The 138,633-nt window shown below is 52.9% G+C and overlaps 6 protein-coding genes across 8 annotated transcripts; 2 read left to right on the plus strand and 4 right to left on the minus strand.

Moving 5' to 3' along the window:
• The first annotated feature begins 11,440 nt into the window (after nucleotides 1-11,440).
• Nucleotides 11,441-66,725, plus strand: AIFM3 (apoptosis inducing factor mitochondria associated 3). The gene is made up of 20 exons (XM_030959196.1): nucleotides 11,441-11,491; nucleotides 21,721-21,850; nucleotides 29,114-29,327; nucleotides 43,039-43,148; nucleotides 44,525-44,634; nucleotides 45,665-45,709; nucleotides 46,901-46,997; nucleotides 49,284-49,396; nucleotides 52,218-52,304; nucleotides 52,918-53,009; nucleotides 54,724-54,854; nucleotides 55,944-56,059; nucleotides 56,390-56,461; nucleotides 57,396-57,459; nucleotides 58,392-58,468; nucleotides 59,312-59,429; nucleotides 60,313-60,411; nucleotides 61,017-61,092; nucleotides 64,765-64,869; nucleotides 66,569-66,725. Exons 2-20 carry the CDS (start codon nucleotides 21,820-21,822, stop codon nucleotides 66,606-66,608), a joined length of 1,797 nt encoding a protein of 598 aa, XP_030815056.1. The 5' UTR covers nucleotides 11,441-11,491; nucleotides 21,721-21,819; the 3' UTR covers nucleotides 66,609-66,725.
• A 4,423-nt stretch (nucleotides 66,726-71,148) lies between these two features.
• LOC115909690 (transmembrane protein 17B-like) lies at nucleotides 71,149-72,861 on the plus strand. The gene is made up of 4 exons (XM_030959197.1): nucleotides 71,149-71,307; nucleotides 71,601-71,704; nucleotides 72,090-72,203; nucleotides 72,564-72,861. Exons 1-4 carry the CDS (start codon nucleotides 71,190-71,192, stop codon nucleotides 72,843-72,845), a joined length of 618 nt encoding a protein of 205 aa, XP_030815057.1. The 5' UTR covers nucleotides 71,149-71,189; the 3' UTR covers nucleotides 72,846-72,861.
• A 563-nt stretch (nucleotides 72,862-73,424) lies between these two features.
• P2RX6 (purinergic receptor P2X 6) lies at nucleotides 73,425-83,222 on the minus strand. Its single transcript, XM_030959199.1, is given in 12 exon segments — nucleotides 73,425-73,762; nucleotides 74,497-74,574; nucleotides 75,271-75,336; nucleotides 76,909-77,002; nucleotides 78,251-78,360; nucleotides 78,536-78,677; nucleotides 79,412-79,492; nucleotides 79,772-79,865; nucleotides 80,300-80,375; nucleotides 82,401-82,472; nucleotides 82,672-82,834; nucleotides 82,888-83,222. Coding segments are annotated over 12 exon segments (1,173 nt in total). The 5' UTR covers nucleotides 83,046-83,222; the 3' UTR covers nucleotides 73,425-73,723.
• Nucleotides 83,223-90,444: 7,222 nt separating this feature from the next.
• SLC7A4 (solute carrier family 7 member 4) lies at nucleotides 90,445-96,813 on the minus strand. Of its 3 annotated transcripts, none has more exons than XM_030959237.1 (5): nucleotides 96,749-96,813; nucleotides 94,562-95,614; nucleotides 93,769-94,445; nucleotides 92,879-92,987; nucleotides 92,163-92,356 (listed from the first exon to the last, which is right to left on the minus strand). In XM_030959237.1, exons 2-5 carry the CDS (start codon nucleotides 95,541-95,543, stop codon nucleotides 92,163-92,165), a joined length of 1,962 nt encoding a protein of 653 aa, XP_030815097.1. In that variant the 5' UTR covers nucleotides 95,544-95,614; nucleotides 96,749-96,813. The 3 variants fall into 3 exon arrangements, with proteins under 3 accessions (XP_030815096.1, XP_030815097.1, XP_030815098.1); XM_030959238.1 differs by having other exon boundaries at nucleotides 94,562-95,611; nucleotides 96,749-96,811; XM_030959236.1 differs by lacking the exon at nucleotides 96,749-96,813 and having other exon boundaries at nucleotides 90,445-92,356; nucleotides 94,562-95,558.
• Nucleotides 96,814-99,941: 3,128 nt separating this feature from the next.
• Nucleotides 99,942-108,845, minus strand: LOC115909460 (protein DGCR6). Its single transcript, XM_030958821.1, has 5 exons — nucleotides 108,682-108,845; nucleotides 108,453-108,613; nucleotides 107,733-107,833; nucleotides 102,762-102,902; nucleotides 99,942-100,706 (listed from the first exon to the last, which is right to left on the minus strand). Exons 1-5 carry the CDS (start codon nucleotides 108,810-108,812, stop codon nucleotides 100,626-100,628), a joined length of 615 nt encoding a protein of 204 aa, XP_030814681.1. The 5' UTR covers nucleotides 108,813-108,845; the 3' UTR covers nucleotides 99,942-100,625.
• A 10,773-nt stretch (nucleotides 108,846-119,618) lies between these two features.
• SCARF2 (scavenger receptor class F member 2) lies at nucleotides 119,619-138,139 on the minus strand. The gene is made up of 11 exons (XM_030959019.1): nucleotides 138,121-138,139; nucleotides 134,215-134,274; nucleotides 132,578-132,679; nucleotides 131,747-132,266; nucleotides 131,431-131,649; nucleotides 130,930-131,058; nucleotides 128,470-128,573; nucleotides 127,654-127,771; nucleotides 126,188-126,309; nucleotides 121,916-122,068; nucleotides 119,619-121,605 (listed from the first exon to the last, which is right to left on the minus strand). Exons 1-11 carry the CDS (start codon nucleotides 138,122-138,124, stop codon nucleotides 120,401-120,403), a joined length of 2,736 nt encoding a protein of 911 aa, XP_030814879.1. The 5' UTR covers nucleotides 138,125-138,139; the 3' UTR covers nucleotides 119,619-120,400.
• Nucleotides 138,140-138,633: the final 494 nt, after the last annotated feature.

The following is a 138,633-nucleotide window of genomic DNA, read 5'->3' on the forward strand; positions in this document are numbered from 1 at the left end:
AGATCCCCCTCACTCCCAGTGCTGAATAAACAAATACCTGCTCTGTACCCCTCTGACTATAGAGTTTTATTTTTTTGCCCAGTTTTGGACTTCAAGAGACACACAGATCCCAGAGACACACACATGGATGCAAACACAGGACACCCAGGACTCACAGGCACCGGACATACAGATCAAGGTGCACACACCTACAAGGTGCTGCTGTCATCAGCCCCTTGCACAGGACCCACATCACACCCCAGCCCCCAGTTCCCACACTCCTCCCCGTGCCTGGTGTCCTCCCAGTTCACACGTTCAGCAGTGGCAAAGCCCAGGCTGATCCTTCGGGAAGGGCCAGCCCCAATTGGTTTCTGGATAGGCCATGGATTAGTGTGTCCCCTTCGTACAGAAAATCATCATATGAAAAGCCAGTGTACACAAAGGAGACAGAGTGCTGGAAATTATACAAGGTTTAACATTTTTTTATGTAACTTCAGTCAGGTTAGTTCGCCTTTGTCTAGAGGAAAAAGGAATTTAAGTTTCTTTTCAAATGACTGTTTCACCGGGTGAAAACTGATGAATTTAACACCCACATAGATTTGGAATAGCCAGGAGACACAGATACTGGCAGATGGCAACCTTCAACCCCAGACACCGCCCCCCTGGCATGGTTGGAGACATCTGGTCTGGAAAAGACTGATAAGAGAACCAAGGAATGAGGACCAAATTAGCCTTGGAGGTGAAGAAATCCGTAAATAGGAAACCAAATACTAAGAACTGCCTAACTTGGGACCAATGCACATTGAACCAATGAATTTCTATGAGGCTTGACTGTATAAAATATGGGGAAAATCTCGTAAAATTTATGTGTCATAGAATGATTTTCTCTGCATATCTTGGCAATGTGTGGGTGAAATTTCTATTGCATATTCTGGCCAGAATAAAGCAATGCCTTGATTCTCTAACGCTAAAAATAGTTGTTGGAAAGTTTTTTGTTCCTACCACAGTTTTGGTGACACGTTCATTCTTTCTATTTGACCTGAATTCTGAGGGTGCCAAGGGGTATGGAGGTCCCACTGAATTCTCAAAGCAGCCATAATCCTTTGAAGGTTCCCTTAGAAAAATGAGTTGCCCTGTCCAAGTCCACTGCCTTCACAATCCCATATTCAGAAATCATTTGTTAACTGATCAAATAAATGATCAGTTAGATCAGTCAGATCCAATAGCTGAAGTGGCTAGAAACACCTCTGGCCACCCTGCCAGCTGGCATACCACTACCCATTGGCTGAGGTACTTGAGAGGTACAGACTTCCCAAAACACCTAAGACCCCCTTCTAATGTATATCCCCCCCGCTTTGTCTTTTCCTTGTGTCACTCAGTGGAGTTCCTTATGGAATTTATGGTTCTTCTCATTGTTTCTTTCTTCTCTCAGTATCCAGTTTTATTTATCAGCAGACCTACAGTTTATGGGTAAAGACAAACCTGTCTCATTCCATTCATCAATTGGTGGAATCCTTCCCATTGTCTCTCAGTGCTAGTTTTATCTACCAGCAAACTCACAGTTTGTTTATAAAGACAAATCCCTCATTCCTTTCAGGAGGATAGGAGTGTTATAGGGAGACATACATGTCTCCAAAAGACCCCGCTTTAACAGGGACTCAATAACAGGCTGTAACCTTGAAAGAGGGTATTCAACACCACTTATCCTGGTTGCTTCAGACTAATTTGGAGAGGCAGTTTTCCATATTGCCCTGGGACTGCCAACATTTCTGGGTTCACTTTAGCATAAGCTTTATCAGCACAACGACACTAGTTTCCCCATCACCCCTCACAATACTAACTCACACTTCCAACTCAGTCATTAAATCCCCTCCTAGCAAACCACAATCACAACTAGGAACAAACAGAAATTCACACTTTTCAAGCCCATCTCACATATTCACCAATAGTGGTTGAATAAAGTGCACTGGCTCTATTTCCCACTTACTCCCTGAATTATTAAAAGAACCCCCTTTGACATAAAATTCAAAGTAAACAGAGAGACACCCAAGTCTACTAGGAAACACACTTTTTGTTTCAGACCCACCTTGCATGTTATCAAGGGCTCCAATGTGGTGAGCCCCCAGTACAATAGAAATCCTGACACCCTTAACAATCAATTTCCAAAGTTCTATTTTTTTTTACAAATGGCATATTGATTAAAAACTGCAGCATTATTCTTGCCTGTACCTTTACCTTTTCCTCACCCCTTCTTACATATACCTGATGTACCTTCCTAACCAATTCTTGCAAGGGCCCACTCTGTCATCTCTCCAGCCAGTGCTCTCACTGTTTGTGGGCTCTCATGTTCCCAAAGCCACTGAACTCTCTGCAAAATCACTCACCTCCCCAGTGACCCAAACAAAATCCCTTCTTATATCAGGCCAGGATTTGGTGATAGATTGTATCTTACACCATATACCAAAACCAGTCCCTGTCCTGCTGCAGTGTCCAGATGCATCCCCCAGCACACTCATCCAGGTCTCCGGGCAGCTCTCTCAGCACCACAAGCTCTGTAAAGCACAAGGTCCTGGTGGATGGGCACAGCCTTTGGTGCCACAGGGACGGGCAGGTGAAACATCTCACAGCCTCATGGGGCCGGGGGGCACTGCAGCCCCTGCCCGTGGGCGTGGTGGCATCAGACACTGCCCAGCGCTGAGCCCCGCAACCTCGGCCTGTCCCATACCTCCTGCACAGGTGCCCAGCCCATGCCCCCGGTCCTGCAGTCTGACACCTGGTCTCAGCGCTCCTCGCCATAGAGAAACCCCCTTAAGTCCTGAGTTGTAAGTGGAAAAACACACATCCTCCACTCTGGCTCCATAATGACCGGGGGAGGGGTGGAGGCATAGGAACAATATCTCCTTGTTTTCCCTGTCCTGGAAATTGGGAATACAAAAGGCTTGGGCCCTGTATTAGACTGCATGTTTTGAAGATATGGTGGAGAACATCCCAATCCTCACTGTTTCTCTTTCCTTATCACATGATGTCCCTTTGCTGTTTGCCTTAACCACATTCCTCCACACTCCCCTTCAAACAATCCTTTCTCAAACCAACACCATCAGTCTCCTGTTGCAGAGAGTCCTTCTCGACTTCCCTTATTGCCCCTTCTGGGTGTGGCAATTGCCGAGACCCTCTCTCAATTTTCCCTTACTGCTCTCCCTGGGCATCCATTCCCTGTTGCTGAGATCCCTGTTCAACTCCCCTTATTGCCCCCTCTGGTCATCCATGTCCTTAACTACCTCTGGGAGAATGTGCAAACCATCTCAACATTCTCCCAAAGGACCCTTTGGAGGTATTTTGGGATCATCATCCCTTTTCTTGATTTTCCTTTACTGCCCTCTCTGGACATCCTGCCATGTTTCACACCCTGAGGGTCCCACTGTACTCACTGGTGAGATCTCCAGTGGTCTTTTCCTGTGGACTCTTCTTGATCCTCCTGGTCCACCTCTTGTCTATCACCTGAACAGTCTCAGGTACCCCATCAATTGCCCGCTGCTGGCCAGTGCTGGAGGAATTTGGTCGCCTAAAAACTGGGCGAGGCACGCCTCCAACTCCTTTTCCTGTGTGCCAGGCCCAGACAGTGAAAGGACCCCGGATGAGTCCCCTATCTTGTATGGAAAATCATGCTATGAGAAGCCAATGTTCATAAAGGAGACAGAGAAGTTCTGCAACTTTATTTGAATAAAGGGAGAGAGGCAACTGGGGTACATGCCCACGGGATTTTATCTCTCCACTTTTTGGAGGATGCAGCCTCCTTTTATCCTAAACTCTTGGCCGCATGTTGCCCTCTTTCCTTCCCCATTGGCTGAGGTACTAGGAAGGTACAGCCTTCCTGAACCGCCTACCACATATCCCCCCTTGAACCTGTTATTTTCCCCCAAAGTTCAGCAGCTCCGGCTTGTGCAGACCCATTTGTCTATTTCAGGAGTCAAAACTAACCCTAACCCAGTTCTGGGTTCTGTAACAAACCTACAACTTGAAGTCAAAGACATTAACACCAATACTTTCACCCATTGAATTGTTTGTAAAGACGTTAGTACACATCTTTCTTACCACCTTCACTGCCTCCCTTGTCACCTCGCAGTCAGCTCTGTGTCCTCTCAGTTCCCATCTTTCTCCTTTTAATAAGACATCCTGGTTGCACTGAGGATCTTCAACCCTTCCAGGAGCAGAGACACCCTCATAATCTGTTTCCACAGTGTTGCAGTTTAAGAAAAGTATTCCCCAATTTCGTGTTCGCAAGTGAAACGTTCCAAATTATGCACCACCCTGCGGGTGGCTGGAGAGGAGAATTGGAGGCACAAAAGGTAAAAAATACAGGCTGAGATAAGAATAATTTACTGGAAACAGCAATGAAATAAGAAGCAGAACAGTAACAGAAACAGAATTAATAACTGAGTGTACGAGATGGGAACAATTCACATGTGAGTGCTCACCATGTGGAATCTGATGTTACCCTGATCACAGGCTTCACACTAGCCAGCAGAAGAGACCCCTTCCCCCACCCTATGCATCATATGAGGTGGTACAGAATAACACCCATCCTGGCCTTGCCCCTTGCGGCTACTGCAAAAATTAACCCTGTCATGGCTGGAACCAGAACATGCAGCAATGTGCTCTCCATGTGTTTCAGAGAAGGAAAAAATAAAATATAATTAGTGAGGCAGAGGCCTCATTTCAACCCACAAATCCACGGAGAGGTGAGGAGCACGTCACCACTTCCCTGAAGTGCCTTTGAGTTTCCCAAACTTGCCATCTCCTCTTAGGAAAGTCAAAATTGTACCTGAGCTTGATCTGAAAAATCTCTTTGTAGATCCTTACTGCCAGAACAGACTGTGCTGCCCTGACTGGCACGTCCAACAGCATCAGTGATGGCATTCAAATGGTCCAAAAAGGAACTGACTTTATGGATGTGAAAAATGGGATTTAAAAATATCCTGCTGGTTTTCTTCTGAATGTGCAGCAGCTGCTATTGAGTCAGACTTTCCCTGAAGATGCAGGGACCTGTGTGTCTGCTATTTTTTGTGGGCCTGTTACCTGGGTCCTGTGGAGTCAGGTTGCCTGCTTGAACTTTCAGTGGATTTTGTTCATTTGGGGTAAATAGGCTGGAGAGAAACGAGAGAAAGTTTTGATGTTGGGTTCATGTCAGCATCTGCGCTTTGCTGTGGCTTGTGCATTGGGACAGGCCTTTTCAGGCAGCCTCTGGAGCAGCAGAGGCTCTGTCATGGGGACAGACAGGTCTGAGGCGTCAGCACCGGATTGTGAACCAAGGTCTCTTCTTCTAGTAACTTCTCACCAGGTGTGACACTGGTTGTCCTCTTCTGGCATATGAGTCAGCCATGCAGGGCAGGGCTGAGACTGGATGGTTCAGAGGACTTATTGCTGCTCTGCACTGTGGATTCTGCATTAAAAGGTCGGGATTTGGGTGCTGGTAAACCTGACTGCCCTTCAGCAGCAAAAGAAATCACAGAATCACATGTGAGTGATTTGTTTCATTTGTTTGAATGGTTTGTGTTGGAAAGAACTTTTAAAGGTCACCTAGTCCACACTTCTGCCATCAGCAGAGACATGTTCCAGTAGACCAGGTTGCTCCAAGTCCCAGCTGACCTGGCCTTGGGACACTCCCAGGGATGAGTCAGACACAACTTCTCTTGGCACACTGTGCCGTGGCTTCTGTCTAACTTATTTCCACTGAGTTTTCACCTGGGATCAGGTAGAGTTGAAGAGCTGGCATTGCACCACCACCATTCACTCATGGGGAGTGAATTTGAGGTTGAACATAACCTTCTCCAAAGCACTCTGGGCAGTGAGAAGGTGGATTCTGCAGGACCACAAAGCAAGCTGTCAGTCAGGACAGTCTCTCCAGGCTGATCTTCCCAGATTTAAAGTGGTCCATGGAATATGGGCTGGTGTTTATCTTCTGCAAGATAAGCAGTCAACAAGGTTCTTATAAGTTTCTATCAGGCTGCCCCTTGTCTTTGAGGCTTTAGGAGCAGAAAGGGAACATGCCTACACACAATTAAATGTTCTGCTTCAGGTGCCATGTGTGTCCTGGGCTTTGGGGCCCAGAGGGCATTGCAGGCCTTTGGCAGCCTTCCTGAGGGCTCAGAAACTGGCAGGTCTGAAGGTGGCAACATGGGACCACGAAAATTACCAGACTTCACCATGCAGTGTCCTGCTTGCAAAGCTCACACACCACATACTGAGATGCAGATGGGCACTGTGTGAGTTGCCCAGTGTTTGATCACATCCAGAGATGACATCCTCAGGGATGAGTGGCCCGGAGGCTTTGCTGATTACCGGTCTCATGGGTTATCTCTGGAGCACACTTTGCTATTAACCTGGCAGGCTAATATAATCAGATATAATAGGCTAGCTCTGACCACTTGCATCCCACCCCAGAGTGGTTCAGGTGGTGGGCGGGCACAGCTGGCCAGCTGCTGTCCTTGGTGGAACATAGGGGGGACAGCCATTGCCACCTGCAGCTGTCAGATGTGAAAAGGGCTGGAAACTCTCCCAGCGAGGCAGGTCTGACTTGCTGGGCTGTGAGTGTCCAGGGGTCACTGTAGTAGCTGGGAGAAGTGTTGGGGCAAGGAGAGGCTGGTGGTGTGGAGCTGGAGGTTAGGAAGTGAGAGAAGGATGAAGGATGCTAAAGAAAAGCAGAGGAACACAGGGAAGAGTAGGCGACTTTGGAGGAAAGGGAGAATTTGGACCTGTCTGGAGGGAGGTCTCCAAGGAACTGGAGAGGTCCTGGGAGGTTGACAGGCTGAAGGATGGTGGACTGGAATTCCCAGGTCCCCGTGGCTGCTGTACCTACAAGGTGGATGAAGTGGAGGAGATGCACCATCTGCACGACCCCAGGCTGCACTCCCAAATGGAAGAGGGATCTGGTCGGCACCTGGTCAGCCTTGCTCAGGTGCCTGTTTCAGGTGTATCTGTAGATGACGGTCCCTGCTGACCTCTGCCCAAAACTGAGGCCTGCGATGGAGCACTAGAGGTCACCTGCACCAGGGAGATGGCTCTGCAGGTGGGAGGGGTGACTAGCTTCTGGAAGGGGCTCCTGCTTGGACTGATAGCCCTTATCAGGTGAGGTACCTCAGGAAGTGTTAGGTTATCTCTGGAATATATGCTTCTGGAAGATCCTGCAACACACATGTAGCCAGTTTGGGTCTGAGTGGGGTGTTTTGCACTGGGTGCTGCTTACAGGGGTGTGCTGGGATTTACAGGGAAGCACTACACAGCTTGGCATCAAAGATCAGAGCCTTGTGAACATCACTGACATCAGTGAAAAAATCATTGACTGGCACTTCCTGTACCCTGAGACCTGCAACGAGCACTAGCCCTGCCTGAGGCTCACCATCTCTTTAATACAGATCTCTGTGTGCAGGCATATGATGCACTTGGGCCAGTGCTACTAGAGGGAAGGCATTGGTTCATCCCTGCATCCCCTAGGCAGGAGAGCTACTGGGATGGCCATGCAGAACAGTTCCTGGAGCTCCAAGTTGTGTTTCACCCACTGATTTTTGGGTTATATTTTGCTATTGGAAGTTCCAGATGGGGAAGTTTCTGTTTCCCAAGAGAACTGTTTCCCAAAATGTTGTTGGTTGCTCACTTTTTTTTTTTTTTAGTAAAGCCTGTGTTGATACCACTCTGCCTGGGTGTAGCAGCAGGGAGGAAAGTGGCCACAGGCAGTTGAAATGTTTAGCGAGAACAAATTAGGGATGTGAGCAAGTGGAATTTGCCTTTCCAGGAACTTAAAAAATGGTGCAATGTGTGCTGAGTTAGTGCAGTGAAAGTGATGAGACTCATCTGGAGAAAGAAGAATTGCTGTGAGTAACAGGTTCTTAAGGCACATCTGACCCTGCAGGTGACAGCCAGAATCAGTCGCAGGTTGCCTGCTCTGTGTGTGGGTGGGACAGTGCCTTGCCAGGACCAACAAAGGCCTGTTCTGCTGGGGGCAGGAGGAGAAGTCTGAGAACATGAGCAGCATCCCCAGCACAAAGTGTGGTTCTGGCCCTGCTCCATGCTCCTGCAGGATGGAACCAGGCTGGTATGGGCACTGAGCCTGCCTGGCCCACCATCAGGGTCTATCCCTCTCCTGGGATTGAGGGCAGCTCCTGCCAGCTGATGTGGTGCTGCTGTGGCAGCGTGTAGTGCTGGACCCCCATCCACAGTGACCCATGTGCTGCAGTCCTGCCTTCCCCCAGCCCTGCAGTGCTCTTTCCTCAGGCACCTTAGCTTCAGGTGAGACCTTCACTCTCTGCTCCTCAAGAAGCATCTGTCAGAGGTGTGTGAAGGCTGCTCACCATCTCCTCAGTCTGTGTCCTGAACAACAGGGAGACATTGTCCTTTATGCCTCATATTTGTGAGAAGAAGCCATCCTCCAGTAATCTTCACCCAGCCTTCCTGATCCCATTAGCTGCACAAGTCCCTTTGTATACAGGGACTTGTATATCATGTGTGCTGTGACTTCCACATCCTCCCCATGACCCTGCAGCTCCAGCAGCCCTGCTCACCAGGCTGTCAGTGAGGACCAGGGCATGACCTGACCTGATGATTCCTTATCTTCTCACACCTCCCTGGGCACACACAACCACAGCCACCTGGCTCCTTCCCTTCTACCCGTTCTCCTGGCCAGGGTGCCTCTCCAAGAACCACCCCGATCTGCACCCACTCCGCCTCGCCCCTTTGGACAAATCTTCGCTCACCTCTCCCAGCCCACCCTGCACTTACATGTTGGTATACTGCACAAAAAGCAGCTGGAGGTGATTTCACAGTGCTGCAGAGTCAGGTCATTGTCCATCTGCCTGCTGTTGTAGTGCAGCATTCCTGTTTAGGGAGCCTGGGAGGAGCCCAGTGCCTGGAGCTCCTGCATGGAGACACCAGCACTGTGGACGTTCCATTCTGCAAAGTCCTGGTGAAAACGCAGAACTGGCCGGGGCTGTCAGCCATGGTCTGCTAAAGTGCCATGGCATCTGTCCCAGCTACCCCAGAAGATCCAAGGCTCTGGCTCTGTCTCTTCCTAAGAAACTGAAAGTGCCAGGTGATGTCAGGGCTGATCATCACTCAAAGTGCCTTCATGTCGCAGCTGAGCACTCCTTCTGCCCACGGCCGTGCCTGCACCTGCTCCCTCCCCTGGACTGCTCCATTTGCACAGCCTCTCTCCCTTGTTCCCTTTCTGCTTCTGCCCTACCTGACTGCTCTTCCAGGACTTCCTTCCCAGGGGAATGCAGGGCAGGGATGTGCAGTCAAGGGCAGAAGTTTTCTTGTAAGGAAACATTGAAGCAGAGGCTTCAATCCAGCCTGGAAAGAAGATCTGGGGATGTTGGAGGCTTCACCACTGGGTTATGGGGTCACCTCAGCACCTGCCCATCACCCTGTTCCCTGCATCTCCCTGGCCTCCCAGGGCTCCGCCTGCCCCAGGCTGCACGGGACACCCCCTGCCCTTGTCCCTGCTGCAGTGGCATAATGGGCTGTTAATTCTGGGGTGGTGGGAGGTGAAGGGCTGCAGGTTGTCATCTCCTTGAGAACTGCAGAGAAGGCAGAGAGCTAGGGGTTTGCAGCACAGTGGGCAGCTGCCTGGCACTGCTGGCACAGCCCTGTCAGCCCTGTAGTGAGGCACCACTGTCCCACTTGGGGCAGACCCGCAAAGTGGGCCCCAGAGCACCCATTGCCACCACCAGCAGTGTGGCTGAGCACCACCCCAAGCACCACAGGGTGACTGGGTCAGCTCAGGAGCTGGGCAGGGACTAGTGGGGCAGGACCTACTTGTGACGTTTCAGTGACCAACACTGCAGTGCAGGCAGTGCTCAGTGAGGGAGTGGTGTCAGGGTGATGGAGCCAGTGCCAGGAGGCCAAGAAACAACAGTCATGGAGGCATGCATTACCCAGTAGCTCTGTGAGGTTTCTGGGGAAGGAAGGACCTCTAGACATCCATCCCTCTGGGCTCCTGCCCAGTCACCCTGCTGCAGGCAGAACTGCATCTCTTGCTGTTCCTGGGGCAGCGCAGCCCCACAGTACTGCTCATGTCTCACAGTCCCATCCCTGGCATGATGTCCTCGGATGTGTAAGGTGCAGCAAAACAACCCCAAATGTTGTCCACTTGTGGCGCCAGCCAAACATAGAATCACAGACTGGTTTGGATTGGAAGGGATTTTTAAAGGCCATCTAGTCCACATCCCTGCCATTGGCAGGGACACCTTCCACTATCCCATGTTACTCCAAGCCCAGTCCTAGCCGGCCTTGGACACTTCCAGAGATGGGGCAACCATGGCTTCTCTGGGCAACCTGTGCCAGTGCCCCACCACCCTCACAGGGAAGAATTTCTTTCCAACATCCAATTTAAATCAACTCTCCTTCATCTTAAAGCATGGCCACCCACAGCTTGTGATAGAGCTTGCTGTCAGGATAATTCCCTGCAAACCCATTTACTCCTTCCAAGGCTCAGTCCTTGCTGTTTGCTTGCATAGGAACAGTTTTTCACACCACAGGTCAAAAATCCTGCGTGCCAGGAAAGGTCTGTTAGGGGTCCCCGCTGCCAGCAATACCACATCCCATGGAGATCTGCACCATGCCCCAGGGAGGCACAGCACCACCTGCAGGGATGCTCCTCAGCTGCCTGCAGACACTGGACATGGGATCATTACTCCTGTCTTGGAATCGAGGCAGTTAAATGAGGATCCATTGTCGATCTCCCAAGGCTCTGGAAGCACATGGATCCCTGGAGCTTCTACACTGGAAGGCTTCATCCTTGGGTAGTTGTTTTTTTTTACCAACAGTGAGAACTGCAGATGAACAGCCCAGTTAAGCCGCTCATCCCACTCAGAGCAGGGAACTGAAGCTGGATATTGAAGTGCAGTGATCTGCTTGGAAAGCCTTGGGAGTTGTATATTTGTGGTGTAAGAGAGCAGCGACCCGAGACAAAACTGTCTGGAGGTGGGGGAGAAAACTTTCCTTTGTACCCGGGGTGATCTCAAAAGTCATCCACTGAAAATAAAGAATAGATTTGGGGTATGTGATAGAAAAAGGCACAGAGAGATGCTGACACTGCTAGATGACATGACGGGGAGGGAAAGAGTTTTCTGGGGAGAAGAAAGGTTCCAGTCAGGAGGAAGCAGAGGGTGGTGCAGACCGTTGTCTTCGGGGGGCGGGGGGGGGGGGGGGGGGGCGGGGGGGCAGAGACGTGAATCCAGAACGAAAGTGTAAAAGCAAGTGACCTGAGAAGGGCCGGGCCGGGGTATTTCAGGTGGGAAGGAATAGCCCCGGCAGTGGCAGCCCCGTGGGACCAAGCAGAACCAACTGCCTCGTGTGCCCGGGGCCAGCGGGGACCTCCCGCCACGCGTGTACCGAGAGCGGGCAGGGCCGGCGGGCACCTCCCGCTCCGCACCCGCGGCGGGGGCGGGTCCCGCGTCCTGCCCCGCCCCGGGACCGGCCGCGCTCCTCCCGCCGCGCTGGCACCGCCGCTGCTGGCCAGGTAAGCGCGGGGGGCGGCGGGGACGCGTCCTGGGAAGATGTGAGGTGAGGTGAGCTCCCAGTGCAGGGCCGCTGTCCAGGACCGCACCGCACCTTCGGCCGGGGAGAGCGGTCGGTGGGATCGCCGCTACCCCCAGGAGCAGGGGCACCGCGGGGATCGGGATTACCGGGGCGCGGCGCCGGCCCGGGGGCTCCCCTACAGCCGGAGCTGCCGGCAGGGCCGGGGTCGGAGCCGGGGGCAGGCGGTGCGAGAGCGCCGCATGTTTCCGCATCTCTTCTGAGATTCAGCCAATGCCTAGGAAATCAAAGCGGCATAAAAATGTGTCGCGGAGAAAAGCTGCGTTTGTCCTGAACGGGGTTTAGGTCCCTGTGTCATGTCCTCCCGCCAGCTTGTTCTCCAAGTTTGTTTCCTCCTGACTAGGGGGGACCATGATCTTGCCTGGTCAGGGGTGAATGTCTTGAAGCTGAAGAAAGGTAGGTAAGATTAAATATTAGGAAGAAATTCTCCACTGTGAGGGTGGTGAGGCAATGGCAGAGGTTGCCCAGAGAAGCTGTGGCTGCTCCATCCCTGGCAGTGTCCAAGGCCAGGCTGGACAGGGCTTGGAGCAACCTGGGATAGTGGAAGGTGTCCCTGCCTGTGCAAAGGGGTGTGGAAGGAGATGATCTTTAAGGTCCCTTTTAACCCAAGCCATTCCATGATCCTTGTGTGTTTCTTCCAACTCATGACATGCTGTGGTTCCATGAACTGCATGGTCTCCTTTGGGAGGGAACATCTGAGTGTGATGAATGGAGCTGGACTGTGGTGTTATACTGTAGCTGTTAGTAGTGGAAAACATTGCCGGGATAAACTCCTTCTGCCCTGCTCCAGCTCCTGTGGGGAACGCAGACTGCTTTTGTGCAATGGGGACCTGGCAGTGGCAGCACAGCAGGGGCTTGACTGCCTGTGGTGGAGCAAATGAGAATTAAAGGTCTCTTGTGTTGTGAAATGATTTGATTTTTGCATCAATCACTCTTCATCCGGGGAGAATTTCCAACATTTATGGTTTTTATTGGCAGATCTTTACGATCTGGACCAAATCCCATGATTAATGATTTCCAGTCTAGCTCACAGAGGTGTGCGGAAGGGTGGCAGTGATAGTGCTGCCAAATGAGCCTTTAACCTGGAGTCGGTAAATTGCTGAAGCAGCAGCCAGTAACACAATCCTGCCTTGATTGTGCTCTGACACGGCGTTCCCGCTGCACTTCTTCAGGAGCCACGGGGTACATGAAACGGCAGCTTTGTAGCTCTCTGTGCTGCCGCTGACACAAACTCCTGGTGACAAGGTGAAGAGCACCAGGGCACGTCATTCCCTGCCCACGTCCCTCCCTGCCTGCGCTGAGACGGGGCCGCGCTGCCCATCGCTGGGGCCCTGAGCTGATCTCGCCCTTTTGCAGCGTGACTTTTGCTTGTTTCTTGAGACCATTTGAAAGGAAATCACCTGGCAAAGCTGCTTTCTCCAGGTGGGTGTAGAGCAAATCTGGGACCCCACCAGGAAGTGGCTGGAGAGGTAAAGCTTTGGCAGGAGGGCTATACTGAGGGGGCTGGGCAAACAGGGTGCAGGACAGACCAGGAAGTGAAGGAGGGGTCCTCCTGCTGCTCTGGGGATGTCAGAGTTACTGTGAATCAGCAGCTGGGGGACCCTGAAGCAGAAGCCAAGCAGCAGGATTGAGACGGGTATGGAAATGGCAGGAAAGTGAAAATGGAATGGTTGGCCAGAGGGAAGGGGAAGCTAGCTGGAGAGCTATCAAGAGGGAAGAATGGAGTGAAAAGTTAGAGAGGTATCAAGGGGAGGTTGGGGTACTAGGGAGACTAGAAAATCGGGTTCCTATGTGCTAGCCCCCTTGATTTTGGCTCATCTGCTCCATGGGCAGAGGGTGAGCAGCAGTGCATTGCGTATCTGCACAGTGTTACCATGTCCTGGGTGCAGCATCTCCGAGGTGGAGGGACAAGATGCAGTGACATGAACACAGGAGTGGTGCCCCAGTTGGGCACCCCATTCTGGGAGGCTGATCTGCTGGTCTGGGAACCGCAGCTAGGGGTTGTGGGACTCTCTTTTCATCCTTTGTAGCGTGATTCCTGACAAAAATGGTAACTTCAGGATGGAGACCATCTGTATTCATCCTCATATTATTTTAAAAATACAAGCTCTCCCTGCCCTAAAAACATCATCCCCTGTCATGCTGTCTTCTGTGTGACTTGATTCTCTTCCTACTGTCTGCCTTTCTCTTGGCAGGCAAGCCCTGTGCCCCTCCCTGGGGTCAGAGCAGGGCTTCTGCGGGTGGTGTTGATAACACAGAGTGCACAGCATGATCCACAGGGTGGGGGTAGATTGGGCTCCCCAGTGCTCCAACCATGCCTGAGCTGTGTTCAGAGTCCTGTGTCCTGTGGAGAGAGCTGTGTTTTTGGCAGCAGAGTCTGGCTTGCCCTGGAGACAGGGCAGTTCAGTTTTGCTGAGCCAGACCTTGCTGGGAAACATGGGGGTTCCTCACTGAGATCATGGGCTGTGGCACCCAGGGTGTTGCAGCAGGTGGAGGATGGACCCCAGGGTGAGCAGAGAGGGAGCTGCAGGCAACTCAGGGTGTCAGTAGGACTTTGTGCCAGTGGCTGCTGTGGTTTTTGGGGAAGTTGATCTCTGCAGGGTGGTGAGGATGGCAGGAAGGTGCCTGTGGGCTCTGGAACACTGGTAGTGTGTCTGTGCTCAGACAAGAGCTGGAGCCCAAATACTGTTTCACCACCACTCTGCACCATGAGGAGTGTGTTGTGTGTTCACTGTGCCGTCTGTGCTGGCTCCTGCTCTGACAGGCTTTGTGGAGATGGACTGGAACGCTGCCATACCAGTGGAGACTGGCTGATTTTGGGAAGGGAAGGAGGTGAGCTGTGGGAGAGTGCTGGTGCACCTCTGGGCTGAAGCCTGGTCCCTAGCAGGATCACTAGGGCCAGGAGGATACTGGAGCAGAGGCAGGTGTACTGCTTGGTGAACTGCAGGAATCTTGGGATCCACGTTATATATTTTTATTAATGTCCTCTGTCCACAAAGCAGCTGAAACTGGCTGAGGAGTTGGAGGTGGAAAGCATCACTGGTGGCTGGAGTTGCACCACTGAACACAGATGGAGGAGGAGTGAGCGTGAGACTGTGCATGGTGGCACTAATGTGAAACAAGAGTGGGCCTTCAGGATATGATGGGGAAGGACAGTCTGGGTGTACTCATCAAGGACAGGGGGCTGTGGAGTCACCACTCTAAAGTCTTTCTAATACTGGCACAGGTATGGAGGAACCTGGTGGGGGTGGTGACTTGGTCTTGACTAAACACTGTGGGAGTCAAACTAGAGCAAATCCCCAGAAAAGTGAGGGAAATGGGCAGTCCTTGTAAGAGCACACCATGACTTGAGTCTGGTGTGTGGGGGCTGGTGATGTGCAGGGGTGTGTGGTGGGTCAGGGTGGGTGTGTGTGTGGCTGGGATGGAGCCACAGAGGGTGAAGGTGGGGCTGAGGGATGGGGTCCCTGTTATGTGCCATTGTGTGTGGTGAGGAGGTAGATGGGAAAGAATGCTCTGGGTCCTGCTGCTGTTCAGGACCAGATGGACCAGAGTCCTTGTGTCCAGGGACCAGAAGACATGGGACAGACTATGCTTTGTGGGATAGGCTGGAGAGGCTGTGGTGGGATCTGTGCTGCACTTTGCTTGTAGGGTGTGACCAAAACAGGTCTGCTGCTGGGACTGCTCCATGGCTTCTGCTGGCCTTGTGTTAAAGACAATATTTTGCATGTATGGAGAATTGGCAGCACTGTAGTGGATAGAGTATGATTTGGGATCAGGGCTTGTTTTTTCCCACAGCAGGGACCAGAGTCAGAGCCAGCTCTTCCCTGCAAGCATGGATGGTAACACCAGATGCTCTGAGACTCCAGCTGCCCCCTCCTCTTGTGTTCCTGCTTGGGGGATGTGGAACCAGCTTGCAGAGCTGGATGTGAATGACTGGAACGGGCACATGGTACCCTTCACTCTGCAGAGCAGACAAACAAGTTTTCCAGATGTTGAGCTCAGTCCTTAAACAGAGCAGAAAAGAAATTATTTGACCTGGACCCTTTAAAGACATCCATGAAGGATGTCTCAAGAAGAAAGTGCTGAGCTGTTCAATTAGCTGTAACATCATTCTGAGTCCAAAAATTGTCTGTGGGAACTGATAAAGCTCCTGAAGGACAAATTTCTCAGGGCAGAAATAAGCAAATGTTTGCAGACAACAGAACCCAGATTCAGTAAAAAGAAAATTTTATTATATGCAGGAGCAGTTAAAAACCAGCAGCTCCTGTTCAGTGCAGAGCTGTTGGACATTGCCTTAGAAGACCTATGCTAAAAGTGACTGAAAGCTAGGAAAACAAAGCTGCCATGGGGAAGAGAGGTGGAGAGATCACACACACAGCTGGAAATCCTGGCCCTGCCACAGCGGGGAATTCCTGGCCAGAAACAGCCCTGAGGAGCCTGGCAAAGGGCAATGTTTAGAGCTGTAGAGGAAGGCAAAAGCTTCCTGGCACTTGTGCCAATCTCCAAGGGAGACCCTTCCTGATCCCAAACTGGCAATGAGCTTTACCTGAGAATGTGAGCAACCCCTGTGCCTGACCTCTTCAGCTGTCATCGCTCCAGGGCACAGCACAGCTGCCTAACCCCTTTCCTTCTCTACTGGAGGCACCTCAGGGGGCTCAGCACCACAAAATACTCCAGAAGTGCAGTATCTTGGGAGTAAAAATTAATTTCCAGTCCCATCAGGAGACCATTAGTGCTCCAAAGTGTTGAGGGAGTGAAATCTTTCAACATCTCCTTTTGTTCCCATTTTTAATGAGTGCTGCATCTGGCAAATGTGTGGATGGGTAGGTCTGTGGTGGTCTCCAGATACCAGGAATGGATTTTCTTGTTCTTTGTATACCATTGAATCTTTCCCACTGATACCCATCTAAAAAGGTCTTATACCCTTGAGGACTTCCAGATGTTAGTGGGTCCTGTCATGACTAGTGTTGGGTCCATTCTCCAAAGCTTAAGGCAGAATTAGGGTTCGATCCAGGCTAGCATGTCACCCTGCTCACAGCTGGAATTGGGTCAGATGACCACTAGAGACCTCTTCCAGCCTAAATTCTTCCATGGTCATGGGCAGAAGGTGCAGAGCAAGAGGTGCTGTGCTGATGGGAGATGAATACCAGCATAGTCATGACCACAACTGCCATGTTAATGCTCCCTGCATTGAAAGCTGCTGAGAGGTGTAATGTCTCTTTGATTGGCCCTTTGATCCCACTGCCTTTGAGAAACAGCCACCCCAGGGCTCACAGTGCCTACCTCTCCTTTGTGGTTTTCATTAGTTCTCCAGTACTGAGGAGTCCTCCCTTGACCTTGGGGAAGCTCTCCTCCTCATCCTGACAGAATGTCTTTGGGAGATATCTCTTGCTGACCTCTGCTTTGAGATCCTGGTGTGTGTCTGATAAGAGACCTTCCTCATCCTCACTTGTGTGGACCTTGGCTTTCCATGGACCTATAGCCCTTCTCCTGCAGACTGGTGATGTCAGTGAAGAGACAGAAGTCATCTCCTTGGGAACAGAGCAGGTCCCAGATGTCCCACTTGTTCACTGAATTCCAGTGGTTCTTCAGAAACCTCCTCAAAGATCTTCTAGGTGCTCTGCCAGGTTGCCCCCGGCTTTCCTCCAGATCCTGCTGCAGAGCGCTGCAAAGGAAGCAGAGAGCTCACTTGTGTGAAGGCAAAAGTCATTGGAGTCTGGTTTGCTGGACTCATGGCAGAGATCATTCAGGCATTTCCAGCTGTGGGAGGAAGCCAGTCCAAGCAGTAGTGCTTGGACATCAAGAGAGGAGAAAGGCTGGCTGAGCACCTGATCCTGAGCTCCCTGGGAGAATGGAGGTTGGATGCTGGTGATGGCAGGATGGGAGCACCCATTGTTGTTTGGTTTCCTTGGAATGATAGGCATGTTCCTGAGCTTTGGAAACCTGAACTGTGTCCCAGCAGACCTAGGGCTAGCTTGGGTCCGTCCCAAGAGGAGGACAGGGCAGCGGAGGAGATGCAGCTGTAGGAGGACCAGGGCTGTGCAAAGCCTGGAGGATCTGGGATTGTAAGACCCAGGGACAGAGATGTTTCTTATTCTGGCAGCCATATCCAGGATCCTCAGGAGCTGGCAGCTGCTCTAGCATCTTTGTCTCCTCTGTGCTGCAGCCCCAGGGCAGGGTCCCTTCTCTGAGAGCATGTGGTGAGTTGTCACCAAGCCCCTGCCTTTTCTGGCAGCCCCTGCTAGCCCCTGGTGCCAGGAGACCACATCAGTCATCTTGGTGACACTGGGAGGTCCCACATTACTGAGGAGAGGAAACTTGGGTCCAGGGCTTGAGAGGAGGGGACAGAGGGATGGGGAGGGGACAGAGCTGCCTTGAGAGGTGGAGAACCCCCCTCTATGTGTCCAGGAGACCAGGTGAAGTGACTTGTGCTGGGCAAGTGGGAAGGGAATGAGAAGCAGCCCTCTCACCTCTTCTTCCTCTGGTGGCACCCAGGGCTGGTGTGGCCAAGGAAATGGGGGTCAGGGTGATGTCTACAAAAAGGTGAGTGTGCAGCCAGAAGCTCAGTGAGAGGGTCTGGAGGAGCCTGGAGAGGGCACAGGTGCAGCTGGTGTCCAGGTGCACCAGGCCCCCCTCACACAGCAGATGAATCACAGCTGAGGGATTCGGTCAACAGTGGCACAAGTGTGTCTCTGCTCAGTGCTCCACAGAGGTCTCCAGCTGGAGCAAGCTGGGATGGCAAACTGGCATCTCTGGGAAATGTCCATGTCACAGGGCATGGCCTGGTGCTCATATCTCTGCCAGATTTCTAGGCAGGCAATGCAGGATTACTTACAGCAGCAGGACAGATGCTGACAGATGCTGCAGCTGGATGGGAGGGACCTGGGTGCCAGGTAAGGAAATGATACTGGGGCAATAAACATAAACTGATGCTCAGGGGGAAAACATTTTTATACCTATGGTGTACTAATACACCTCTATAGTTATATAGTTGCCACATTAGCTCTTGGAAAGGATTTTGGAGTCACAGAAGAGCACTGGATTAAAACAGCAGCCTGGGGCACTGCAGAGAGCAGAAGCACAGTGCTAATAATAGCTCTGCCAGCACTGCACTGCTCAGAAGTGGTGCAGGCTCTGAATTCTACTCTGAGCCCAGCGGGAAGTGTGGGCTGGAGTGTCCCTGTCTTCCTGCCCTGCTCCTGCCTGCTTGTGGCAGATGGGTGCTGTTGGCCATGTTTGGGCACTGGACACTGGGCTGAACCAGGTGGGCTGTCTGGTCTGATACCCCTGACTTGCACTGAAGCTTGATGTTGCCATATTTTGCATATTTTGCTGCCTTGCAGGGGAAGTGCTCGTGGTCAGTAGCACTAGACTGTTTCCCATGTTTCTCCTGTTAGATAACTTTCCCAGTTTTTCCTGTTGGGGACCTGGCTGGTGTCCCTGGTTGTATGCTCAGGCAGTGCTCTCTGTGGATGATGGAGTTCTGCAAACAGCCTGGTGTAGGGGCTGGTTCCTCATTCACACTAGAGTTTTTAGGGATGGGACTAGTATGTTCCTCAGCACCACAACAGTTACCTTGTATTTTGGTAGCCCACTCCTTCTTGCCCTCTCTGAGCAGATGCTGAAGGTGTTCCTGTTCAGCTGTGTGCCACAGAGTGTTGTTTTGTTCAGAGAACAGATGATTAACTGGTTTACTGAGCATGGACACCTTGTTCAGGTCAGACTGTCACCCTTCAGGACCTAGCAAGGTTTTACAGGTGATCCTGTGTTCAGCTACCTTGTGTTGTATATGGGCTTATTTCCTTCTCCTAACAGAGCTTATGGCTTTGGCCACAAATCCTGCAGGATGCAGCTCTGGATTGATGCCTCTGGATGTCACTACCAGTGATGTGGCCCTATTGTGTCCCCTGAGCTGGTCTCACAGGGGAGGCTGGTGCCTTTCTGCAACCATCTGAGTCTCAGGTGATTCTGAAGCATCTCCATGTGCTTGCTGGGATTGAGGCTGGGAGCAGCCAGGTGGCTTCTCCTCTGATGTCATCAGCTGAAATCCTACCAAGGACCATTTTGGTTTTGCCTGGGGAACTCTAGGAGTGGAGAAGGGACACCTCTGATAGCAAACACTTCCCTCTGACCTGCTTTGGGAGGTGCAGATGTCTCAGTGCTTTGGAAAGACTGGAGGGACCATCAGTGGAGAAATTAGGAGATGTGAAGTGGGCTTGAGGGGATGGCTGCAGATTGCCATCTTTAAGGTCCAAACAAAGCAAAGGCATCTTGGATGAATGGGTGACATTCTGACATTCAGGAACTCTGACATCCCCCCAAGTCCTTGTTAAAACCAGTTGAACCAGCTAGAAACCAGTCCCACATCAGCATCTCTGAGAGGGTTGGAGAAGTGGGAGTGATTCTCTGGTGAAGCATATTTGGGAGCTACCCTTCAACCCACCACCTGTCCAAGGGTCCCTGCTGTGGTTCCCTTTATGTGCGGCACCCAAGGGAATGCTGCAATGGTGCCAGGGCACTGCTTGCCTGGGCCATGATCCTGTCTTGGATCATGCCAGTGTCCGCTTCTGCTGCGGGAAGTCCACTGCAAAGAGCTGATCTGGGTTACTGGGGACTTGGTTTGCTCCTGAGGTACCAGTGGTAGTATTTTATTATATGCACTAAATTGTTGCCCTGTATCACTGATACATCAGTGACCCAAGACTCAGTTTGCCTGGTACAAAACCATTTTCCCTTTCTTTCTGCTGGTTCTGGCAAAGGGCTTTACAGCAGCTACTGCATGTGACATCCCCACTCTGTTTTCCCCCATTGCTCCCAAATCTTCCTCTGCATTTATGCACCTTCTGACATGGTAACTTTTTTTTGCAATTGCTCTTGTATAAACATTGTCATGCTACTTTCCTGGGATGCTCTTGGAAGAAGAGCTCTTCCCTCTATATTTAATAATCCCTCTTTGCAGAGTATCAAATAGCACATGCCTGCTTTGCACCATGGGCAAGGCACCAGGCTTGTGTTCCTCTATAGCTTGGATGGTTTATTCATTATAATCCAGGCTCTGAAGCTGCTTCTGCAACACAGCTGGGGCTTAGCAGAGGTGATGCTATGCATGGAAAGAGAGTTGGAAGTTGTGTTTTGGAGGGATATAGCTGAAAACAGAGGGATACATACTGGTATTTTGAGTTGATGTTTAAGCTAAGGAGAGAAGGTGCTTGGTATCTCTCTCCTGGCACTTCTCTAATTTCTTCTTATTGTAAAGATCTCGAGGCATTTTATAAGATACAGAAAATACTACTTTGCCTGTCTCAAAATATAATTCACAAATTGTACTTATCTTCCTGCCCAGATCAGAGGGCTTTTTGAAAAATATACGGCAAACCCATAGTAAATCAGTTAAATTCAGGACTGAGTAAAACAAATGAAATATACTATTTTATTGACAGTGTGTTGGATGACTCTTTGCTGTTTTCAGTCATGGAATAGAATTGGAAAGGTTTATCTAAATTCTTAGGCTGTACCAAATCTGAGAGCACCTCAAGTCAAAGCTAATAAGAGAAACACAACTTGTCTTTAAAAATTAAAAAAAAAGTCAATAGTGTAAAAAAAAGGAGGTTGATGCAAATGGTCTGATAGCAAAACCCCTTTCTCTAAATAATTAATTGTTCCTAAGCCAATGGCATTTCTACAGGAATGAGCATAACTGGCATAGGGGAACTTGCAGGACTGTGCAATAGAATAGACTTCTTTTTTTCAATCTCCTAATAATAACACAAAAACCCCAACTGAAATGTATTTATGGCTCAGTCATTGTATTTGTGCTGCGACCTGTGCACTTAGAGCTTTAATTCCAAAAGGCAGGGCTTTGGGAACTTATTAAAGTCTGGCCATAAATGATAGGGAGGTTTTTGTAATTAACTTTGATGACTGAATTTATAAACTTCATAACTGAATTTAGCGGTGTCTCCCAGCACGGTGACCCCAGCAGGTCGCTGTCCCCGTGTCCCTCGGGTCACCGGGGTGCCCACAGCGTGTGTCCGCAGTGCTGCCGGCAGCTGTGGGCACAGGCGGCAGCGCTATCACGGGTTCGCTTCCCCTGCTCGCCGCCCCCGCCTTCCGGCCGTGCCAGCTCTCACGGAGCTTTTCTGCCCAACGCAGGTGGAGATCGCCGCGGGAGCCGGGACACCTGTACCATGCGAGGATGTGCCCGCGCCCTCGCTGACTTGCCCGCCCCCGCTGCCCGTCCCGCCCGGCACCATGGGAGGATGCTTCTCCAAGCCCAAACCAGGTGACTGCCCTCTGCGCCGGGCCCCCATCCCACTGTCCCCGTGGGAGAAGTAGGTCAGCGGTGGACGCTGGCCAGGGGAATGTTAATGCTCGGCTCCTGCAGGGAGGATTACTGGACTCTTAATCCCTCCAAATTCCTCAGTGCTCTCGCTCCCAGGCAGGGAGCTGTGGGGGGTTGCAGCAGTGCCAGGGGGGTGGTAGGTGGGTGGGAGGGGAGCTCACCCCGTACTGCAAGGGAGGCATCTCTGCCTGGTCACACTGCCTTGCTCTTGACCACCCACCTGCTTCTGCCTTTCTGCCAGATCTGGAGCAGAGTTGCCCCCCTCGTGCCCGAGTGTAGGTTTGGGTGACAGCTATCCCAGCATAGACACATGGGGCTCCAGCACCTTCCTTCTGCCACAGTTTTGTCACTCTGGCACACTGGACAGCCCTTATTTCTCTCCCTGCGGAAAGGGAATGACCGGGGAAGGAACAGACCAGGTCCTGGAGCTGCTCTGCTTTTGGGATTTTATTTTCGTGGTGAAGCTTGTTCATCTGTACTGCTTTCAGTGGGGAAAGCAGCTGTAGACACCTGGACATCAAGGATTCTCCCCTTGCCTGGCACATTACTTCCATGGCTGGGCTGACTGGGCTCCCTGCTCTCTACAGTTTGGGGAAGGTTGGGTATATGTGTGAGGGGCAGGGGTGGTGCCACCTGCCCAGGCAAACTGGCTGGTTGAGGGCGGCCTGGTGTGGAAGTGTCAATGCTCAGCCTTGTCCTGAGCAGGCTGGGCATGAGCAGGCACTGTGTGATCAACCATACTCACACCCCTGGCAGCACCTGCATGGCCCTGGCACAGGACCCCAGGGAGTGATGGTTGGTCCTGTCAGTGTTCCTGAAGCTGTCATGGAGGAGTGCTCCCAGCTCCCATCCTGCAGCTTGTTTTGGCCACCTCAGAGAGAGCTTAGGGTGACCTTGTCCTTGTTACTTGCTTGTGTCCCAGGGCAAGGGGAATCAGAGAATGGTGATGATATATCAGACCAGTCAGCATCCCTGTGTAGCCTTTGTGGGTGGAAAGATGTCTTTTGGAGATCTTTCCTTGGCAATGTCGTCACTGTCTGAGGCAGAAGGGATTTCAGGTTGAAGGACTAAATGGGTCAGAAGGGCAATAGAAGTTGTGCCTCACCAAACATTCATGGAGTGAGGTCCCTGCCTTTATGCAAGGCACAATGAGAAAATAAAGGTGCCTTTCTGCCCTTGACCTGTACTGTGATTATGGGTTACCACCAAGGTAATATGGCACTGGACACTCTGACCTGTAAGCCTTCTCTGTTAAAGCCCTGTTTATATGTTTCTTTAAAATGTTTGAGGGGTAAAAACACATCCAGGAATAAATGCTTTTGTTGACTAAATTTGTGCAAACTCTGCTATGAGCTCCACTTAATTTTGTATCATATCAGCAAAACTGTATAATCTTGGACCACTGTTGGAACACCAATGCTCAGTTTTCCTTAGCTGCAGATTTTTGCAGCTAAGAGAGAGAGCTGTATTTGCATAGCAGGGCCAGATGCCTGAAAATGGCACTCTGCAATGCACCTCCATCCCTCAGCTCTGGTTTGGATTAGCATCTTCAAAGGCTTTGCACAAGCCTTCCACAGCCCCTGGGTAGCTCACCACTGGCTTCAGGGCTTCATCCCAGGCTTATAAAACCTGCAAATGCAAGGAGCTAAACAGAGGCATTTGAGGATACTGATTGTTCTAGCCGAGGGTTTCACAGATGTTTCATATGGGAATTGTACAGTATTAGAGCTGAGTACTGGACTTCGTCTGAATAAGAAGCAGGAACAGAATAGAGCTATTTGCTCCATCAGTGCTGTTTCCACATGAAGGGAATATTTTGGATGCAGCCTGAAGTGAACAGAATTGATTCAGGCACTTTTTCAAGGTGTACACGAGATCTTTATCTGCCCCACCTCCTTCATTACAAGAGAGACCCTCAGTCATCATGAGAACCCTCGAGATAACCTTGGCACTGTGCACATATCACCTTTTGATGGACAGATGAGTGATACAAGAGTTCTGGGGAGTGGAGTCTCTAAATAGCTGTGCTGACTGTACTGCTGGCCAGCCATGAGGTCTGGCTGCTGCTGCAGCACCCACCCCTGTCCGGATATTTCAGTGTTTAATTAAGAGCTCATGTTCAAACAGTGAAGTAATCTGCTGTTATCTCCAGTGCTGCAGTCCCGTGATGCCAGATCCTCTTCTGAAGGCCCAGTTCTCAATCTCTGCATAACTCTCTCCTCGAGTTTGTCTCGGGTGTGTGATGCATTGGGGATGAGCTGCCCAGCTGGCAGCCTGCATGGTATCCCAGCACCCACACCCACAGCACAGCCAGATCAGGATAATGGGCGTCAGGAGCCATCATGTGCCAGCTCTGTGTAAGCTGCAGCAGCTCTGTCTCTGCCCTGGGTATTAGGAGAGTGGCTTAAAAATCTATAAATTTTGATTCTTCTTCTTCTGCTGGGCTCAGTGTTTGATAGCAGGGCAGTCACTTCCCAGCACATGAGGTATCTTGCGGTGGGCTTCACCCTTGCACGGAGGATGCATTTAGCAGGGAGTGTGCTCCCTGCACGCTGCTTCACACTGCTGGAGGGTGCTGGAGAGGGTGCTATTGGCTGTGTGAGCTGAGCTTGGCTCTGAGCTTGTCCCCAGCCTTGCTAAGTCCTACCTCCTGGTTTTGGACTGTAGCATTTGCTGGCAGAATATCTGGGAGAGCAGAGCCAAGCACATTTTACATGGTGGTTTTGTCATTGGCTCTGTCATTTTTAACAGAATGATAGAATCATGGAAGTGTTTGGGCTGGATAAGTCTGTAGAGACCAAGTTTCAACCCCTTGCTGTAGGCAGGGATGCCTTCCACAAGACCATGTTGTTCTGAGCTCTGTCCAGCCTGGCCTTGGAAAGAGGGGGGAAGTGGTCCATAGAAATGGTTTGGAATCTCTTTGAGACCACCTGAAGTCACAGTCATTGGGGCTTGCAGTTGAGGTGGGGTGGGCAAGCCCAGAGGATGCCTGGAGAGTGCAGCTCTGGCAGGACACAGTGAGCCCTAAGCATGTCCCATGGTGGTAGGTTTACTCTGTGCTGGCTTTGGAAAAATAAACCCTGCTGGGGTAAACTGAGATTTTTGGCTGTGCCTGCTGGTCCCTCCAGCATCATCCCTTGATGCATTTCTGGTTTCCACTGCTCCCAAAGCTGTTGGTACCATACAGCCAGCAGCAGATTGTTCCCTGCCCTCAGTGCTCCTCTGCCCTGTGCCTGCAGCCCTGAAGTGGCACACCCTGAGGCATTGCAGGGTTTTAGGGCTGGGGAAGGCAGACACACTGCTCTCCCCTTGCCAGCTCAGCTCCTCCATCCTTTATAGCTAGGCATCTTCATCTTATTCAGACTCCCCTTGGCTCAAGTCAGCTCTGGGCTCATGTCAATTCTTTCTTCCCATATTAGCTCAGTATTTTCCTGGCTTCTCGTATTTTAAGTATCAGATACCTAGAGGTACAACCTTTCAATGGCCCAATATCCATAATTTAAATTTAGCCTCCAGAAGGGCTCTGAGCCATACTGGGAACCCAGTCCTGTGATAAAGAAGTATTGGGGCATCCAATTGCCCTAATTTTTAAAAAATAATGCCTGTGACCCTGCCCTGCAGCCCAGCCACCTGCCAGCACCCTGCTTTGGGATCAATGTCAACAGTTCCAGTCTCACATCTAAAGTACCTCTCCAAGAGCAAGCAGAGATTTCAACTAGTCCCACCAGGTTGTGAATAGTGATGGAGAAGGAATAAATCTACAGGAGATGTAATGGGATATTAAGCTTTGACTGCTTGGGTGAATGACACCAAGGCAAAGCACAAGAACATGGTGGCCACAAGAGAAAAACAACACCTGAGCCAACAGGGATAAATGGTGTTGGGACATGGCTCCTTGTATGTGAAGAATGCCAGCAGTGCTCGACCTAAAGGCTGAAAACCTGGGAGAAAAAAAAATCTATCAACATTTATAGTCTTGTCAAGAACCTGTGTTTTAAATGATTCTGTGACTCTGAGAAGCTGACTCAGGATTTTCAAGTAGTGAGAGCTTGCAGTGCTGAGGTATATGTAGATATGTGATATGAGCACTTGCTAATGCTCAGCTAGTTTCTCTGCTTTTTTTTTAATATTCTTATAAACTATTTCCAGCCCTGGCCTTCTGGTTCTTCATCTATGTAAGTGTGTATCTATAGAGATATCTTAAGAACGTGCATGAACTTATACAAACACCTACACACACATATGTATGTGTATAAGTGATGTTGGTGGCACAGGGCAAGTAGGCACACTTCTGTCTCTTTCTGTCATCTATATCTATACCTATACATCTATACATCTCTATATTTTTATCTATATCATCTATATCTATGCCTTTATGTCCATACCTATGTATCAATATCTATATTTATATCCATATTTCTACCCATATTCCTGAGGAGTTGCCTACTGTCTAGATTTGTAGTAACATGCCTAAAACTTTCCAAACAATTTGCTGTCCAGACCCTCTTCTAGCAGCTATGGGATATGACTGTCAAAGAGCTGGAACACATTGGCCCCAGCCCCTTACCAATCGGATTTGGTATTAAATTAAACTTGGGTTTATAAATATTTCATTTAAATGTTATTTTTCTTGATGGCAACTGAACCAGTTTGCTGGATCAGCTCAGGTGCTGCTTAGCCCTGGATTCCTGGAGGGATCATCCCTCAGGAATGCAGGTTTCAGGCCAGAGGGACACTCCATGAAGGGCTGAGAGGCATGAGAAGGAGGAGGAGGTAAAGAGTGTTCCTGAGAGGCAAGTGGGATATGCCCCTCATAGAGGCAAGCAGTGAAGTGTGGGGCCCGAAATAGGAGAGGGAAGATTTTACAACTCTTTTTCTTTTCCTCTGGACATTTGTCCAGCAGTGTTGGTGGGTGCCAAGTGGGGATGGCTGAGTGCCAGAGACTTGCTGCTTCCTGCATATGTTTTTCTAGCTGAGGAAGAAGGGGAAAGCTCAGAGCTACATTTCCATCTTCATCCCTGCAGGTTCATTTGCCTGTGAATCAGTGGGCACTCCATGTGCTCAGCTGACCCAAATGTGCTCTGGAAAACGAAGTCCTGGGGCATCAGCCAAGTGAGAGATGGGAGTTGTTCCCTGCAGGTGAATTCACTGATATCCATGCCCCCCTCACCATTAGGGCTCAAAGCCACCAGGGTTGCCCAGCCTTTGTCTCATCCTGCGACATGGTCTGGCTCCGCAGTCTGGCTGCAAGGATGCACTGACACATTTTGTGCAGATTGACTGTGAAATTAAATGACATCAGCTTTCTGTTTCTTGGGCCAAAAGTATTTCACTGGGACTGGCATAAATTGGTATTCATTATATTTTCAAACTCCGTCGTGGAAAATCCATGTCTGCTTCTTCCAATGCCCTAGGAAAGAGATGCTTGTGGGGAGCAGCCTCTTCACTGGGTGCCTGCAGCAGCCTGGCTGCTTCTCTAGAGCTCCAGGAACAGATTTGCTCATAGCAATGTGGGGTTTTTAATTTATGGTGCAGGGCCTATTCATTTGCATTAACTCCTGCAGCTGCAAGAGCACAGCAGAAGGTGATGTTTTCTGTTGGTTCAGCATTCATACACAGAAAATCACTTTCCTGGATCTATCTGTCACTACCCTTCGTGAATCCTGTCCAGGTGAGCACAAGGATTTGGCACTTTGGCAAAAAGCCATGCACCCCTTGCCTTGCTGAGCAGGCACAAACAGCAGAAATGTGCAGGACTCCTGAGACAGCTGCCTGCCTCCAGGGCCTGAATGGCCATGGTCACCTGCTTTTCTCCCTTCCAGAATGAACAACCTTCTCCCTGACTTGTTCTTCCATCGTTCTCTCAATATTCTTGCAATAAAAGTTTTGGGACAACAGATCAGGCTGGGAAGACCCAGCATCCCTGTCATTCACAAGCCTTGCTGAAGGGCTTGTTTTACCCTTCCTCTGCCTTTCCTTACCTGTTTAGTTTGGGAATTTCAATTTTTATCTTCTACAACAGATTTTCCTGTTCATGACATTTATAACATGGGGGAAGCTCAATGACTTCCCATGTACTTGAGTCACTTCACCAGTCTCTGGCACTTTCCCCTGGTTTGCTATACAATTCCCGGGCATTTATTATTATATTAATGGCTTTAGCTTGATTAAGTCCCTTGGAGATAAAGTGATGTTATCCACTTTGTGATGTGAGAGCTTATCAGTGGCTTCTGATGCTGCTGTGACCAGCTTGGCCAGCCCAGGCATGGAGTGGAACATAGGGGTGTAGCTGGGTGGGCCTGTGGTAGGGGATGGGTGAGCACTGCCTTCAGGGAGCTCATATTAACACAGAATGACAGAATGATTTGGGCTGGAGGAGGTTTTAAAGCTCATCCAGTTCCACCCCCTGCCATAAGCAGGGACACCTTCCACTGTCCCAGGTTGTTCCAAGCCCCATCTAACCTGGCCTTGGACGCTGCCAGGGATCCAGGGGCAGACACAACTTCTCTGCATGTCCTCACCTGGGTGGCCGAGGAGAGTGCCTTTGCCCCCTAGAGTCCCTGCTCCCATGTGTCCCTGGGTCTTCTGGTTTCCAGGACAGGGATGATTTATTGTCAGACCTGTTCACTGGTGCTCACATGAGAAAAATGGACCATCCTTGCTTCTCTCACCTACTGTTGAAGAGTCACTCCACACTCAAAACCTCATGTGGAAATAATTTTGGATATTTCTAGTTCCTTATTAATTGGTCTCCATCTAATGAAGCAGCTTTATGCACCATGCAGTGTTGGCTTTCTCTTTCAGTTAACGTTACCTACAAACAACTAAAGGGGTTTTTGAAGTCTGTCTGAGCCCCAGAGACGTTGGCATGCTTCATATGGAGCTGCCTGAAGCTGTTTTCCACTAAACAGGACAAGAACTGTAACTGAGAGGTTGTTTTGCTTTCAATAATAAGCATGTCTGCTTTCAAGAATGTGTACTTTATGAATGCAAAGTGCCCGATGCAGAAAGAATGGAGGAATAATGGGCTCAGGTAATCAAGCCAAGGTTGATGTTAAATGTTTTATCTTCCAAGTCAAGCCACCAAAAAATATCTGTTTTGATGTCTGTTTCCAAGTTCAGGGAAAGAAGGAATGATAGAGCAGTGAACAGCAGCAAAACCTCTGGCTTCATTTTAACAAAGGTTTTGGGTTATTCCTGCAGTTGAAGTGAAAATTGAAGTTGTGATACCTGAGAAGGAGAGAAGCAAGGAGGAGATGTCACCCAATGGGAAAGCCAGCCCTCTGATCTACAAAGTCAATGGGACTGCCCGGCACTACCACCTTGAGGAGCATCCAATTGCCAGCAACCCCTACCACAACCCAAAGGATGTGGTAGAAGCATCTGTGTGCCACGTAAAGGACCTGGAGAATGGACAGTAAGTGCCCAAAGTTTTTGCAGATAAAACTTGAGAAACCTTCTAACCTAATCTGAATGCCCTGTCTTGTTCTTTAGGGTTGTTGGAGATGATAATTTAACTTAGTATGCTTTTTTAATCTTAAAAAAATACATCATGGACAAGTGACAACTGTTTTTACCAGAACGTCTTCTGTTCCCTGCATGATCTGCACTGGGACTTGTCTCAGAAAGAGGTGATGTTCTGTAGCAGAATTTTTCAGAAGGCTCTTCTCAACTTGTATTAACCAACCTAGACATTTTAAAATAATTTTATAGCCCCAGTGATTTTACAAAACAGCAGGAGAAGCGGATGGGTGGAGCTGATGGGGCAGGTCATGTGCTCCATCCTGTCTGCAGTGCCTGGCTCTTTCAGCTGAGCTCATCAATTTGGTCTTTCACTAAGGATGCAGATTTTCAGATCTTTTGCAAATGACAACGCACTTCACCTGAGCACATTCAGTGCCCTGATTTAATATTCTGAAATCTAAAGAGTGCCTGTCCCAGTCACTGTGCTTTACAGGTGCCTCTTTTCTGGAGTAGAAGTGTAGGTTCCGTTGACATCTCAGAAGGCTCCATCTGTATGTAAAAGAAAATAGTTTGGAATAGCTTCTGTTGAAGTGAGGGAGCAATGTAAGGTGTGTGGGACACAGCAGGAGTCTGGCAGCTGTTTGCTTTCAATTGAAGTATTGCCTGTGATAGTATCCAAGAACAATCCATGCACTTTGTGCTAAACTTAAGAGGTTTCATGGGCCATAAATTCATTTTCTTAGGTAAGTTCATCCAGGAATAAATTGGGTTTTCTTCATTGCAATGGGAATTTATGTATTATACCATTCTGCAGAAGGATGCACTGGACTCCGTTGGAGTCTTTTCTGGACTCCGTGGATTAAATCTTCACGTGATGTGGAGCTGTTGAGGTTGCTTGGCTTGTATCCTGGTTCCAACCAGGACAATGTTAATTTTTGCAGTAGCCAGGAGGTGCATGGCCAGGACCCAGAGGTTATTCTATACAACCTCATCTCATTGCTGGGGCAGGGGAAGAGACTCTCTTGTGGGAAGAAGTGGTTCCTTCTGGTTGAGTAACTGTGGGGGATAGAGTGTGGTGCCCAGGATGCTGGGGTCATGCTGGTTCCAAGGCATTGGAAGGAATGGGAAGTGGGATGGTGAGCTCTGAGCTCTGCGTCAGCAATTTGGCTTGTGACTAGCTCTCTCTTTTGTACACTTGTGTTATTAATATTCTAGCTGTTACTGTTGGTTTTCTTCTCTCATTGCTGATCCCAGTAAATTGTTATCTCAGCCTTGTTATCTTTGCCTTTTGTGACTCCCATTCTCCTCCAGACACCCACAGGTAGGGCAGGGGGGAGGGAGGGTGAGCAGCAGCATGGTTTTGGTGGGAGCACTACATTGGGGAATTCCATTCCTAAACCACAGCAGCCTTATTTAATACCCAGCATGGGATGGGAAGGCTGGAGGTATCAACAGATCTGCCCAGAGAGGGTTGGAAACAAAATTTGATCTAAGCATTTGTTGTATTAGGTGCAGAGCAACTGGCTGCAACATTGCTTGGTCTGTTCACGTGGGCGTGGTACCTCACCCTGTCTGTATTTTCATACATACTCTCTGTGCCCAGCACAGTGCTCCTTTTGAGAGCAGGGTGAGGGATCAGGATCATTCTGTTGGTGCACTGTGGGATATTGGTTTATGACATAACACGAAGGACAATGAGGGCTGTTTGGGATGTGTATTCAGGGTTGACCTCCTGCCTTGTCCTTGGGTGCTGCCTCTGAGACTCCATTAATAATCATACCCAGTCTCTGGGGACCACAGGGGACAAATATTTTTCCCAGGTTTCACCACCTTTTCTTCCTTCAAGCCTGTGACAACAGCTTTTGAGGGTTTTGAATTTCCCTTGTATGTTAAGGAAAGCCTGTTCTTGTTGCTAAGTCTTCCAGGTCTCCTCAGTGCAGTCCACACCATGTTTAGAGTTACAAAAGAGATTTTTTGGAAGGTCATTTAGAGATCTGCCCCGGGGGTGGATAGTCAAGAGTGGCACGTAATGTGGCAGAACCAGGACTGTTTTGCTCCAGTGGTTTGGAAGTTCAGCCCTGAACAATTACAAGATCCCAATAAAGTGGGAGAGTATTTGAAAGAAAAATGCTGTGGCAATTCCAGAGAGGTGCAAAGTTATGCAGTGTGTTGGGCCCTGGCTACTATTTATCAGACAAAGCTCCATACTAGACAGCACTCTCAGGGAGAAAAGGAGCAAGGAAGAGCAAGAGCTCTTCCATGGGTGCTCCAGCTGCAGCTGAAGCACAGGGACAGCTCATGCTGGAAGCACTCAGCCCTATATGGAAGAAGACATCCAAGGCAAAATCTGTCCACTTAGTGAGGGATGAAGAGGAAGCAGGGCCCTCACAACAGGGGAAGAGGCAGGGCCAGAGACAATCACCCAATCCCTGTCCCCGTGGGAGTTGTGGGATATCCAAAAAGACAGGGTACCAGGAGTCAGGAGAGCCCCTGGTGACATGACTGCTCCGGGGCTGGGATATCGCGGCCCATGATATGGAACTAGGTGGTAGTGAAACCAAGGAACTGGGATCCCTGTCCCGGGATGTAGGCACTGACAAGGTGTTGGGGGTTAGGATGTTGGAAATTGATAGGAAACAAGAACGACCAGGTAAAAGAAGTGACCAAGCTCAGGGAGGAGGGCATTTGGCTCTATGCCTCTTATCTGAGGTATCTCTCACAGGGGCAGAAATACCGAGAAAACTGGGCTGGTAAAAGGCGGAGCTTTAAGAGCTCTAAGAGATGGGGCAGCTGCTAGTTCTCTTCCCCTCTCTCTCTCTGCTTTGAGAGGTTGGAGCTGCTGCTTGTGGGAAGGAATTCACTGCCACTGCTGGAGCCTAACCCAGTCCTGCTTCTTCTACTGTGGGGTTAGCCTTTTGCGTGGGATAGCAGGCACTGAACTGGGACCTTATTAACACCTACCTCACTAAAAAAGGGCTTTCACCATTTGCTCGAGAGACAGGCTGCCACGGCCCCACTCCCACCATTCTTTTGCCACTGCTCCGAGTTTTCACTGCACTGTAGCCCTGCACCCCCGCCCTGCCGGGACGCCCCACCATTCCAGCTACAGCTGCGGAGTTCAGTACATGTCGTGTGCTCCCTGGAGATGTCTCTGCTCACTCCTGCCGTTCAGCTTGCTCGTCCCAGAGTCCTGCCCAGGCCCCGGCAGCGGCCGCCCCTTTCCCCGTCCCTTCCCGTCCCGGCCCTGCCACAGCGCCCCCTGCAGGCGCGGGGGAATCATCGCCCCCGCCCTGCCCGGAGCCAGCAGCGCCCCTGCCGGCTGTGCCCGGAACTGCACCAGAGGGGGAATGGCTGGGACCGAGGTTCTGCCTCTGGGCGTTGGTAATGCCGCAGTTGTCTGTTTGCCTTGGTGTGCATACTAGGAAAGAGCTGCTATTCCTGTTCCCAAATCTTTGCCCGAAAACCCCTTAATAATTTGGAGGGAAGGGGGTCATATATTCGCTTTCAATGGAGGCTCCTGCCTTCCTTGGCAGACCTGTCTTTCAAACCAAGACACAAGGGAATTGGGAAGAGGATGGAAACTATTACCTCTGGAGGTGGCTCCTGTCAAGTGTGAGGGAAAGGTATTCTCTCAGAGATGTCAGATTCCAGTGAATGTAGCCTAAAAAACACCAGCTTTGTCCCCACCAGCCAACAAGAAGACACAGGCTTTCCCAGGAGCTCTGGGTTTTTGAAGGATGCATATTCCAGAGTACAGTCAGATTGTCAGCCCTCTCTATCATGTGACACAGGAGAAGAATTATTTAAAGGGAGGTCTTGAAGAACAAGGAGCCTTGAAACAAATTAAACAGGAGATTGTTGATTCAGTAGTCCTTAAGCCAGTCAGGACAGGACAGGGTGACAAAAATGTGCTCTACACCACAGCCAGGAAGAATGGTCCTTCTGGAGCCCCTGGCAGAAGGTACCTGGGGAGACTTGAGGACAGTCCCTGTGGTTCTGGAGCCAAGTATGCAGAGGATCTGAGGTCTGTTACACCTCAAATGAAAAAGAGATAGTTGCAGTTTGTTAAGAGGTTTGATCTGCTTCAGAAATGATTAGCACAGAAGCACAGCTTCTTCTGGTGCCCCAACTATGAGTGCTGGGCTGGGTGTTCAAAGAGAAAGTCTCTGCCGTACATCATGCCATTGATCTTACCTGGAGTAAGTGGATTGGTCTGATCAACAGTGGTCTCAGATGGGAAACCCCAATAGTGCTGGGATCTTGGAAATCATCACAAACTGGCCCTAAGGTGAAAATTTCAGACTGTCATCAGAAGAGGAGGAGGAGAAGGTGACATGTGCTGAGGAGGCCCCACCCGTATAATCAGCTACCTGAAAATGAAAAGCAGTGTGCTCTCTTCACTGACAGTTCCTGCCTTATTGCAGGGATGCATGAACATGGGAAGCTGCTGTATGGGGCCCTACATGGCAAGTGGCAGAAGGCATTGAGGGACAAGTCAGGTTGCAGAGTTGAAAGCTTTTCAGCTTGCTTTAGATGTTGCTCAGTGAGAGAAATGGCGAACACTACCTCTACAATGACTTGGGGATAGTAGCAAATGTTCTGTAGGGCTGGCTGGAACGATGGAAAAAGGCAAACTAGCAGCACAGAGAGAAACCCTTCTGGGCTGCTGAATTGTGGTGAGACATCGGTGCCTGGGCAAAGGAGTTGGCTGTCAAAGTCCGTCATGTGCATGCACATGTCCATGAGAGTCCGGCACTGAGGAGTGTCACAACAATGGAAGGTGGATTGAGCTGCCAAGATTAAAGTGTCTCAGGTAGGTCTGGGCTAGCATCATAAGGGTGAATTATTTCTGGCTCAGTAGGCCCATAATACCTCAGGCTATCAAGGAAGAGATGCAACATGGCCTCATGATTAAGGGGTGGACTTAACTAAGGACACAATATCCTGGGTAATCCATGATTGTGAAAAGTGTGCTGTGATCAAGAAGGCCAAGTGGGTAAAGTTCCTGTGGTCGGGGGGGTGGTGGTTGATGTAAGTATGGGGAGGCCTGGCAGATTGATTGTATCACCCTGCTGCAAGCTCACTGCCAAGGCAAGCATTATGTGCTGACAATGGTCAGAGGCATGACTGGGTGGCTGGAGAAATACCTCATGCTTTACACCACTGCCTGGAACATCATTTTGACTCTTGAAAAACAAATCCTGTGGCAAGACAGCAGCACTGAAATAATTGAGTCAGACAATGGGACTAATTTCAAAAATATCCCTATAAACACCTGGGCTCTGTTAAAAGTTCGGAGGAACTGGGCTTATTAACACTGACCAAGGCGTTATACCTTACAAACACAAGGTATTGAGCGGGTATACCATATTCCCTGTCATGCACCAGCCCCTGGGAAAGTGGAATGGTGCAATGCACTGTTAAAAACTACATTGAAATCAGTGGGTAGTGGGATCTTCAAACACTGGGATCTATGTTTAGTGAAGGCCACATTATCAGTTAATGCCAGAGGGTCACCAATCAAGCTGGCCCTGCCCAGTGAAAACCTCTATGTACTGTGGAAGGGCATAAAGTCCCTGTGGTGCATGTGAAGAAAGAATGTCTTAAGGAAGTACGTTTGGATCCATTCTACCTCAAGGAAAGACAAACCAATCTGTGGGATTGTTTTTGCTCAAGGATGTGGGTGCTTTTGGTGAGTGATGCAGAAGGACAGAGATATACAATGTATCCCTCAAGGAGATTTGACATGTGGAGGTGTGGGTGACCTACTGCTACCTGTGCAGATGAGCAGTGGCAGCAGGGCTGGAGGGGAGCAGGCAGAGCACAGGCAGCAACTGGAATTGCCTTGATGGTGGAGTGAAGAAAAAGGGGAAAACACTCTTGGGAAATACTGGTTGCACAGGTAGGGTTCTGTTCCAGGATCAAGATGCAGCCTTACCTGGTCTATGGAAGGTGTCCCTGCCCATGGCAGGGGGTATAATGAGAGGGTCTTTAAGGTCCTTTCCCACACAAACCACCCTATGATTCTGTGAATATCTAGATTGACTGGGGAGCAGGGAGTATGATAGATGAAAAGATTAGGAGAGCTCTTCTGGCTGCAGGGAAGGTGAGGATAAGCTGGCTGCAGCCTGTGAGAACATACTTGGCTGCAGGCGGCCATAGCAGGGAGATTTAGCTCCTCAGCTAAAGCCAGGGCTAGGAGCTGTCACTGGTCTAGGAGCCAGTCCCATATGCATCAGCTGCTGCAGCATGCTATGAGCGTGACAGCAGATGTGCCAACACCAGGTATTTTGGGTTAAGAATAAGGTGTTCTCTAGCAGGCGGGTCCAGGTCAAGATAGGAGTGCTGTGAGACAGTCCCACAGCTCATGTAGGCAATAAGCCAAGCTGAAGGAGTTCCCTTGTGCTGGTACCCAGAGTGACTTTCTGGGATGATTCTCCCAAGGAGTGTGCTGAGCAGGGGTGTGCATGGGCATGGCATCAGCGCAGGGTGCTGGCATGAGGCTTCAGGCACCACTGCCTTGCATTAGTGGAGTCTGTAAGCACAGAGCATGCTTTCTGCCCAACCTTTATGTCTTTCTGCTACCAGGACCGTCTCGGCAGAACTGAGATGCAGAAAGATACTGGAGGATAAACTGGTGTTACTGTACCCATCCAGCCTCCCAGCAGGCTACCTGGACAGAAAACAGCCCCCCAGTGCTCTCACAGCTCTCAACCAAAGATCCTTTCCAGGCCAGAGCTGAGATTTAGCTGTGCTTCCAGAGTGGGGAGTGGGGTGGGACAACAGGGGTGGGACAACAGGACAAATTCCCAACTGAGTAAACAGCTCAGCAGGGTGCAGGGCAGTGTAAATCATTCTCTGGATTACTCTGGAGTGAGTGCAGGATGTGAGCCTTGCAGGTGGCTGTGTGCTGGCTTGAAGACACCAGGTCTTGTTTTTGACTCTCTCAGTTCACACAGCTCCTTGGGTAAGCTGTAAATTCTTTAGCTTATCGTATCTTCCCAGGGAGTTATGGTTGCCATTGACCAGGTTTTATCAGCTGAGGAATGCAGCAGGACTTGTACTGCTCCCTTCCCCTTGAGCAGAGGCAAGAGCTCTGAGTGCCCAGTGTCCTACTCGGGGAGGGAGCAGAGCTGCATCTCTGAGGAGCTGGGTGGCCAAATTAATGGGGCAAAGGGCAGGAGTGGTGGACTCTGCTGATTTTCACCCAAGGTGACAAGGAAATTAGGGAATTGAGCATTTGTCATTGAACAGTTGATGCAGGTGAAGCACTTGCCCAAAGTCTGGCTTGTCTGGGTTTAAGGGTGGAACAAAAATGTTGGTGAGCTGAGACCTGTTCTGATCTCCATGGCTTCAAAGCAGAATGGGGCAAATGTCTGTGTAGCCTGAGGGCAAATAATGGGATTGAGTTGGGATGTTACCTGAGAAGGAATGAGCACACAGTCTGTCCTATTCTTGTGAGACCCTGGAACCTGGTGTGCATGAATGGCATTCTGGAATCACACGTGGCCAGTGGCTTCCTTGAGCAAGTGGGGTTTGCTATGGCCACGGTGATGTGTTTGGCACCCCAAAGGCAACATGCTGGGATAGCTGTAGAGATGGTCCTCTTCATGCAGTGGTAGCAACCAGGATTTCCAGATAAACATCAAGCTGTGTAGGGATGGGCTTTCTGGCTGGAAGAGGGGAAGTCTCCAGGGAGCAGCAGCTCTGTGCTCACTGTCCAGGTCTGTACAAAACAAGGGCTGTCTCCTCAGCTCTTACTTTGCTCCATGGCTAGATGCAAGACTCTGCTCTGGGAAGCAGCTGCTGATGGTTGCATTGGAAAGAGATTCAGTGCCTCAGGCAGACCATGGATTGCACAGAGTGTGTGGGGACTATTGGTTGGAAAGGGAGCATCTGAGAGGTGAGAAGAGACAGGATGTTTTGAGGGGAAGGTCTGGCAGAGCTGGTGGAAGCATACTGAGAGGGCAGAGAGTAAAGATCTGCTCAGTGCAGAGCAACATCAGCGTCACTCAGAAACACTTGGGCACTGTTCTGCAAAGCTGTGGAAATGTCTCTGGCCAAGGTCTGGGCAGGTGGAGGAGTGGAGGCCTCAGTGCTGGAGCCTTCTGCACCCCAGTCTCCAGCCTGCAGAGAGGATCAATGAGCAGCTTCTTGGGAATGATGGATAGTTGAAAGACTCGTGCTCCTGTAGGTTGTGCCACTGACCAGTGACACATGGCCACCAACACAGTCTGCAGGGCATGGGAACTCTGGCAAATATAAGCACGAGTTGAAGCTGCAGTGCAGAGCCTGTGCCCAGCCAATCTGCAGCAGGCAGAGGCAGAGTTTCTGGGCACCATGGAGGAGGCACAACATCCCTACATCCCTGGGAGATGCTGTGGACAAATTCACCTGCATGTGGATGCTGTAGAGGTATGCGTTGCTCAGTTTATCCCTGCTGGGACAGAAGGCTATGGAGCCTCTCTTGGACAACCCAAAGGTGGTAGAAAGGATTTTCTAAAATGCTGCTTTTCAGTGCTAGTGGCATCATCAATCACTCATTCAGCAGAGGGGTGTGCTCAGTAGCTCCTTCTGGCTTCCAAACAAGGTGCATTATCAACAAAGAGATGCTTTGGCCAGGATGGGGCTGAATCTCAGCCTGGCTTAGCTGGTCAAGGAGAGATATGTGGCCCAGTGAGCCAAAAAACTGCCAAGCTCCATGTTGTAAACAATTCCTGCTGTGCTAATCATGCTTTAATCCAGGGTACTGCACCATGGAATCATTGAATCAGAATAGTTCAGGTTGGAAGGGACTGTTAAAGGCCATCTAGTCTAACCCTCTGCTGGGGGCAGGGGCACCTTCCACTAGACAAGATTGCTCAGAGCCCTATCCATAGAATCACAGAACGTCCTGAGTTGAAAGGGTATCAGAAGGATCATCCAGTCCAACTCACAGCTGTGCACAGGACACCCCAACAATCCCACCCTGTCCATCCCTGGCAGTGCTGTCCAAAGGCTCCTGGAGCTCTGGCAGCCTCGGGGCCGTGCCCATTCCCTGGGCAGCCTGGGCAGTGCCAGCACCCTCTGGGGGAAGAACCTTGCCCTGAGCTCAGCCTGACCCTCTCCTAGCACAGGTTCATGATGTTCCCTCATAACTGCTCTCTACTTCCATTTACCATCAAAGTGTTTGGCTGAGGCCTTGGTGAACCAGACGTCTTTAACTTCAGAGTATGATGTAACTGCAGGATCACCAAGTATAGCACTAGGCTTTTGTAGCTGTTGCAAAGCCAGCATATCTAGGATCATGGCTGGCTGTAATTTTGCAGGTTTTGCTGGCCCTTCAGTTATATCCATTAGACCTGTGACTCCTGAGACATGTACACAGCATTCATGCACTCTTGGTCTTTGTGCAATCCCACCTCGTGGAGCATAGCCCTTCTTAATACTGGCTAACAGATTAAAGGGTCTTTGGATTTGCACAGATTGGTGCTGTTGAAATTTTTCTACTTGTTTAAGAGCTCAGAGATAGTAATCCCTTTTCCCAGTCAGAGTATATCTCTTCTCAGGATCTTTTAATGCTGCAGAACTGAGCCCTAATGGTTGTTTAGGTCTGGTGGGCCTTGGTGGAACATGTTACAGTAAGTACCATGTTCAGCAAAACCCCATTCAGCTCTTATAAGATCATTGGAATGAACTGCTCCAAGTGATGACTATATTTTTGACTCTTGTATTAGCGTTTGTAAAGCCTTTCTGACTATCAAGCCACCCCTAAGTCTGGCTTTTGCTCATTAATGCATACAATGGTCTTCTCTATAGAAAATCCAGGAATATTTCTCCAGTATCCTGAAATGGAACCATGAAGAACATGTCTTTTACATCTAGAACTGCTGTCCATTTGTATGCAGCTACTTGCAGGGTGGCACTGAGACTGGCAGTGTTTGGGATGAGTCTTCCCATGTTGGCATTCAGCCACCGATAATCAATCATTAAGTGCCAATTCGTGTCTGGTTTCCTCACTGGCCAACCAGGAGAATTATATGGGGTATGTGTCCTAAATATAATACCCCTTTGTTCTAAATTATTAATAGATTAATTTTCTATTTTTTTTCAGAAAATTTATTATATGCAGTATTTGTGGATCGGGATGACCAAACATTCCTGTTGTGCAATTGCCAAATTTCTTTTGAGACCACCATATCCTAAAATGTTTTCTTCATGATTTGTGATTGCAAATGTGTGTGAGGTCATTTGTTTTTCCCCAGCTAGCCATAAACAGACTTTGACATTGGAATATATAATACTTTATCATTTGAATCCTGTTAGATGGACTCTCCTTATTTAAAACTTAAATTTATTTTTTCAGCATCTGTGGGGGTGACTGAAGATATTTGGGCTCCTGTAGTAATTAAAAAATTCAAATATTGTTTTCTAGGTCCTACTGGTAAGTAGATATGGGGCCCATCTATAGCAGATCATTGATAGGTCATAATGAGCTGGGTGAGAAGGCCTGAAGTTCACCCAGTGCTTAGTATTTTTTTCCTTTTGTGTTTCCGTTAACTCAGAAGGACTGAGGGGGGTTTCCTTTGGAGGCTTTCCATTACTTGTGTTCTCCCCATCCTTCACCACTTTGACTAAGTCTGATATCCTGCATTGGACTGTCCCCTGAGGGCATCACAGGGGACTCCTAAAGTCACGGCCATGTTATCCACACCTCCTTTTGCTCTTCGCAGAAGTAAGCAGAGTTTTGATCTTTTGTTTCTCTCAAGTAGGGTATGTTTAAAAGTCCTCACCCAGCATTCTGGAGGTATCTGCATTTATGTTTTTAGACTCCTCTCAATAGCCTGAGTTTGCTCTCTAGAATGGCTTTCCTAGCCCATTTTCCTTGTCTGGTTCCCAAGCCATGCAAGAATTTTGCTCATGTGGGGATAATCGCCTTCATTATGCATTACATCTCTTCTAATTTTGTCTCATCGCCCCACTAAATAAATTTTTATCATTGCAGGGGCACCTCTCAATAGAAGTCTTAATTAGGAGCCACCTCTGTGGAGATTGGGGTGTTTCTGTTTGCACAGAAAAGCTGTCTTTGTAACAGCAGCAGAGATTTCATTAGATGACCATGTGGGTGTGGAAGCTGTGTCTCCCCTTCTCATAACATTTATTGCTCCTGCCCAATATGCAGCCTCACGGGTTATTGAATGGGGTTGATTGGCAAGCTCAGGTCCAAGATTTAACAAGACTTCTGGCCCCCAGGATCCCTTAGCTTGAGTTCCATTCAGCAATATTCTAGCTTCTCCAGAGGCTCACTCTCCACAAATACTCGGTTTCTGACTCCCCTGATTTTCTTCCATTTTTTTCCTGTAGATTTGCCAGTTGCAGGGGGTCCCCGGCCATAAGTTCTGTCCATGTTCCTCCTCTGACCTCCTTGGGGTTGTTTGGACACTTTGGTCTTTATTATGTGTTCCTTTTTAAAATCTGGAACCTCTTCCTCTCTAGGAGGTGAACATTCAATTATTTCACCAGAGTTCCATTCTCCCTCATCAGCATTTTCATCAGGGCTTTCCCAAAAATCACATCCCAATCCTCAGGTGATACTATTAATTTTCATATTTTTTCAGCACTGGGGGCTTTTTATAATATCGGTTCTAATTTTTCTTCCAAGGCTTTTGTCTTTTCCTTGAATTCTTTTAGCTGTTTCTTTAATTTGTCATTTTGATAACTGTAAAGACAGTTGTACATGTTTTCTGTCTTTTATTTTCTCTTTCAGATTATCAGTTTCTTTTATCATTTGTTCTCTCCATTGCCATGCAGCCTTTAAGCATAATCTCACTACATGACACATGATACCTCTCCCTTTTTTATCTTCCAGTGATCCCTTTTTTATTTAATTCTCTTGTATCCTTTCCCACTCATACCAATTGTTCACTGACCAGGGATTATCAGTCTCAATATGTGTCCTCTGCTGCTGTAAATATTCTGTTAAGCCTTTTGTCTCTTTCCCAAAATTATTTGGCATCCTGCTGACTATGTCAATTTGTCACAGGTGGAGTGGGAATTTCAGACAAAGTTTGCGAGAGAAGCTGTTGTTGAGTCAGGAGGTGCAGAAAGGACTCCCTGCCTTTCTAAACTCCTTCTCTAAGAGAAGTCTTGGTGTGGCTGGATCCAATCCTAACCCTCATTGCCAATGGTTTAAGTCTAAGGAATTACAAAGGTGTGACTGAACCTTTGTACAGCTTTGTCCTGCAGGGATAGGGATGGCAAACCAGATATATTTGTATAAAAAGAAATTATTTATTATGATAAATGATTAGACAAAAAGATCTTAATCAGAATTATGTACTATACAGGATAAAAGCTAAAACTAATAGTAGAGTAGAATAGAACAGAGTATATGAAAGTAATTTTATTAAAGCTGGAAAACTCCATGATTATGAAATAGAGATTCATGTCACTCACCCAGACCAACGAGCGTGGGCAAATCTCCTTTGCTCACTCCTGAGGAGTGACCTTGAAGGGTGTCCCCACCCCAGGGAGGAATCTCCACACACACTCCAAGAAGGGATATGTTAGAAGAACCTGCTATTTGTAAGGGGCAGGACTTTTAGAGTAAAAAGTGATTGTCAGTCAGATATCTGCAGGCCAGCTGTTCCAGCTTAGCATTTTTAGGTAAGGATAATTCACTATATCTGCCCCATCTTCCTCTTGCTATCAGAATGTTTAACTTTGGGGTTGATGAGTCCAACTGGATTTAGCATAATTCAAGACCAAAAGCAGTGTGACACCCCCTCTCAGTTCACCACTGACAGCTTTGCAAAACTGGGTGTTGTTTGATTTGTCTTACCCTATTCCAGGCAGAGCATCCTGCTACTCACATTATAAAAACTTCTTTCTTATATGTAGTCTAAACTGATCCCTTTTTGTTTAAGAATGTTCCTCCTTGTTCTGTGAGCAACGGTGAGGTTTCAAAGAGAACCCGAACCCCTCCATAGGAATGGCTTGAAGGTTTGCTGGCTCCTCTGCAGTGCAGAGCTGAACCCAGCAGAGCTGGGGCCGGGAACCTGGTGCTGGTCGGAGGTCACTGTGTGAGCTCCACTCTGCAAAAGCAGCTGAGGAGAACATCAAGAAGGTCACACACAGGTGTCTGTTGTCCTGAGGGATTTATCAGGAAAAGTGACCCTGGGACTGGCCAGGACCAGAGCAAAAACCCTGAGGTGTGGGAGGTAGACCCCAAAGTTCAGAATCACCTCTCCTGGTTTTCAGCTCTGGGAGATGTTGTGTTTGGTTTGAAAAACTAACACAAGCCTGGCAGGGGCCTGCTGAGCTGCTGGGGCCAGGAGGGGAGCTGATGTCACAGTAAAACCAGTTTGGTTTCTTGCTCGCACTACCAGCTCCCCCAGCAGCTGGGGAGGTGTTTTGAGCTGCCTCTTGGCACAGTGATGGATAAATTAGATGCTACCACTGAATGGCCAAGCTTGGATGTGCCCCAGTCTGGGACAGCAGAGCCACCTCCAAAGCTGGCTTGGTGACAAGGAATGACCTACATCTGTAGTCACCTGAAGCCAGTAATGAGCAGGTTGAAGGAGGAGGGGAGCCTGGTGGGACTAGGGCTGGATTGTAGGGTGGAGTGGTGGCATCTGCTGTGAGGTGGATGCTCTGCCATCTGTTTCCATATTCCTCCTGTCCAGGATGCGGGAAGTGGACCTGGGCTGCGGGAAGGCTCTGCTCATCAAGGAGAGTGGGGAGTTCCACGCCGTGGGACACAAGTGTCCCCACTATGGGGCTCCGCTGGTCAAAGGTCAGTCTGCATCATGTCCTGGAGAGCAGCCAAGGGCATCGCAGGACAAAGGACAGCCCCCTGACTGTGCTGCCCAGCATGCAGCAGTGCTGCACTGCACACTCAGCATCACTGGGGCATCTTCTGGCTGGGGAAGGCATGGGAACAAGCTGGAGCTGCACAAAACTTCCCAGAGCACTTTGCCAGCTCTGGTTTGCAGCTGCCACTGCTGATCACGGGGCTGGGGCTTCTTCTCGTTGAGGGGAAAGAGGACACTCTTTGGGCTGATGGGATCCTTTAAATAGCAAAAAGAACATTGCTCATGTTATTGACTGAAGTGGGATGAGGTGGAGCGGTTTCCCATCTTGGCATCTAAAAATATGTATTCTGGCACTTTCTCAGGACAGGCTTCAAGCAGGTCTCTGCCCTGAGCCTAAGCAATGGCAGCAGTCTGTGTACTGACATGCATCACTAAAACTGGGATTGGGAGGGTACTTTGCTGGAGGTGGGATCCTGGGGAAGACAGGGTAGCATCCTTCTGAGTCTTCTGGGCATTGCTGGCCCAGCAGCTGTGCTGGGTGTAGCAGCCATGCTGTCAGCCCCCCCACCCTGGGATGGGCCTCTTGCTGAGCAGGGCAGAGGAGCCCCACACTGCCCTGGAGGTGAGAGCTCACCGCCCTTTCAGAGACCTGTGGTGCATTCCTCAGACTGGCTGTCACACAGGGATCTCTCTGGGGACTTTGCTGCAGCTGTAGGTGCAGGGGGGCTGCCCCTGTGCCCCACCCATGGTGGTCATGAGATGTGGCACTGCTGTGCCTCAACAAGCAGAGACATAAGCTCAAGACCAGTCCATGGCTGCATGGTGGCCTATTCCCTGCCCTGGCACTGTAGCAGGGAAAGCTGAAATCCAAGGTAGCAGCCTCTGAACCAACACCTAGAGAAATGAACACATGGCTTTGGACATGCTGTGCTTCCCAGTGTGTGCAGGTGCCTTGCTGTGCCAGGGTCTGCTCTGAAACGTGTACTCTAAATCAGTGATGCTCTGCTTGAGGCACCACTTGTTCTGGGCAATAGTGCGGCTTTTAAGAATGACCATGAGACTCTGGGGATGGCAGCCCCATCCTGGCTGGAGAGTGAAGTTATATCCCAGAGCAAACAGCTTTGGAACTGCGCCCAGAGGTACTGCAGGACCCTGCCATCCAGGGCATTTTAGAAGGAACTGCTCATAGAGGATCCCAGCTGATCCCAAACATGCCCAGTGTGCATGTTGAGAAAACTCCACTGTTGCCCATCCAGTTTCACATCAGCTGTCACGTGTCCTGTAGGAGAGGTGGATCTCACAGGATGGGAGGCAGCTGCAGGGCAGCACCAACCCTGCTCTGCCATGTTCCCTGCAGGGGTTTTGTCCAAAGGAAGAGTTCGCTGTCCCTGGCATGGAGCTTGCTTCAATATCAGCACAGGCGACATTGAGGACTTTCCCGGCTTGGATAGTTTACCCAGGTTCCAGGTGAGATCCTTGTCCTTGCAGCAGAGGAAACCATAGAATCATGGAATGGTCTGGGTTGGAAGGGATCTTAAGGCTTACCTCATTCCACCCCTTGGACACCTTCCGCTATCCCAGGTTGCTCCAAACCCACTACAGCCTGGTCTGCAACACTTCCAGGAGTGGAACAGCCACAGCTTCTCTGGGCACCCTGTGCCAGGGCTTCCCCACCCTCACAGGGAACAATTCCTTCCCAATGTCCCATCCATCCCCGCCGGCTGGCAGTGGGAACCATTCCCCCTTGTGCTGTCACTGCAGCCCCTTGTCCAAAGACCTCCTGCTCTCTTGGAGCCCCTTTAGGCCCTGGCAGGGGCTCTGAGGTCTCCCTGGAGCCTTCTCTTCTCCATGTGAATAATCCCAGTCTGCCTCAGGGCTGCTCTCGATTCCTGCATCCCTCAGCCTGGACAGGTAAGGCAAATTGCTCACATCCAGCTGCAGCAGCTTGCATTTGCCCTTATTGAAACCTTATAAGATTCCCATGTGGTCACTTCTCCAGCTTGGCCACATTCCTCTGCATGGATCCCTTCCCTCTAGAGCATCAACCACACCACTCAATTTCATGTCACCCACAAAATGACTCTTTTAATTGGGATAAGCAACGTTCTGTATGGCGTGGAGCAAATATTTTCCAAGGATGTGCTGGTGTCATCAGTGGAGGGCAGCTCCTTCCCCCTGAAGCTCCCTTGCACCCACCCACAGGCATCAGGTACCTCCTGGGAACCTGGGAGTGCCCAGTCTGGGAGGTCTCTGGAGTAGGAGTGGGGTGGGAATGAGAAACCATATGTAAGATTTGGGTAGGGATCAGATTGCACATTGAGTGTCAGTGTGGGGTTGATCCGAGGCAGGAGATCCCACAGCCCCGAGCTGGGATGAGCCCTGCCATGGTCTGAGCTTCTCCTACAGGTGACCTTGTGCCATCACCCCTTGCTCCTTAGCTGTTGCCCAGAGGGAACCCTTGCTGCTCTGCAAACCAGCACTGTTCTGTCACCCTCAGGTGAAGATTGAGAAGGAGAAGGTATACATCCGAGCAAGCAAGCAGGTGAGGGGCCACTGACATCCAAAAATCAAGGCAAATGCTTTCATTTTTTGCTGTATGTGCATGGGGGTGGGGGGAAATGCTTCTCTTTGATCCTCTGGCCTGGGCAGAGTGATGTGTGAGTATCCAGTTTATATGGAGGTACAAGTGGAGCAGGGCAGAGATGTTGGGTCCCCCTTGCACCCAGCCTCCCTGCAGCTGCTGGACACCTGGCCTGGGCTGTCCACACTCTCAGGCCTTACAGGTGTTTATCCTGCACTTGTCCTATGTTTCCTTAAGCTCATTAATTTAATTAATTTAATTTAGCGGGCCCATGGGAAGAGGCCTCTTCCACCAGCCTTTTGGCATGGTAATGGCAGAGGCCACTTGTGCTTCCTCCTGAGCCCACACCTAGCTCCTGCTGGAGAGGAACCTGATGCAGGGGTGGAAAGGGCTCTCCTGCCCTGATGGAATGCAGAATGAAGCCCATTCAGGCCACTGCCATCTTTCTTTCCGTGAAAAGCCTTCTTTTGATGCATGGTTGTATGTCCACGTGTGCAAATCCAGTGGCTCAGAGCCCCAGTGGGCCCTTAGAGCACTTGGGTTAGATCCAGAGATGTCACCTGAACGGCAGCACTTCAGCTCCAGCTTGGGGATGTGATGAGGGGAAACTGAGCCTATTTGCTGTATCAGGAACAGATTTTGGCCTCTAATGCCTGGGAACAGGGGGTCTGTGCAGCAGGGCTATATTGGCACAGGTCTGTCTCTGGTGCATTGGACAGGTCTATGCTCTGGTGCATTGGACAAGTCCATCAGCTTTGGATATCAGGTGCACAAGCTCTGCTCAGGTTCAAGATAAAATTCCTGACAGAGTTTCTTCATTTTTGTCTCACCTTTGGTGCAGAATTGCACAAGGACACCTGCTTTTTCTATTGCCCCACCACAACCCCAGCTCTGAGTAGTCTCATGCCTTTGCCGAAGATGATGGATTTGTTTTACTTTTGTACCTTGTAAGGGGCAGTGCACTGGACGTTGGAATGGTATTTGGACAAGCAGGGGTTCGGAGTCCTTGTTCAGTACAAGAGTGTTGTTGTTCCTTTCCTATCCAAGCTGGTTTATGACACTGCTACAGTTGTCCCCATCCCTGCCTGCCTGCCCAGAGTAACACTGAGTAAAGATAATTGCTTTTCTTCTTTTTTTTTGGTGGTGACACAGGCTCTTCAGACACAGAGGAGGACAAAGATGATGGCAAAGTGCATCTCCTTGAGCAACTACAACCTGAGCAGCACCAATGTGCTGATCATTGGTGCAGGTAAGGGTGGCACATGCTGGGGTCACTGTATGTCCCCTCCCAGGCAGGGATGCATGGAGGGGGTGTCTGTGTGCCCTGCACCCTCTACCCGTCACCCCTCTTGTGTTCCTCCCTGTGCAAAGGGTCACACCAGAAAGTCATCCTGAACTTTTTTGTACTACATGCTAATGATCCAAAGGTGCCCTGTGGTCCAGTCTGTGGAGCTTTACAGTTCCCTGTTGCCATGCTTTGGAGTGAACCCTGAATCCTCTTCCTGCTACTCCCTTCCCAGTTACATTAGCAACCCCTGATTTCCACAGATGATGAGTGTAAAGTCTTTTCAGGTCCCTGTGGTGTTGATACACCTTTTTCTCTTGGACCTTGCACATCACCATCTCATCCCATTGCACCTCCAAAGTTCTCACCTCAAGATGCTTCTCTGAAGATAAAAGTTCTTCCACCTTGCCAGCAAATGTCAGATCCCAAAAATAGATTGCCAAAACCAGCAAAGCTGCCAAGCCTTCCCTCCCTTCCCTTCCCTTCCCTTCCCTTCCCTTCCCTTCCCTTCCCTTCCCTTCCCTTCCCTTCCCTTCCTTCCTTCCTTCCCTTCCCTTCCTTCCCTTCCCTTCCCTTCCCTTCCCTTCCCTTCCCTTCCCTTCCTTCCTTCCTTCCCTTCCCTCCTTCCCTTCCCTTCCCTTCCCTTCCCTTCCCTTCCCCTTCCCTTCCCTTCCCTTCCCTTCCCCTTCCCTTCCCTTCCCCTTCCCCTTCCCTTCCCCTTCCCTTCCCCTTCCCCTTCCCCTTCCCCTTCCCCTTCCCCTTCCCTTTCCCCTTCCCTTTTGTCCCAGCTCCATTTGTGTGTTGCCATTTTTGTGGAAAGCCTGATGGATGAGGTGAAGAGTCTCTACCAAGTTTCTGAAATGGGTTGGATGCCAAGGCTGGGCCATGTTGAGGTGAAATGGAGGGTGGGAGGAGGATGGGAGCTTCTGTTCCTGGGTCTGGGAGGAAACATCTGCTCCTGGCACATGGGTTGTTCTTACTTGAGTCTTGAGGTCACCAGATCCAAGCTGGATATTGGATCATCAAATTGGGATCATCTAAGGTGCATCTCACAGTCTGAGCAGAGGGGAAAACCAGCTTGACTGGCTTTTCCCATGTTGCTGGGTGTCATTTTTCCCTTCTTTGTGCCCTTGCTGATTGTTGACTGAATGCCAGGATGGGACATACTGCTCCCTGAGGTCAGCTGGAATGTCCTGGTGTGCAGCAGGTCTGGACAATTAGCACAATCCTCAGCAAGGTCACTCCATAGACAACATCTGCCATTACTGAGGAAACTTTCTCAGGCTTTACCAGATAAATTTACAGGTCTGTTAAAGACCAGAGTCTATTCTGGTGGACACCAAAGGAGATTTCAAAGCTGGATTTGTGGGGAAGTGTTGGGGAAAGACTGCCAGTCCAGCCATGCCCAGCAGAGCTGAGAGCAATTGACTGCAGTCCCTTGCTCATGTGAGGGTCATCCTGACATCAGCACAGTGTCAGCTCTGGCTCAGGATGCTCCTGGTATCATCCACAGGATGTCCACCTGCCTGTCCCTTCTTCCACTGTCCCCCAGCTCCATCAGTGGGAGTGTCTTGTTGATGGACCAAACCATATGGTCTAGGTCCATTTTCTCTCAGTGGTGTTACAGAATTTGTGGGCCTAAAAACACTTATCATGGAGTGAGGCTTCCTTGGCTGAGAAGAGACTCCGGACTTCTCACCTGAGCTCCCAAGGCAACTTTTTGTTTGATTTATTGAGTTTTTTTCTGTGATTGAAACAAGTGAACAAAAAAACCCTTAAAGAAATAGATGGAAAATGGTCTGCAGTGAGTCACACAACCAACACCTTGGCCATGGAGGAGGGAGGACTTCCTACTCTCCATGCTTGGACATAAATTCACCAGGAGCAGGGTGTGCAGACCCTTCTCTGACTAGAGAAGTCTAAGGTTCTAAGTGGCTGCTTATGGCCTGGAGTTTGTCAGAGTTTGCAGGCTTTAGCCACACTCCTCAGGTGTGCTCTTTGTGTGTTTGTGACAGTTTAGGGACAGACAAGAGGATTAATGTCATGGTCCATAGACAGAGCATCCCTTCTGCTGCCTCATGCATCTGCTCCAACTGGCTTCCTGTGTGAGCTGTTTGAGTTAGGAGAGGCTGTGAGGTGAGGCCAGGGCTGCTGGAGGTTGTGGTTTTGGAGTCAGCCCCAGCGGGTTTAGCAGCGCAGACCTGCCAGGGCCACATACACATGGCTGTCACTGGTCTTCTTCTCCCTTAGGGGCAGCTGGGCTGGTCTGTGCAGAGACCTTGCGCCAGGAGGGTTTCTCTGACCGGATTGTGATGTGCACCATGGACAGACACTTGCCCTATGACAGACCAAAGCTCAGTAAGGTTTGTATCACTCTGGGTATGCCACGGTTCCCCAGTTTTAAAATGTGGTCCCCAATTTTAAAATTTGCTCTAGGGCCTTTCCCCACTATTATTCATTGCAGCAGTAAGGTTCTGTTTCATTAATCTTCCTGTCTCTGTTTCCCTTGAATTTTCTTCCCTCTTTGTGAATGAAATATGAAACACAAAAAATGGGTTGTTCAAACTGAATTAAGATTACTCCAGCAGAAAAAAACAAAGGTATTTTTCCTTGTGTGGGTGATGAGGCCCTGGCACAGGGTGCCCAGGGCAACTGTGGCTGCCTCTGGATCTCTGGAAGTGTCCAAGGCCATGTTGGACATTGGGGCTTGGAGCAATCTGGTCTAGTGGGAGGTATCCCTGCAAATTGAAATGAGATGAGCCTTTAGTCCCTTGCAACCCAAACCATTCCATGATTCTTCCATGGATGAAATGGTAGCTCTCTTACCCAGCTTGTAACTGGATGGGCCTTCTTAAAGTGTTTCTGGATCAAAAATATTTAAGGCAATGAAATGGAGCATGTGGAAAAATGGTGTTGTCTACCAGAGTTTTTATTAGTGTCTGTTTCTTGCTGTCCAGGGACGCTCTGTGCTGTAATTACGACAATTCTCAGCTGTCATCACAGCTTGATAACTTGATGGAAGTGCAAAGGTTGCTTTTTTAGACACACATCCCATTTTGCATTCCAGTTTATAGACACAGGATGGTCTTTAATCAGATTTTTTTGCTGCTGATTCCTGAGCCTTCTTTGATGTCAGGCAGCAGCTCAAGTTGGACTGCAGCATTTGACCTTGGAGCCTGAAGATAACGTAAGGTGAACTATGTGTTCATCCTCATGGTAGGAATGCTTACCCATGGGGCCTACTACAATCATACCATCTTTCAGCACCCAAAAAAAGGGATTTCCAAAGACAGGCAAACATGCACATGATTTTTTGGGAGCATTCAGGCCATTTCTGTTCTTCTGCGAGTCCTGCCTGGGGTGAAGAGCAGCTGCCTGCTACCTGCATCCAAGCATCACAGGGGTTGTGCTGAGCAGCTTGGAGAATCTGAGTCCCTCTCACAGCCAGACAGCTCTTCCAAACGCTCATCCCCATGTATGAGTCTTAGACTGGCTCTTCTTCTCACTGTTAAATAGTAAGAACATTCCACACGGCAGAGATGTTGTACATGGTTTGTTAAATCCTCCACTGAACACCTCTGGCTGTAATTGCTTTTGAAAGGTACACAAAGCCCATGGAAGAGAAGGCAGAATTTTTGGGAAGAGGGTAGGAAGAATGGAATTTTTCTTAATCCTATTGTGTGTGGGACTACACCTGTACAAGCTACTGGAGGAGTGCCACTGCTAGCTCTGTAAGCAGCAGAGCTCTTGCTGCCTGAAACTGCAGCAGTGCCCTTCCTCTGCCCTGCTGAATGCCTGTTATCAGTCTGTCTCCAGGTCCTGCTGAGCTGTTTCCTTTTGTCTCCTTTGGACCATGACCTGTGTGTTGCCACATCTCTGTTACTGTCCCCAGAGCACCAAGCAGCAGCAAAAGGCATGATGGTTGTGTATTGTTGTGCTTTGCCCTTCCTGCACACTGTCACAGAGGGGTCAGATGTTTCTCTCTGTAAATGTGGAGTATTCAAAGAATTTGCAGTAAAACCTGTATGACCCTGCCCCTGCCTCAAGTCGTGTGACGCCAGTCTCTCCTGAGCAGAGTGTTGTCTGAAGTCAGAGTGAGGGCTTGTTCTTGTTGGGCTTGTTCCAGCCCCTGACCAGGCCACCTCCAGGGAGAAGGGTCTTGCACATCCATCTCCGTGGGCGAATAGGAAAGCCCTTGATTCCTGCATCCGCTGTCACTCCTGGGTCAAACCCAAACACCATCCCTATGTGGCATGAGTAGATGCTGCTGCTGGCACTGTGTGATCTATCGCAGGGCTTGACCATGGCATCCCTGCCTGTTCCTGCTATGCTGCAGGCAGGGAGGGACATGCGAGCAGGGAGCAGCCTGCACACCCACCTTGGTCACTTGATGCTCAGCTTGTTCTCAGCCTGAGTCTGAGCTTGTGTCCACAGAGTCAGGAGGACAGATGAGCTTGGGCTCAACCCTGTGTGTAAAGATGTACATCTCACTACAATGACCAGGGAAGGCTGGTAAAAGCATGAACCTTTATCTTGCAGCTGAAGATGTGCAGATGTGGGCCCCACCGCCTTGCTTCAGTGTTGGATGGGAACTTGTGCAGCATAACTTGGGTGCTTTTGAAAGTGAATCCTTGTGTGTTAATGCTGCTTGTTCCTATTGCTCTCCTAGCTTCCGTTTGCCCTGGTAACTGGCTGTTTTCCAAATACTCATAGAATGGTTTGAGTTGGAAGGGACTTCTAAAGGTCATCCTATGCCACTCCCCCTGCTGTGGTTTTTACTCCTTTTACTAGACCAGGTTTTGCTCTAGTCCAGCACTTTCAGGGATGTGGCAGCAACCTGTTCCAGGACCTCACCACCTGTGTTGTAAAATAAGTCTTTTCTCTTGCTCCTATGAACCTGTGCGTACTGAGAGGGGTTGCAGTTATGTCTGCTGACACTCTGAAGCACTTGCTGTGATCTTGCCTTAGCTGCTCAGCACCAGCCCCACGCCAAACCAGCAGAGAAGTCACCGGAGCCCAGGCCAGCCTCTTGTGACAACTCCTACTTGAACAGGCTTTCATTCCAGCCCTGTAGAACCATTCCCTTAACCCATGCAGCAAGAGCTGACTTGTGCTGGTAGCAGCCATTTCTCTATTCACCTGTTCAATCCACAGCAGCTGACAGAAAAATGGCTTTTTTTGCAGTCAATGGATTCCCACCCTGAGCAGATCGCCCTACGCCCCAAGGAGTTCTTCTGCACCTATGACATTGAAGTCCTGACTGAAATGCAGGTAAGGAGAGTCCTGTGTGTGCCTGAAGGAAAGTGCTAGTATGCAAAGGCTGTATTTAGGGAATGTGGCCACTGTCTCTGTTCTTGACTCACTGGATGCAACTGTATGAATGCTGGGTCTCCCCCAGCCCCCCTCTTTTTGCCCAGGAGTGCAGGTTGCCTGTGCTTGTTCAAAACACAGCTCCTGTGTTCAAAACACAATGCTTCTGTGGGAGGAAGGGCACTCTGGGTGTGACCATGATGTGGCTGTCTGTGGTGACCATCATGTGTTACCTGCCATTCCTCATGTGGATCTGGGGAGCCAGGTGCCATCTGATAAGGATAATCAGCCTTCAAACAGTGCAGACAATGATGGCTTAAATATTTCTCCCCATTAGTTTATTTATGTTGGGAGACCTTCAAGGATTTGTGAGAATGCAGCTAGGAATATTTAAGGTGTGGGTTGGCCAAGCTGTGGACATGGCGGGGCTGAAACTAACAGACTAACTAAAAGCAACCAACTAACTAACTAAAACTGACATGGAGGACTAAAACCTGACAGACAAGTTGATTGGGCTGGGACCTCAGTGAAAATCTGGGATTTCTTCCTTAACATTATTTAGGAATGATTTTAGGTGGCGGCTGTGGATGTCAAGAGCAAGATAGCTGTGTTCAAGGATGGGTTTAAGATGGAGTACAACAAGCTGCTGATAGCAACGGGAAACACGTAAGCTTCAGACAAACATCTCAAAGATCAAGAGAAACTGTTTTATCTGAGAATGTGAGGAGCCTGGGGATAAGGGATGAAATGTGGCAGGTGAATTTAAACACTGAATTTGAGTATGGAAAAGTCAAGGAACACAAAAGATATTGGAAGTCTGTATGTAGCTCCATCTATATATCATCATCTATATATTCCATATATATCTACATCATGTATTATAGAATCACAGAATCACAGGATGGTTTGTGTTGGAAGAGATCTTAAAATTCATCCAGGTCCACCCCTGCTGTGGACAGGGAACACTTTCCACTAGACCAAGTTGCCCCAAGCCCCATCTAACCTGGCCTTGGATACTTCCAGGGCTGGTAACAGGACCTTGAACATATTTTCTTTAACAAAAGCTCCAAAGTGGAAGTATCCTAATTCTTTTAGAGGGCATTTTTGTCACATTGCTTTTTTTTTCACTCCTTGATAACACTCAACCCTGACAACCAGATAATTAATCCCTCTGAATTTCCATCTTTCATTTTCTGCCAACCTTTAAGATCTTTTTCAGCAATTAAGGTTTAACGCTGCTATTGCAGCCTTAATTAGGTGTTGCTGTTGCCCCATTCTAACAGACCCTTTGGGAGCCTTGGCCCCAGAATAGGAATTTTCAGGACTGAACCTGGTCCAGCCATAGGGAAAGGTGGTATTGACGTGCTGGCATGCCGAGCATCACTCTGGGTTGCTGTTGTCACTTGTGCCCTGGAAGTAGTGGATCAGTTTGTTTTCGATTGGAGGTTTGTCAAAATTGGCAGTTTAAGCTGAAAATGAGGCATCCTGGCTCTCCTTCCTTGTGTTCCTTACATCAAGCCATAAAATGAAGTAGGAGAAATACAGCCCCTGCATAATTTATCATCTGGGGAAGGAATGCTGTAGATCAGCCAAAGCAGGGACTCACATTGGAAACCAAGATGCCACCAGTCATAGCCAGTGCCACAAGGTGTGAATAGCTGGTGCTGGGGTGTACAGGATCACAGCCAAAATGCCATGTGCACCAGCCACCCAATTAGGTTCAAAAGAGGATTGAACCTTTGGCAATAATTTCAAAATCCTCATGCACAAGCTCCAGGTACAATGTTTTTTTTTAGGGTACCTAAATTATTCAGGTGCTTTTGTCCTGTTTCCAGATCTGAGTCAGTTATGCAGGGGCCAGATATTTAAAAATATATGGGCTACAGTAAGTGCCTGGGGAGGGCACAGTTAAGCTGCTACAGCATCAGCAGTGTGCCCTTGGGAATGGAGAGTGTAGCCTACATCTGCAGAGCCTTATCAAACTTTCAATATCTGGCTCCAAAGTACTGCTGGAGGTCAGAATGAGTTTTCTGTGTCCCATTAAGCTTCTAAAAACTTTGTGACATGCCAGTAATTGAGCATAGGCTTGTAAAGCAATGCCTGTCCTGCGCTGGCTGCACTACCCCAGCAAGGAGCTCCCCTGGATCTGTGGGTACACCAGTCCATGATGGGGTCTGGGGTGGCTGCTCAGCATCGCCCGCTCCACCACTGGCCACCAGCATCTGGGTTTTTCCATGTAATGTCTCCAGCCCAGAGAAAAGTGAAAAAGGGAAATTTGGGAATGTTCTTGGAGCCCTGGGAGGAGTGTCTGCAGTCCTGACTGGGCACAGAACCACACAGAGTTGAGAAAAGCAGCTGTATCACCCTCAGTGTTTTTCAGGCCCAAAACTCTCAGCTGCAAAGGTAAGGAGATGGAAAACGTTTTCAACATCCGGACGCCTGAAGATGCCAATCGTGTGGTGAAGCTGGCCACGAGCAAGAATGTTGTGATCGTGGGAGCATCTTTCCTGGGTGAGTGCTTGCCTGGCCCGTGGCCCTGTCCCAGCTCTCCACCTCTGCCTGCAGATGGGTAAAGTCCTTTACCCAGTTTGTCACTGCCCAGTTAGAGGTAACACTCCCATGAAATTGGACCTGGGGTAGTCCAACCTCCACCCCTAGGTGTGTGTAAGGACATTTCCATGCCAGAGAAATTGATTTTTCAAAGAGATTGAGCTGGCATGGGCATAGATATTGCTGTCCCAGTCTGAAAAGTACATGGCAAGACAAATACTGCTGCTCATGTGGGTCCAAATCTGATGTGTCTAGAGTTGGCTTCAGTCAGGAGAGGCTTGTTGGTGGATGGGAGCCTGTGGGATTTTTCTTTTTTACATTTTAGTAGTGTGGTGAATTTTAAAATGCACAGGAAAAATCTTGTTTCTTTGATGATTCTTCTTTTTGCTTGACATGGTTCCAACAAAATTATTGTGGGTCCTAACAAAATAAGAGTGGGTCCTGCAAGCCTTAAACATAAATCATTATTAGTCAGGGAATTTATTATAAGATATTAATGATTTGTTTTTCTTCTTTTATAAAAGATAAGCTTGTTTTCATGGTTGAATCAATATGATCTACAGAAAAGCATGCGGTATGGGGGGCCAATTGCAAACTGCAGGTCATCAAAAAGATTCATTTCCAAAAAACCCCCACAGACAGAAGATGTCTTGGTGGAGGTTCCCATGCAATTCCCAGCACCAAAATTCTACCATTCTGATGGGAGAAAACAGCTACTCCCAAGAGCAGTTTTCAGACCACAGCTGAGGTTGTCCCAGCAGTAGGAGGAAGGTTTCCCTTGGCTGAGGTCCCTTGTTCCATGTTTTTCCCAGGGCACTTTGGAATTTCCTGGCTAGTTCCTCCCGTTGGTCTTTAAAACCTACATCTAAGAACACCTGAATTGGTGTGACCCCTGGTGTGATCAGGTCTGGTGGCTCCCCAGTTCTCCCAGGAGTGCAGCTCCAGCCTCCCCATTTGGAGTTGGTGAGGCTGCTCCTCGTCTGCAGCCAGAGACATAGGGCAGTGCTGGCTGGGCTAACGTGGCTCTTTGGACCTGCTTCTCTTCCCCAGGGATGGAGGTGGCTGCCTACCTCGCAGAGAGGGCCCACTCGGTGTCCCTGGTGGAGCTGGAGCATGTCCCCTTCAAGAAGTTCTTTGGGGAGAGGGTTGGCCGTGCTGTCATGAAGGTGACCTTGCTTTCCCATCTGGTGGGGGTTGGTAACAGAGCAGGTTTTGCTTGTTTCACTTATTGCACTAATTAATTTATTTCACCTTTATTGACAAAGCTGTGATGGCAGCAGTCAGTGAGAATGGGCTGTATTTTCCCTGTCATGGTCCATGTGCTATGGAACACCTCTAGAGCCATGTTGGGAATGTGGGGATGCTGACCTCCTTAGCAGTGCAGGTTGAGACAAGCCTGCAAGGTGGGCAAGGCAGTGTAGGGGGCAGCAGGACATCAGGACCAGGGTGGTTCAGGGCCCTGATGTCCCCTGCTCTGTCCCTTGTCCCCCGTCCAGATGTTTGAGAACAACAGGGTGAAGTTCTACATGCAGACAGAGGTGTCAGAGCTGCGGGAGCAGGAGGGGAAGGTAAGTGGTGGGCAGGGGCTCCCTGGGGGAACTGCTGTGGTGTAGGAGCGGCTGAGGGTCCCCTGCACGGTCGGGATGGACGGAGACAGAGATCTCTGAGGCTAGGTCGTGGACATGCAATTTATTGCAAGGGCGTGGGTGCAGAGCCCTGCTGGGAGCTGCGAGCCGCAGCTCAGAGCAGGGCTGAGAGAGAGAGCAAAGAGAGAGCGAAGAAGAGCAAGAAAAAGAGACCGAAGTTCCTGTTACAATACATTAAATCATCTTCTCTGTTGAATATTCTGATTCTCACTAACCAATCTAGTACAAGATACAAATCCTATAGCATTTACACACAGCCTATAAGAACCATTACATTACCAAACTGTGTTACACTTTAAAACCTAAAAACTACTCTTTAGACCCCTCCTGCCAAGCAGACAGGGTCTGCTTCTGACCATTGGACCTGCTTGCTTGGAGAGGGTATTGTTTCATCAAAAAGGGGATTACCTACTCGGCCACACTATTGTTTTCCCGTTGTTCATTAGCTAGGAGATCCCAAAGGTTGCCTTCATTTCAATCTCGTCTGTGTTTTCTATATTCTCAAAATCTTTCACCAGGCAATCATATTTATAAGGCTTCCCTGTTCCATCCTCACCAACACTGTGGCATCCCCCAGAGCTGCCATTCCCTTCTCTAGTGGGGTTTTGCTCTCCCCTCTTTCCTATCTCCTGAAATTCATGTTCCTGGATTTGGCCACCAGGAGCAAATGTATGCCAGTGTGGTATGTGGGGTGACTTCATTGATCCCACTGACCTCCTGCTGCTTTTCTAAGGAATTATGGTCAATTTGCATTTCACAAACGAGGTGAGCTGCCAGCTTGGCTTCCTGCTGCTACAGAGGGGTTTTGTCCCTAAAATAACTCTGATGTCCCCCCTGCCCCTTGTGTCTCCTGCAGCTGAAGGAGGTTGTGCTGAAGAGTGGGAAGGTCCTGCGTGCTGACGTCTGTGTCGTGGGTGTTGGTAAGGGCTGTGTGGGGGCAGAGCCACGGAGGGAGGGCAGAGAAGAAGTTGGAGGGGATGTGGCAGCAGAAGATCACTGGGGCTGGGTGGCCAGGGGTACTGGCAGTGGTCTGCTAGCCCTGCTGGACTACCACACATGAGTCTGCATATCTAAAAAAGGCGTTTCTAGAGCCCCCACAATAAAATGCAACTGAAAATATATTTCAGAAGTAATATATTTTTTAATAGAAAAAAACCCATTTAAAGCAGTTTCATCCTCTCAAACTGTTTTTTATTAAATCTTCCCCAAACTGAAATTTTAATGTGTGTTTTTTAAAATTTCTGCTGACAGCAATCAAAAATGTATCCTATACTCTAAAATAAAAGAAAATATCCCAAAGAATATGATATATTTCTCCTTTACACTTGGTGGTGGTGGGGGGGAAATTCCCTTTCCTTCCCTCTTCAAAATGCTGTGGACTGGAAGAATCACAGAATTAATTTAATTCTGGTTTTGTTGTTTTTATTGACTACTCTGATTTGTGAAAACGTTGAAGGTAAAAAAAAAAAATAAAAAAAGGAGAAGGAAGGTGAAGGAAATGCACAGACTGGGGGGAGGCTGAAGAGCCCTGGCTGGAAGCTCAAAGGTTGCCTTTTAAATAAATTTTTTTTCAAACTATCTATAAAAGAGAATGAAATTGAAAATTATCTCTTAGCACTAGAAAAGGGCGGTGGGCAGGTTACAGTGATGGCTTGGACAGGACAGGGATCCTGAGGGGCCAGAGGCAGTAGGGGCTCTGTAGGGTACCTGGCCCTGCTCCACACTCCCAGAGCAGCTGCTGTCTGTCCCTGGGGGCAGCCCCCCAGTCCTGGCGGGAGGAAAGGCCTCAGGATCAGCCCCCAGGACTGTGGAACACTGGACACTGCAGCAGCAGCCTTTGGCTTCCCCCCAGGTGCTGTCCCAGCGACAGGCTTCCTCAAGCAGAGTGGCATCAACATCGACTCCAAGGGCTTCATTGTGGTCAACAAGGTGAGCCTAGGGGCAGCCCCTGTGGGAGGGAGAGCAGGAGGAACTGGGTCAGCTCTTTTGATCTATGAGCTTCCCTGGGGCTCCAAACTGCTGCCACAGGGGCTTTTCATGGCTTTTTATCTGCCAAGATTGGCAGAATTGGAATTTTTTAATTCTTTGGGTTGGCCTGTGCAGGGCCAGGAATTGAACTCAATGACCCTTGTGGTTGCCTTCATCTCAGGATATTCTGTGAGATGGTTAAATTCTGGAAGCATCACCAGGAGTGCCTGGGAACCCCCTCTGCAAGGGGGGCTGTGCAAACCCCAGACCTCAGTGCTTTGGCTTGGGTCTGGCTCTGAGCTGTCCTGGAGTGGTATGGATATTTAGAGGGGAAAAAATTGAGATAGATCCATCTTTTCAAGGATCCTAAAGGATCTCATCCTTTCTCCACACCACCAGGGACAGTGATGGGAGGAGCAATGTTGGAGCTGGTGGGTGTTGGTGCCTTGGGCAAAGGAGCATGTCGGGAGCGTGGGGCTCAGTGCCATGCAGTGTTCATCCCTGCAATTAGCTGTGCTCTGTCAGCCAACACCAACAAGCCCCAGACTTCTGAGAGAGCTCCAGGACACCAGTCCATGTGTCTTTTTATTGGATAACCCACTGGCTGAGGGGTACTGTAGGTCCCTGCATGTGTGTTCTCATTTGAAAGTGAAGAAGGCTGAGTGAAATCTCCCATAGGGGTCCCACAGCCAAGCAGAGGTTTTCCCTGTGTTCTGAGGGACTGTGGCAGCTCTGGACCACTCCAGCTGTGGAGTTTCTGTAGGGTGCAAACCCCACTAATGCCACCTCTGTTCCCCCCTGCAGATGATGCAGACCAACATCCCAGGGGTCTTTGCTGCTGGAGATGCTGTCACATTTCCATTGGCCTTGAGGAATAACAAGAAGGTGAATGTCCCCCACTGGCAGATGGCCCACATGCATGGTAGGTACTTTGCAGAAAAGAGCCTTTTCCAGATTCTCAGGAAATTTCCAAACCCTCCAGGGCAAGAATGAGACAACAGCCAACAGAGAGACTGGGTAGTTGTATTGAACATTTTGAAGCATGTGTATCTTAAGCCATTCTTGCCAAGCTTTGCCTAACAATGCCTCATCACCAGCACAGAGGAGCCCAGGGACAGGCTTTCCCATATTCCCTTTGCTCCCTGGCACTGCTGCAGGAGCCTGCTCTATTCCTTGCCCCAGGACACTTAGGAGCTCACATCCTAATGCCATACTGGGCTCAGGTTCCCAGCTGGGCTTTCCACACTGCCAGGCTGGCCTGGGAGCGTTCAGCAGAGCTCCAACACTTCTCGCCTCTGGTCAGCCTGGAACCCCTGGTGTGATGGGCTGCCCTCATGGCCACAGTCTCACAGAGAGCTTTTTTGCGTGTTGGTTGAGAGGTTTCGGAACCTCCGTTCCAAATTCAGCCTTTGGACACCTCTCCCATGTCCAGATATGTTTCTGCAGCAAGGACCGTACCCCAACGGTCTCCCTGCCCTCCAAGGGTTTGTCTGTCCCATCCCCATCTGGGTAGGAGCTCAGCACACTCTCAACCCTGTCACTATTGCACAAGCTGGGGGGAAAGAGTCTCATGGGTACATGGCTCATGGCAGTGGAGGTGACAAGTAGGAGATGCACCATGGGAAGGAGTCTGAGCCCATCCTTGTGTGCTTCTTGCTTTGTCTTGGTTGCTGTGTGGGTTTTCTCAGCAGCAGTTTTTTGTTTCCCTGTACTCTGTGACTGCTGGTGTTGATGCTGTGGCGTGAGTGCAGAGCATGGAGCTTGCCCTGGGGTGGCAGTTCCCCCATCTCTGTGCTCTCTTGCAGGCCGCATCGCCGCGCTGAACATGCTGGCCCACGGCACAGAGATCAGCACTGTCCCGTACCTGTGGACAGCCATGTTCGGGAAGAGCATCCGATACGCGGGTAAGGGGCTCCCTGGGGCTGCTGAGAGTTTGTGCTGCTGGAGGTGTCCTGGGATAGAGAAGCCAGGGTCACCTCCTTCACTGTGAACCCTCCCCACCGACCTCTGCCACAGGGCTGCTTCCCTGCCTGGCTTCCGAAGAGGTTCAGTGTCTCCTCTGAAACCCATCTACCATGAAGTGCACTTCTCTAAACAGCATGGAGGATTCACTTAAATTAGATTTTGGGAAGTAATTCTTCCCTGTGAGGGTGATGAAGCCCTGGCACACGTTGCTCAGAGAAGCTGTGGCTGCCCCACAGCTTCTCTGTCCAACCTGGCCTTAAACACTTCCCTCTGTGCTGGAAGTGTTTAAGGCCAGGTTGGACAGAGCTTGGAGCAACCTGGGGTAGTGGAAGATGTCCCTGCTCATGGTAGAGGGTGGGAACAAGGTGTTTTTCAAGGCCTCTTCCAACCCAAAACTCTGCTGTGATTCTGTGGTTTTTGGTACCTGCATCTCCTGGTTCTGGTCTCTTGGTCACTGCAGGATGTAGTGCTGGAATGAAACACCCTGTCTTAGAGCTGGATCTGGAGGAATTGCTGCTGATTTTGCTTCTTCTTTGCCTTCCAGGCCATGGGGAAGGATTCGATGATGTTGTCATTCAGGGAGATCTAGATGAACTGAAGTTTGTGGCATTTTATACCAAGTAAGTGTTTTTCTTGTCCATATTCCTACACAGGCATTCATCTGAGATTGCTAGGCTGGAAAATAGTTCTGCCAGAGCTTCTGTCAGTCAGTTTTGTTCACCTCTGCACAATGAGTTTGTGGAACACTTATACAAGGCCCTGGAGAAATGATGTTCTGATTGTACAACAAGTTAAACTGGTGTTTGGGCCTGGTGTCTCTGCCCTTTGCCTTCATAATCTCTGTGAGCAGATGACAGCTTCTACTGGCAATTCCTATCAAATATTTCCTTCCCGTCTAATCACCATGTTAATGATTTGTGACCAGTGCTGGACAGAGTGCTCAAGCATCACTGTTTCTGCTTCTGGTTTGACAAATTGAGCTCAAAAAACTCTTCTGTCTATCACAAGCTGTGAAGGTTTGAAGGAACTTGGCAGCTTTGTTATATTTGTAGTGAAACCCAGCTCCTCCCCAGGTTGGGACCCTCCCTGGGAGCGCATTCTTGAGATGTGTTGGCAGCTGGGATGTGTTGCCTCAGCTGTTCTGGAGCCATGCTGGCTGTTTAGACTGGAAAGTCAGTGCACCATGAATTTATGCCAAAAATATTTGCTGCTGTTTATTGTTCTGTTTCCTTTGTCCCTCCCAGTCTGAAACCAGTGGCCACAGAACATCCTCATGCTGGAACCAGAGGGGTTTCTCTAAGTGCTTTCTGATATTAAGGATAGGGGAGGGAAACCAGGGAAGCAAAGAGCTGCCCAGCTCAGCTGTCAAACGACTTGGCAGCAGCATCCAGGCAGGGATCAGGAGGGAGCTCAGGACAGGAGCCAGCTCTGGCTCTGCAGACATCATCTCACTGTCCCTCTGTCCCATCTCCAATGTACCCCATGCCTTCTCCCTCCCTGAGGGTGGCCCACTTGCCCATGTCGCTCAGAACGGAGCCTGGTGGTTGGATGTGTGCATTGGGCTTGAAGAGGTATGGGGCTCACTGCATCACCCTGGGGATCCCCAATGCTCACCCTCCTCTCCCTGGTACCTGCACACCTTGGGTAAACACCTGCTGCAGGGATGGGGCTCCAACTGGCACCCAGGGACCTTTGCACACTGGATACAGCTCAGAGTGTGCTGCAACCTTGGTCAAAATTGCCTAAAGGGGTGGGTTCGTGCCAAGGCACCACCTGTGCTGGGGAGAGCTGCTGTGGGGATGTTTCCCTCCTGCAGCCTTTCCACATGAGAGCCTTTTATCTCTTTATCCCAACCCTAATTTGAAAGGAAACATCAGGTTGCTTTAATTAAACATCTGAGGAGGCTGTTCAAAGGGAACACCCTGAACAAGGTGCATAATCCCTGCTCCATGCCAGGGCCCCACGCTCCGTGGGGTGGCTGCATGGGACAGGGGCTGCCAGGGGACCTGGGCTTGGTGGGCAGACCTGGAGGTCCCTGCTGAGGCTGTGTTGTTCTGCCACCCAGGAGGGTCTCCCGGAGCTGGCGTGTGGGTACCAGGACGGCATTCCATGCTGAGAGCCGGAGGTACTGGGAAGCACTGGCTGGTGGGGGTCAGCCAGTGTGCCCCCCACTGCTTGGCTCTCTGTCTGTGAGAGGCCGCTGGAGCATTTCTTTCTCTCTTCTTTTTTGGTGATGGTTCTTCTAGTTGGTGCTAATGCTTTTGGACTGAGGACAGTCCCAAGCTGACCATTTCTTCCTGCTTCCTTCTGCTGTGCCCACCCTGTGTTTGAACTCTTCTCCTCCTGGTCCTCCTCTAGCTGTTGCAGGAACCACTGGTGGTTCCTGCTCCTGCAGCCTGTCCTCAGCATTGGCTTTCACAATAAGGCTTCTGCCCCAGAGTTTGAAGAGGAAAGCATTTTTCTCAGAGCTGTGTAGAGACCAATAAAAGGCCCTGTGATGAGAGGTGTAGGGGACAGCACTCTGCAGATGTCCCCATGGCACACTGCCTTGACAACAGACTGATGTCCTCCTGCCCCTATGATCTTGGAGACCAGGGAATTGCTGGAATTGCTGTGGTTGTCTTCTTCACGGTTCCCCACCTCTGTTATGTTGCACACTGCAGAAGAAGGGAAGACCATGTAGACACATTCACTGTGCTTCCCTCTTCTCTATGTCTTCGCAAAGATTTCTGATTGCTCCAAATCCCAGGTTCAGGATGGGAATTCTTGTTACCTTTGAAAACCTTTTGAAAAAGAGGGATTCTTCCTGACTTCCCCCATCTGTCTGACAAAGAGTTCAAAAGCTGATGCTGATGGAGGGTGCTCCAGCTCACCAGCACCCCATGAAATATTTTTCAAAAGGAGCAGCTACCCTGTGTCCTGCTGACAGAAATGTTTGGGCTGCATTCACCTTCCTGGCTGGCCCCTTTGGGGTTTGAGGGTGAGCCAGTGGGCAGCTGGTGGTAGTACATCTTCTGGTTCCCTTGCACACCTTGGTTATTCATTGCTTGTAACAGCACATCTCCCCCTGGTTTTGATGGGTAGGTCTCTCCAACCACTTTGTGTTCCCCAGCTTGGAGCTGGCTCTGCTCAGGAAACTGCTCTCCTTTATTTGCCATGAGCTTATTTAGGAATGGGAGTTTTTTGAAACAGTCTGTGATGGAGCTGCCCCATGGCTTTGTAGACAGATGTGAGAGATAGCTTTAACTTTCGTGGCTGCACAGGGCTGAAGTGTCCTCTGAAACATGGCTTTTGCTCTCCTTGTCCTGGGCATTAGGCATATATCCCTCCCCACTCCAGCTGCTCTTTGCTCTGTTGATCCCAGAGCTCTTTGGCAGTTGATTTAAGAGCAGATCTTGGTTTAGTGGGTGCTTCTACTTTTCAGTTTATTCAACAATATCACCAGAGTTTAAAATCTTAACCACACATCTTCCCTGATCTCACATTGTGCATTCAGTTTTCTCTTTATGGTCAGGCTTTGAAGGTTTACACTTGGATTGACCTTGGCAAACTCCAAACGAGAACCGCCCTTCTCGTTTGCCTGTGACCTTTAGCCAAAGCTCCTCCAGCAGTTTTACATCCTCTTCCTTCTCCTTCATTTGTTTTCCTCTCAACCTTTGAGGCTGCATTGGGATCCTGCTAGGGGAACACTCAGCCAACCTGGACATCCCATATACACGGGGACTTCCTTGCTGGGGCTGTGGGACCCAGGGGTTGGACACACCAGCTGTCCCAGTGCCCGTGGAGCAGCTCAGAGCAGGGCACTCTGCCTGTTCGGAGGTAGGGATCAGGAAGGGGATGTGGAGCATCCCAACTGACTGTTCCACAGGGAAATCCTGACCACCTGCCTCTCCACTCCCTCAGCACAGGGCAGCAGCGCAGGGATCACAGCTGGGCATCCTTCATGTTGTCCAGGTTTTTATCCACCATCAGATCTACCTTTGGTGGTGTTTTCCCACAGATGCCAGGGTGGCAGAGCTGTCTCCATCACCCAGGCACCCTAGTGATGCTCATGACATCATTGTCAACATTGGTAGGACCAGTGGGGCCTGCTGTGCCACTCTATACCCTCTCCTGATCCTTGTTCCAGCCACCTTTTTCCAGTCCCTGTGGTGCTCATGCCTTGGGATCAGGCCTGGCTCTGGAGTGGGTGCTCCTCTTTGCCTCCCTCTTCTCTCCATCATGGTGGGTTTTGGGTGATGGAACTGTGCCCATCCAGGCTGCCCTAACTGCTCTGCTCTGCCCGGCCCTAGGAGTGACGAGGTGGTGGCTGTGGCCAGCATGAACTACGACCCAATCGTGTCCAAGGTGGCCGAGGTCCTGGCTGCTGGCAGGACCATCCGGAAGCGTGATGTAGAGTAAGTAGACAGGCAGTGGGAAGTGGCAGTGCCAGGGCAGAGGCTAAGCACGGCCATGGGGTGCTGGGCAGAGCTGAGCCTTTCACACTGATCCATCTCCATACCCCTCTGGCATCTCCCTTCCTGTTCTGCTTCCTCCATCCCCCCTGTGCGACCTCCAAGCTGCCTCCAGGTCTGGCATCCCCTACACATTGGGTTTGTCTTAAACACCAGGACCCAAAACCTTGTGCAGACAGGATGGGATGGGAATACTCTCTGCCTTTGGGCGCTAGCATATCATCAAGGAAGCAATGCTGGATGGTGGGGCGCACCTGGGCACCCAGTCAGTCAAGGAGACCTGCAGAGAGGGACTGGGTGTGTAGCCTGTGCATAACCCCCTATGCACAACCCAGCCCAAAGAGCTGGTGGTGCCAGTATGCTGGCCTGTGGTGTCTCAGCCTCCAGTTCCTAGGAGCAGACCTCATAGGCAAAGGACATTTTTCTCCCTTCGCTGTGTTTTTTAGACCATGCAGAGGAAAGAGCATAGCTTTGTGCTGAGGGTGGGTGCTGGAAGGCAAATTCCAGGGAGGTGATAACAGCTGGGAAGAGGCCTTTAGAGTGGGAATCAGAGCTGCTGAGGAAATGTGGGTCCCTGTTCCAGGGGTGTTTCCACATCTGGAATAAAAACAGATATTTTCAAAAGTTCAGGGAGAGGAGCACTCCCAACCCCCAGGAAGCTTTGTGTCTCAGACTCCCTGGGCATCCCTGGGATGGGGAGCATGTCATGGGCCCCCTCAGCTGAGACAGGGTTCATAAAATGACAGAATATTTTGGGTTGGAAGGGACCTTAAAGCCCATCCAATTCCACCCCCTGCCCCCTTCCCTCCCACTATCCCAGATTGCTCCAAGACCCATCCAACCTGGCCTTGGATACTTCCAAGGATGGGGCAGCCAGAGATTCTCTGGGCAGTCTGTGCCATGGTCTCACCACCCTCAAAGGGAAGAATTTCTTGTGCTATCACTCCGGTACATCGGGAGATGGTTGCTGGTGTCCCACTTTGTGGCTGGGAGGGAGGTGGTATCTTGTGGGTATCCTGGGGGTGGGGAGGAGCTGCTGGGACTGTGGTGGGGCTCAGGGGCTGGAGTAAGCCAGATTAAACCTGAATGTCTTTTCTCTCTTTGTCTCCTGCTGCTTTCACAACTTTAGGCTGTTTGTCCGTCACGGCAAGTACGTTCAGTTTGGGGTCCTGAGTGTGCTGGACATGAGGGGCTGGCAGGAGGGACAGCTGCCCCCCTGACTGGGCCATATCTCTAATTCCCATGTGGAGATGCTGGTTACGGGGCGGGTGTCCTTATTCTGCATCCCCCTCACATGTGGGGCAATGCTGGGTGATAGGGCTGGGACTGCCAGGAGCCACATCTGGCACAGATCCTGTTGGCTGGGACCTTGCTTGGCTGGGGTTTGGCAGCTTTCCATGGATTTTCAGCTGAAGGGCAGCTTTTAAGTATAAATAAATAAAATGTTTGAACTCAGTTTTACACAGAATTGGGGACCTGCAGGTGACTTTTTGGACAGTTTAGTGACAGGTGTGAGGGCAGAGGAGGCAGCTGATTGCTGGGATGGACACCAAGTACTGGACTAGCACCACGGCACACCACGAGCATTTGCCTGTGCATGTTGAGAAACCCCTCACAGCGCTGTTGTTTTTCTCTCTTTTAGAACTGGAGACATGTCGTGGCTAACAGGGAAGGGCACCTAAAGCCACGGATGGCTGAGCTCTCCTGATGCTGCACTCACCGTGGGGAGATGGGACAGCAGCTCTGTGGCCTGGTGGGAACCCCATGGCTCAGCCATTTCCCTTTGAGACCTTGATGAACCTGCCTTCAGATCTTCCAGGAGGATCTTACACAGCTCCTCTGCCCCTGTGCCTGCTGGGCTGGGGATGGGGTTCTGCTGTTGCAATTGCTGTGGAATGCTGGAAAAGCAGCCCACAGAGCGCGTGAGGCTTGGCACTGGCAGTGGGCATGGATGCCATACGGCTCTGGATGCTGCCATAGGGCTGAGGGTCCCCAGGCGGGTGTGCCCCATGCATGTCCCTCACTCCCATAAGCAGCACGAGTGCCTTTGGTTGCTCCTGTGCTTTCATGCATGATGCTCCTTTCCAAATTCTCTTTGCTCCCAGCAGAGCTCCAACGCGCATCCCTTCAGAGCCTGACATCTGCTCCTTTCCTGCATGGCTGCTGCTTTTGCCACAGCTCTCCCTGTGCCCACCCACCCCCGGGGGCATCTGGGCGGGCCAGGAGATTACACTGGGTGATCTCTGTGCAGCTGGTGCTTGTGTTGTCCAGGCTGGTCCTGTGCAGCCCCACCAGTAGAGGTGGGTCTCTGTCCATGCTGAGGGCTCTGGAGCTCATCAGTCCCCATCCCAGAATCTCCTGTCCTGGAGCAGCCAAGGGGCTGGGATTCGTTCCCTGTCTCCTGGGGCTTGGTTTGGGCTGGGGCACTGGCAGCTCTTGGTCCCGTTGCCGGAGTGCATTGCAGGGGTACCTGAGCTGTGATGGCTCAGCTGCAGCCCTGGGATGGGTGGCCACCCTTCCAGCCAGCCTTGAGATATCTCTCCTTAATGCTATCATGGGATCAGTGCTGTTGCTGAGGTGTTATTTGAGGAAAAGTAGCTGGGGGAGCATTTCTGGCTGTCCATTCTCTGGCACTTGTCCAGTGTAGTGACAAAGCTGCATAGCCCACCATGCTCGTACTCTGCCGTCCTGTTTCTGGCCCCATGCTGAAGACGAGCCATGTCTCCAGCTCAGGAGTGGACCTGGTCAGCCACAGTCCAGAGTCCATCAGCCCAGCAGAGTGGGGGTTGAGAGTCCCCCTTGGAGAGACTCCAGTGCTTTGTTCTGGGGGCAACTCCTTCCCCAGCAGTCAGTGTTTTACCCTGCGTCCCAAACAAGAGGATTTATATTTTTAATTTGATTCACCCCTGTGAATTAAAGCAATACTATTCTTGGGGTCTGGGTAATTTCTGATTTCTTCCAAGACCTTGGGTCACCTCTGCATGTTGGCCAGGTTGTTCAAGAACCTCTTCTCTGGAAACTTCCCACCTGTGTCCAGCTCACCTGTATTTCCAGTATTTCAGATCTTGGCTGGGTAGAAATGCCCCAGTGTCTATCACATCTCTGGCTGGTCTCTCCTGGTTTCACTGCAGAGCTTTTTCCAGATGGAATGACCAGGAGGGGTGGTAGCAGGATGTGCACACTCCAGCACACATCCTGTGATGAGCAGGGACCATTGTGTGTCTGCTGGATCCACAAAGAAATGGGAACTTGCAAGTCTCATCTCAGGCTCCAAAAGACAAATGTCAGTATTCCTGTCCACAGGTCCTCCTCCGAGGGCAGGGGTGGCTGGAGCTGCTCAGTTCCTGGTGCCCCAGGCAGGGCTCTTCCAGAGTGGCCTAGGGCCGGGGGCACTGCCCAGGTGGCGGCAGCTGCCCAGGTGCTGCCTCAGCTCTGCCCACTAACCGCAAAGATCTGGCTTTGTATCCTGTGGCCTGCTGGTGGGATAGTTGGACTCAGCTTTGGTAGCTCCCCAAAGGACCCAGCTGGAGTGCCAGGGGACTCTGGGGCACCACAGGGTGGCATTCCCTGCAGCTGTGTGTCTTGCCCAAGTTCTCTGTCATATTCTCCATGCTGGATGAGACTGGCAGCTCCCCCAGCACAACTCTGCTACACTAAGGACACAGTGGCAGAGTACTTTGTTTTTCAGGAAGATGCTTTTTGACCTCCTTTGCGTCTGATGGGGCCTCATCCAGTATTGGGCATGAGCTGCATAAAATGGGCATCATCACCATGTTCACAGGGCTGAAGACCATTCAGGGGCTGAGGAAGGACCTTCTGTCCCAGCCTACAGCTGCAGTGGGGGTAACAAGTCCCATTCCCTGCTTTTTACGGAGGAGTTGTTTCAGCCAGGGCTGGTAATATCACCCATGACTCAAGAAATCCCAGTCACCACTGTAGCTTTCCTTGGGACATGTGTCAGGTCATGGGCAGGGCTGGCTCAGATGGGTATTGCTGCTCTGCACAGGTGTGGGGTGGTGTTGAACCTGGGACTCCTTATCCAGTGCCTTGGCAAATGCTTCCCAGTGGTGAGTCTGTCCTGGAGCTGGGCAAGCCTGGGTTGTGTTCTCTGCCACCTTTCCAGGCCTGTCTTGCAATCTCTAATGCCAGGACAGAAAGTTTCCATCTCTTCTTAATAAACCACCTGTTCCCATGAGGAATGAGAGCCCAGCTGGGGCACATGCAGTGACCCCCAGCTGCACTGCCCCGTGTCAGTTACCTCCACCAGACTGCCCAGGTATCACCTTGGTTGCTCACCTTGCCTGCCCATGCAGACCTGATGCCCCCAGATCCTGAGCTCTCCACCAGCTTCTGCTCCTCACATTCTGGGGCCGTGCCTGCCACCCTGCCCATGTCTCACGTGTGTGCTGGCAGGACTTGGGGGACAGCTAGGGCTTTGCCTCTGCCCCATGCAGGTGAGACCCCATCTGGAGAACTGCATCCAGCTCTACGGTCCCAGCACAGGAAGAACCTTGAGCTGCTGGAACAAGTTCAGAGGAGGCCACGGAGATCCTCTGAAGGCTGGAGCCCAGCCAGGAGAGCTGGGGGTGCTCACCTGGAGAGGAGAAGGCTCCAGGGAGAGCTCAGAGCCCCTGCCAGGGCCTAAAGGGGCTCCAGGAGAGCTGGAGAGGGACTGGGGACAAGGGATGGAGGGACAGGACACAGGGAATGGCTCCCACTGCCAGAGGGCAGGGATGGATGGGATATTGGCAATGAGGAATTGTTCCCTGGCAGGGTGGGCAGGCCCTGGCACAGGGTGCCCAGAGCAGCTGGGGCTGCCCCTGGATCCCTGGCAGTGCCCAAGGCCAGGCTGGACATTGGGGCTGGGAGCAGCCTGGGACACTGGGAGGTGTCCCTGCCACAGCAGGGGTTGGGATGAGATGAGCTTTGAGATCTCTTCCAAGCCAAACCATTCTGTGATCCTACAACTTCAGCTAGTCAGGTGCTGGTTTAACCATGCTTTCAGTCCCAGATGGTTTGGTTTTGGCAGCATATGGCAGTGAGCTCTGCAATTTCACTTTAGCTTTATCCAGGAAAAGAATCATCTCTTTCTTTGGTTTCTTGTGTTCCTTGACAGTTCCTGGCCCTTTAAGGACCTCATTTATAGCACTTGCTCCCACTATTTGAGGCAGCTTCTCTGATGCACCTTATGGGGTGAGTTGGAGGCTGAAGATAATGAGGTGAGACCAGATCTGTTGGGTAGGACTGACACTTATAGAGCGTATCCAGAGAAGGCAAGAGTGCTGGGGAAGGGGCTGGAGCCCCAGGAGAGGCTGAGGGAGCTGGGAAGGGGCTCAGCCTGGAGCAAAGGAGGCTCAGGGGGCCCTTGTGGCTCTGCACAGCTCCTGCCAGGAGGGGACAGCCGGGGGCTCGGGCTGTGCTCCAGGGAACAGGGACAGGAGCAGAGGGAACGGCCTCAGGCTGGGCCAGGGCAGGGCCAGGGTGGATATTGGGGAATATTTCTTCATGGAAAGGTTTGTCCAGCTCTTATACAGGCTTCCCAGGGCAGCAGTGGAGTCCTCATCCCTGGAAGTGTTCAAAAAATGTGTAGATGTAGCACCTGGGGACATGGTTCAGTGGTGACCCTGGCAGTGCTGGGATAATAATTTGACCTGATGATCTTAGAGGGGTTTTCCCACCTTAATAATTTTGTGATTTTAAACTTGAAGTTCCTGAAGAACCTTTTCCTCTCATTCACCTCTGGCTCAGCCACATCCTAATACATCATCCCCCACTGCCCTCCAGCACCCCTGAGCCTGGATGGGGATTGAGGAACTCACAGTGATGGGTAAATGCTCCATGAACCTGGAGGCCTTGAAGAAGCATTTCAGGTGAAGAGTACCATCCTCTCATGAGGCATCCTCATCTGTCAGGGGTCTTTGAGCAATATTTGTGTTGATAGAGCCTGGCTGGGAGAGGGTGCAGTTGCTGCAAGTCACAGTGACAGGTACAAGCTGCTGTCACCCCCTGGAGATGCTGTTGAGGGGAGATGCTCTGTGACTTGTGACTTCCTTGTAACTCCACCTTATGATTCCTGCGTGGGCTTGGTGTTCCAAGGTGGGAATTCTCCTTTCCCAGATCCCCCCTCCAGATCAGCAGCCCTGTCCCCAGGGAGCCAATGGCCGCGTGGCCCTGCGCATTAGCCTGGCCCGTCACCTCACTGATCCCCTCTTGGCTAATCCGGGCTGAGCCGGGCTGGGCTGAGCAGGGCTCAGCTGCTGTCCATGGCTGTGCCCACCCCACTGCCCCCCAGCCTGCGCCGGGGCTTGGTGGCCTTCAGTGGCTCCCTCTTCATCAACAACAAGACGTGGGACAGCGGCACTGCCCCCACCTCCCAGCCAGGTATGGGCACGGGGGCTCTGCAGAGGGGGCTTGGGAGCAGGGGCTGTCTGTCCATCCCCATGGCCCTGCTCGGCACATCACCAAAGCCCCTGGGTGCCTCTGAGGCAGCAGCACCCAAAGGGTCCCTGAGCCCATGCACCAGGGAGGGGAGCAAAAATAAGAACATTTGCTGCAATCAGCTGCTTGTGGGACCCAGGGTCTGTTGCTCCCCTCGAGCTGTGAGGGGGGTCCCTCTGGGCAGGGGGACCCCGGGGCTGGTGAGCAGCCTGCCCATCCCTGCCTGTCCTGCCTAGCTCACAAGGTGCTGTCCAGCCTGCCCCTCCAGGTGATGCTCTACTTCAACGCCTACTACTTCCCAGTCTGGTGCCTGGCTGAGGGGATTATGCTGCACCTGAAGGTACCATCCCATGGGGCACGTAGGGATGGGGGGAGCTGCTCCTGCCATGTCTCCCTGGGCATGGGGTGGGGGACAAAGGGGGCAGGGGACAGAGGAGCCTCTTCAGAATTAATGGATCCCCAAAATACCCTGACCCCCATGAGAAAAGATTGCTCATCTCTGCTAGAGATAGAAATCATGAACTTTCCAGGCAGGAATGGTCAAAATGGGGGGGAAGAGTAGGCAGAGCTGGGCACCAGCATGGTGAGAGCTGGCAGAGCATGGAGAGCTGGGTATGGGGAGGAGGGCACAGGGACCTGGGCATGGAGAGCAGGGAATGGTGCACAGGGAAGGGGAAGCTGGGCATGGACAGCTGGACTTGGACAAGGCTGTGCCCCCATAACAGTACCACCTGCTGCCGTGGCACTATCAGTTCCTGCTGGTCACAGCCTTCCTCATCCTCTCGCTGGCTGAGGGCTCCCGCCTCTACCTGGGCTACCTGGGGAACCTCCAGGAGAAGGTAAGCACTGCCTGCCCTGGCCCAGCCCAGATGGGGGAGCTGGATATCCCCTCACTTAGGAGCCATGTGCCCATCACTGTCCTTTCTCTGGAGGTCTACCTGGAGCTGTCCTAGAAGAGAATCGTGGGTAAAGGCATGACCTGGAGAGAGGGAATGAAGGGGACCCCATTTGCCCTCCTGCTCTGTCCCTCCACGGGGGGGTTTGACAGCATCTGATCACAGTTCAATGGAGCAGGGACATCCCTGGTCCCCGGGTTCCAAGGCCAGCAGAGGCTAATGCAGGAGCCTCCAGGGGCAGAGAGGGTCCCCCCAGCCCACCACTGCCTCCTTGGCCTATCTCAGCAGGTTCTGATCCTGCAGGTGCCTGAGCTGGCTGGGTTCCTGCTCCTCTCCTTCCTGATCCAGCTGCCCCTCCTGCTCTTCCTGCTGTCAGACAGGCAGGTCATCCACCTACCGCTGGAGGTGCCCATGCACAGCTTGTTCCTGGCCTTCCTCCTCCTGGAGATCGTGGCTGCCTTCCTGGTGCTGAGGACTATGACCAAGCAGCTGGCGGCACAGTTCTACCTGCGGCAGTTCCAGGAGGGTGGGAGGGGCCGGCTGGAGCCTGGGGGCACAGAGGGACAGGCAGCCGAGATGGGCTGATGCTGCATGACCCCTCCACCCCACGCGGCTGGTCCTGTCAAGGAGCATTAAACAGTGCTCGAACCCACAGACACTGTTTCTGAGCTTTGTGGAGGTCCCAGAACAGCACCCAGGCACAGCCCAGCTGATCCCTGCCTTGCACCAGCTAACACAGCCTGGGAAAAGTGGAGGGAGGGGTCAGCACCTCTGAAATGTTCCAGCTCACCCCAGGGCTGTGCCTGTCCTTGCTGAGCATCAGCCCTGACAGGAGGCAGGAATCAGGGTGCAGGAGCCACTGCACGCCCCTAGGAAGTACCAGCCCAGGGCTGGAACTTAGAACTTGGCTCATAAACCCTCCCTGAGCTTCCCAGGGAGCTTCTGAGGATCCAGGTGGCCTACATGAAGCCATCCCAGCTGGAAGGGTGCCACGAGGTGCAAGAGCAGCACTCCACAACCTTACAGTCCCTCCAGGGCTAGAGACAGAGCAACATCTCTTCCCACTTCCAGAACAGCTTTATTCCATTGCATCCCTGTTTTTCAAGGGAAATCAAGGCCCATGATCACTGGAACATGGAGAAATGCAAAATGCTTTAAGCCTCTTGTGCCAAGCAGGAGCAGCTGCTCCCCAGCACCCTCTGGGGGAGCTCTGTGGGCAGCTCTGCTCCAGCACCGGCTCTCAGTGCTGGGAGCTGCCCCTGGCATGGCTTTGTGCTCCAGGAGCCAAAACTGCTGCTGCTGCTGCCAGTGCTTCTGCAGGAAAGGCAGGCCCTAACCCCAGCAGTGCCCACCTGGGCCACCACCAGCCCTCCTCCACCAGGGCTGCAGCCGTGTCCCCATCGTGTCTACCTGCAGGTGGCTCTGCAGGGAAGGGTGTTTGTGGTGGAGTATTCCCGACGCCCCTAAGCTGTGGCCTTAGGCTTACCTTTAGGAGGTTTTGCCTGCAAAATGAACAGGGACATCAGTATACAACAGTCATGGAGGCAGCCCAGGTGGCCCTTGGCTACTCTGCTTGGTTCCATGCAACCAGATTCACTGTCCAGGACCCCCACCCCACTCTGGATTCGAGATCAGGTATTAGGAAAGTTTCCCCCTTCATTGGATGGAGCAGCTTTGGGACAGTTCACCAGGAGATGGGGGATCTCAGCCCTCAGAGGCTCCAAAGACTTGGCCAGACAAAGCTGGAAATGTCCTGAGGCAGGGCTGCCAGCTCTTCTGGTCTGTAGGGGCCTCCCTGTGACTCCCTGATTCACCAGGGCAGCGAATTCCCACAATGCAATCATGCTTAGCACATGAACCTGTCAATGAACCACAGATCAGGATGTGCCCTGAGGAGCTGGCCCCTCTCTGCACGGAGTCCCATAAGATTCCCTTTGGAAGAGGGTGAAAAGCATAGAGCTGGGTCAGTTTTCCAGGTAAGGTCTCCATGGTGACCCACTGATGGATGTTTGACAGTAGCTGAGGTCATGGTGCAACTTTCCCTGACTTCCAACACCAGCTGGATCCCTCTCCCAGTTCAGACTGGCAAGCAAGCCCAAAAATTGAAAACTAAGAGCTGCTCCACCAGGTTTTCCCCTGATCTTGGGAACTGAGTTTTAACCAAAGGGCAGAAAATCATTAAATCCAAAATGATTCACTTCAAGACCTCCTCTCTCTCATGTGGCCCTCTCCTTACCTCCTCAAACTTCTCCTTCCAGTAAAGGTCAGCCTTCGCATCAAGGTAGAGCAGAACCAGGTCACAGACCATTGTAGCCTGGAGACAGACACACATTGAAGATGGGAACCTTCCCACAGGAATGCCTGGCCTTCCATCCTGGCTCCCCCTGAGCCCTGCAGCCAGCTGTGGGCATTTGCTGGGGCAGCGAGCCAGTCCTGCCTCCAGCCAGCTCCACCGGCTCCTCTCTGACCCAGCCTGGTCCCAGGAGCTGCACAGGAGGTCAGACAGGATCCCCAGGCTTGCAAGGGATGGACAGGGAGGGCTGTTCCAGCACCTTCACAGTCACATATGGACTGGGATAAGCATGTCAGGGGGGAAAGGGGCGCAGGTGGGGGACCTCCCTGTTACTCTGCTGGAAGGGAAGAGCCACAGAAGGGCTCTACAAGGGGCTGCCCCACCATAGTGACAGGACACTGCATCCCTTCAGTCAGAGGAGAAGCAGAGAGGAGCTGCTCTCTCCTGCCAGCAGCATCCCAGTGATGCTCTGTCCCAGGATCCACACAAAAACCTGACCACCATGAGACGTGACTCTGCCAGCACTCAGGATCCCAATCCAGTGGTGTCATTACTAATGGTCACAGGGAGGCTTGAGCTGACACCCTGCCAGACCATCTTCCCTCTGTGCTGGCTGCCACTAAGGAAACCTTGTGCCCAGGCAGGCAGGGAAACAACTGAGAAGTGGCAATTCCCAAGGCATGGACCGAAGGAGAAGAATGTATCTGGAGTACTCACAGCACCAAAGAAGGCGATGCTGGTGCCAAAGCTCACGGCAGTAGGAACAATGCTGAACTTCCCAGCCTGGTGAGAAACAGTGGAGGGGCAAGAGAGGGTGAAGAGTGGTCAGAGCGGTGAGAAGCTTGTGGGCTGAGCCTTACGGGGCAGCATGCTCAAAGTCAGGAGGTGCTGGAAGGATCCAGGGATATTTCCCCATGCTGGTTTGTAGGAAATGCTGTTTTACTGACTCCAACCCCCCTTGGTTGTCAAAGAAGGGACTGAGGTGCCTGATGACCTGGAAGCAGCAGAGGTTACTGTGACCCCCCTGCTCCTGCAGGCACAGCGGGAACTTCCCTCTTGCTGCAGCTGCCACCTATGGAACCACATCCCAGCAAACACAACCCTGATGTGATGTGTCCCTCCCTTCACAAATCAGTCTGGTGGTTTCTCTTCTGGCTGTTCTCTCCTGCTCTGCAGCTCCTGGACCTGCTCTCTCAGCCTGGAAGTGGTACACCCTGTCCTGCACTGTGTGCTTCACCTTATCCAGGTACAAAGGGCACTGCTGAGCATGAAAGACCAGCTGTGGACGTCTCTCAGTGTGGGAAGTGGTCTCAGCACAGGCTCCCTCTTTGGAAAGCCAAGCACTGAGTTTGTGAGTGATGCTGCACAGAGTAGCATCAACAATCTTGGAAACATGGAATAGTTTGGGTTGGAAGAGACCTTAAAGCTCATCTCATTCCACCCTCTGCCATGGGCAGGGCCACCTTCCACTACCCCAGGGTACTCCAAGCCCCATCCTACCTGGCCTTGGACATTTCCAGGGATGGGGGAGCCACAGTTTCTGTGGGCAGCCTGTGCCTGGGCATCATCACCCTCACAGGGAAGGATTTCTTCCCAGTATCCCATCTAACCCTGAGAAGCCCATTCCCCTTTGTCCTGTCCCTCCATCCCTTGTCCCCAGTCCCTCTCCAGCTCTCCTGGAGCCCCTTTAGGCCCTGCAAGGGGCTCTGGAGCCTTCTCCTCTGCACCCCCAGCTCTCCCAGCCTGGCTCCAGAGCAGAGGGGCTCCTGCCCTGGAGCATCTCCATGGCCTCCTCTGGGCTCACTCCAGCAGCTCCAAATCTTTCTGTTGTTGGGGACACCAGAGCAGGTGCAGCACTGCACTTGAGCAGGGCAGAGAAGCAGAATCCCCCTTTACCTCCTGCCCACAGTGCCGAGGAGGAGTCCAGGGCACAGGGCGCTTCCAAGCTCTCAGTGCACATGGCTGGGGCATATCCAGCCTTAATCACGCCACACCTTTTCCCCCTGAGGGTACTTTTAATCAAGAAGGGATTAATTGTCCAGGTTTAGTAGAGTTCACGTTGATCTTTGTCAGGGTGCTCCTACCATAACACCCTCAGAGAGACACCCCGAAGCCCAGTTCACCTTGCCTACTGAACACTTCATGGCCCCCATGTCAGACCCTCAGAGAGGGAAATCTCCCCCCTCAGGGCATTACCAAATAGGAGAGACTGTTTTCTCCTGCTCTGCTTAGAGAACTCTGGGAAGAGGTGAAGAGCTCACCCAGGTGGGGAGAAGTGAGGGTGGCAGAAACCACGGGGGCAGGGTGGGAGCAGTGGTGTGAGGAGTCAGCCCTGGGGCGAGGAGCTCCTGGTACCTGGCCGTGCACGGAGAGGTCAAAGCGGATCCCGTAGAGCTTCAGCAGGTTCCGGTAGAGCTGCTGCTGCGAGCCCCAGTAGTAGGAGGCAGTTCTGTGGGAGACATTGGGACAGCTCAGAAAGGCAGGGAGGGAAGGGGGTGCCAGTGCCAAAGGATTGCTGGGCCTCTGGGTTCCTGTGTGTCCTCCAGGCTGGAGACTGGGCAGACACGTGCAGTGATGACTCACTGGCACCAACAGTGGGGCATCAGCATCCCCTCAGCATCCAGTTTGGGTCACTGGGAGCACGCAGCTCTCAGTGTGCCCAGCCCAGGGGGGGACAGTCACAGTTCCCTGCCCTCAGGTGGGTAATGCCCTGCTCCGCTCCAAACACAAAAGAGCTACAAAGTGTGGGAATTGCCACAGCAACCCTGTACTGACAGGCCCTGCCCTGAGCTACCATTTCCCAATGCCTTAAAGGTCTCTAAGATCTTTAAGTCCAAACAATTAACCCAGCACTAACCCATGTCCCTAGGTGCCACATCTACAGAGCTTTTAAATCCCTCCAGGGACAGGGACTCCACCACTGCCCTGGGCAGCTGCACCAGGGCTGGATAAATCTTTCAGTGAAAAGATTTTTTTCTAACATGCAATCTAAACACTCCCTTAGTGCAACTTCAGGCTGTTCCCTCCAATAAGGCTCCTTGTTGGGCCTGGGAGCAGAGCCCGACACCCCCCCCCCAGCTGTCCCCTCCTGTCAGGAGTTATGCAGGACCCCACAAGGGCCCCCCTGAGCCTCCTTTTCTCCAGGTTGAGCCCCTTCCCAGCTCCCTCAGCCTCTCCTGGGGCTCCAGCCCCTTCCCAGCTCCGTTCCCTGCCCTGGACACGCTCCAGCCCCTCCAGGTCTCTCCTGGCACAAGGGGTCCAGATCTGCCAGGACTGGAGGTGCCCCAGCAGTGCCAGCACAGATCAGGTGCCCTTGGCCTTCCTGCCCACCTGGGTGCACCTGGGTTCATGTTCACCTTCAGATCCTTTTCTGCCTGCACCTTTCCAGTCACTCTGCCCCAGCCTGGAACATTCCACGGTGTTGTTCTGACCCCAAGACAGAATCTTGCACTTGACCTTGTTGAACCTCACACTACAGGCCTCAGCCCACCGATCCAGCCTGTCCAGTTCCCTCTGCAGGGCTTCCTGTCTTCCAGCTGATCCACACTCCCATCCAGTTCAGTGTCATCTGTGAACTGATCGAGGCACACTGCCTGTCCCTGCTGCTCCTGTCAGAGCATCCATCAGAACTGAAATCTCAAACAACTGCCATGTGCTGATCCCACATCCTGTGTGGCCACTGTCCCAGCATCCTCACCTGAAATTGTACCTCATGTCCTGCAGGCTGAAGGAATAGTGTGGCTGGCACTGGGTAGCAGGGTGGTCCAGGTCGCAGTTCCACTCGATAAGAACTCTGATGCTTCCCCCCTGCAAAACACATTTTATTCCAGGAAAAGCATGGAATCAGATTAGATGAGTCATTAACTGTTCAGACATTCCTAGATCAAATATTCCCTTAGCATTTCAGGTCAGTCCTCTGCTTCTTGCTCGCATCCTTGGGGAATTTTGAATTGCCTTCCATAGTTGTATAAAAAACAAGTACCAGCAGCGCGAGGTCTCCAAAGTTCTCTCCAGCTGCCTCCACCATGTCACGGACACGGAACACAGGGCAGGAGGGGTTGAAGATTGGATCATATGTGCAGCTCTTGAAATAGCTGGGGTCACTGGTTTGTAAGGTGTTGCACCTGAGACAGGAGAGAGAGGGGGCAGGGGTGTGGGAAGTTATGGAGCCCAGCTGTGGGACTGCAAAGGGGACCCTCCCATTGGATTGGGCCTGCCAGTGCTCCTGCATCGGGGGGGACAGTCAATGCCTCGCCTAAAGCCTCAGATGGAAGAGGGTGGAGAAAGACCAGCCCAGAGGAATCTCACATGGAGTTATCCTCTATAGCAGGTGCCATGGCCTTCCCTTCCACCTCTTTGTGCTCCTTTGTTTCTTCCCAGCACACAGCTCTGGTCTCTGCTATGGGTAACAGCAGGGACAGTTCATGCCATATCTCCTGCTGTGGTAAGGCAGCACAGTCAGCATGCCTGGAACTGTGAGGCCAGTGCAGCCCTTTACTTGCCTTCTGTGAAACCACTTTGCAAGGACTAAAAGACAAAACTATTAGTTTCATTTCCAAATGAGAGCTTGGGAACAGCTGGCCTTGTCCGGCTCTCTGCAGTGCTCTACATGGGCAGATGGACACCAGTCCCTCTCTCTGGGGTGTCCCCATCCCACTGCTCTTAGAGCTGCACACCCAGCACAGCTGAAGTGACCTGTATTCACCTCAACACCTGTCCTGGCCTAAGTGCCCCAGCACCACCTGCCCTGGGTGCCACTGGTTCCACAAGTGCTTCAGCCCCTCAGCCCCATCCCAGGCTCAGTGCCAAGGCCGGACAAGGTTGCATGCTCAGCCCAGCTGGGAAGAACTGTACTTACTTGGAGAAGTTAAATTTGGTGAAGTGGACAGTATTTTTTATAAAAAGAGTGAAATTCTCTGCCTCAGCCAGAAGAGGTTTCCTAGAAAACAACCACCAATAAAGTCAAGTCTTGCACGGTGGCCAAGGCCCCATTTCCCAAGCTCTGCAGTCTCTCCTGCAACCCCAAGGTTTTGGCTACAATGGACAGGTGCAAGAAATGCTCTTGGGTGATGCCCTCTGAGTTTAACTGACCAGAAAGTCAATGTCAGAGGTCTCCCAGAGCCTGGTTGTCCCTTGGGCATATGTGGTCAGACTCCTGGTAACACAACGGGAGAGAGCCAAAGTTCCCAGTATCTGCTGTCTCCTCATGTGTGATTACCTGGGCTGGGTGCTATTCTCCACAGGACACCAGCCATAGATCTCACAGGTGGAATGAGTGGCATTGAACATCAAACATTTCCCAGTTTTTATCCCTAGAAACAAGACAATATAAGACAGGCTGAGAGAGTTGGGGTTGATCACCTGAGAAGACTTTGGAGAGACATTAGAGCCCCCTCCAGTGCCTAAAGGGCCTCCAAGAGAGCAGGAGAGGGACTTGGGACAAGGGCCTGGAGAGACAGGACACAGGGAAGGGTGTCCTAGTGGCAGAGGCAGGTTTAGATGGGGTACTGGGGAGAAATTGTTCCCTGGCAGGGTGGGCAGGCCCTGGCACAGGCTGCCCAGAGCAGCTGGGGCTGCCCCTGGATCCCTGCAGTGTCCAAGGCCAGGCTGGACATTGGGGCTTGGAACAGCCCGGGACAGTGGGAGGTGTCCCTGCCACGGCAGGGGGTGGAACAGGATGAGCTTTAAGGTCCTTTTTAACCCAAACCATTCTAGGATTTTGTTTCTTTAGCAAAACACCCAGTACCATTGCCATGAACGACAGGGTTTCCCGTGGGACAATCTGCATCTTCTGTGCATATCCCATCGAGGACAGAGGGACTCTGGGAGGGACAGAGAGAAGTGCTGTCACTGTGCTGTGCAGCTACCTGAGGCCATGCTGTCACTCCCCCACATTGTTGCACTGCTGCTCCTGCTTCTCCAAGTGCTTCCCAGACAGAGATGAACATTCACCAGCCTCTAGCCAGTCAGAAGAGAGGCATGTCCAAAGGGCAATCCTTCCTCTCCAGAGTACTTGTGCCCTGCTGCTCAATGGCAGAGGAAGCTCAGGAGCTACCTCCAGATGGAACTGGGAACCAGCAGAGAGGAATTCAGGAGGGCCCTAATAACTGAGCCCGTTAAGCACCTTGTAAAGTACCATGATGAATTCCCCAGGGAAGAGCTTAGTAGACCCTAAATCGACCCTAAATCTAGCATGACACGAGTTTTTCAAGAGACCTTCACGCTTACTCTGGACCTACCTGATTGTCAGGAGCAGTAAAAACCTCTTATTCAAACACAGAAAGATGATCATAGCTGGGGAAGACCATTAATACCTCCCCCAGCTACCCCAGGCCATGACAGGAGTCACCAGCTCATCAGAAACCCACCCCCCAAGCTCTGAGGGCACAGAGGCTCAAATGCAGGAGGGGAATCCTCAGTTATGTGCTCAGAAGTGGGGGTCTGTTCAGGCCTTCCCTGGGCTGCCCCAGGACAGCCTCAGCCATTCATTCAGGTGTAAAACCCACCAACATGATATTAGACGAGCAGTATCTTTGGGCTGGGTAGGGTCTGCTAGGGGTCTGGAGTCATTATGGGATGCAGGAGAACATCTGGGGATTGCACCAGGTGTTTAGGGAATGGGAGGAAGAGAAGGCATGGGAAGGAGGGAACTTGGTAGTCTGAAAAGGAACATAAAGGGATAAAAGGATGCAAAGACTTAAGTGCATGTACAGCTGCTGAAACAGCTCAGCTCGTGCTCGATGCTGCCTCTGGCCATAGACAAATTCATCTGCCAGCACCAAACACTGGTCATCAAGAATATTAAGGCAGCTCAAACTTCCTGCAAAGCCAAAAGCTGCCACTGCTAAATATTCAAAGCTTTCCAAATATGAATGTCATCTACAGTCCCAGTGTCAGGAACTGAGGAGCTCTTAGAGACTAGCATGGGGTGTAGGCTGGGACAGGCACCCACACACACCCCAGCTCTGGAACGGAATGAAATCCTCAGCTCTGTGTGTCCTTGCCTTGCACACTGCAAACCCAGCACCTAGGGGTGCCTGTGGTTGCCTGGGAGAACCCCGAAATGCCCTACACCACTTGTCTTCCTCCCTGTTCGGACCTTAGGAGTTCTCAACATTTTAAAGATAGATCATTGGTGCCATTTTCCCCAACCCAAACCCAGTGTTTCTCCTCTGCAGCATTTGGCCACAGCAGGAGCTGAAGGGACCATTAGGACAATTGGTGCTTGACTTGGGTACAAAGCGCCAGCAGCGGTTCAGCTTAAAGGACATTTGCTCCCATCTGCGGAGCTGAGTTCAGCCTGGGAGAGCTCAGCAGAGGAGCTGGCCTGACTCCAGCCTTAAAGGGAAGAATTCTCCCAGAGAACATATACAATTTAGTGTGGGATAGCTGGAAAACCATCTAGACCTTGTGTTCTGTTCCTCCTAAAAACAGGACACTAAGATGGACACTAGTACTGCAGCAGGGAGTTATCAAGGAAACATGACACAGGTATCCATAGATTGTGTGTCAAGGCATCCTCTTGTTCAAGGGCAGCAGAAAGCCTGGAATGGTCATACAGTGCCACCACACACAGAGTTCAGAGCTGGAGAGGCCCCATGTCCCCTGTCCTGGCCACCAGAAACAGTTCTGGTAGAGCATATGCATACACATCTTGGCTAATTAAGGTATGACAGAGCAGGTGCAGATGTGCTGGGGAGCGCTATGACCCAGTGAGTATGAGGGGAATTGGGTTTTGTGGGAATATAAATCCATTTCCCCTTTTATCTGGTCTTCCACTGAGCAGCAGAACCACTGGCTCCATCTCACCCCTGCGAGGCCAGGCTGGGGCAGGTCCATTCACTCACCTCGGGGCAGGTGCCTTGGGCTTGCTGGATTGTGGCAATGAAATGCGTCACCAGGAAAAGCACATTTTCTCCCTGGGAAGCAAGAAGGTGCTGTCAAAGGGAGGCTGATACCAGGGTGGGTCCAAGAGGACGCACTGTGACACCATGGGCAGAACAGGCACTAACGGACTTGCCAGGGCTTTGGGAGACCAGCGGTACCCGCGGCATCCCCTTGTCAAGATGACTGACCGTACGTGTGACCTCCCTGTCCCCGCCCGGGGCCCGGCCGTACCTGCGGGGGCCAGGTGAGATCCGCAGCGTCCCAGAGCCGCCGGCCCGCGGCCTCGGCGACCGCCGCCCCCTTCACCTTCGTGACCACGGCGACACGCGGGGCTGTGTCGCGCTCCTGGTACCCCTTGCGCAGCAGCAGCACCCACCTGCGGATGTGCGGGGGGCTCTGAGGGACCCCCGGACAGCCCGAGGGCTGGGAGGATGTCCCTGCCCCAGCGGGGAGCGGCCAGCCCGAGGGCAGGGTCCCTACCCCAGCATGTAGCCAAGCGCGCTCAGCTGCAGCAGCCGGTGCAACAGCCCCACCCGCCGGTTCCGCGTCAGCGAGAACTTGGCAGTCTTGTAGTCGAGCAGGGACCCGCAGGGCGGGCCCGGCATGGTGGCACCGGGGGGAAAGGCGGGCACGGTGAGGATGGATAGCGGCACTAAGGGCAAAGAGGGGCACGGGGAGGACGGATAGCGGCACTAAGGGCAAAGGGGGGCACGGGGAGGACGGATAGCGGCACTAAGGGCAAAGGGGGGCACGGGGAGGACGGATAGCGGCACTAAGGGCAAAGGGGGGCACGGGGAGGACGGATAGCGGCACCAGGAACGAAAGGCGGCCCCGAGCCCGGCGGCCGCCGTCACTGTAGCCCCGCCCCTCCCGCAGCCCCGCCCCTGCCCGTTGCCATGGCGGCGGGGGCAGGGGGAGCGCTCGGGCCGGGCGTGCCGCCCCCACACCGGGAGGGGGCCGGGTCATGGCGGCCGGGAGGCGCTCACAGCGGCCGCGGGGCCTGCCAGACAGCCGGGCGAGCCTCCGCCGCCTCCAGCCGCGGGCTCTCCCCGCAACGAGCATCCCAGAATGGGTTGGGTTGGAAGAGGCCCTAAAGCCCTTCCACTCCACCCCTGCCATGGCAGGGACACCTCCCACTGTCCCAGGTGCTCCCAACCCCAATGTCCAGCCTGGCCTTGGGCACTGCCAGGGATCCAGGGGCAGCCCCAGCTGCTCTGGGCACCCTGTGCCAGGGCCTGCCCACCCTGCCAGGGAACAATTCCTCATTCCCAATATCCCATCCATCCCTGCCCTCTGGCAGTGGGAGCCATTCCCTGGGTCCTGTCCCTCCATCCCTTGTCCCCAGTCCCTCTCCAGCTCTCCTGGAGCCCCTTCAGGCCCTGCAAGGGCTCTGAGCTCTCCCTGGAGCCTTCTCCTCTCCAGGTGAGCACAGCCAGCTCTACCAGCCTGTGCCAAACCAGTACAGACCAGTTCCCAACAAAGGGACGGACAATTTTTCTTTCCAGCTAATGAAAATTATGTCATTCCTCTGGATGTTGGAGCAACCCAAGCTTTACATCAAGGATACATCAAGGACCCATTCCAGTCTGCCCTGCTGGAGGTTTGGGGACCTACCAGAGCCCAGGGCTCACCACATGAGATGTGATGTTGGCCAGCAGAGGGGATTTGCCATCGGACTGCTTTGAATTGCTCAGGAACCAGAATCATCTCCTTCCCTGGATGCAGGTGGGAGGATGGGATGTGTAAATGGATCAGTACATCTCAGAAAGAATTTTTCTTTATGTCATCTCCCCTGGAGTACTCCACATTTTTAAATTAGTATTTTTAGGAAGAAATTATAAACCTTCTGTACATTCATGTCAGGTAGTTCCACCTGAAGTTGCTTTCAGCAGGCACAGCATCTTAGAAATGTGTAGTTTGGACCATAAAAGAGTACAGCCTTTCCTACTCATTTTTGACTATAAACCTTTTTGTTAAGTTTATTTTGTCTGGAATAGTTCTCTGAAGTCTCTTACAGTTAATTTACCTGTCTCTAATATCTATGGATGGAGAAAATAATTTGATTTTGTAGTATCTTTTGTATAATCACAAGGTCATGGCCATGCTTCTGTTTAACTGTAAATATTTCTGAAATGCTGTGTGCCAGATCCATGTTTTCCCTGGGTGGTGTCTTTCATGCAAAATTCAACATGCACTCCATCCAGTGCTTTATAATCCTCAGCCCTCACACATCTCACCCATTACAGCCTCCTCTTTGAACATCCTTCATGTCTTCAGTGGCCTTCATTGGCTCACAGGAGAGAAAACAACCTTAATCCTCACCACTTCTGGCCACCAAGAACAGCCCAGCCCATCCACCTCCTTTGTTCCAAGGTCCTGCTTGCTTTCCTTGGCTTTACCTTTGAAGGCTGCAGTGGCTGCTCGTCACCACCCCTGTCCTGCTCACCTCCTGTTCATTTTACAGTCCAGTACTTCTCCTCAGCTGTCTCGGCTTCAGGCATGGCCATGTTTTCCTTTTCATTTGTCCTAGCCCACACCCTCATTTTTTTCCTACCTCATTGGAAACTCACAGAACACTTGCTGAGCAAACCTGTTCGGATTTCCAGCATCTCTGGGGTTCCAGGACCAAGAGGCTGTGGGAGCTCCCTGGCAGGCTCCACCAGCTGGAGAACAAGCAGGACAGTCACAGCTGCCCTGTGAGCACCAGCCCCTGGCTTTGTCACAGTGATTGGACTTTGAGTGCCTCTTTGCTGTCTTGGCAACATGAGGTCAAAGAACGTACATGCTTCACTGTCTGGCAGCTTCTGCTTTGGGCTTGTGGTAAATGAAGTAGAAAAAGATGTTTTAATCACCTAGAGGTAATACAGACAGTTGCAGAGAAGTACATGAACCAACCCAAGCTTCCTTTTAACTCTTAAGCTGTTTGGTTTCATGTATTTTTTCTTAGGGGAGGTTTTTGGAAAGGCTATAGCAGAAAACATTGGATTAAACTTAGAATCAGCTGGAACCATTTCCATAGCCAAGGGCAGCTGCCTTGGCCAAAGGCTTGGAGCAGGGAATTGTTTTCACTCCTGTTCTTAAACTGTGAAAGCTCACCTGAAGCTGATGTGCTGTTGGCCTTGTGCCTGTGCCTGTCCAAGAGTCATCTATGACCTGGGATCACATGGACCTTGGAATTAAGAGGGGAAAATCATCCAGTATCTATGGACATGTCACAGACATGTCTCTGTTTCCAGATTTCTCTGTTTCAGATTTCTCTGTTTCTAGATTTCTATGATTCATTTCTCTGTTTCCAGATTTTTCCTTTTTAGAGTCAAAATTACTATAATGAATGTTTTGAATGGTTTAATTTTTGATTCATAAATCAATACAGATATTGTTTTGTAGTCTATATATTGTTTTTATTCTACAAAAATTTTACTCACCAAAATAAGAACCAGTTCTTCCAGCCTCTGAGGCTGAAAGAGACCACATGTTGGTGGTTAGTGGTGAGTTGGCAGTGCTGGGTTAATGGTCTTAGAGGTTTTTTTCAACTAAAACATTCTGTGATTCTATAAAGTTTATCTACTTTATTTGAAAATAATTATATTATTTACCTAGTGGGGTCTGTCCTATAAATGTACAAATCATTTTATAGTTATGTATCTAATAAATCAAGCCTGTTCTTTTGTCTCAGAACTGTCTGTCCAAATCATTTGCAAATATAATTTATAAATACAGGCTGCAGTCTTTAAATTTGGGCTGTCTCTAAAAACATCAGAACCATCCTGACACTGCCTCAGTCTCCAGATGAAAACTTTGTATATTGAACACAGAAGCTTTATAGGGCTTGGTTTAAATCAATGTAAGTACTTATATTTTAAAATATTTTTTACCATTTATTGCTTCTGTTATGTCCTTTGCCTCTAGCCCTCCCTGCATTCTCCAAACAAGAGATGCAAATTAAAATCCTATGAAACAGTACACTCCAAGTCTGTCCTTATTCACCAGCTGCAGAAGATCCACTTGCCCATGTTTTGACACATTAATTTGTTTGTCACTAGAGTCAGAACTGTGTGGTTTTAGGATCAACAGACCATTTGGGAACCTCAACGCACCAGGTGAGCCAGCAGTGTTATACTGGGCAGTGTCACTGGGATGGGGACCTCGAGCATCCCGTTGTCCTGAGGTTTGATGAGGTGGCTGAGGGACACCGAGCACAGGCCTGCCTTGTTCCCAGGTGGGATTTGCCTTCCCGGAGGGCTGCCGGGAGAAGAGGGAGCAGGCAGCTGGAGCTGGGGCTGGCCGGGAGGATTGTGTGGGAAGTTGGAGGGATTTGCTGTGCTTTGGCAGCTGCTGCCAAAGGTTGTGAGGAATTAACATGTAGGGACTTACTCTGAGAACTGTAGTTCTGTTAGACTGAAATACCAGTTACTCCAAATTTATCTGCTAATCTCCCCTGCTGGAATTACTGTTCCTCTTTCCTCAAACTCAGTTGTGTTCTCTCTGTGTTGGAAACCAGTCTTGGAATAATTCACCAGAAGACTTGTTGAATCCCTGCTTACAAGGGATTCAATGATTCTAGTACTGAGCCTTTTTTTTTCTTTGTCCAAGTGTCAATTCCATATTGTTCCTTTTTGTTTTCTTTGCAAAAGTGCCCGATAGCAGTTGGGTGCCTCGTGAAGGTGTTACAGCACACCAGCACTGCTGCCTCTTTCCAGGTCCTCTCTGAGTCAGAGCACAGAGGTTACACAAATCCACATTGATTGCCACTAATGATATTTTTCCAGAATTCCTGAGTAGCTCTCACTTTGCTCAGTGGCCTTTTGAAGCCTTGACTGTCCCTGTCACCTTTCAGAAGGATCTGCCAGCTTGTTTTGCTGCAGTGCTCTGGGACTGCTCCAGCTGCCTGTTTCTGGAAAATGAGCATTACTACTCCAGGGAAGCTCACTGCCTGATTCCATGTGGAACTCCTCTGGTGTAAGTTAGAGGTGATCCCAACGTTCTCGCTGTAGCAGTTACAAACTTCGGAGGCAGGGCTGGGCAGTGGAGCCTCCAGTGTGGCTCCAGCTGCTCCTGCCACACAGAAAAGGGGGTTTTGTGTTTTCCAAGTATTTTTCTTGAGCACTTTCATCTCCTTTAGGATATTGAGTGTGCTGCCATGCCCAGAGGTGCATTGGCTCTTGTTCCAGCAAGGATTGGCTGCCCTAGAATGCTTCCAGCCTAGCAAGAGAGGTGTGGGGTAATGAGAAATCAGTCATCCTGGCTCCAGAGGAGCCACTCGCTGCAGCTCCTTCCTGCCAGCATCTGACAGATGTTTCACAACCTCAGGCCAAGTTGTCATTGCCTCAGGAAACGTTTCTGGTCTCCTGCCTAAATATTCCTCATGGCAGTTTCAATCCACTGCTTCATTCCATGCCTCCTGTGCATGTGGGGAAGATTTATTCTCCTTTTATAGAATCTGTAAGGTTGGAAAAAAACGCTAAGATGATTGAAGTCAGTAGCTGCAGTTTTGTGTTTGTGTGGTGTGTTACATGTGGGGAAATGGCCGTTTCCTCCCTTGCCCCCAAAGCAGATGCAGCGGATGCATCTGGTGTTGGATGGAGCCTGTGCCACAGGGATGGGCCCACAGCGTTTGTGCCCTCGCCTGCACAGCTCCTTGGAAAGTGCTGGGACAGGGAAGAGCTGTGGCTGGGGGGCTGCTGAGACACAGCACAAACACTCCTGGAATGACCTAAGGACCTGTCTGCCTGACCACCTGCACATCGTGCAGGGACAAGGGGACAACAAGACCACCCTGCCACCTGCCGTTCCCCTGCTGGTGGTAGGAGCAGATACACCGCTGCTGGCATCCTGGAATGCTGCGTGGTGCTTACCTCATCCTCGGGCTGTGTCTGCAGGAGGAGGAGGGGAGCAGGGCAGGATAATGAGAGGATTACTTACAGGCAGCCTCTCGAGCCCTGCAGCTCATCTGTGCTGCTATCAGAGCTGGGGGCGGGGGGGAGGGCGATAATTCAGAAACATGAGGCTGGGAAGTCATTTAATTAGGACGTGGAGCTGCTCTCTCCTGGGTGCAACCCACCACCCCCTTCCGGTGCTTGGGGCTCCCCTTTTCTTCCCTCCAGCATGGACAAGGCTCAACTTTGCAAGCAGCTGCTTATTCCAGTTATTAAACTGTGCACCTGCAACTCCTGCTCCCCTGTGCTTTCCCAAGCAAGAGCCCAGCAATCCATGTGGGTTCCACAACCCAGTGGTCTCTGTAAGATCTCCCACAGCCCAGAGACCTGTGCAGCTCCTACTAGTCCCATCCCTGGGGCTGCATGGCCTGCAGCAGTGATTCTGTGCCCTGAAGCCTCCAAAATCATCACTGGCTCAGTCCTTGTGTCCATCCCTGGAGCACCCCTGAGTTGCAGCTGGGGCTAAAGTCCACAGCCTCGGTTACTCACTGCCATTTAAAGGGGGTAGGTGGCAGCCCCAACACCAATTTTCTCTCTAGTACAAATCCCATTTTATTCCCCTCTGGATTTGCATTTCTCCTTGTCCTGCTGCAGCTGCCTTATGGGAACTGTCCTCCCAGGGCACAATAAACCAGCACTGCCCTGCCAGCTACTCTCCCAGTCCAGCAGCATCACTGGAGAGGCTCAGCCAGCCCTGGCTGCTGCCTGTCCACTCCCATGCTCTCTGTGGGGATTATCATCCAGGACTCATATTAACCCTCTTAATCCAGCTCAGAGCACGTGTGCCAGAGCTGCTCCTGCCCCATGGCCCATAAAGCCCTTCCCAGTTCCCAGAGCCCCAGCACTGGCCACTCCAGCACTGACCCACATACCTCCCTGCAGCTCTGGAAAGAGATTGATTTCCTGCAGCCTGACTACATCATTGCCATGGCTTCCAGAAAATAGAGGACTTTATTTATATTTTTAAGATAATTTGGAGAAGGATACTGCTCTGGAAAACAGGTGTATGGTCAGCCGCAGGGAAGCAGCAAGTAGCTGCTCCTGGAGCTCCATGAAACAGGGTTCTGGGAGCTGCACATGGGAATGGTTTCATTTTACATCTGTTTGGAATCGAGAGTATGGATTGGGCAGCCAGTGTTTTCTCTTACAACAGGCTGCCATTTTAAAGCCTGTTGCTTAAAGCCATCTTTGCTGATTAGTTTGGATTTTTTTCTCTGCTAATACAATTTTCAGCAACAAATTCCTGTAGAATGGCTGCTGCCATCCCCCTTTTCTTCTGTGTACATTAATGAGTAGTCAATTAAAAATTAATTAATACATGTTCTATGCAGAGCATGTTACCACTGTAGGATAGTGTATGACACATGAAACAACCAATTTTGTAATCCTATTACAAAAAAAAACCCCACAAGTGTGCTTGGGAGGCCCCACTGGTCTTCCAGGTGCCAGAGAATTACACTCCAATCCTTTAATACCCTGCTGGCTGCATCCCTGGCACCTTCTGCTCTGCTGGGGAGGACCCTGTGCTTTATGTGCCACAGCCTAATAGAGATTTCTGTGCATTTTTAGAAATGAATGTTTTTAAATAGAATAAACATCAATGGTTAAAAGGCTCATTCAATAACTCTTTGGTCTTTTGCAGCTTAAAAGGCTGATTGAGACCCCTGCTAGGAGAGCTGAGAAATGTGACTGCCATTGACTTTCCTCCACAGGGGAACATACAAGTCACCCTCAGCCCATCCCTCTCTGTGAGGACTTTCCTGCCCTTCCCCAGCTCTGCACTAGGCTCCCTTTTCCTCCTGTGTCCCTGTGGATCTTTTTATTCGCCTTTGTTCTGCTGACAATGGCTTTATTAACGAGATTAAAGCTGAGTCACTAAGGAGGGTTCAGCCTGTGCCTCCCTGGGTGCCTGTTGAACACCTGCTTTTTAATGAAGAAGGACTCTGTTATCTCAGGAAGGACATTTCCCTAGAGAACAAGTGTGAGGATGGGGGTGACTGTGAGCTATTTATAATTCCTGTTAACTGCACCAGTTCTCACATCCTTTGGCTCATAACCTTGGGCAGCTTTAGTAACCCTGCCCTGGTGCTGACTCAGCACTGTCCTCACTGCTCACAGTGGGGTTCAGTCCTATCTGGGTCAGTATCAGGGTATTTGTGTACTGTAAGGATCAAGTCCCAGCCTACCCCAGCCCCGTGGGGTCCTGGTTTTTGTGGGTCTGGCTGGAGCTTGTCCTCATGACTGGAACGCTGGTGGCAGCAGGGGGGCAGTGGGCACCCTCCCTTTCCCTGCTTTCTGGAGGGGCTTTCCTGAGCATCAGCTGGGGAGTGCTTCCCACCTTGAGTCCTGGGGACACAGAGATCACAACCAGTCAGAGCCATGGCAGAAACAGAGTTTATGAGGATGACCAAATCAGTCTGTTGCTCACAAGCCACGACACAGAGGTGCCAAGCGGGGCCACAGCACCGGTGGCGGCAGCGCGGGGACGAGGTGGGACACGGAGCAGTGCTGGCAGACAGAGGGGTTCACCAGAGCCAGCGTATCCTACTGAGGGTCTCCACAGCCTCTCTAGGGTCCCCTAGGGACTGGGCAGCAAGAAGTAATGGAACAGCTTGCCCACAGTCCCCAGCTCCTCGCAGCATGCAGAGGATGAGGATGGAGCAGGGTGTCCATGCTGCAAGGCCTGTCAAGTTGGCAGCCTCACACTTGACTGACCATGGGCTCATGGGCAAAACAGCCAAGGGTGGCTGCAGCAGGGCTGCTGGGGACCCCCCCCCCATGGCATCCTTGCAGCTGGGGTGACCCCAAAGCATGGGGATGATTGCTGCGGAAGGGGCAATACCGAAAAAGCACCTGGTGAGCCTGTCCCAAGCCCCAGAGAGCCTGGAAGGGGCATCATGGGGGGTTGAGTCCCCATGGTGGGGCAGGGGTTGCTGCTGAGGTGCAGGAGAAGTAGGGAGCTGGCTCCAGGCACACCAGCCCAGGGATGCCACTGGGGACCTCCAGGGACAAGGCAATGTACCTGGGGTCCTGAGCACCCACACCCTGCTCAGGACTGGGGCAAGAGCCTGGCCATGGCATTATCTTCCTGTGGGCATGGGCCCCAGTCCACCCCTCAGACAGCCAATTCCAGCAGCTGGGCTTTTGCTGTGCCAGCCTCCACTGGCTTTCCTGGGGTGCCTTCCCAGCCACCCACTCTGGCCATATCCCTTCTCCATGTCACGTCTCCAGCTGCCCCTCAGCTCCCTCAGCCCCAGCCTTTGAGGAGAGCAGCCCTGGGCATAGGGATGGCAGGGGTGCCTGTGGGGATGCATGATTGGCCCCTGCCTCCTTCCCAAGGGGACAGTGCAGGAGGCAGGGGGGCTGCACTCAGGATGAGGGTCAGCATGGGCAGCACTGGGCTGCCTGTCCCGGTCCCTGGGGAACCTCTGCATGCCCAGCTGCATAGATGTGCTGGCAGACAGGAGATGTACTGCACAGTGCCAGGGTGTGCTTGGGGAGAGGTGAACAAGGACACAGCTCCTCATGAACAGGGCAGGCACTGGGCTGAGACCCAGGTCTCAAGTGCAGGGGATGGGGAGGGAGGCAGCCAGCCCCTCAACAATCTGTCAGAAGCGTGTGGGGAAGGGTGAGCATCCTCATCCTCTCCAGGTGGAGCCCCACACCCAGGGCAGCCCCAGTGGCTCTGCTGTCAGAGGGACCAGGAGGAGATGGGTGGGGCTCTCGCCTGACTGCGGGAGGAGATTCCGACGCTCCCATCTCCAGGTGCCCCCGCTGCCAGGGGTGTCACCTCTTGCAGTCATCGGTGTCGGTGTCTGGCAGCCCGGAGGCAGGCTGGCAGCTGGGCTGGACTGCTTGCACCCTCTCCTCCAGGCTGCCGCCCGGGAACACCACGTAGCGGGCGCTGACACGCTGGGCCCGTGGCTCCCGCAGGTTCTCCTTGCTGTGCCAGATGCCGTAGCCAAAGTAGACGAGCAAGCCTGCAGCGGGCACAGGGACGGCAGGGGCTCCAGCACAGCCTGGCTGCTGGCACCATCATGGCCGGCACCACAGCAGAATGTGGCACGGATGTGGCCAGTAACCCAGAAGAGCAAGAAGCTAAAGCACCACGGGGGCTTAACTGAGCTGCATGCAGGAGGAAAAGTGTCCTGCCCAAGGTTATAAGCATGTTAAGAGCAAGGGGAGCACCCTCAGTCCCTGGGAAAGGCAAGGACTTCCTGAGCCCCAGGGAGCTGCCTCAGGAGCAAGGGGGTGGCTCTGGCCCAAGGCTTTAAGGAGGATCTGAACTTTTAACAGGAACAAGCTGTAACAATCTGGGAAACAGTGAGGCTCAGGAGATGATGGGAGACCTCGTCTTGTGTCTCCAAAGGGGAACCGGAGGCAGAAAGGGGCGGGATATGCCTTACAGACCCATAAATGGGGGAGAGGAACTGCCAAAGGAGCTGGAGAGTGCCAAGACAAACCCTGTTCCCCCTCCTTGGAGCAGCCGTAGGAGCACTCACCCAAGAGCAGCCAGACGGCGAAGCGGAGCCACGTCATGTAACTGAGCTTCAGCATCAAGTATATGTTGAGGATGATGCTCAGCGCTGGGGAGAGGGGTACCAGGGGGATCTGCAGGAGAAAAGGAGTTGGCAGGGGTAACACCTGCAGGACCACATTCTCAATCTTTAAAATTACAGGGACAAAACACAGCACTGGCAAATGTGTGGGACAAACGGACTGTCACCTTGGGATTTCTAGAAGTGGCGCTTTTGTTAAGGAAAAGGAACAATGGAGCCAGGAGCTGGGAGCCAGGCTGGCAAGGTGGGCACAGGCATCATCATGAGGACCAAACAAGCTCCTGGAGTGATCCTGAGGCAACACGGTCCTTGCTAGAGGAGCCAGGGCAGGGGCATGGCAGGGAAGTGGTATCACCACTCGTGTTATGAAGCTGCATTGACATCAGGGCTCAGGTGGGCTGAAAACAGGAGCTGGGGAGCACAAGAGGCATAGAAGTGGTTTGGAGGCTGAAAATAGGCTCCATCACATAGCTGAAGGGCAGCCAAAGTAAGGAGCTGAGGTAGGAGAGGAGCAGAGGAATTGTGAGGATGCAGAGAAGGGAGCCCAAGGTGGACAGGAGCAATCCCTGGGATCCAGCCCATGGGATAGACACAGAACTGCTGGGGATGTCCTCTCCTGGGGACCAGTGGCCACACAGAGTAACAGCAGAGGCACCAACACTCCCCACACACAGTGTCCACAAACACCCTCTTCCTCTCCTCTCTCCTCCTCCTTCAGCAGTTGTGGTGCTTTCAACAAAGTGCTGTGCCTGGGACCCCTGCAGGTCCATCAGAGCTGCTCCCACCTCCCCTCACCCCTGCAGAGGGATTTCCTGCATGGGCCCTGGGCATACCTGGAAAGTCTGGGTGCTGTGCTGCTGCTCGTGTACCCAGATGAGGAGGAGGCTGAGCAGGAAGCCCAGACTGAAGAGGACCAGCAGCAGGGAGTAGCTCCAGGTGGGCAGGTGGAGGTGGGTGTTGCCAAACACTAAGATGGAGCAGAGGCAGATGGCAGACACCATCAAGGTCACCACAGCCACCGTGACCACCTCACCTGGGTAGAAGTCGCTGAGGAACTCCAGGTAGGGCTCAAAAGCTGCCTTCAGCTGCCCCGGCTCCCGCTGCTCTTTACTCTTGCCCCTGTCCACCAGGTGCAGCTTGTCAGAGAAGGACTCGTACTCCTTCAGCTCGCCCCCGGACGGGCCCTCGTGGGGCTCAGCATTGGGCCGGCCACTGGCCCCCGGTGTGGGGACGTCCCCCTTGTGCTGCTGGAAGCGCAGGACGATGATGCTGGCAGCCACGAAGGTGTAGGCCAGCAGAGTGCCGATAGACAGGAACTGCACCAGGGCCTCTAGGTCAAAGACAAGGGCCAGCAGGGCCATAAGCAGCCCAAAGACCACGATGCCGACCACGGGCACCTGTGTGCGGGGATGCACTCGGGAGAAGACCTGAAAGAAGAGCCCATCCTCAGCCATGGCGTAGACGATGCGCGGCAGGGAGAAGAGGTTGCTCAACAGAACTGTGTTCATTGCTGAGGGATGAGTAGAAGAAGGAAGACCCCATCAGACCCAAACCCAAACCGGAGGTTGTTCCCAGCCCCCAAGGCAGAAGGGTGGGCAGCTCCCTCCCACCACTGCCTGTACTCACCACAGATGGAGCCAGCAGCCACCAGAAACCCTGCCCAGGCGTAGCCCCTCCTGTAGAACGCATCAGCCAGGGCAGAGTCAGGGTCCAGCGTGTGCCAGGGCACCATCAGCGTCAGCACAACTGACACCAGGATATAGGCACCGGTGGCCAGCCCCAAGGAGAAAGCAATGGCCCTGGGGACAGCCCTCTGCGGGTTCCTGGCCTCTTCACTGGAGGCTGCGATGACGTCAAAGCCCACAAAGGCATAGAAGCAGGTGGCTGTGCCAGCCATGATGCCCGACAGCCCATATGGGGCAAAGCCACCCTCCTGGGTGCTCCAGTTCTTGGGCTGTGCGAGGACAAAGCCCATAATGAGGATGAAGAGGATGACGCCCATGCTGATGGCTGAGAAGACGTGGTTGAGCCAGGAGGACACTTTGGCCCCAAAGGAGATGAAGGCGGTAGCTACCAGCAGGATGGCAGCTGCCAAGAAGTCTGGATAGCGGGCCAGGAATGGCACCTGCCAGGTACCCACGTGGGTCTCAGTGAAGTTCTTGATCTTGTGGTTAAAGATGGAGTCCAGATAGCCACTCCAGGCCCTGGCCACTGCAGCCCCCCCGATCATGTACTCCAGCAGCACATTCCAGCCGATAAGGAAAGCCCAGATTTCACCCACGGACACGTAGGTGAACATGTAGGCAGAGCCTGTCTTGGGCACGCGGGCTCCAAACTCAGCGTAGCAGAGAGCAGCCAGGAGTGAGGCAAAGCCGGCGATGATGAAGGAGACGATGACGGCGGGGCCGGCGATCTCCTTGGCCACGGTGCCTGTGAGAACGTACAGCCCAGAGCCCACCATGCCCCCGATGCCCAGCAGCGTCAAGTCGATGGTGGAAAGGCATCTGTTAAAGGATGTCTCCATCATGTCATCCTCCAGGGTCTTCACCCGGTTGAGCTTCTGGCAGAAGCGGGTCAGGTCGGTGGAGCGGGGCAGCCATCTTGCCATCGTGGAGGCAGCGGGCCCTGCCCTCAGCAGAGTGAGGGGTCCTCAGCAGTGAGATCCTGCCTGGCGACCTGCTAGAGGGACAGGAAGAGGTGAACATTCCCTTGGTAGTGAGGTATCGAGTGCTGGGGACAGGGTGGAAAAGCCACCAGGGCACATTCCAGGTGTCCCTGGCTCCTCAGCCAGCACAGAGGTCAGCAGAGAGAGTGTGTCCTCCTCCAGGGGTGGCACAGGACAGGGACATGTGCCAGTGTGCCAGGTGGCAGGCAAACCACAGCACTCACAGGGCAGCATCTCCCCATTAAAGCCCAAACCAGTCTGCTCTGGCCCTGATGAAGGTTTCCTTGCTGCCTCCTCTCCACCTTATCCAACATCTACTTGAACTTCGCCCTGCTGTGCCAGGACCCCACCACGGGGGCATGCAGCATCTCCCTGCTCCCAGGATCCTGCTGCTTCCCCAGAGGTTGCAGCAGAAGTCCAGAGCAGCTCCCATGGGAGTCTCCAAGGAGACCAAGAAACAGCCAGTGCTAGGGACCAGCCACACTGGCAGCTGCCATCATGACAGTGGGAGGACACAGCACTAGGGACATTCAGGTGCTGCTTCCCAGCTGCTCTATGGGGTGATTGGTGACTCTGTGGACACTCTCCCCTCCCAGTTGCCCTCCCTCCTGTGCCAGAAGCCCCACACCTACGTAAAAAAACATGTCATGCTCGGAGGGCTGGTGCAGCCCCACTCCAGGGTCCACATCTCAGAGGCCAAAAGGTCGTGGAAAGCCTACGAGGAGATGGAATGACAGGACCAATGATGGCCCGTGAGGACAGCGTGCACAATCCGTGCTGGCTGAGACTCCCAGCCCTGCACATCCAGGTCCCCGCGACCGGAGGCGTTGGCACTACCGGGGTCCCCAAGCCCAACAAACGCAACAGGCGCAGCTGGGAGGATGCGGAGCTCGGTGCCCACTGGACACGGAGCATCCACGGAGTTCGGGGTGGCCAAGGGTGGGGACCTCCAGACCGAGGAGGGTGTGTAGGGGTTACAGATTAATCCTGGGCGGCGAGAGGCGATAATTTCGCCCCTGTTCAGCCCCGCAACGATGCCGGTTCCGGGCAGCGCCGAGCCCCGACCCCGATCCCCGCCGCGCTCCCCCAGGACGCTGCCCACAGTGCCGATCCCAGCCCGGGTCCCGGTCCCAGGGGGTGTCGCTCACCTGCGAGGGCGGCCGGGGGCCCCGCACCGGCCCCGGCCTCACCTGCTCCGCGCCGCCGCCGCCGCCGGCTCCGCCTCCCGGGGCCCGGCGGAAGGGCGGTGGCCGCGCGGGCCCCGGGGCTGCCTCCACCCCCTGGAAGGGGCAGAGACAGGGGGGCAGCCCCCCGGGAGTGTGTGCCCGGCTGGAGCCGCACAGAAACGGGATGCAGGGTGGTCATGGAGACATTCCAAAGGCTGCAGCCTGGGCTGCTCCGGAGGCAGACTGGGAGAGCTGAGGGTGTTCGGCCTGGAGAAGGCTCCAGGAAGACGTTAGAGCTCTTTCACATGCCTAAAGGGCTTCCAAGAGAGCTGGAGAGGGACCTGGGACAAGGACCTGGAGTGACAAGGGGGAATGGCTTTCTACTGACAAAGGGCAGGATCACATGGGTTATTAGGAAGGAATTCTTGGCTATGAGGGTGGGGAGGCCCTGGCACAGGGTGCCAAGGGCACTTGTGGTTGTCCCTGGATCCCTGGAAGTGCCCAAGGCCAGGCTGGACAGGGCTTGAAGCAACCTGGGATAGTGGAAGGTGTTCCTGCTCATGAGCTTCTAATCCAAGGTCTCTGCTAACCCAGACTACTCTGTGATTCTGTAATGGAGCAGTTATCTTAAATCCCATCCACTGGATGCAGTTCTGGATGGAGCAAGAGGCTGAGATCCTGCTCCTCTCTCTCTACTCACTCTGCTCTGGAGCAGCTACCTGAAGGGCAGGCACATCCTCTGTGCTCAGGTGTTTGTCATGAAGAAACTGAGGTGTGGAGAAAGCTGTGGGAGGAGGAGCTCCTGAACAGGCCCCTCCAGCTCACAGTCCTCCTGCCTGGCCAGGAGCACAAATCCTGAGCAAAAGCCTGTGGTGTTTCCTCCTGGCCCTGCAGGGCAGTGAAGGGGAATCACCTCTATCCATCTCTAAGTCAAAAGGTGTTTCGCTTCCAGAAGTGCTTCACCTCCTCTTGAACCTCCATAAACCTTCTGCCTCTGCAGCCCCCTGGGGCAGAAGTTTCCCAAGCAGTCATCCATCCCACCCAAACCTGTCTGTTACAGGTGCCCTGCAATGCTACTGCTCTTGTATTTCTAGGGAGTGAAGTCCCTCTCCATGTCACCCATAGTTTTATCTCCACCCTGCCCCCTCTTGTGCCCTTTGTCAAAGATAAAGGAGTCCAGGTCAGCTGGAAGGCGTTCCAGATCCCTGGTGTCCCCAGGGCCTTTTCAGAGCTTGTTCCATCCCTACCGTGCCTTTGTCCAGGTGAAGGAATTTACATTTAGGTGCTTCACAGCAGCAACATGTTTATAATTTTCTTCTCTGATCCCCTTCTCATGTCTCATCTAGTTTTCTGATGGCTCCTGGGCACTTAAACTGTCATTTTCATGGGCCCACCAGTCACCCTCAAGTTGCACCCACAACTTGGAGCCCACAGTGCAACTCTTGAGGGCTCCCACCTGAACACACTCACCTTTATCCACACTGGATTGATCTCCTCATGTGGAGGGGACCTTGCTCTCCTCCTCAACAGCCCAAAATATAGGAAAAGGAAGGAATAAACAGGATTTGTCCCTTCCTGCCACCCATTACTCACCTTCCACCAGCTCCTGGGTGAACATGGGGCTGGCATGGAGCCATAGCTCTCGTGTTAGTCACCTTGCACCTCAACAGGGAACTTGATCCTCGGGTTGCATCCCCTCTCCGTGTAATTTCTGGCATACATGGAGCTCTGGCCAGGCACCTTTGGTCCAGGTATGTGGATGCCTGAAGCTAAACACATGTTCCTGGAACACCAGTTGAGTTTGGGAGCTGCACAGGTCACTGAACCAAGGAGCTGAGCCAGCCAAAGCCCAGCAGAACTTCCAGCCCCCTCGGGTTGCTCTCACCAGGTCTGCCCTGTGTTACTGGCAGTACCACAACTGCACTGGCTGGGGCACAGCAATGCTGTGGGATGGTGTCCCCCTCTGGTGACACAATGACACTTGCTTGGAAAAATATCAGTATCCTCCATGTTGTACTGTCCAGCTTCAGGGGCTGAGCAAGTGTTCCTCTCCTGAAATCCTGCTGATCTGATCACATCCCAGGGCAGGGGCTTTGCTCCCTTAGGATAACCTTTCCCACCACCTACCCCTGCAGCTCTCCACCCTGACCTTTCTGAAACCCAACCTGAGCACAGGCATGGAAAATTTCAGCTTGGATGCAATCAGCTGCCTGGCAGAGCCATCTGCAAACAGATGGCAGAAGCAGGAAGCCCGAGAGCTGCTGTTGCCATGGCAGTGCCAGAACAGCCCCTGACACCGCCTCTCCTTGTAGACAGCAGCAGTCCTGGGTCCCAGGGGCCCTGCACTGAGGTGGACTCCATCCCTCACTCCACAGGGCAGCGCAGTGGGGCTGAACCCACGGGCAGGAACCTCCATCCCAGCTCCTCCAGGTACACCCTCACTCTGCTGCTGCTCCAGCCGTTCCAGAGACCTTGTGTAGAGGAAAGGGAAGCTTCTGGGAGGCAACGTGACACCCCCAGCACCCGGGCATCCTTTCCTGCAATAGAACTCACTGTTCACTCCCGCCTTCCCTAGCCACACCTCAGGAAGCAATTTCCTTGCCAATTGCTCTGGTTACAAACCTGACCACAGATGCTGACTTCACCCAGCCCGCACCAGTGGCTACCCTGTGTCTTCCCAGGAGGATGAAGGTGTCTCCAGAGGGGAATGTTGCCCACCTTGCTCCTCACCACTGCTCAGCACAGAGTTCCCACCTAAGGGTCCAGTGGCAACACAGTTCCAGGAGCTCTGTGGGGACTTTGCAGTGGTGCAGGTCCCATACCAGCCTGCTTTCCAGATGGAGACTTTCATCCAGGAGGTGAAGACTCCACACAAGCAGTAGGTCTTGTCTCCAGCTCCTGAATCACAGCACCATCACCCCCATGGGGAGGGAACACCCACACATGATGGAAATGGGAGGGGGCCTCAGCCCTGAATTTCCAAAAGCCTCCTTGGTCCTTGTAGCTCTGATCTTGTGTTTGTGTCCTCCATCACCAGCTTTCCCCACCATAAGGCCACCCACAAGCTCTTCCAACACCCTGAAAGATCTCAGAAACACTCCAGGTTCCTTCCCAGCTTCCATCTAATGCACCACAAGCCCCACTCATCAACTGAGGACAGGACAAACACAACCACTGGCATTCAGAAAGCTGCAGCTCCAAAAGGAAAGTGTTTTATTTTTCTTAATTTGGAAACCAGTTTAAAAGAAGAAAGCAAAAGCTCTGTTTTCTGAGTCAATGAGAACACTGCAAACACCAGTCCAGTAACTCTGGGCTGAGGCCTGAAATCCTCCTTTAATAGAGATGATGCTGGCCAGGATAAACAAATACAGATAATGCTGGTACCAGCCTGGAGGAGACTCTGGGAAGGGTCTGCCTGTCTAAGAGGTTGTTTCTGCCTTAACAACACCCAGAAGCATCCTTGGAATTGTTCCCCCCTCCCCAGTTATATCATCTAAACACAGGGTCACCCTCACACAGTGGGGCTCTGTGTAGTCAGTGCTCAGCCCAGCCTTGGCTCAGTGATGGCCTCAGCATCACTGAGGACATTCCTGGCAGGTGACCATGCTCCATCATCTCCCAGCTGAGCCAGATGCAGATGACACTGCTCTGAGGATCCTGAGGATCTGAGAGCCATCCCCAGGCTCCAAACCATCCCCTGTGCTGGGCTCTGCCTGCCCCAGCTCTAATCTAAGTGTCTCAGCAATTTCTTCTACTCCTGTAGCCTCTTCCTGACACAATACAAAGCAAATGCATGGACAGTCTGTTTTGAGGGAAGTCAGAGGAAAAACTCTGGGAGGTGAACAGTAGATTTGCTCTTTCAGGAAAAAGTCTTAGCCTCAGCTTCCTTCTGCTGCAGCTTCCGAATCAGCTCCAGCAAATTCATCTGTAGAGTCAGCTCCTGCAAAGGGAGAAAAATGTTTGTGCAAAGAGATGATTCCATTCCCTGCGGCAGGAAGCAGGAAGGACTGGCCTGTACCACCTCCCCAAGACCTTCTTGTTCTTAGGGAATTACACAAAAATCAACCAGGCAGCTAAAAACCAAATGCTTAATCTTGTTCAGGTGTTGCTCTAAAACATGGAGCAGTGACATCTTACCAGACCTGCTGCAAACTGTGGCTGTCTTAAGAATCCCAGCACTTGAGGATTCCTCAAGGATGCAGAGAGGCTCTTTCTTCTTGACCATGATAAATGTGCTAGGGGCTATGAGGGCTGGCAGGCTGAGGAGAGGCAGCAGCCCCAGAAAAGGTTCCCCAGGCCCCTCCCCACACCCCCTGCAGCATCTCCAACTTCCTGACCCCTTCCCAGCATACAAGGGCAGGAAGAGGAGGGATCGCTTTGGGAACCCTCTGAGTGGGATCCAAGGCAGGTGCAACACATGGCTGTGCTGGTGCATCAAATTCCCTGCAAGCATTTCATTCCCTATTTCTGGAAAACTCATTTTTCCAGGACCACAATCTATTGGAGACATCAACATCAGCTCACAGTTCCTTTGCCACCTGCTCATTCTTTAGTTACATTCTAGCTCAGAGACAACATAGTGGAGCCAATAATTTGAGAGTGTAGGTCTGTGACTCAGCCTGGCAGACACGGGGCTACGGAAATAAAAACCTATTTTTGTAAGAATATATCTCCTGCACAGGGAAGCATTTCATACAGACTGGGGGGGAAACACATCAGCTGATGGGAACCGCGTGAACAGATTCCAACAGGGATTTCTTGGTGGCACTCACAGGCACAGTCCAAGATCCGGGTTGGTCTTGGCACCTATCCTAAAGGCAAACATACACAAACGCAGCAAAGAGGAACCCTAATAAGGCTTATTGCTTACAAAAACAACATGAAGGGCGGGGCAAGAGGGAGAGAACAGGCTCTCTGCATTATACAACCAGGGAATAGCAACACTGAAAATATTAGAGGCTTGTTCAAGGCTCCACAACTGGGAATCATGCAGGTGGGCGTTAGAAAATGCCTGTTTAGCTTCGTTTAAGCTGTCTTTTCTCAGCAGTAGGTTTTTATCAAAGTGACATTTAATCAGCTGAAAAAACAGAGTTAAGAACAGCCTGTCTCTGTGTTCCCTGCAAACTTGTATGGCTTTACAAGACTTGGGAATTCTGAGATTTTTTTGTTCCTGTGGTGGCAGGAACAAAGGACATAAAGGAATAAATAAATAAGGACAATGTGGACAAACCCAGGTAACTCCTCAGACAGTTTGAGAGCAAATGCCCTGGGGAAACTGGGAACAATTCTTTAATCACAGCCTGAGATCATCAGCTCCAGCAAGTCATATGCAAGAATGAACAAAGTGCCTAATAAACAGTCTTGAAGTCAGTTTTCATAGCTAAGCTGAATATAAATGCAGTAAATGAATCCTTTTAGTGCTTTTCAGACCCATTTGAGATTCACAGAACTGCAGGCTGTTGGCAGTGTTTTGGTCCTCCACAATGGAAAAAAATACTGCGGGAAGTTGGGAATGCTGCCAAATGGTACCTGGGTTTCTGCTCTTTAGTTATGAACTGAGTACAAGTTCTGTCCAGCGCACACCACCCACCAGTAGGGAGGCAAAGGATGGATTGTTCTGTCTGACACACCCATCCCCAATTTATCTACAGTGAGATTTTTTTAAAAAATTAAAGATACCAACCAAAGAGCACTGTTAAACAATCATGGAATGGTTGGGGTTGGAAGGGATTTCAAAGGTCAACCATTTCCACCCCCTACCATGGGCCGGCACACCTGCCACTATCCCAGGTTGCTCCAAGCCCCATCCAGCCTGGCTTTGGACACTTCCAGGGATACAGGGGCAGCCACAGCTGCTCTTACCAGCCTTCCAGAGAATAATTTCTCTCCAGTATCCCGCCTAAGCCTGCCCTCTGGCTGTGGGAAGCCATTCCCCCTTGTCCTGTCACTCCAAGCTCTTGTCAGAACACCTTGCCTGCCGTGCTCAAACACCAACCTGGGGGTTGGTGGTGATGTAGAAGCCAGACACCCCCGCCTTCTCCAGGGTGCTCTGCTGGTCGATTACTTTTTGGTCCAATTCCAAGACTATCTTCTCATCCATCATTCGCTGTTCCTCTCGGATCTGTTGCTCCATAGCCTGAAAAACATTAAAGTCACTGGGAAAGTGGAATATCTGCGTTCCTCCCATCTTTTTCTCATCTCTAAAATTTTTACTTGGAACCCAAGAGCAACCAGGCCCTGTGAGAGTCTGTCCAAAATCCTGCATTTTTCCTGCCTCACGATTGAAGACCCCCAAACAGCTTAAAACTGAACCAGTACAGGGGGGAAGGGGTGTTGTCTCTTAGCTACCTGTCTCCATAGGTAGTTATCTGTATACGCTACGCTGAACTTGATGGACATTCTGCCCTGATTTCGAACAATGGATCTGGACTTCCCCGCCTCCCGGCCTAACTGGCTTTGAACTGTAGAAATGGCCCCTTTCCAATAAAAAGACCCCCTTGCCTGCCTTCAACCATCGTGACAGACAAGCAGAGATGCGGGCTTCTTCATCAAGGGATCAAGACAAGAAGCCCCTGTGCCACAAGACCCCCTTGTACTTTCTTCCAAAGACTGGGACTGAACACGCCCCCCGCAGCTTGGGGGAGGTGTGCTGTTGGAAGGGGGAAGGCTGCCCAGAAGCAAAGGCGCGAGCACTGAAGCATTAAAACAATGGTTCCTGCTGGTTACTCGGACTCGGACTCTGTGTACCTGTGTGTACCCCATGTTCTGTACTTTCCCCCCCTTTTTGAACCATTGTTTCGTTGTGAAACCACTTCCCTTCCCCCAACAAAAAATGGTATAACTAGGGTCCCAGATTTTGCCATACTTTGAGATCTCCCCGGACCTGGTAACCCTGCTGAGCTCTCGACGGCTGGACTGCAAAAGCCACACCATGGTTTCGGTAGCTATAATCCATATTCCCCTTTTTTTTCCTCCCTCTTTTCCTTGTATTTTCCTTTTTTCTCCGGTTCCCCCTTCACCAATGCTCTTCTGTTGTGAATTTTCAATAAAACTGTATCTGATTTTGTTGCTGTAAATCCTCTGTGCCTTTGTTGGTTATTTTTGCACCTAAAATCAACCCCACTCATCTGTACCGCTGGGTCAGATCGGGACAGGCCCTGAATCTCTCCTGATGAGTCCAAGGACAGCCATGGGAAACCAGCACAGCCCCGGGTCTTAACACCTCCACCTGCAAAGCTGCCACTTGAGAAAATGCAGGGAAGTCATGGGAACAGCCTGCTCTGAGTGTTTGGAGGCCAGGAAAGACCATGAGGAAAGACCAAAGTATCTGAATCACTTTCTCTGATGAGTCACCACCTCACCTATGGCTGAGCTCAGCCCAAGAACTATGTGCCCCTCTCAGGTGAGGCTGAAGGAATCCTTGGAGGAATAACCTAGGCCACTCAAGCTCATCAAGATGGCTCCGTGGACACTAATATGGTACTGGAGCTGTAAACCCCATAGAGATCCTATTTATTTCTGAAAGGATCTGAATGCTGGGCTCTATTTTTGACAGACTGAAAACATTATGAAAGGAGGACTTTGCCAGAATAGCTCCAACCAGGAGCACATGGCCACTCCTGCCTCACCAACATCTGCCCAAGCTTCAGCAGAGTGATTCTGTGCTGCCTCCAGAGAAGAATGGAGCCCAGCAAACAAAGGCATGCTGGAAATCAGGAGTGCAAGCAGAGACCAGGACTGCAGGGGACAAGCAGAGAATAGATCAAGTAAAGAGCCCCATGTGTGCAGAGGTGATACAACCTCACCAGGCTGCACTGAACAGCAGACTTCCTTTGCAAGCCACAGGGAACACCAGGAATCATCAAACCCCATCAAAAAACAATGACAAGCTCATTTTTGTAGAGTGGGCAGCAGAGTGAAGGGGCAGATTCTGCTGCTCTGCTCAGGTGAGACCTCACCACCTGAGGTCCAGCTCTGGGGGCCTAGCACAGGAAGGCCTAGCACAAGAAGGACATGGAGCTACTAGAGCAAGTCCAGAGGAGGGCAAGGAGATGCTCCAAGGGCTGAAGCATCTGTGTCACCTTGAGCCCCTTCCAGTGCCTAAAGGGGCTCCAAGAGAGATGGAGAGGGTCTTGAGACAAGGGATGTAGAAACACAACAAGGGGGAATGGCTTCAAATGGAGAGGGCAGAATTAGACTAGATGTAAAGAGGAAATTCTTCCCTGTGAGGATGGTGACACAATGACAAAGGTTGTCCAGAGAAGCTGTGGCTGCCCCATCCCTGTCAGTGTCCAAGGCCAGACTTGATGGGGCTTGGAGCAACCTGGGATAGTGGCAAGTGTCCCCACCCATGCCAGGATGTGGGACTGGATTAATTTGAAGGTCCCTTCCAAACCAAACCATTCCATCATTCTGTGCTTCTCCTGCAAGAAGTAGGAAATAAATAAACCATTAGAGAGCATCCAAAGGAAGGCAACAAACATGGTGAAGGGCTTTGAGGGGAAACCATACGAGGAGTGGATGGTCTGTTCAGCTGGAGGAGACTGAGGGGAGACTCACTGAAAATTAAAACTTCCTTGAAAGGCAAAGAGGAGGGGCAGACGCTAATCTGTTCTCTGTGGTGATCAGTGATAGAAGCTGTGGGAATGACTTGAAGCTGTGTCAGGGAGGGTTAGGCTGGATATCAGGGAAAGGTTTTTCCCCCAGAGGGTGCTGGGCACTGCCCAGGCTGCCCAGGGAATGGGCACGGCCCCGAGGCTGCCAGAGCTCCAGGAGCCTTTGGACAGCACTGCCAGGGATGGACAGGGTGGGATTGTTGGGGAATCTGGGCAGGGACAGGAGCTGCGCTGGATGGCCCTTGTAGGTTTCTTCTGACTCAGCTTATTGTGTGATTCTGTGAAAAGCCACAAGTTTCATCATTTCATTCATGCAAAGCTGCCCCTTTGTAACAGAGAACACAGGCACATGTTCAGCTGGAAACATCCATGTGGTTAAACTATCCCCCCTGCACAGAAAGTCACAAACCCCAGTGGCTGGTGGTTAAAATGGCCTTGGAGGGGAGATGAACACCTCCACCCTGCCACAATTCCTGGTGAAAATTCAGAATTTGTGTGACAGAACTCTTGGCCATGCACAGTCTGGGGAAGGGCTGAGGTGTGTCTGCACCAAGGGTATCCATGGGTCTCTGGAAAAGGTGTGACCTAACAAAGAGCAGCTATCACTCACATGGGGCAGGAGTTACCTCTTGGAACCTCTCCTGGATGCAGAGCCCACAATTAGCACGTCACAGTGAGAAACCTTCACAGAACCATCTGCAATTAAGTAAGATGCAGAACTTGGATCCCCTAGAAGGTGACTACACAAAAGCTGCTCCAGAGAAAACATTCAGGGCAGGATCTCATGGCAATAAATAGGAAGAAACTCAAGACAACTCCAGCTCCAACAGAAGCCAAGGCAGAGTGATGACTGCTCCTTCACCAAAGGATGCTGAGGAACAAACCTAAGCAAGCTCTGTCCTCACACTTTCTTCAATCCCTTTGTGGGAGACACAACAGATTAAAATGCCTCATTCCCCAGATTTTCCTTCCTCCCACCCACCTCAGGGTGCCATTGCCTCCTTCACTTACTATGCTGGAGAACTGACTTCCTTTGGACTTGAACAAAACACCCAAATTTAAGTGCCTCACATTGCTTAGTGTTGGCATCTAATTCTGGGTAGAGAAAAGTGCCATATCTTGGACAAATCTGAAGCACGCAAGTTTTGCTTCAGTCCTGCTGGCCACGGACCCTGCATGATGGACTAAGCTTTTCTAAATGCCAGGGGTTCCACTGAGGAGCCAAACATCTAAAACATACACCTTGTATTACCTGTCCTGTGAGACAGGTTATCTCATGGGAGCTGGTCATGGAAACCTTTAACCACAGAGGGCACCTCCAATTACACACATATCACATATAACAGAGATGATCAATCTGATCCCAAAATGCTCTACAGCAGAATTGTCAGAGGATAAAGACGGGAAGAAGTGACTCTATTAACACCTGGGAGAGGAAAACAGAAGAAAGGTAGAGGGCAGGTAGGAGGAAGTTGCACAGCATGTAAGACAAGAAGTGAGACACATCTGGGCAATTTAATGCAATACTGGAAGTGTTGAAAACAGGCAGTAGAGATTAGTGCTGGAAGTCTAAGTTACTCAGAGACAGAAGTAACAAGGACAGGTACCAGAGGTCCAGCCTGGCTTTAGTTACCTTGACAGGAAATGAGGAATGTGGAAACACTACAGGATCCAACAACAGCAAGCACCGACATGGTGCTGCCGTGGGCCAAGGCAGGAAACTGTTCTCATTCACCTAATGTGGACCAAAGTAGCTTACCCCCACATTTCAACTCCACTGATTAACATAACCAGCTACTTGCCATTTTCTTACATTACAAAACTGCCTCCATCTATCACCAAGAGGTGACAGAAAAGTCCTCTGGGACTGAATCTTTTTGAAATGCCTTGGGATGCTCTCAGAAACTCTTACTGTAATTATGAAACTCGAGGTGTTTCCTCCTTATCAGTGGTACTCCTATAGGATAGGTACACCTATCCTATACAGGCTTCCGGCCATCAGATAATGATGGATCATTAAAGTACTGTGGAGAGCACTGCCTTTGGAGCAGGCTCCTGAGCTTCCACAATTCTCAGATCACACCAGGGATGGCAAGAGCCTGCGCCCCTACCTTGACGGGACAAAAGGTAGAGCAAGAGAAGAAGGCCTCTAGACTGAGGTGGGGAAACTAGGTCTGTGCTAGTTGCCAGGCCAGCCAGGCCAGCTGGTGTCTCCTGAGGCTGCAGGATAGGAATAGCCAAACCCTCTGGAGATGCTGCAGAGCTCCTGCAGCAACGGGGCTGTGAGAGTCCTGGGAAGGGACACAGCTCTGCACCCCTACCACCCCCACCTCCACCCCAGCCCCTCTCACCTCCATCTCACGCTGCTGGGCTGCACGGAGCAGTGGCAAGTTGTGGGGCCTGCAGCACTGCTGGGCCTCCTTGTGCCGATGGAACAGCTCCTGCTTCAGCCCTGCCAATGGCACGGGGGGCTCAGGAGGGCACACTGCTGCCAGGTGCCCCCAGTGCCACCCCTCCCTCCCTCCAGTGTCCTCCCCACAACGTGCAATGTCATTCCCTGTAGCTCCCTTATGCCCTCACAACCCACCACCACGGTGCCACAAATCTGCCTTTCCAGTGCCACCCCGAAACCCCCCAACCTGTTCCTCTCAGCATCATCCCCAGCCCCCAGTGTCCCCATCACAGTCCCCCGGTGCCCTCTAGTGTCACCCGCAGTGTCCTCCACTGTCTCATAACCTGCCCCCTCAATGTCATCCCCCTCCCGCCCAGTGCCATCCCCAAGCCCCCACTGCCCCCTCAACCTGCCTCCCTGGTGTCCCCCCACCGCCTCCACAACGTCCCACCCCCAGTACCCCCCGAACCCCCTCCCCACCCCAGAGACGCCCCAGGCCCGTCTCCTCCCGCAGTGTCCCCATCACTTCCCTGGAGTGCCACCCCCATTTCTCCTGAGCTGTCCACCCCCTCTGTCCCCTCCCGTGCTCCAGGACGGCCGCCCTTGCGGCCCTCGCCCTAGCGCTCCCCTCTCCAGTCCCCCCAGTGGCCCGGAACTCCCCCCACGGTGGCCCCGGTACCGCGGTGCTCGCTGTGCAGCTGCCGCCGCTGGCTGTACAGGTTCTTCTCGGTGAGGTGCTGGATCTCCAGCAGCCCCTGCACGATCTCGAACACGGTCCCGTCCAGCAGCGCCAGCGCCAGCTCGGACAACGTCGTGTACGAGAGGCGCTGCTGGCAGGCACTGCGGGCACAAACCGGGTCAGCGCCAGCACCGGCAGCGGCCCCTGGCCCCCCTCGGGATCCGCTCACCTGGGCAGCGCCTTGACAAGCGCCTGCAACTCGGCCAGCAGCCGGTAGTGCCGCTCCTGCTGCCGGGACAGCACCTCCTGCTGCTGCTGCTGCTCGGCCGCCTCGAACCCGCCGGGCCGCGCCACCGCCATCGCCCCCGCCCGCTCCCTCACCCTCACGCGCTCCCTCACGTCCCTTCTGCGATCTTCGATCTGCGCCTGCGCAGCGCCGTGCGACCTCTCCCTCCTGCCGCAATTTGCGCATGCGCGGGGCCGCCCCACGCCTCCATCGTCCCGCCCCGCCCCCGAGCCGCTCAAGCCTCGCCCCTCCGGCCTTCACAAGCCACGCCCCCAGAAGCAGCCAATCCCGACCCAGTTCCTCCCATGACCACGCCCACTGCCCCGCCTCCCGGCGCTCCCCGTCGCGATTCCCGCTCGTCCCCGTCCTTGCCGCTCCCCGTCGCGATTCCCGCTCGTCCCCGTCCTGGCCGCTCCCCGTCGCGATTCCCCTCATCCCCGTCCTTGCCGCTCCTGGCAGCCTCGGGACCCCCCTCCGCGCCCCGGCCGGAGATTTGCAGGCGGTTCCACCCCAGCCCGTCCCATGGGATGCACGGGCAGGAATCTCGGACTATCCCCCTGCTCCAGCTTGGAAGCAGCTACAGATGTTTTAAATGACTTTATCAGGAGCGTTTCAGGCGTAATTTGTCCGCTTTGGAGTGGATGAGTCAAAATTGGGTGACAAGGTGGCTTCAACCAGGGCCAAAAATATGGTGCATCCCCAGCACTGGTGGATTGCACTCTGTGGAGTAATTCCAACCTGTCAAGTGGGGAACATCCCCTATGGACACTGTGCCAGGGTCATGCTGGGCAATGTCTGTGGATGCCTTGGGAAGGATGAGGCCGCATGGCTGCCCAGATCCCTTCCAATCCCTGAAATCACATGGAGTGTTGCATGCTGGGATGGTGATGGGTCCTTCCCGTGCACGCTGGGGTGTGGGAGATGAGAGGTGAAGAAGGATAAGCTGTGCATTCATGGCAGCAGACCACAGGAAAAGGTTCCTGTCTTCAATTAGTAAGAGGAAAGATTCATTGAAATGGGTTAAGAATGCCTTAAAAATACTGGATTTAATAGGACCTCAAAGCCTACAGATGCTGCACTGCTGCTCAAGGGGACTGGAAATAGCAGAGAGAACACAAAGCATCTCCAGCAAAATGGGGTATCCTGAAAACATCCCTGAATGGATATTACTTTCTTTCCCCCAGTTCAATGCCCTAAATTTCCATTCAAGGATCCCTAAATTCCAAGAGCTGGAGAGGCTTTGGCTGGGCTGACTGCAGATCTCTCTATGCCTGGGCTACTTAGACCTTATGGAGTTAACCGTGCTGTGTCCATCTGTCCAGTCTGTCCCCTGGCCGTCCTTCCCCAGCCTGGTAGCAACACCTCCATGGAATGATTTCCTCAGGAGCCACCACGAAGTTTTGCTGGAGCAGCAAGAGGCTGAGTGCTGCAGCCTCTGCTGAGCTGCTGGGTAACGGGTCCTTTAAAACAGAGCTGAGAGCTGTGCTGCCCAGCTTCGACTGGGGCAACAGCCTGGATCAGGATGAAAGCATGCCAAACACTTTGCCATACTCCTCCATGAAGATTTGATGGCAGCTTTTGCTAAATGTCCCCTTCTGTGTGTCATCTGCTGTCACAGAGTTTTGCTGTCCCGGGGAATACCCCCAGCAGCACAACCCAAAATCCCATTGATAGCCAGTGATGCTCAGGTATGGTTTCCCCTGAAACACGACCAGACCAGCTGCCTCCCCTGGCATGGCTGCCTGCACTGGTGAGGATGTAGAACCCACCTGCCATGTCCCCTTCAGTGTCACAGCGTCATGGGCATGGCACAGTAAAGGCAGCCTCTGCCTTTACTTTGCTGCTCTCATGGCTTCACTGGGCTTCTGCTCCCTGCCCAAGGCTGTTTCAGAGGGCTTTCAAGCCTGGAGGTGTCTGGCTGCGGGGACCCTGAGCAGCAGCAGGCTGGAGGGAGGAGGCCGTGCAGGAGCTCTGGCAGTGCGTGGCCGTGGGTGCATCCCTGCGGGTGGAAAGGGGCAGCTGAGAGAGGCTCAGCCCGGGGAAGAGGAGGGCACATGCCCAGGGACACTCAGCAGTGCCAGCAAGGGAGTGAGCAGCATCTGGTGCCTGTGCACCCCTGCGAGGGTGGAGGGAGGGGGCGGCCAGGGCCTCTGCTCTGCCACGGACATTCCTCTCCCTTCCTTTGTGCTGCAGGAAATCTGCGCTTCCTCCCTTCCCAGCGCTGCTCGCGGCTCAATCGCTACCAGATGTGGCTCCCATGCATTTCTCATTAGCCCGGCAGCTCCGGGCGCTGCCTCTGCAGCCTGCGGGGCTGGCGACACAAACGCGGAGATCCTGGGGCTCCGGGGGGGGGCGGCGATCTGAGCTGGTATGTGCTCCATGAGGTACCTGGAGCTTTGCACTGGCATCATTGCTGGGCCAGGATGCTGATGGGGATGCAGGGATCTCTGTGGGGATGGAGCTGGGACAGGGTCCTCTGCTGGGACCTGCACAAGTGCCATGGGGACAGAGGGACATGGGGTTTGGGTTGGAGGAAGGAGCTCAGTGGGCTGGACTGCAGCTGGGTCAGCCATTGGGGACAATCTGCAGCCCTAGGCTGGCTCTGGGAATGTAGGAGAGGTGCGTGGGTGGCACACATGGGGACTGGGGCTGGAGAGCACAGTGACCTGGGGTGTCCCATGCTCTGTATGTCCGGGCAGGGAGTACATCAAGATATGTTGGGATGTGCAGGAGGCTCTTGGGGGGTGGGTTCAGGCTGAGGTGGTGTAGTCCCTGACCAGCTAACAGTGTTTGCAGTGGTGCCACAAGCAGCTCAGGTGACACATGGGTGGAGGAAACACGGGTGCTTCCTGAGCTCCCTAGAACATTCCAGCACCAAGGACAAAACCATGGCCGCTGGACCCAGGGGCTTGAGAGCAGAAACAACCCTGCATTTGGCTTGTGATGCCCAGGAAGACCTTAACTAAGCCTGGATTGAACTGTGAAGGGACAGACAGACCTGAGAAAGCCCGTCTGTCCTTACTCACCCTGTCACCCCCACCATGGAGTGAGAGAGTGGCTGGGGAAGAGCCCAGTGGGACTCTCCCTGCTGGGCAGGATGAGGCCACAATTGGATGCTCATGGCCACAGGACCTCTGGACTGGGAGAATGAGATGTTCCTTGCCTTGGCACAGAGGAATCTGTGGCTGATCTTGTCCTGCTGCTGCTTCTTGAGCCCCCAAACCAGCTGTGGGGCTTTCCTCATGCTGGTGGTGCAAAGGAGGCTGGGTGGAAGCAGGGGGACAAGAAATACAACAGGAGTGGAGTGTCTGTGGAGCCTGGTGCATGGGGGTATATTCCATGGGGAATAATCCCCGAGAACCCTGAGCATACACCTTCCTGCAGGAGATGTCTGTCCAAGCCTGGAGTCCCTAGGAGAGCTGCCACATCACCATGGCTCTGAGTCACCACTCCAGAGCTGGGAGTGGCCTCCCCAGCCTTTGGTGAGTGTGGTGTCACCAGACAGCCAGCTGTCACTGAAAGAGGTCAATGCACTGCAAATTCTGCCCCAAACATAGCTTTACTGCCTTTCCTGTGGAGTCAGGGACAGGTCAGCATCAGCTGGTCCTTGGGCTGAGAGCTGGCGAGCATCCCAGCAGTGGCTCTGCTGCCATGGCACCAGTGTGGCCCGGGATGGCCTGGGCCGGTGGCAGGAGCGCAGCCCAAGGCACGGTGCCTGCAGTCGGTCCCTGGCTGGAGCCTGAGCCAGGGCTGGAGCCAGGGTTTTCCTGAAGCAGCAACCCCCCGCAGGCCCAGGTCTGGGGGGCTGCTCTCGTCAAGGCTGGATCTGTCTCTCCTCAGCCAGCTTGGCTTGGATGGTTTCCTCAAGTCTCCTCCAACTCCTCTTTGGACCCTCTAAGAGCTGCACCAGCCCTCTGGGGTAGGGGCTCCAGCAGCAGCCCTGACTCCACCCTGCACTGGCTGCATGGTCAGCCACCACACTGGCTTTGCCACCTGTCCCCAGCCTTGCCCCCTCCTTTTTCAGGCCACTTTAACCTTTTGTGGGCCCTCACCTCATCTCCTGGGCAAGGGGAGGGCATGGCTGTGACTGCCAGAGCCTCAGCCTCAGGCTCACCGGATTTATTCCAATTTAAACACTTCAGAGTAAAAGTGTTTCCCCTGTTCTGGCCTCTGGAGCTGAATATCTGAACAGGAATTTCACCCCTGAGCTGCAGCTAAAATAAGACCTGGATCGAGGTGGTCGCTGGCTCTCGGAGGTGCCGGGTGAAGCCTGCACGCTCTCCTGCCCGCTGGCTGCTGCTGTAGCTGGGAGACCCAGGGCTCCTGGGCTGGGAGGGCAGCGTGCATCACTGGAAACATGGCAGAAAACATGTCCAGGCTTTGGTTGTCTGGGCCAAGCTCCATAGGGACTCAGAGGAGATGCCAGCAGCCACGTGTCCTGAGTGCACATCATTCCTGGGATGGGACATGGATGTTCAGCCAGGGCAAATTCACCTGGGCTGTGGCTCAGAAGCTCAGGAGCATCTCATGTCTTTGCCACCTGCAGAGAGAAGTGTGTCAGGTCTGTTTGAGGTGAGGTGACAGGTCTGTATCACCCCATGGACAACACCCTGCCTGGGGAGCCTGGGCAAGGGGCAGGAGCTGCTTCCCCTGGGCCGGCCGGAGAGGCTCCCAGCTGGCTGGTGCAGGTGCTCCCAGGTCACTGCACAGGGCTTCATAAGCAAGGATGACCTCGGATGAGACTGAAGTGTGTGGACTTGGCTGGGAGTTGTGTGCAGGGGCCATGGGCTGCAAGGGGTGAGTGCAAAGCATGTACAGGATGCAAGTGACACAGCAGGCTGCAGGGGACACAAAGGATGCAGTGGGACATAAGAAATTCAGAAAGGATGCAAGGGGTGTAAGGGATGTACAGGATGCTTAAAGGGCTGCAGCAGGCTATTAATAATGCATGCAAGGAAGCTGCAAGGGATTCAGAGAGTGCAACGGGATGTAAGAGTTGCAGTGGGATGTAAAGGATCCACAGGATGCAAGAGATGTAAAGGATATGACTGTATGTAGGGGTTGCAGCAGCCTGGAGCCAACCCTTTCTGTCTCTTGGCTGGGGCTGCCCAGTTGGCCCCCGTGTCCCTCCGAGTCTGCAGCCTGACTTTGGGCAGGGGCAGGGACCCCCAGTTCCTGGGTCCTAGGGTCCCCCTTGCTGCGCCCCTACAGTCACCAGCTGAGCAGGGGACAGCTGCAGGCTGCACTCCCTTCCCCTCAGGATATTTTCGGGGTCTCCAAGCCCCTGAGGGCGACAAAACACCCATCCCAACGAGGTGGCTGCGGCTTCTCTGCTGCAGACAAGGAGCCCATTCAGCCCCACGCCCCGACCCCCGCCCTGCATCCTGTGCAGCTCCTCGGGGGGAGCGCGGCCAGCCCCCAGCAGCAGCCAGGGCCGATCATGTGGCTCCTAATGAAATCCAGATCCGGGCAGAGCGATGACATTGAGCAGTGATTTGTGCTCCCACCCAGACTAAACAAGGGCAGAAGCAATGCGGCCGGGAGCACAGGCTGGGGATGAATCAGGTACCCGGAGCCTCTGCCTGACTTCCGCCTGATTATTCCTCCTCTCCTGCTCAAAACACTTGGATAGAGTGCCCTCATGCTTTCCCTGCAAAAATATGGATTTTTCCCAAATGATGCTTGCAGAGGCTGAAATAAAGGCTCAGGGTCTTGGGTTTGCCCAGTGATGGCTCCGTGTGTTAGAAGTTCCTTTGCTCTGTGCAGCTCATTGCGGCCAGGGACTAACTGGGGTCCTGGATCACTTCCGCTACTCCATGGGTGAGGGAGAGTCTAAAATGAGGCCGAGGTGGGTTTGCAGAGAGTGAGGCCGGGAGGTGTGGCATGCCCCCCCTCTGATGCCTGCCGTGGGGTCCGGCTGCAGCCCCTCCCTGCGCACACCTGAGCGCGCTCCCTGTGCCAGCCCAGCGCACCTTGATGGGATCCCCATCCTCAGGATGGACGGGCGGGGCTGCACAGGGCCCCTGAGGTCTCCATGAGCTGAAGGTGCATCCCCACTTTGAAGCCCACGCAATGCATGGCAGTGCAGGACAGGGCAGAGGAGGTGACCAGCCCTGAGTGCCCATCGGTGGGGGCAAAATGGCTTTAGAGAGGTCCTGCTTGAAGAGCCTGGAGCTGCTGCTGGGATGGTGCCGGGAGGGGAAGTCCCTGCCAGACATCCTGCTGCCCTGCTTCCCTGCAAGTCTGTGCTGGAGCCCCCTGAAGCCCAGGTCCTCAGGGAAGGACCCAGAAGAGCACTTGTTGGATTCAGCATTACAAAACCTGGTCTGCGGGCACGGTGTTGAGAGGTGCCTGGGTGGCACTGCCATGATGCCAGCAGGGATGGGGCTGGCACCTGGGTGCTGTGGGCAGGCTTAGTCTCACCTCAGTGTCCACACCTTCAGCTCCAGGAGCTTAGCAAAACAGGTAAGTACACAAGTTTTTGTGTATATATACATACTGTGTTTGTGTGTGTATAGATATATATTACTGTATATATAAAACTACAGAAGTGTATAAATCTATGTTATAAATGTGGAAGTATATGTACCATGTACTGTGGGAGTACCTAGGAGAGTGTAGGTGTCTATATACAAAAATAAATATAGAAATAGTAAAACATTTACTCCTGGAGTGTATAGGAGTGCATACAAATACATTTTTTATATTATGTTTTATTTATATATATTAAAAATTATATATAATATACACTCCTATACATTCCAGGAATAAAAAAATATAGAATGTATATTGACTTAAAAATTATGTTTATAATATATACACATATTTTTATGTGAGTGCATATACTCCTGGAGTATGTATTTCTATCAATGTCCTGTGTTTTGTGGCATCTTGGGCACGGGGTGCAGGGACAAAGCACTCCCCACCCCCCTGCCCCATTTTGTCATGAGGGAAAAGGCTGCACATACCCACCCAGAGGCTCCAGCATCCCAAGGCAAAGCTGCAGGAGCTGGATCAAGGTGTCTGTGCCATGCCAGGGCTGGTGCTGCAGGGTCCAAGAGCCAACAGCCATGCTCACAGGGACCCCTGGGGCACAGGTTTCTCCTTCCTCCTGGACGCTGATGCTGGAGCTGCCATCCTGCAGGAGCACAGGGCCCATCCTTGGCTGGGCAGATTTGGTGCTACTTGGGTCAGGAGCTGGTGGGTACCAGGACAGTACAACAGCAGCGGCTGATGGCCTGCAAAAGGCTTCTATTTCCTGCCACTGAAACACCACCAGAGCCCTCCTCAAACACCAACTATCCCCAAGAGATGTTGATGAGGTTGCCGATGGCTGTGCTGAGGAATGGGAAGTGATTCTGGCAGTGTTGCAGTGACTGCACCTCTTTGGGGTCCCCGCTGGGGTGATCATGCAGCCTGGCAGCGGAGAGCCCAGTGCCTGCTGGGTGGTGGCTGCATGAGGACATCACCCATACGGTCTGGGGACATTGCAGCATCCCCAGTGTGGCCATCCCTGGAGCCAAGTGTCCTGGGGAAGGCAGTCAGGATCCTGCATCCACTTTGTGAGGCAAAGAAGGAAATGGCCATTTCCCCACCTATAACATAGCCACAGGAAGTGTCAGCTGCATATATATTTATATTCCTATAATTCTGAAGGAGCTGCCCAAACCCCTTCACATCCCCCCATCCAGCATGAAATTCCCTCTGACACTGCCATCCCCCTTCCTAGTGAACACTGAGAGAGAAATTTCCTATATAGTTTTGAGAGCTCTGGGTTGTCTCCTGTGTGCTTCGTTCTCATTGGAGTTTCCCTTCTGGGTTTATTTTTGGTAGGGCCTGAAACAGGAAATGAATTGTTGGCAGCAGGCTGGCTTCCATTGCTGCTCGCTGGCCAAGCCAAAACACGTGCTGTTGTCCAACCCAACAGCTCCTTCTCCGCTTTGGGAAATCAGGAGGAAATGGGAGGAAGATCAGTGTTGCAGTGTTGGTGGAGGAGACGATAAGCCAAAAGTGCCACTGTGCTCCTCTGATGCCATGGATGATATGCTGGTGGAATGGGGGCTGGTGGCTCCATCACAGCCACTCCCACAACTTCTCCTCAGCCATGGCCACCACATTGTCACCAAAAGCCCTACCTGTCTGTTAGGGAAGGTGGATCCTGCTCTGTCTCTGGGGAAGCAGAACACCTGATCTCTCCACATTATGACTGGGTTCAGCTGGTTTTTCCTTGAGGTCAAAGTTTTCTGCCTGCCCAAAATAGCCCTGAAAAGCAGCTCAGAAGAGCAAGGATGTGTCATTTCCTGGTGGAACTCACAGCTGCAGGAAAATTGTTTGATGGTTTTCAGCCTCTGCTGATTAGTAAACCCCTGAACAAGACCACCTCACTGGTGTCTATCATGAGGAGCTGTCAGTCAGAGATATCCAACATGCAGTGGTGGGAAGAAAGCCTGCAGGATGCCTGGAACCTGGAAAAGAGATTCATTAGCCCTTCTTGATACTGAGGTGTGGCAATCCCTCATCCATGTCCTTCTCATGGATGGCATCACAGGACATTACGGGAAGAGCTGTCTGAGCTGGAAGGACCCTGTTGAAAAAACCCTGGAAGCAACAGAGAACCTCAGGGTGGACATCAGCTTATTGTTTTTCCTCAGAGCAAGACAAAGCCCATGGTGGGAGCTGCTCGGAAGGGCACAGGCATGTTGCAGACATTTCTTTTATGAAAAATCTTTTTTAAGGATTTTTCCTGCTGAAGCTGAGAAGTTTCAGCAATGAGATGTAAACAATGGTTATCTGCTGCTGTGGAATGCAACAGGTCCATCTGGATTGGCCCATCTTGGATGTTTATAGTTAATGACCAATCAAGGACCAAGCTATCTCGGACAGAGCCCGAGAGAGCTGCCTTTGTTATCATTTCTTTCTTTTCTATTCTTAGCATAGCTATCTTCTAGAAACCTTTCCTTCTATTTCTTTTTAGTATAGTTATAATGTAAGATATATATGTATCATAAAATAATAAATCAAGCCTTCTGAACATGGAGTCAACATTCTCGTCTCTCATCTCACCTGAAAACCCCAGTGACCACTGTCACACAGGCAGATGTCTGAAGGAAGTGCCCAGATGTGGTCTCCTTGTTCAAGAGGGATGTCAAGAAACTGGAGCGGCCTGGACGAGGGATATCAACATGCTCATGGGGCTGGCACGCATTGCACCAGGAGGAGGGGGCAGGGCTGGGCTGGGGGAAGGATTCTGAGGACAGTCAGTGGCTAAGGTCAGAGAACCACAGAATATCCTGAGATGAAGGGACCCACAAGGACCATCCAGTGCAGCTCGTGTCCCTGCCCAGAGCCCCCAACAATCCCACCTGTGCATCCCTGGCTGCACTGTCCAAATGCTCCTGTACCTCTGGCAGCTTTGGGGCCAGGACCATTCCCTGGGGAGCCTGGGCAGTGCCCAGCATCCTCTGGGGGTGTTAGTCCCTGTTAATCAGCCTAAATTTCCCCTAACATAGCTTCATGATAAAGTTGAACCCTTCTTGGTGGTGCTGAATGATGCAATGGGGTAAAGTCACCAGCTGAAGCTTGGAAGATTCAGGTTCAATCTTGGAATAAAATTCCTCTCCAGGAGAGTGGATTTTTATTGCCTGCATTCAACTCCTTTACTTCTCTTTTACTAACCTATGAGTAGTTATTAATCTGAGTGTCTTGGAAGCCTTTTCAGTTTGTCCAACAGCCTCCGTGGTGGAAGGAGGGGCTTGGATGCCATCCCAGGTCTCATGGATTCAGTGTCTCAATTTTTCTATTGATTTTCTCTGTTTTGTATCTGGCGACATTGAGCTCATTCATCCACTCCTTTTTCTGCACTGTGTGATGTCCCAGGACTAGTTTCACCCACTTCATCTTCCTTCCTTCACCTTCATCTTCCCAAATAAAACCTGAAGGAAAGGGGAAAGAGAGTGAAGGAACTTTGAAAGGTGACCAGAAGCCTGTGAAAGAACGCTGACACGTCATTCCTCAGCTTTGTGTTACAGTGTCAGGTACTGTGCTGGCTCCAGCTACACAATGCTGAGCTATGCCCAGGGGTGGGCCAGAGCCCCATCCCCTCCTGAGTGCTGTACCGGGCTGGCTGCTGTCCTGGTTCCATGTGGTCTCATCCCATTCTGGTGTTCACCAGCTGCCTCCATCACCTCTGAGATTGCTGTGGTTGACCTTTTGGTCTGGTGGTCTTCTGGGACATCAACCCCCACTGTGGGAACAGGAGGGCTCAGTGGTGGGCACCAATGCCCCCAGCTGCCCCAGAAGCAGACAGCCCCAATTCTAATGTCAGGGAGAGTCCTGCTTAGGAATCTTGGACAGAAGCTGTGTGGGAGAAGCCTCAGCTTCTGGGCTGCCCCTGGGCTTGTCCCAGCCTTGTCCTCTGGCACCATCCTGCCTGGGGCTGTGTGAAGACCCCAAATGCTGACAGAGCTAGCAGCACCTGGGCAGGGGGTTACTCCCATGCCCCCCACATTTGTGTCCCAGCACCCTGAGCACCCAGGGGTGGGCTCTCTGCTCTCTTGAACCTCAGGGCCTGACCCAGGCTACACTGAGCAGTGTCTGACCACGGGACCAGTAAGCCATTGAGATAACACTGGATACTGGGGGAAGGGAAGCTCCTCATCTTGTCCTCAGGGCTCATCTCTGATGGCAGGTGAGCATGTGTAGCAGCAGCCCCAGTGGGGACCTGCCTCCCATTTGTCTGCTGCTTGTTACCACCTGCCTGTACTGCTGCAAGGTCATCCATCTCCCCACAGCATCCCACTCAGGACCAGGTAGCACCCAAGCAAGGCTAGGCATCTTGCCCGCCCACGGGAAGGCTGGGGCAGGGATAGATGGCACCCAGCTACGGAAGAAATACATTTTTATTAGGAAAGCGCTCTGCAGAGGTGCCAGGCTCTCTCATACCAAACTAATCCCTCCAACTCCATTGGATGGGATGCAGGAACCCGAAGGGCGTCCACCTCCATCCATAAATAGTGCTTCCTCCTGGCCAGGAGCAGCGCCGCGGCGAAGGGGAGGGAGGGTGGCATCGGTCGAAACCAGCTCGACCCCACTCCGGCATGCACCGGCAGTGGAGAGCTGTGCCTGGAGGGCGCCGGGGCAGGGGAGCTGCTGCCAGCGATGGACGTGGGGCACATCTCTGGCACTGCCCAGGGCACTAAGGAGCAGCTCCCTCCCTCTCCCGTGCTCCGCGACCCCGACAGACCGGAGCGGAGCGCGGGAAGCGAGCGGCTCGGTTACTGCAGAATATACCGTGGGCACGTCTAGTACAACAAGCGCTGCTTATGCGGTCGATAATACTGCTACAAAAAAAGGGGAGGGGGGGTTACGCCACACACGGAGCCCCCGGGCTGGCGGCCGGGCCGGCTCCTGGCGGTCCCGCCCCGCGCGGAGAGGGCGGGCTGAGACCCGGGCAGGGAGCAGGAGCAGGGCACAGAGTAAGGGACCGTGTCCTAGGGCAGGGGGACTAAGGCAAAAAGGGAGATGAGTGAGGTGGAGGGGGATAAAGGGAGGATCAAGGCTCTTCCAGTGCCCCCAGCCCAGTCCAGGCTCCCACGTTCGCTGGTTGTGCTGGCAAATGTCATTCCCGGCGTGCGGCCGGTGCGGGGCCGGTGCCCGGCTCTGGTCACTGCACTGCCTGAGCAGGCACAGCAGCTGCCCTGGGGGGCTCCAGGCTCGCTTCCCGGCTCTTCTTCCTGGGAGGCTTCTTAATGGGGGTTTTCTTGGCTGTCTGCTCAGTGGGGAGAGTCTGATCCTGGCCGCTGCAGGCACTTGGCTTCTCCATCCACTTGGGCTCCCCGGCTGCCGCCTCGGCCGCCGCAGGGATGAGTTTTTGCAGATGGGGAGAGGTGGGCAGCAGGGGTTTGCTGGTCTTCTGGCCACCGGCGGCCGCCGAGCGCTTGGCTTTCTGCGGAGGGGTGGGCTTCTCCCGCTGGGCACCGACCCCGTTCGCCCGGATGCCTCCGTCCCCCTTGTTGAGGCTCTGAGTCTTTTCCTTCAGTTGGGCGGCCAGCTCGGAGGCCAGCTGGGGGTGCAGCGGCTCGGAGCGGGGTTTGCTGGTGCCGGGGCTACAAGGAGCATCCCTGGTGTCCCCGGCCCGCCGCTCCGGCTGGAAGGCGCCCATCTTTCGGAAGGCGTTCTGCACCGCCCCGTTGATGGTCTCCATCGGCTCGGAGCCGGCTTTGCTCCTCTGCTTGGGTTTGGAGGGTGACTGCGGCTCCCCGTAGAGGCTGGATTTGCCCTCGGGGACGCCGGGCTCCTTCGGTTGCTTCTGCGCTTTCTCCTTGCTCCGGGCGCCGCCCTTCTCCTCTGCTCTGCCCTGCACATGAGCCGATGTCTCGCTCGGGCTCCTCTTCCTCTTGGCCAAACCCTGGCCTTGCTCGGGGCTGCCGGACCGAGCGGCCACTTGCTCTGGGGACTGGCTGGGTGCCGGCAGCGAGTTGGACTGGCCAGAGTTGTACCTGCCGTGGATCCAGGAGATTTTGGGCTTTGTGGCCGGGTCTGGAGGACGGGGCTTGGTCCTTTCCGGGGATGGCGGCTTCCCGGGGCTGCGGGGCTCCGCGGTGGCATCCTCCTCCTCCCTGGACTGCTTGGAGAGGCGGGCGACCCTGGCGTAGAGCGCGGCGCCGGCCGACCCCGAGCCGCAGGAGGAGCGTTCGCTGTCCGAGGACTTGAGCAGGGGGGTCTCACTGCTGTCGGTCGGGAAGGCTCTGACAGAGCCCGTCTCCTTCAGGAACGTGTATTCTCCTGCTTCCTCCCCGCTGACTGGGGCCACCAGCTTGTCCCCGGGGCTGGCAGGTGTCCCTCTGTCCCTGCTGTCACCCATGCTCTCTGCGGGAAGACAGCACAGCAGTGTCAGACGGGATGTGCCTGCGGAGGGGAAGGACTGAGATGCTCCCGCAGGACAGTGTCCTACCAGTCAGGCTCCCACTCAGAGATCTCCTGGCTCTTAACCCTGGAGCAGCAAATGCTGGAGGAGGGAGCTCTGAAACCGTATGGGAGGCATGACTGGAACCCGCACTCCTTCCTGGGGCATCAGAAACCAGGGTGACACGGTCCCCACCATGCAAGAGTGACAGCTCTCCATAGAGCAGGCCCCTGGTATTGTCCCCAAAGTCCCCTGGGCATGCACCCTGCTCACCTTCATGGGGGACACAGTACACAGGCCCCTCGTCCGTGGTGTCAAAGGAGGAGAAGGAGCCGCGGGATGACCAGGATGGGGAAGGCTGCTCCACCACAGAGGGTGGCTCGATGAAGCTGCAGTTCAGGGTGTTTTCCAGGTCATGGTGGGCCACTGTGAGGGCAAGGAACTGTTGTCAGTGTCAGTTCTGCCAAGCCCCCCAGTCCCCGCTGCCCGCCAGGAGGGTGGGAAGCTGCACAGCTCCCCACTGCCCAGCTTCCTGCTGGGTGTCAGGGACAGGGACAGCATCCAAGGCATGGGAACACTTCTTGCTGCACAGTCCCACCAGGTCCCTCAGCCAAGTGTCCACAAAAGCCATCAATCAGCAGTGGTGGTGACCAGTATCCCCCATGCTTGCGCTGTGGGCAGCAGAGTCTGTTCAAGCCTCACACTTCCATCTATCTCCGTCTCCAGCTGCCCAAATTGAGGATTCACATGGTGGAGGGACAAGTCACCCAAACCCTGGGTCCCATGAGGACTTGGTGAGTATCTTGGTGGTTACCCATGAGCTGTGCAACCCAGCACAGCCACCCTGCAAAGAGGGTCCTGGCACTGTGACTGTCCCCTTCCCAGGGAGAAAATTAGCTGCTGGCTTTAATTCCACTAATTCCCACTTCAGCATCACTGTCTGCATTTTCCTTTTTCATGTGCTTTTGCACACGGATTCAGGATGATCAAAGGAAGCCTGCAGCAGAGGGATGTGCATTTTCCCTATTCTGCCATTTTTTGATCCCTTTGCCAGCTTCTTCCCTCCTGAAGCTGAGTGGGAGCATCCCTCCCTTCACACCCTGGCACTGCCCCTCTGCCAAGGGGCCACCCACAGAGAAGCCAAGTGGAAGAGAGAAACCACCAGAGGAAAAACTGCGGAGGGGAAGTTGAGCAGTTAGGAGTTGTCTGGGCTGGAGTGCCTTTTTTTCAGCTTGGTATTTTTTAAGGCTTTTTTCTGCATAAGCGTATGTCCCAACACATCTTGAGGTGCTTCCACAGGTGCCCACAGCTTCAGCAGCCTCCTCGGGTACCCACAGAACTGGGGCAGCACCCAGCTGGGAGGAGGGACTGAACCTCCCAGAGAGCCATGCAGCAGTAGATGCACTTGTCCCCATCGCCTTCCACTGGCTTTTGTCCCCAGGGACAGTGACAGGCCACCTCCAAAGCAAAGCAGAGCCTTGCTTTGGATGAAGGGCCGCAAAAGGGTGGTCCCAGAGGGTGCTGGGCACTGCCCAGGCTCCCCAGGGAATGGGCACAGCCCCAAGGCTGCCAGGGCTCCAGGAGTGTTTGGACAATGCTCTCAGGCACAGGGTGGGATTGTTGGCGTGTCTGTGCAGGGCCAGGAGCTGCACTGATGATCCCTGTGGGTCCCTCTCAGCTCAGGATAGTCTGTGATTCCATGAAAACCCCATGCACAGAGAGGGTCCCAGCTGTACATGGGTATTGCCAGGTATTTTTTGCCTTTGACTGAACATCCCAATTACATCCCAGTCATGCTGCAACGGCCTGCCTGGACTGTTTGAACCTTGCAGCACATCCCTGATTTACAATAAAATAACTTTAAATAACTTTTAGTGTAATTGGGATGCCCACTGGAATGTTTTCCTTTACTAGGGAATCTGGCTTCAGACATGTAGGGCTGTTAAAATGACAGCAGTGCTACACACTCACCCATGCATAGCTGGGCTTCTTAGAGCAAGGAGAAACAAAAACCCAAGCAGAGATATTTAAAGAGCAAATGGCCCAGAGAGGGGGAGGCGGCAGCTCTAACATGGCTTTCCTTGTAATAAAAACCAAAAAGAGAAAATTAAAAGCAGCCGTCTGGAAGCGGATGAAGGGAGATGCTTCCTGAGAGGAGGCGTGCCGAGGGCTGGGACTCACAGCCACGAGGCAACTCCAGGACTGCAGGGAGACCCATGACACAGCCAGATTATAAAATAAGGATATGTAGTGCACCTGGAAGCTTTGGGAGGCTTGGGGTCTCCAGCATGGTTGCCAGGAATTTTTCTTCCCTGGCTGTTGGGACTGAGAGAAATGTGGATGCTTCCCACATATCTCTACCTGTCACTGCTCCCCAAAATCTCCTGGAGCCACAGTATCAGGATAACAACCCCAGCCCTGCCTGCACAGTGGCCAGTTGGTCTCAAGACTGGGATGAGGCAGAGAACAGCAGCAGAAGAATCATGAGAGAGGGATCCCAGAGTCCTCCTGGCCATCCCCTCCCACTCATGCCAAGCTCCCCATGATCGTCATCACCCTTGGGTCTGGCTGAGCTTTGCTGCTTGGGGAGGACACGTGGTGGGGTGCTGGGCTCAGGTTAGCCCCGGCATCGTCAGGGTGACGTGAGCAAATCCCACACACAGAGGTCCACAAACGCTGGCCCTATGGCTGCTGGTGCGAGCCCAGGGTGGCCCTGCAGGCTGACAGCTCAGGTGCAATCCTTGGGGAGATGCTGTGGATCCAAAACTGGTGCCAAGGCTGGGGAGCAGTTTTGAGGGAGGACCCTGAGGCTCCAGGCACCCAATGAGCTCTAGTGAGGCTTCAAGACCTGCAGTCCCACCTGGGAATGTTCTACCATGAGTAGGCTTGTGCTCACTGGTGTTTGAGATCAGAAGAAAAAACCCACCTGGTGTCAGCAAACACATGGCCAGGACTGTGGGCAGATCCAGAGTGACCACTGCCTGGGCCAGCACTGTGACATCCCCACAAGGTCCTGAGCACCTCCAGCACTGGCTTGACCCTTGGGATGGGGTACTTCAGTAATCCTGGGACCCCCCTGCCGGGGCAGGACCAGCATGGGGAACAAATGGCCTCTGCAGGTGGACACTGGCTGTTGTGGCTTCCACAGCACCAGGTGCGCTCGTGATGTGGCAGCCTCGTCACTGGGAATCAGGGGGGCAGCTACTACAGGCAACCCAACAGAGCACTGTCACCCTGGGGTCCCCAGACCCTGTGGGGGCTGGAGGCACTGCCAGACACGTGTCAGTGGGACTGGGAGCTGCTGGAGCCCACATGGACTCCACTGTGCCAGATAACACAAGGCACGCCCTGGCCAAACCTTTCCCTCCAGGGAGATGCCAGCTCTCAGCTCCATGACAGACTCCAGGAACAGCCCCAGCCCTGCTGGGAGCTGAGACCATCCTGAGCACCCTCAGCCTTTCCTTGGGCTGCTGCTGCCCTGTGTACACAGAGCAGCTGGACTGCTGCCAGCTGCCTGCAGGCAGCCCCCTCACCCTCACTGCACACAGGCACCCTCTGTCCTTCCCAAGCCCTTCCCCGGCCCCTTGCACAAACACAGCCTCTATGATCCTCTGTTATCCTTGCAGCAGGAATGTTTCTTGGGCCCTGGCACACCCTGCTCCAGGTGGGGCTTTGCTGTGCCCCTCATGGCGAGGGGTTATCCCCCCAGCTTGGGTGCTGAAGTAGTGCATGGTGTGCTGGGATGGGGGTCACCTCTGTGTCCTGCCTGGGATGAGGGATTTAGCCTCAGGCTGAGCCACTGTGTGCCAGGATGTGGCCCCAGGGAGGGGCTGGGCTCAGGAAGGGGGCTGGGGTTGAAATGCGTCCCAGCACAGGGCAGGGATTGCTGCCTTCACACAAAGTTTAGTTAATGGGGTTGCAGCAGATCCCCAGCTCCCCATGCTAGGAAGAGTTGCAAGGAGAGTTCAGAGTACAAGGGACAGCATTCCCCAGCTGCTGGGATGCAGGGGGTCCCCAATAGTGCCAGGTCAGGGGCTTTGCCAGGTATGAGCAGCTCCCTACAAGCCAGTTCTGTGCCTCGGCAGAGTGTGAAGCTCAACCCAAATCTCTGCCCCCATCCTCAACTCTGCTGCACATGGCAGGAGGGAGGGCATCTGCCCAGATGCTCTGGCTCCTGGGGTTACTTCAGGATCAGAAGCACTAACGAGGCATCTTGCTGCGTGACAGGGACCATTCCCCTCCTGGGGAACCTCAGGAGTATAAACCCAAAACTACTCAGCAGAGCTCTAGAACCAGGTACAGCCTTTGCATCTTCACAAAGCAAAATGTGCTTGGACATCCAGAAGCTGCAGACAGAAAGGGCTGAGCTCCTGTGAGCTCACACCAACTACTGAAATGCTCCCAGGTATCTGTATGTCCCTGCCACTGCCCTGCCATGCTCATGACCCTGCTTTGGGGCTGCAAAGGCTGCTCTGAGCCACATGTGCCGCCCTGACAGGAGTAAAACCTGGCTCTCTGCACCTTCCCCAAACCCCAGCGCCTTACCCATGACCTTGGGCAGCTTCTGGCGGCGCAGGGGGATGCGTGGGAGCTTCATCCCAATCCGGCTGAACCGCCCACACAAACGTCTTGGAGGCTTCTTGGCTGCTGCTGGGTCCTGGCTGGAGCTGCAGAAAAGGTAATGGCACTATCAGAGGCACTGCTCCCCTCCCGGGGTGGGGACAGCCTGCATGGGCAACAGAGACAGGCAGCAGCTCAGGGATGCTGCAAGTGCAAAGGGGTTTTGGAGTGATAATGGGGTGGATGAAAAGCAGGGGTGTGCCCAGGCTGAAGGAGTTGAGGACCCACAGAGGCTGCTGCCAGCCCCAGGAACCGGTTTGCATCACACCAGGATGTCGAGCAGTGCCAGGGAATGGTGGGAAGGTTGGATCCAACCATGGCCATTGGCAGTGCAGCCCCAAAATACCTGCAATGTCTGGTTAAGACCCCAAACCTTAAAAAAAAAATCATCCCAACCCAAAGCCAAACATGTGGCTTCTCTTTATTTGCTCTATGGTTTTGAAGCCTCCTGGGGCCACGTTTTCAAGCAATTTTCCGCAGCCACGGGAGTGAGTGGCTTTGTGAGTTGACTCAAGGGAACCTGCAAGGGACCACGCTGGGACAGCTCCACGGGTCACCCAGCAGTCTGGGGACACTGTGGTCTGGGCACCCTGGGAGAGAGGAAACTGTCTGGAGCCATTTCCCCTCTCCCTGGGCCATTCCTCACCTGATGGGTTTGTGCTTTATCTGCAGGATCATTACCTGCAGCCTGCAGGCTCTCCAAACCAGCTGTGCCTGGCTGGGATTGAGCTTGCAGGGCTGCAGGGGGAAGCTTCTGGAAAATTCCTGTGCAGTGGCTGGTGGCACGAGGGGGTTTTCTCTACATCTGGAGGAGCTCCAACAGTCCTCTCATATCTTGTTGAGCAGCACAAACCTTTGCCCCCGCCTTGAGTCTGTCCCCACTCCTATTATCATGGTAGGATGTTAACCTGGTGCTTCTAAAATGCTGTCAGCATCCCGACCTTGCTGCAGGAACCCATCCTTACAGCATCCCCCCTGTCCCCTAGGCCTCATCCCTTTGCCCAGGGATTTGTTCTGAAGGTTTTGGCCGTGTTGAGTAGCCCTTGCTGTATTTCAGGGCCCCCTTTGCAGATCAGCTCCATACCCTAGTGACTGGAGGGGACTTGGCAGGTGTCTGTGAAATGATGGCCCACGAGAGAGAAACAAAGTCAGAGCAGGAAGGTGTTCCCCTGGAAGGGCTCACCCTGAGTCCCTCCATCAGCCCTGATGATGCAGCAGGACCGCTCAGACCCTTGTACCCACATGGTGTCATGTGAGCAGCACAGTTCTGCCTCAGTTTCCCTGCACAGCCACTGTCCCAGCACGGGCTCTGCATTCCCCTGTCAATCCCAGAACCCACTGATGTTCCGCATTCCCAACCTGCTGAGATCCCTCCTGGCCCCGGCACTCACCTGCTGGCTTCGTCCTTCTTGCGGCACACGCAGCAGCAGCAGAGCAGGGAGAGCAGGAGGATGAGCAGCAGCGCCAGGAGGGCCCCTGCCCCGATCACCCCCATCCTCTGGTTGGCCTCTGCAAGGCAGACCCGTGGCTCAGCCCGGGGCCAGCGTGTGGCACAGCCCAGCCCGTGGCAGAGCCCAGCCCATGGCAGAGCCCAGCCCATGGCAGAGCCCAGCCCATGGCACAGCCCAGCCCGTGGCACAGCCCAGCCCATGGCAGAGCCCAGCCCATGGCACAGCCCAGCCCATGGCACAGCCCAGCCCATGGCAGAGCCCAGCCCGTGGCACAGCCCAGCCCATGGCAGAGCCCAGCCCATGGCAGAGCCCAGCCCATGGCAGAGCCCAGCCCATGGCACAGCCCAGCCCGTGGCAGAGCCCAGCCCATGGCAGAGCCCAGCCCGTGGCAGAGCCCAGCCCATGGCAGAGCCCAGGCTATGGCACAGCCCAGCCCGTGGCAGAGCCCAGGCCATGGCACAGCCCAGCCCGTGGCACAGCCCAGCCCGTGGCAGAGCCCAGGCTATGGCACAGCCCAGCCCGTGGCAGAGCCCAGGCTATGGCAGAGCCCAGCCCGTGGCACAGCCCAGCCCATGGCAGAGCCCAGCCCGTGGCAGAGCCCAGCCCGTGGCAGAGCCCAGCCCGTGGCAGAGCCCAGCCCGTGGCAGAGCCCAGCCCGGCACAGCCCAGCCCGTGGCAGAGCCCAGCCCATGGCAGAGCCCAGCCCGTGGCAGAGCCCAGCCCGTGGCAGAGCCCAGCCCCAGCGCTGGCACTCACCCATGTGGCAGGCGCCCGTCAGGGGGTCGCAGGCGCCATCGTGGCAGCCGCAGACTTCGGCACAGTTGGCTCCGTAGCGTCCAGGAGGGCAAGTCAGGTTACAGCTGGAGGGAAGGGCTGGATGAGAGTAGTGCATCCCCCACCCCAGGCACAACAGTGGGAGCCACTTGGCTGCCAGCTTCTCCCAAACCCTCCATGTTCCAGGGAGCACGCCTCCAGTTTGCTCCGACACAGCTCCTCCACACCCTGGGGGAACCCTTAACCCACAGGGATCAGGAGCCCATCACCCATGCAATGGCTTTGCCCCATCACTCAAGGGATTTGGCCCAGCTGGATCTCAGACACTCTTACTGCTCTCTGCATGTCAGTTCCCCATTAGACACAGTAATTAGGAAAGGTCATCAACCCAGCAGTCACATCTAAAGACACCCTGATGTCACTCTCAGGGATTCCAGCTCAGCTCAGTGGTGACATGGCCACGGCACTCCAGCCCCACCCCCCACCAAACCAGGCAAAGCCACAGTGGCCACAAGCTGGGAAAGTGCCCAGATTGACTTTTTTTTTTGCCTCCAAGAAGGAAAAACAACAGAGCAGCCCTAAGACCCTTCCAGTTTGGTTATGCCTGGTGCCAAATCTCCACTGCTGGTAAAATGACTTCCTGATGGTGTCATGGAGATGATGGGGGCAAGCATAAATGGGCACCGATCCACAAATCTCAAGGGCTGGAGTATGGAAAACATGGTGTCAGCAGATCCATCCCAACCCGCCTCCCCAGCCATGGGCCAGGCACTGCAGAGCAGGACCCAGCTGGAGCTGGGACATGTTGGCAGCGTTGCTGGGCACCAAATCCTCTGCCAGCTGCATCCCAGCTGGAGTGGCTGCAGCTGGACAGAGCCAGTGGGCCCCAGCCCAAACCCACTCCCCTGGGGACACAGCTGCCCCCAGCCCTGGGCACCATGCCCCAAGGCTGCTCAGCCCATTTCACACTCCAACAACTTGCAAAGTGCCACCTTGGCCAAGCCTGGTGCCTGCTGTGTGCCTGTCATGTGCCAGTTGTGTGCCTGTCTTGTGCCTGCTAGGATGGGTGCTGAGCTCCTGCGTCTGCTGCGCTGTATGGGGCAGCAGAACAGGAGCAGGGATAGTCCCCCAGCAAGGCCAAACCTCTCACCCTACCACTTGGCCCCACAGTTCTGTCCCAGGCTGAGATTTTAGGAGAGCAGAGGAGGGTGGTTTTTTTCCAGGAGAGTCTGATACTTCTGGGAAAGACAGAGAAGATAAAGCACTTTGTGCACACAAAAATATTTTAGCAGCTGCTCCTTTAGCGTGCTCCTGACACAGAGCTGAGAGGACATTCTGTATGGCAAGGATGTTGCTTGTGCCTTCGTTGCAGAAATCCCCTTTTTAGCAAAATTGTACCCTGCTGACAAAAACACTGGTTTGGATATAGTCGCAGGGATTTGCCTGAGCACCCAGAACATTCCTGAGCCTGCCTTACTGCACCACTTGGCACAGCTCAGCTCAAGGTTCCAGCACCAAGGCTGCATCCTGAGCATCCCCCATCCCCACCTTCCCAGTGCTGTGCCAGAGTCTCAGAACAGGTTGATCCACACTCTGCCCTCTGGCACTGTGCTGAAAGCATCACCACACCCCCCTGAGACCCTCTCACCTCTGCCTTTGCTACCAAAGGTGGCCATGATCCTCAGGCTGGGCATCCTAAACTGGTGCCAGTGTCCAGCAACTGTTCCAGCACCACAGTTAGTTGGCAAAGCCCCACCACCCCACCCCCCAAAATGCAAATGATCCCTGTTTTTATGTCTTGAGTGAAATGCCAGCATGGGCAAGATGCCAGCTCTAAATCCCCATCCTTGCTGTCACCCTCTGTTAATTGCTGGGAAAACCTGAGCACCACGCAGCAGGACCTGCGGGAGCTGTCTGCATGTCCCAGCTGGCTGGAAAATGCTTTCCTCATCCTTTCACACAACATTTCAGTCCCACACTGGGTAAAACTACCCGAGGATGAGTAGACCCTCGATGGCCCTTGTGCCCCTGGAGTGGGGGAAGGAGAAGGCCTGGGGAAGACCCCAGACAGAGGCAGAGCTTTAAGTGGGAGCCCCCCAGGAATGCCATCCCTGTGAGGCTGTTTGTAATTCTGTGATGTGGTTTTCTCTCTGTTTTTGGATAGAAATTCCACCCTTGACTTGAAAAACCCCAAAAAACCACCACTTTTTGTTGATTTGTTTTTGCCAAACAGGCCTTTTCTAAAGCACAACACCCCTTGCTGCTCTGTGAGCTTGTCCTTCCCCCTCTGCTCACCAATCATCCCAGCTATCGCCCAAGAGCGCTTCTGCTGCAGGAAACCTCTCAGCTGGCAACAGCATAGGGCACAAGGGGGCAGGAGGTGCCTGAGCATCACCTGTGCCATGAGGTGCCCCCAGGCAAGCTCACCAGTGCCTCACTTACTATGTGCCATGGGAGCCGGGGTGGCAGAGGCACTGCCCAGTCTCGAAGTGGCACTGGCCATTGACGCAGTCGCTGCAGACGAAGGCGCAGTTCTCCCCGTATGTCCCGTTCCGGCACTTGGTTTCACACCTGGGAGGGATGAGGGCAAGATGCTGGAGCACTTGGGGACCTCCAGCATCCTTCCACATGCACGGAGATGGGGCTGTATATCACCGTGGTGGCTTGCGGTTTCTGAAGCCAGGAGAGGGGTACAGGGATGGACTGAGCCCACTGACACGGCCATGGAACTGGAGGGAGTCTGCGAGACCCCTGCCTATGCCCCTCGGACGCTGGATGGGTCAGTGGAGCTCAGCTCTCAAGCTGGGATGCTCTTCTGCAAACTACTGTGCCCAGGATCGATTCCAGGGCTGCAAAACCCTTCAGTGACCCTGTTCCCTGGGAGAATCAGGGAAGTCAGGCACTGCTCTCCCAGAACCCAGTGCTGCACCCAGCTGCACTCACCGGTCTCCGATCCAGCCCGGATTGCAGTGGGAGCATTTGCCATTGATGTGATTGCAGGTGTGGCCATCCTTGCAGGGGGGACAGAGCTTCTCGCAGCCCTCTCCGTAGAAGCCAGGTGAGCAGGGCTGGTCGCACTTGGTGCCATTCCAGCCTGCCTCACACGTCAGGCAGCGCCCATCGGCCACGGTGCACGGCTGCAGGCTCTTGCACTGCCCACACCTGCAACGAGGGGAACCCATCACCCAGCACAGCCCAAATCCTCCTGCTGCCACCTCCCACTGGTACCAGATCAGAGCCAGCAGGGATGGCCACTCACCGCCTCCTGCAGCCCTGGCCGTAGAAGCCGGCCGGACACGGCTCGCGGCAGTACTTGCCCCGGTAGCCCGGCTCGCAGGTGCAGGTCCCGTCCACCTGGTTGCACTTGCCCTTGTAGCACTGGCAGTAGCGGTCGCAGCGAGGCCCGAAGGTCCTCTCCCGGCACTGGCAGCGCCCCGTGAACTGCTCACAGGGCGAGTTGTTGCAGGAGCACTGGTTGTTGCAGCCACGGCCCCACCAGCCAGGCTGGCACAGGCAGTTGCCTGTCTGCTGGTCACACTGGGAACTGTGGCTGCAGTAGCAGGAGCTGGAGCACTGTGGGCCCCACCAGTTGGGCTCGCAGGTGCATTTGCCCGTCTTCTGGTCACACTTGCCGTGCTTGCAGAGGCAGATGTTCTCGCACTTGGGGCCCCAGCGGTTGAGGTTGCAGGTGCACTGGCCCGTCACATCCTCGCACTGCCCATTGGGATGGCAGGTGCACATTTCCTTGCAGTCAGGACCCCAGAACTGCCGGGGGCACTCTGTGGGGAGAGCCATCGGCCTCAGCACTGCCCACAGGGGCAAATCCATCCAGGCACCAGTGGAGACCTCCAGTCTCCCCAGCACCTCTTGATCACAGTCCTCCCTCTCCTCCTCCCAGTGCACTGGATCTAAGAGGAGACCCCGGCAAGGGGACAATGCCCTGGGAAACAGAGCCAGGGGACAGGCAAGGGCAGAGCTAGAGCAGTCACAGCTCCATTCCTGATGATCTGCTCTGGAAAGTCACCCCAGGATGAGCCAGGTCCACCCCGGTGAACCCCCTGAGCACACAAAGGCACCCGCCAGTACTCACTGGTGTCGCAGTTGGCACCGAAGTAGCCGTGGCGGCAGCGGCACTCGCCGGGCCTGACGCATACCTCGTTCTCCTTGCAGGTGAAGTTCCCCTCGCACACGGCTGTACAGATGGACAGACAGCAGCCATGAGTACCAGTGCTTGTGTCCTAAAGCCCCCCAGACCCCCCCCCAGAGCAGAAAAAGGGCTGTGCAGTGACCCTCTGAGTCCTGCTGAGCTGCGGCACTGTGCTATCCTGGCAAGCAGCTGCCTGGGGCTGGATGGGCCCCTTTGCAGAAAAATTCCACCAGCCTCCTGTCACCCAGCTCAGCTCCATCTCTGCCACCCAGAGAGGATGCCATCTATCCCAGCCACCAGCCTTCTGCCACCCAGCCAAGCCATGTCCCTGCCAGAGGCTGCACCCAACGGTGTTGTCCCAGCTCAGCTCCGCATTGCTAGAGGGGAGAAGGGGACACAGAGTAGAGGGGTTGTGGGCACTGTCATCCCAGCACTGCCTCTCCCATGTGGCCACTTGCCCCCAAAGGCCACCAGCCCCTCTCCTGCCGAGAGGATCTCATGCTGAGACTGATGCCTGGAGCCAGCCAAGCACAGGATGTGGTGCAGGCAGCACTCGCAGATCCCACACCGCCCTGGACAAGCTTCCTTAGGCACTGGGACAGGGAGAGACAACCACCCATCCCAGCCACCTTACCTGGGACTTGTTAGACCTACGGTGATGGATATTATAGAAATCCCTAAAATAGACAGATTACACAGGTTAGGAGCAGTGAGTCTAAAGGTTAGAGCAGGTTTGGGGGCAGGAGATGAGAACAGCTCGCTGTGGGACCATCCTCCCCCCATTGTCCTGCCAGATCCTGTCCTTCTCCCCTCCAAACAGGCACATCCCGTTCTCAGCACATGCAGTGAGTAGTTACAGGGCTCATGCACAGTGGGTTAGTTGGTTATGTGCACTTTGGTCCCAGCTGCAAAGTGCCACCTCCAGTTCTCCTGGGGTGTGGTGAGCCCTGTGGCCAGCTGAGACTGTGGGGGAGCTCCAGAGCAGCTGCCTCCATTGTGGTGGCAATGCAGGGAATGATGCTCCCAGGGTTTCATGCTGAGCATCCATGCTGAGCTCGCTGTGGCCCCCATTAAAGAGCTATGACACCTTTTAGGACCCCAGCCCAAGCTCAGTGGTCTTTGGCAGCCCAGCAGCCTCTTCCCAGTGAGGCCACAAGAGACCACGTGCCTGGTGTGGGTAGCTTCAGCTTCACTGCTGGCTCTGGTTCAGGTCCCCACGCTGCTGCAGCATCTGTGGGGAATCTCAGTCCCATCCCTGCAGCTGCACCTTCATCCTGGGGGACACTTCACTGTCCCTTAGGACCCCGAGCAGCACCCCCAAGTCCTCAGACCCAGAGCTGGCTGGTAAGGAAAGAAACCCCCACAGCTCTGTGACCCCTGACACTGGGGCTGAGCACTCATTCCATCCACACCGTGCTGGCCTGGGGCGCTGCAGGGAGACAGGACCCTGGCTGCAGGGCCCCAGGCCAGGGAGTCCCAGCCACAGGACACATCAAGGTGGCCCCTGACAGTGGTGGTGAGGCCAGGAGGGCTCAGTGAAGGATGGCCAGAGCCCAATGAAGCAAAATGCTGGTGTTTACCTATTAAACACTCGCTCCCTTGTTGCCTCCATCCCTGGCAGCACACGAGAACCGAGGAGCTGCAGCGATAGAAAAAAGCATCACAAATAGTTACAACCTTCAGAAAGTCCTGGCCCTTCCCAAAAACCCACCAGGAGCACTGAAGCCATGATGGTAAGAGATCCTGCTGGGAGTTTCTGCACCTCCAAAGGGGAAGGAGAGCTCTTGGCTCCTCCTCCAGCACACAGAGAGTTAATGGATCTGCTGGGGGATCCCATGGATGCCCCACCAGCCATTAAGGTGATGCTAGGACTAAGAATAGATCCAGTTTTTCCCATTAATGAGTGATGAAAAAGCAAAAGTCATGTGTGCAACCTCCACAATAAAAAAAATCCAAAGGCCCTCCCCCGCCCCCTCCCCTCCCCCAAAAAAAGGCAAGGTTCTAAATGTCCCAGAGGAAAACATGACTTGAATTGCAGGCTAGTGCTTTGTGGCCTGGGGATGGAATCCCAAAGGCAGGTTGGAACCACCTGGCTGGAATAGCTGGAACACAGCGAGCTCCCAGGGAATGTCCCTATGTAGAAGCGGGGGGGGGCAACTGCAGGCAGCTGGAATGTGTCCCTGAGCTCTTGAGAGTCCTGGAGTGCCATCACCTCCAGGGACTACCAGGCACAGGATCATCAGGCAGGACATTTTTGGCACAAGATTGACCAGGACGGGGGCTCAGACCCACTCAGAGGCTCAGCCAGGGATGCTCAGCTCTCTGCTGGGAAGGGACACGTGGGGACATCTCACCTACACTTCGTCAAAGAACCCCCCCCGGGCAAATGTTTGGGGGCTCATGATGCTGCAATTGGGGGTGGGGAGTACACTCCCCATGACCCCACAGAAATCTCTGTTCATCCCTGGAGCCACCCACTCATCCTTGGGGTGACCCACACCGCTTGGTCCCACAGGGAGGGAGCGATGCTGGAGGGTCGCAAACAGCCCCAGCCGATGCCGCAGTCAAGGAAAACTTCACCCGGGCTGGGCTGGCGCGGCAGCCTGGAATGCATCTGGCTTTTTCTTTTTCTTTTTTTTTTTTTCCTTTTCCTCTTTATATGTAACAAATGCAGAAGAGGAGGAGACAGTGAGGAAGTATTCGCTCGAACGCAGCGCAGTCACAGGACCCCGTCTGGCTGCCAGACCGCCTCATCCCGGGGCCGGGCGGGAGCTGCCAGCGGCGCCTCGGCCCGAGCGGCCCCGGGGCCGCAGCCCCGCCCGGCCCCGCCGTGTCCCCCTCGTCGGGGCGGACAGTGAAAAGCTGGAAAGGAGGCAGAAAAGAACCACAAAAATGATTCAAGGCCTGGAAAAAATGCCTTGCAGCCGGAGCCCAAAATAGCTCCATCTCTGCAGCCCGTGGAAGCAGCCCCAAGATGCTGCAATGGCAGCGGCACAAACACCCCCCCACAGGGACCCTTGGGCTCAAGGGGGGGCTCTGCTCCCGCCGAGCATGCAAGGGGTTAATGCATGGGATTAATGGCTAAGGGGGGGCAACCACCAAATCGCTTCCCTGAGGACTGGGCAGGCTGGAGTCAAGGTCCTTCTCTGCAAAAGGCTTCGGGCTGTGCCCCCCAAAAATCTTTGCCAGCTGTGCTGGGATACCCAAGCAGAAGTGGAGAAGGGCCCATAGTGCTCTTGCCCTCCCATGGCATGGCCAAAGCCTCACTGTTGCACCTGGGGTTGCTTTCACCAATCCACCCTTTAGAAATTCAGTTTGGCGGCTTTTAGAATGAAATCATCACAGGTTTACCAGAGGAAACTCTTCCACCTTGGAAACCTGCCTCCAACAGCTCAGCCTGGCCACGAAAATGGGCATCACCTGAAATGTGCCAAAAAATATCCTTTGTGATGAGCTGATGGTGGGGACCTGGGAGTTATTGGGACATGGTGGCAGGAGGGGAAAACTTCTGCCATGAGCTGGAGGAGGTGAGCGGCACCACAACCACCCCCAGCTGGGAGCCAGCCCACCACCTCGCAGGATTTGGGCTTATCTGTTCCCTGATAGCTAATCTCTCCTTCCCTGTGCCTGCTGATGGCCTCCCACACCCTGCTCAGCACCCATCTCATTTATCAGCAGCTTTGACAGCAAATAAACTTGGTCCTGTGGCAAGGAGAGGTAGCCAGGATGTGACACTGGAAAACCATTGCTCCCAGTGAGGTACAAGGACTGGTCCCAGCACAGCCAGTCCACAGAGGGTCAGTGCTGGCTGCAGGTCGCCAATGCTCATCAGGGTGTGGGACTAAAAGGTGTTTCATGGCCTCAGCTCCTTGACAAAGGGCTTGTTCCACATGCCCCCTGACCACTGGAAAAGGATAACTGAGAGCTGTGTTTAAAAGCTCGTTCCTGACCCACACGGACCTGGCACTGCAAACATCCACTCTGCAAATACTTTTTTTCCTTCAAAGCACTACAAATGCTGGGAAAAAAACAATGAAAAGCTGCCTCTGAGCTGTGGCCAGGGCTTGAGACCTCAGCTGATGTGGAGGAAAAGGAGTGGGCTGCATGCAGAGCTGGAGCTGTCACCTGCAGGGACAAATCCTCCATGCCAGGCTTGCCCCTGCCCCATAGCCATGTCCTGCTCATGCTGAGCATCACTGGGATCTCAGCTAATGATCCCAGGCTTTTCACAAAGGTAGAATATTTTTCTTGTGGATTAGTATCCTACACTGCTCCTGGAAATCACTTTGCCAATGGCTACAGAGAAGCCTCTGAGGCAGGAGAGGTGGCTCCTCAATCAGACCAGCACAGCCTGCCCTGAACAATGAGGAGCAGGCTCACATCCCTGCAGGAACAAGACCCTGGGGCTCAGCTGGGAGCTGCTGCATGTGGTCCCATGTGAGACCACCCAGCTCAACCCAGTGCATGGAGCTGCAAAGGAGCCCTGCGGACACCCAGAACACTCCTGGTGCTCAGAGAACCACTGGCACCCTCGCCATGCCCAGTGCTGCTCCATCCCCGCCCTACTGCTCCTTCCAAGCATCACCCCAGTGCTCATCTTCCTCTGTGCCACCCAGCTGGCACACAGTGTTCCTGGGATAACTGGGTCCCTGGCACTGGCACTCCCCAGCTGATGCCAGCTGCAGCTCCCTGACACCAGCCTCAGGGTGCAGACAGAGAGACAGATCCCCACAGCAGGCAGGAATAGGATCATGAGCATAAATAGAAACCCTTTGGGCAGAGAAATAAAATTAAAGACCAAAGGAAAAGAGAGTGTTAGCAAGAGAGCAGGACAGGGTCAAAGCAGTGTCCAGGCTGTCACCACTGGCACCTTTGGTCATACCAATGGGAAACCAGTTATAAAAGAACTTCAAATTTAAGGATAAGTGAATTTAGAACACAAAACCCCAAAGAGCCCTAAATATGCCTTTTTCTTCTGCCCTAAATTATTCCTTGAATTTCTACTTGGGATCCAGGTCCCAAGCAATCACACAATCCTGAGGCCTCTGAAACCCATGGTGGCATCTCCACAGGATGTCTGGAGGGGCTTTGCAGAAGTAAGGGTCCAACAAGGTCCAACAGCCTTGGGGGGAGGACATTGGGACCTCCTCCCAAAGCCACCTCCAGTCCCACTGCCCCTGGCCTCAGGATCTGCAGCATCAGGGCCTTGGGGCCACTGGGGTGGGTTTGGATGGTAACATATGGAGAGTCCTCCATGTCCACTGTACACAGCAATGATGGGGGTGGGTGCCGAGTGAGTGGGTGGAGAGGGAAGAAGGGTTTGCAGAAGGGTGAGGGATAGAAAATGATGCAAACCTCATCTGAGCTTCCTAGGCACTGTCTGTGTCCCATCATCCCCAGCCCCTAGGCTGCCTGCAGACCCCAGTCCTGCCAGAGGATGGACACAACCAACCTGTCCCACTCAACATCCAGTGCCTCTTTCATAGCCATGGCACCCACGGGTGGCACAGTGAGTGAGTGCGAGGCCTGTGGTGCTGGTGCAGCACCTCCCCCACCTTCATCCCGTGGGGATGAGGGGTCCTTCTGCATGGGGAGAAGCCAGGCCCCTCACCCCCAGCACGTGGGGACAGCAGCATACAAGGAACAAGGTGGGGACACTACTCAAGTTCCCTCTGCCACCCCGAGATGCAGTGGCAGCTTTGCTGCGCAGACCACGTCCCCGAGGAGGGACGGCTCCCTGCTGTCAAGGAGCAGCACTGCTGGGAGCTGCAGCTGCTCTGGCTCCTGAAATGCCTCCTTAGGAAACTCCGGCTGTAATTTGAGGAGGGGGCACCAGCGCCCTGTGGCCCTGCTGAATGGAGCCATTATGCGGCCCCTCTCGCTTGAAGCACATGTTTTCCTTGTGGACTCGTCTGACCTCACAGGCGAGATGTAAAGGTGCATTTATGGCCTGGGCCCCCCATCAAGCACAGGGGATCCAGCTCTCCCAGGCGGGAGGC

The sequence above is a fragment of the Camarhynchus parvulus genome, chromosome 15 (genome assembly GCF_901933205.1).
Source record: "Camarhynchus parvulus chromosome 15, STF_HiC, whole genome shotgun sequence".
In the NCBI taxonomy this organism is placed as follows: domain Eukaryota; kingdom Metazoa; phylum Chordata; class Aves; order Passeriformes; family Thraupidae; genus Camarhynchus; species Camarhynchus parvulus.

Bases quoted from the DNA above. Each gene is read 5' to 3' on its own strand.
- AIFM3 (XM_030959196.1), top strand. From the start codon at position 21,820: ATGGGAGGATGCTTCTCCAAGCCCAAACCAG. The intron at 29,328-43,038 runs GTAAGTGCCCAA...CCTCCTGTCCAG, and splicing joins AAGGACCTGGAGAATGGACA to GATGCGGGAAGTGGACCTGG. The intron at 56,060-56,389 runs GTGACCTTGCTT...TCCCCCGTCCAG, and splicing joins TTGGCCGTGCTGTCATGAAG to ATGTTTGAGAACAACAGGGT.
- LOC115909690 (XM_030959197.1), top strand. From the start codon at position 71,190: ATGGCTGTGCCCACCCCACTGCCCCCCAGCCTGCGCCGGGGCTTGGTG. The intron at 71,308-71,600 runs GTATGGGCACGG...TGTCCTGCCTAG, and splicing joins TGCCCCCACCTCCCAGCCAG to CTCACAAGGTGCTGTCCAGC. The intron at 72,204-72,563 runs GTAAGCACTGCC...CTGATCCTGCAG, and splicing joins TGGGGAACCTCCAGGAGAAG to GTGCCTGAGCTGGCTGGGTT.
- SLC7A4 (XM_030959236.1), bottom strand. From the start codon at position 95,543: ATGGCAAGATGGCTGCCCCGCTCCACCGACCTGACCCGCTTCTGCCAG. The intron at 94,446-94,561 runs GTGAGTACAGGC...CTCATCCCTCAG, and splicing joins GGCTGCTGGCTCCATCTGTG to CAATGAACACAGTTCTGTTG. The intron at 92,988-93,768 runs GTATGCCCAGGG...TTTCTCCTGCAG, and splicing joins ACAGCACCCAGACTTTCCAG to ATCCCCCTGGTACCCCTCTC.
- LOC115909460 (XM_030958821.1), bottom strand. From the start codon at position 108,812: ATGGCGGTGGCGCGGCCCGGCGGGTTCGAGGCGGCCGAGCAGCAGCAG. The intron at 107,834-108,452 runs GTACCGGGGCCA...TGCCATTGGCAG, and splicing joins GCTGCACAGCGAGCACCGCG to GGCTGAAGCAGGAGCTGTTC. The intron at 100,707-102,761 runs GTTGGTGTTTGA...CTCCCTTTGCAG, and splicing joins ACATCACCACCAACCCCCAG to GAGCTGACTCTACAGATGAA.
- SCARF2 (XM_030959019.1), bottom strand. The intron at 132,680-134,214 runs GTAAACACCAGC...CCATCTGTACAG, and splicing joins AGGGAGCGAGTGTTTAATAG to CCGTGTGCGAGGGGAACTTC. The intron at 127,772-128,469 runs GTGAGTGCCAGC...TCTGCCTTGCAG, and splicing joins GACGGGCGCCTGCCACATGG to AGGCCAACCAGAGGATGGGG.